The 112500-nt window shown below is 37.4% G+C and overlaps 6 protein-coding genes across 11 annotated transcripts; 4 read left to right on the top strand and 2 right to left on the bottom strand.

The window, feature by feature from the left end:
• Positions 1-7664: 7664 nt before the first annotated feature.
• On the top strand, positions 7665-46001 carry pdgfrb (platelet-derived growth factor receptor, beta polypeptide). Of its 4 annotated transcripts, none has more exons than XM_060886372.1 (24): positions 7665-7897; positions 19324-19377; positions 23439-23512; positions 24314-24604; positions 25705-25962; positions 27196-27326; positions 28718-28886; positions 34455-34635; positions 34719-34834; positions 34940-35063; positions 35852-36060; positions 37414-37508; positions 37837-37969; positions 38218-38322; positions 38433-38543; positions 38657-38813; positions 39652-39818; positions 40104-40219; positions 40561-40683; positions 41147-41258; positions 41412-41511; positions 41870-41975; positions 42138-42400; positions 42740-46001. In XM_060886372.1, the coding sequence occupies exons 2-24, from the start codon at positions 19328-19330 to the stop codon at positions 42855-42857; spliced, it is 3309 nt and encodes a 1102-aa protein (XP_060742355.1). In that variant the 5' UTR covers positions 7665-7897; positions 19324-19327; the 3' UTR covers positions 42858-46001. The 4 variants fall into 4 exon arrangements, with proteins under 4 accessions (XP_060742355.1, XP_060742358.1, XP_060742359.1 ...); XM_060886373.1 differs by lacking the exon at positions 7665-7897 and adding an exon at positions 15355-15467; XM_060886375.1 differs by lacking the exon at positions 19324-19377 and having other exon boundaries at positions 7666-7897.
• Positions 46002-53045: 7044 nt separating this feature from the next.
• LOC132856529 (macrophage colony-stimulating factor 1 receptor-like) lies at positions 53046-66598 on the top strand. Its single transcript, XM_060886089.1, has 21 exons — positions 53046-53204; positions 55242-55517; positions 55605-55889; positions 56033-56169; positions 56908-57073; positions 57814-58012; positions 58298-58413; positions 58635-58746; positions 58886-59085; positions 59327-59418; positions 59642-59768; positions 59908-60012; positions 60621-60731; positions 61195-61348; positions 61444-61523; positions 61640-61740; positions 61948-62070; positions 62361-62472; positions 63411-63510; positions 64400-64505; positions 65113-66598. Exons 1-21 carry the CDS (start codon positions 53156-53158, stop codon positions 65248-65250), a joined length of 2889 nt encoding a protein of 962 aa, XP_060742072.1. The 5' UTR covers positions 53046-53155; the 3' UTR covers positions 65251-66598.
• A 139-nt stretch (positions 66599-66737) lies between these two features.
• Positions 66738-82385, bottom strand: hmgxb3 (HMG box domain containing 3). Of its 2 annotated transcripts, XM_060886087.1 has the most exons (21): positions 82194-82385; positions 79649-79804; positions 78456-78630; positions 77901-78371; positions 77377-77475; positions 77015-77146; positions 76129-76466; positions 75912-76003; positions 75722-75805; positions 74862-74950; positions 74037-74135; positions 73802-73942; positions 72749-73092; positions 71397-71527; positions 70991-71122; positions 70533-70717; positions 70200-70419; positions 69507-69640; positions 69247-69366; positions 68474-68683; positions 66738-67331 (listed from the first exon to the last, which is right to left on the bottom strand). In XM_060886087.1, exons 2-21 carry the CDS (start codon positions 79789-79791, stop codon positions 66774-66776), a joined length of 3897 nt encoding a protein of 1298 aa, XP_060742070.1. In that variant the 5' UTR covers positions 79792-79804; positions 82194-82385; the 3' UTR covers positions 66738-66773. The 2 variants fall into 2 exon arrangements, with proteins under 2 accessions (XP_060742070.1, XP_060742071.1); XM_060886088.1 differs by lacking the exon at positions 66738-67331 and having other exon boundaries at positions 68490-68679.
• A 361-nt stretch (positions 82386-82746) lies between these two features.
• On the top strand, positions 82747-86240 carry LOC132857184 (SLC35A4 upstream open reading frame protein-like). Its single transcript, XM_060887184.1, has 3 exons — positions 82747-82884; positions 84126-84224; positions 86035-86240. The coding sequence occupies exons 1-3, from the start codon at positions 82870-82872 to the stop codon at positions 86233-86235; spliced, it is 315 nt and encodes a 104-aa protein (XP_060743167.1). The 5' UTR covers positions 82747-82869; the 3' UTR covers positions 86236-86240.
• A 307-nt stretch (positions 86241-86547) lies between these two features.
• slc35a4 (solute carrier family 35 member A4) lies at positions 86548-88315 on the top strand. Its single transcript, XM_060887183.1, has one exon. The coding sequence runs from the start codon at positions 86554-86556 to the stop codon at positions 87532-87534; it is 981 nt and encodes a 326-aa protein (XP_060743166.1). The 5' UTR covers positions 86548-86553; the 3' UTR covers positions 87535-88315.
• Positions 88316-97324: 9009 nt separating this feature from the next.
• On the bottom strand, positions 97325-101345 carry cd74a (CD74 molecule, major histocompatibility complex, class II invariant chain a). Of its 2 annotated transcripts, none has more exons than XM_060886763.1 (8): positions 101186-101345; positions 99904-100076; positions 99568-99659; positions 99342-99396; positions 98794-98904; positions 98277-98468; positions 97913-97939; positions 97325-97782 (listed from the first exon to the last, which is right to left on the bottom strand). In XM_060886763.1, exons 1-7 carry the CDS (start codon positions 101254-101256, stop codon positions 97920-97922), a joined length of 714 nt encoding a protein of 237 aa, XP_060742746.1. In that variant the 5' UTR covers positions 101257-101345; the 3' UTR covers positions 97325-97782; positions 97913-97919. The 2 variants fall into 2 exon arrangements, with proteins under 2 accessions (XP_060742746.1, XP_060742747.1); XM_060886764.1 differs by having other exon boundaries at positions 99904-100073; positions 101186-101343.
• Positions 101346-112500: the final 11155 nt, after the last annotated feature.

Consider the following 112500-nt stretch of genomic DNA (forward strand, 5'->3'; position numbering starts at 1 on the left):
TCTGTTTTGGAAACCAAAGCTCCTCACCTCATGTGACCAGACTATCACTTATAGGAAAAGTAGTTTCACCGTTTGTTAGTTCTGCGGGAAATGGATTTACCTGAGCTGCTTTATGAGCAGAATTGCGGCTTCAGACATACACGTGACAGTCGCGTAGCGGTACCGTTTCATACCGAGTGTATTTTCAACATCTGCTCATACGATTCAAACCGCAGATGCTTTAAAAAGAACTCATAGTACAGTTTCATAAAAAGGCACATTTCCCTTCTTCCAGACAGTAAACGTGCATTTAGAGGACAGATCATTTCAGAAGACCGTGCTAATGCTTGTCAAGATCACATTATGCGTATCGGAGGGCTTGGTCTGTGAGCACATAAACCATGAACAGGGCTTTCAGTTACGTTTCTACAGAGGCGTTGGTAAACAAGGCTAATGCTTATACATCCACTTATGAGTTGTTGTGGCTATGGGTGCAGTTCAAAAGCACTCAACAGAAACATAGCAACTGTTCAAAATTAGAAACTATGTATGTGATCAATGTGGAGGCCAGAACATTTAGTAAGTCACTGGACACACACAATAAATCCATATACACACGCTTTCTCTTGCATGTGAATGGACACAAACAGACAGACAGACACACACACAGACACACACATGCAGCAAGCTTTCTATGCATGCTTGTGCACGTGTCTTTAAGTCAACTCTATTAAATGAACGCTGGGAGTAAAACTGTGCTTTCTTAAGGCAGAATAAATGTATTTTTAAAACATTCAGTAAGCATATTATGAATAAGAGTCCTGAGATGAGCACAGGGCTGCAGAAATGGTGTGACCTAAGAAATGGTGCAAACTGTCAGGTAGTGCAATTTTTGTGAGTCCATCCACAATGGCAGAAAGTGAGTCACATGTATTAAATCTCCAAGCAGAAGATTCAGGATGAATCAAGACTTTTCCGGAGCATTCTGCCAATTACAGCTCTGCAAATTTAGTGATCTTACAGCAGTTAGACCCAGAGTGATCATAAATTGCTGTACAAAATAAAGAAGACCATTTGGGGGAATTGTTGGTTTTGTTTTATCTGAAAATATTTATTAGGTGTATAGTTACAGTAACATTTCTGTTTGTCTTTCACTTGCATATTAAATGAAAAAAATTAAAGCACAAATATTATTGTTGGAATTAATGAAATAATTTTTTGGACTTTAATTTCCCAGGATATTCACCATTCCACTCAACATTTTGTTTAAATTTTTGTTTGGTGTTCAATCATAGTTCAATCACTGAACTCAAAGTTACTCTTGAGCTCTTCTTAAAAAGCCCCACAGCGATGGAACAGCCTTCCAAATAGTGCTTGGTATTCAGAGTCAGACTCAGTGTATAAGTCCAGCCCAGGTTAGTCAAGCCTATTATGAATAGTTTTTTCTTAGGTAAAATAGCTGATCTGGAGGGTTTGTCGGCATTGAGTGTTTTGGTGAACTCCAATATTTAGATGTTTTTGCTCCTCCACTTCACATGCTTTCTTAAGTTTGTTGTGGTAACCAAATCTCCTCACCTCATGTGACCAGACTTTCAGTAATAGGAAAAGTAGTTTTACTGTTTGTTAGTTCTAAGGGAAATTGATTTACCTGAGCTGCTTCATGAGCATGAGTATGAGTTACGGCTTCAGATGTACACGTTTCATACCGTGTGTATTGTCAACATCTGCTCATACAAAACAAACCACAGATGCTTTAAAAAGAGCTCACAGACCAGAAGTTGTGCCTCATAAAAAGGCACATTTCTCTTTTTCACTTTCACATTTTCACATTTTCCTCATTTCACGTTCACATGTTTAATCAGGTATACCTGAAATTCTCTCTCTCTCTCTCTCTCTCTCTCTCTCTCTCTCTCTCTCTCTCTCTCTCTCTCTCTCTCTCAGTGTTCCTGACTACATCTACTCTCCAGACCTGCCTGATGCATCCAGATTCACTATTTCTTAAGGATGAACCCATAACTTAAGGATGAACCCATATGTGCAGCTTGGAGATACATGGGACTGCTGGATTACATGGGAAAGTACCAATTGGAGACCATGGCAGAGGCTTTAAATTTCTGTTGACATCCTCGGGTTTGTGCTCGGGTCTCTACCGTTGAACATTTGAGGGAGGGAATTTACGCTAAATCTATAATGAATTCAGAAATTACGCTGAAGCTCATACTTGCTCAAAATCAACAGCTCCCTGTGGATGAAAAATGCTACAAAAAATAATTAAATTTATGTATAGATAAACTGTCTCTTGTACACATTTTGGTTGGCAAAGGTGATGCCTTACATTATACAAATCTTTGTTTACTGCAGACTATTGAAATAAAAGAAGCATTCTTTCTTTGGATGAAAGAAACCATAGGTTCGGAGATGATCAGGGCCATTCACAAGTTCAGGGTCATGCACAAGGGCCCCCAAGGTGGCAACCCCTGAGCTTCTGATCAGTAACTCAGAGCCTGTAATCGCTAAGACAATATGTCACCTATGCAACACACACTCTAAAAAATGATGTGTTGGATTTACTTAAAATATGTATGCACCATTTTTGCATCACACTTTTTAAGTAAACCCAACTTGGAAAAAAATTACTTAAAATTAACAAGAAAACTGTTGTTATATGTACTTAAATTTTTGGGTACACTCAACATTGTTTACTTAAAAATATAAGTAACATGGTAGAATCTGCTAAGTAACTGCAAGTTAAGTTAACTTAAAATTTAAGCTCATTTATGTTAAAAAAAGATAATTAATTGAGTTGAACCAATGTAAAATTTTAAGTTATTTTAGATCATCAGCTATTGGTCTGCATACTGCACTGCTGCTTGAATGGGTTAAACGCAGAGCACAAATTCCTAGTATGGGTCACCATGTCACTTCACTAAAATAAATTACACATGCAAATCACACAAAATAAAGCATTTCACTTTATTTTTTGAAACAGGCTGCAATACAATGGTGAAGCCTAAAACCACACATCATGAATGTACAACAAATGTGTCAAATTAACAAATTTTGAACAAAAAAACAAACAGGACACTTCCTTGATGCTGCCCCCTTTGCAACACTTTCTTGCTCTGAGCTAGAAAGAGAAAAAAGTTTTATATTTAGTATGAATAGGCAAGACATTGCAGAGTCTTACTAGCATAGACCTTTTCAGTAAAAGATTGTATATACTAATGACGCATCACCTTTTTTTGGCAAAATACTCATATACTGGTAATTTATCAATACTGTTATTTAAAGATATTAATAGATCACGTTTTTGCATAATGTGCTATGCTGAGACCAGCGGATGTCGGAAGCGTGTCACGCCCTTCTGCTCCGCATTTACGCATGCGTAGAAGTTTCTCATTATTATAAGAAAAGTTAAGTTTCAAGCCAAGGTGGTAATTGAACAAAGAACTGCAAAGCGTTACACGGAGCAGGGCGGGAACAGATTCGTCAGAATTCGCCCTTATCTTAATGCAAACATGCCAACGCGATGCATGGTCATATACCTCTGAAATAAACAAATTAACCACTAGAACATTCATTCGATGGAGGCACACTGCTTTTAGGCGGACAATCGCGTGCACACTCCTTTCATACAATAACTTACTTGTACAAACTGGACTTTCATAAGTATTCAAGTAACACGTTTCTAATTGTTGAAGCTAAATTCGTAGCAATTCAGAAATTCAATTTAAAAAAGTTTCTTTCTTGACCACAAACGCAAACACAAACACAAATAAACGACTGTACGTTAAAACGACAAATCTTACCTCTTTTCAGCGTCTTCGTCTCTTTGTGTTTCAGAAAATATCTTCATCTAACACTACAAACAAGTGTTTATTAATTTCAAAACCTCAAAATCGAATATTTTGCTTAGTTTAGTTAAAGTTAAGCTTACCTCTTTCCACCGTCTTCACATGTGCGTCACAAAATGGCTCCAGTTTTTTCCACGTGGCTCACAGTCAAACAGTCAAAAATATTATGTTATAATTACTTAGTTTTGATGCAATTTTAATACTAGTTGACGTGACTTATGTTTTTTCATTATATTTATGCATACATTTAGGTTCACCTTGTAACTTATATATTTATGTTACAGACACTATATATGCTAAGTAGAGGTTGGAAAGTTAAAATTACTTTGTTATTTGTGTTTAGTTTATTTATTTTTAAAAGTAATGGTTGTTCAGCCAACGAATCATTTTTTAGAGTGCAGGTGCAATATCTTAAATATCTGAATATCTAATATCTTAAATATCTGATATCTTGCCATGGATTAACTTGATGCCACGTGCCCCCGAATATTCAGTCAATAATACTCAAGTAAGTTGTAGATATGCCAAAATGATACTACATTTTATTCATGAAGTGCAAATAATCCAGTATTTTCAAACCTCTGGCAGTTGCTAATATCTAACTCCATAAGCATAAAGAAACATAGAGAACATAAATAAGTGCCAAATGATTACTCTTATTATAAAATGTACTTTCTTTCTGTGAAATGTGACAAGAACTTTTTTAGCATGGAAAAAGAATATAACAAGTTTTGGAATCAGGCATCGTCAAGACTGTGGTATGTTTAAGGTGATAAGAAAAACACTGAAATTGTATCCAGCTTTTACAAACACTAAAGATGTAACAAGCCTTTCCAACCAGTACGTCCTCTGACTCTTTTGGGTTTTTCCCACTTCCCAAGCCAAGCCTGAAAGCCCCGGAGCTGGGATCAGGTATGACGAGACTGAATAAACACAAGCAATGTTTTTGAGAGATGTTCCAGAGATGTCAGTCCTGAGCTGGAGAGGTCGCTGAGGTCAGGTTATTTCCTGTGTCTCTGCTGCCTGTCTCACAGCCCTCTGGTTTATTTTCTCTCTTGTCATATGATTGTTCTGTTTCAAACCCACTGGCTTGCTTATGTGTTAGGAAGAAGGAGTGTGTGTGTGTGTGTGTGTGTGTGTGTGTGTGTGTGTGCGTGTCTGTGTGTGTGTGTGTTACTCTCTTGCCCTCATGATGATTTAAAATCTAACATGTTATATCTTTGCGCATTAGCATTCCTCCACGGTTGCGTCATGCATATCTGCACAGTTACATGCATCATTTAAAAATCTCTCTCTCTCTCTCTCTCTCTCTCTCTCTCTCTCTCTCACACACACACACACACACACACACTGTTCACATTTCTCCACCGTATCTTCTGTGTCTAAAGGAGAGAGTAGTTCCTGACTCACTAATCACGCTACACTGACGTTTTGTTAACATTCTTATTTCTGAATACCTTAGAGCTTCTAGGATTGTCTCCTCTTGCCTGTGTCATGGAAACCTCATGATGTTGCCATTAAGAATGTGATAGTATCTTTGACAGAAAGACACAGACATGACTAATTTGCTGACGTGGTTTTAAAAGGAACCATGTTTTACACAGTTTTCACATGTGGCACAGTTTTTTATATTTTCTACATTTTTGCATTTGATTTTTTTTGTACATGATTCATTTCTTTTAACATGTTATTTGTTATAAAACAAATTTAAAATACATTTTTCATAATTGGGGCATATGTTTTTTTGTTTTCATATGATATTACACATGATTAGATGATTTTCGCTTTCAATATTTCTCTTGATTTCAATAATTGTGACTATTATTAATTTTTAATTAAATTGTTCATTTATTTTCACAAGAAGATTTTCACACTTGAGGCAGCTGTTATTTTGTGCTGTTGCTGTTTATTTTCATATTATTAATTTCTACTAATTAATATTATATATTTATAATATATTATATTAATTTCTACTAATTAATATTATATATTTATAATATATTATTATTAATTATATATTAATATTATAATCTAATATTATTAATTATCACTTTTCATATGTGATTTTTGGATATTTTTAAAAAATATTTTCACACAGGATTCTATTTCCTAAGTTATTTAAATTCTTTTCATGATTCATGTTTTTGTTTTTTGTTTTTTCATTTTTTGATCCATTTTTTTTTTTACTTTTACACAGTTCATTTATTTTCACATATTTTATTTTACACGTTTCTTTCATTTTTATATTTTCTCGCAGGTCTTGCATGTATTATTAATTTCATATCTGAATTATATACACGATGCATTTCTTTAGTGTGTGTGTGTGTGTGTGTGTGTGTGTGTGTGTGTGTACTGCATGTAAACTATCAGTCAGCCTTTTACTCCGTCCTGCAGTGGCTTTTTACTCAGAGCTGTTTATCTCTAATCAGCTATCAGGCGTAGTGCAAAAGCACAAATCACCGAGCTGTTCTGTTCTGCAGTGTACGTGCATGTATAGACATAAACATGTATAAACAAGAGTGCTACATTAAATAGACAGATGATTAAAGGGTTAAAATGAAAGGGTTAAAACAGTTCAGAGATCCAAGGAGTTCTAATAAGTTGTGACTGCCCTGTTCTTCTCTAATTACTGCCTGTTCTTTCATGACTGCCCTCGTTTTTTTTTTACTTGTACAATTAGAGGAGTGAGCATGCCAGCTCTCTCTCTCTCTCTCTCTCTCTCTCTCTCTCTCTCTCTCTGTCTCACCCTTCTTTGTCTGCTCCAATAAAGAGAAAAGTCCTTACTCAGCTGCTGGATGCTGTTATGTATTTTCAAGCTGCTGACTTCCGAGGACAAAGGGAAAGATAGAGGGAAACAGTGAGTGCACAGGCAAAATAAGATCCAGGAATGAAAAAGAAAGAGTGTGTGTGTGTGTGTGTGTGTGTGTGTGTGTGTGTGTGTGTGTGTGGGTGTGTGTGTGTCTGTGTCTGTGTGTGTGTTTGGAGTGAATGCTTGACCTAGTCACTGTATGACAAACTCCTCATCCAAACATCTCCTTTTCTCTCTGGTCTTTTACACATTTCTATCAGAGTGAGAATGCTGAAGGTTGGTTTTCAGATGCTCCCTCTTTCTTTTTCTTCTTTAGTTTTTAACACTTGCCAGTAACCAAGGAGAATTCTACTTCCCTGTCTTTCGTGCTTTTAGGGAAAGAAACCAAAATGGATGTGTTGCTGAGGAGACCGGTGTGTGTGTGTTTGTGTGTGTGTGTGTGTGTGTGTGTGAGAGAGAGAGAGAGAGAGAGAGAGAGAGAGAGAGAGAGTGTGTGTGTATCTGAATGTTTTAACCTTGGGAAAATTTGGCTGGTCATTGATGTTTTTCCCCCCACAAATGATTTTTTAAAAAATCTTTAAATATTTTTTTTTTTTTTTTTTTTTTTTTTTTTTTAAAGGTTACCAAATCCAAGATTGAATAAGAGTGTAGCAGTGCGCAATTAGCTGCATTAATAATTTTGAATCTGTGTCTTTTTTTTTTTACTTAGATTTTACTCACAATTCAAACAAACATTCAGTGTAAAGAAATCTTCTTTGCTTCAATGCACAACTCTGAAGAAACAACCTCACAGGTATGGGCTTTTTACTGTTTAGTTTTCTTTCAATTTCTTCTCTCTTAGTCAATCTGGTTTGAATTTTCCCTTCTCTGAAATTTGCAGCAGTGAGTAAACAATGTTATATCTCAGTATCAGTTTCAGAGTTTCAGCTTATAGTAGCTTAAGTGTTCGTCTTACTAAATAAACAGACGTCTGGTCCTCCCCTCATCTCAGGAGTCAGGAGTGTAAACGCTAAACACGCTCGCTCCCTCAACACAGAGCAGAGAGTTTGAGCCCAGCCTCCACGATACAAAGCTCCACATCATTGGAGACTTGTTACTCACATGTAAGCAGAGCGACTGGGAGGCAGGGCACTTTAGAGAAACAGAGACACAGCAAGAGAGAGAGCAGTAGTGGAAAGACAGAGAGACAGGCAGAAACTGAGGCATGTCCAGAACCTGACACGCTAACAGGACTTGGAGCACTGAACAGCTGAAGGTATGCATCTTGAACTCATTTACATGCATTTTTTAAACAGGAACAAGCTGCTCCTGGTTCGTCTTTGGGGCTCTGGGTAATTTAAATCACCGTGCACAGTGAGAACTGCTTTTAAAATGGCTTTTTATGCAGGCAGTATGTACACACATGCAGAAAGAGAGAGAGAGAGAGCAAGAGAGAGAGAGAGAGAGAGATCAGGGGTACATGACGAATTCAGATGTTTCTGCTGTGAAGAATTAACACAGACTACCTGACTGCGCACTTAAATGTGTCCTGAATGTTGAAATTATTTGCAGAGCTCACACTAATCTACCTAACTTTACTTTGGTTTCAGACTAAGTCATGGCTTCCCTTTAAGAGTGTGTGTCATTATTCGATCAGTGAATGAGTGGCATCTTTTACGACAGTGAAATAACACACACTTTTACTTTGAACGCAATAATAATTCTCACTGCTTTCTGGATGCCTTTGTTTATGGTCAATGTTGTTGTGGCAACTCGTTTCTTCTGGTAGATGGGAAAACCCACAGTTTTCCAGGACACTAGGCAGCTGGGATCATTTGTGATGCAGGTATTTGTTTGTTTGTGTGTTAAATATGTGGCATCTTGTTGCCACTCAGGGAGGGTAAAGACACTAGGGTGCATTTACACATGTTTCCTTTTCACAAGAGTGCCTGAGAAATTTAAGATGTTTACACTCTCGCAAAGCGAGCGTGTTTGGCAAGCAGTTATGTCCTCAGACTGATTTGTATGGGACACCATTTTGGTGTTAATGAATTGTTTGTACAGCTCCTCTCTTTAACTGGTTCCTTGTCCACAGCATGGGTTATTATGTACTGTGCTACTATGTACTAACAGATGTAAGATGAGCCTATGAATGAATTATCTTGTGTTGCTCACTTTGTGTGTGTGTGTGTGTGTGTGTGTGTGTGTGTGTGTTGGGGGGCAGCAGGGATTTAAAAATTTTAAGATTTATTGAAAAATTTGTTCTTAAAATGTCTGGTGCTTGAACAATTCAGCAGGAACTCATTTCTTTTGTGCCTGCAGAAAATGTTTTCCATGTTTGTGCATCTTCCTGTTTACTTGTTTATCCATCTGCATCACTAGCGTGAGTTGTGCATGCTTTGGTACAGATGTCTGGCACAGATGTTCTGCACCTGAACACTGGCTTGCCAGGATTTGAGATTGGCAGTGCCATGCTTTCTCATGCGTATCCCCCCAACACACCTTTGCCTGGATCATGCTGTTCTTTCTGACTCCCTGTTTCAGAACTAAGTTTTTGGCACATTCCAAAGGGACTTGTGTATTTATGATAGAAATAATAAAAAAACAAAAACATGCTCATCAAATAGTTATATTCATTATATAGTCATATGTTAGTACGCAACCTGGAATGGGTTTGGGTTTTGAGTATTTTCACACAAAACACTCTATGATTTACACTGAATTGTGTAAGAAAAAAGAAAACATCCCAATGAGTGACAGCTCGCATTGGAAACCTTGTCAGAGGAGAAATGACTGACTGCTCTGAATTGAAAGACAGAGAACAGTAAACTCAGTAACTCTTTACAACTGTGGTGAGCTGAAGAGCATCTCAGGGCACATAGCATGCAGAACCTTGAGGTGGATGAGCATCAGCAGCAGAAGAGGTTTCTATGACACAGAAGTTTCTATTCCTGAGATTTCAACAAAAAGAACACTTTTTTTATTTTGACATAAATCCTATTCAGTTCACAAGTCTTACAGGTTAATTATCAAAAGAGCTCATTGATTAATTTAGGATGTGATTTCTACTATTGTAAGTAAATAAAAAATAACAAACTTCATGCCTTGACTTCTTGAACCCCTGGAGGACCCCTCTTTCATACCCGCTGATCTATTGTGACAGTCGAAATAAGGCAAAATTAAGATGTATCACAAAATCACTATGGAAATCTCATACAAGTAAAATGTCACTGTAATTACACTTTAAACTGAACTTTGATGGCTCCTGCCATATTGAGAAACAACATTGTATGAAAGCTTGTGAAGATAAAGAATACCACATAAACACACCTAATTCTTTCTTACGTCATTCCGGTGCGGTCTCCTGATTTTCCTCTTAGAGTCTTAGATTTTAGTTATAAATGGAAAAGAATTCTGATGTCATTTTGGTCCATTTTTTTGCTCCAATCGTTTAGTGTTAGTTCATCAGAAATGAAGTAACTATGCTGTGAGGAATTCTTTTATACTTACATAAGACTCTAGGTATGCCAATTCTGAAAGAACGTCTCATGCTGAAGCCGTGTCAGTTTGTCTCTGAAGGGAGTTATGCTAACTCTGCGTCATCAGCTGTTTCCGCTCTCCACCCCCGCCCCAGCTGTGCCGCATGCCAGGTACATGAAAACATGTGTTGCACATTAAGACCAGTCCACAGTGCCCACTAAACAACACCATGTGCTTTCCATCACCGCTGAAGACCCAACTCTTGCTAAGACTCTGCTGTGTCATATGCAGGTCACATTTGACTCAAATCAGCTTGGCTGAGATTTATCAATTTAATTTGTCTAGTTGGTGAATAAGCGTCATTCATATCTAGTCATTTTCTGAATTTTCAGGAAAGTTATTCTTGAGGGATTTCCCAGAGTGTAGTCAGAGTCTTTAAACTATAGTCCTTTTAACAGGTAGTATTACTGTAGTGTGGCATTACTGTATTATTGTGGTGGCTCACCACATCACCTGCTCTGTTCTATTCTCACTCATCTTAATGGTACAGTCCTATACACTGTAGTCTCAGATTCCTGTTCTTGGCTTAACTAGAACCTGATGTGGTCTTCTGCTGTTCTAGCCAACCTTCCTTAAACATCAACATGTTGTATATTCTGAGATGCTTTTCTACTCAGTGGTTGTAAAAATTTGGTAATTAAGTAAACCATAAACTTCCTGGAACCCTGAATCAGGATGATTTTCACACTATTCTTTGTAAATTCTAGAGATTGTTGAAAATCCCAATAAATCAGCTGTTTCTGAAATACTCAAACCAGCCTGTTTGGCACCAGAACTATGCTTTGCCCATCTGCAAACAAAAATATGCTTTGTAAAAGTGATTGTGCCTCTTTCTCATTAGTCTGAAGCTGTGCTGTTTTCATACACTGCATCCAAATGGGCACATGGAAAAATATTATCAGACTTTCTTTTGGAGATAAGTAACTATTTGTTGAAAGGACAATTAGTGTATTTGTGTGTGTGTGTGTGTGTGAGAGAGAGAGAGAGAGAGAGAGAGAGTGAGTACGGATGACTCAAAGCTATTAGATATTACCCGTGCATAACTTTTACATACGTCAGCAACATGCTTTATTAACCAAAGAAGCACTCAAGTGTGCACAATGAAAAATTTTGAAAAATAATATGTCTTTTAATCACACCTTATATCAATCATTTGTTTTCCACAGCCTGTTAAATTAATATAGGAATATAATAAATGATCAGCATGGAAAATATGCATATGAATATGCATGTGAATATGCAGTATTTCTTCAATTCAACCCCAAGCTTTGGGTTTAATTATCACCTGGCTCATCTAACTATATCCAATGCCACAGAATAGCTTCGGCAAAGCCTGACTTCCTCATCCCTCTTTTCCCCCCTCCATTTTTTCTTGCTATGTTTGTGGAAGTAGAAAAGGGGTTTAATTCCAGAGAGGTAATTGTGTTCAGCTGGTATTCTCCCCTCCTCCTCTCCCCCCTCGCGCCCTAGGTCTCTATGTTTCTCGCTCACACTTTTTGATGCCTGGCGGCGTGCTGTGGTTTTCACAGGGTTTATCAGGGTTCTGGTGAAGAGTAGAGTTTAAGGGCAGTGTATGAGAAGTTGTTCTTAGAGCTCAGTATGTGTTTGTTTGTGAAAGAAAAAGAGCTGAAAGTAGCTACAGCCACATTAAATGGTTCTACTAATAAACAGACAAAAAGGAAACTCTAGAACCCTAAAGCTGTTTCTGTGTCTATCTATCTATCTATCTATCTATCTATCTATCTATCTATCTATCTATCTATCTATCTATCTATCTATCTATCTATCAACATTAAAGGTTTTTAGTCAATTTTCATATTTAGTCATCTTGCTTCTTTCTATAAAGAAGCCAAATTTTCTGCATAAAAAATAAGATTTCCAGCCTAAAATTAGGAAATATATGTCAGCATCTATACATTTTATAATATTCTTATAATGACATATTATATACACACATTTGCATATACTGAATATAAATTCACTTGATTAAATATTACTTTGAGCAAGTGCTGTTATAAGACGAATAAGATGATGAGATAAATCTACCACTGTTTAAAGGGTTAATTATTCACCAGAAAGTATAGCAGTAATATTAGGAATAAATGATTGGTAACTTTAATATACAGTCAGTCTAAATGAAGAGATTTTATAAACAAAGACAAGCACTGAAATCTGTATTTAAACATATCAAAATAATGCAAGGTTCATGAAGGCTTTCTGGGAACTGGTGTCATATGGACCAGATGTGGCCGGCGGTTTAAGGGTGCAGCTCGTTCCCTGGGCCCCTGCATCCGGTGCCTTCTTCACAAATGGAACTTTCTGTAATTCTCAAAAGATTTTTTTTTTGGTGCTGCCGTCCTCCACAGCAGCTGAGCTCAGTCAATGAGAGTAGAGAGCGAAAAAGTGTGACCTGTGGTCGTAAATACGAAGATATATGGCACTTTATTATATAAGGAGTGACGAGCCATTGAGTTTAAACTGCTCTGGGCTTTTAATTTAAATGGTTCCCAAACACATTTCATGCCAACAATTTATCCTTAATGAGCCTTGGAGGGGAACAGATATGAGCCCACATCTAAAAATGCCCAAACCTCTGCTTTACCACACACTCAATTCTTTTGTGGTTGAAAACATCTTGACTTGTTTTTCAAGAAAGGCGCCATAGTTCCTTATCAACTTCAAAACTTGAGCTTTTGCTTATGTAGAAAGGGAATAAAACGAGTGGAAAACTAGAAAAACACTTTTTTTTTTTTTTACCATTCTGTGATTTCACCCATCAATTTGCATTGTTGTCAAGTCATACAAGAGAATCTATTAGGAGCTATAAACCATTTTTTTCCGTATTCTGAAAAGATGTCCAATTATAAAAATGCATTAAACTAAATTTTTAAAACAAAATTCATTTCAAGCTTGATATAGTCTAGAAAAGGGCTGGAAATATATAAAAGCATATAAAAGGTAGCTAAATATTACTATAATACTTACATAACTGGAAATATTAGATAATGTAACATTACTTATGGGCCGTAGTGGCTTAGTGGTAAGCACATTTGCCTCACAACTCCAAGGTTGAGGGTTTGATTCTCACCTCTGCTGTTTGTGCTGTTAGTTTACATGTTCTCCCTGTGATTCATGGGTTTTCTCCAGGTATAATGGTTTCCCCTACCAGGCTAAAGACATGCATTGTAAGCTGATTGGCATGTCTAAATTGTCCATAGTGTGTGAGTGAGTTTGTATCCCATCTAGGGTGTCACCTGCCTTGCACCCCGATCCCCCCTGGATAGACTAAGTGGTACAGAAGATGGATGGATAATGATTTATTGTTAATATGTACCCAATAGCTTAGTGGTTAGCATGTTCGCCTCACACCTCCAGGGTTGGGGGTTCGATTCCCGCCTCCGCCTTGTGTGTGTGGAGTTTGAATGTTCTCCCCGTGCCTCGGGGGTTTCCTCAGGGTACTCCGGTTTCCTCCCCCGGTCCAAAGACATGCATGGTAGATTGATTGGCATCTCTGGAAAAATTGTCCGTAGTGTGTGATTGCGTGAGTGAATGAGAGTGTGTGTGTCCTGTGATGGGTTGTCACTCCGTCCAGAGATAGGCACAGGCTCTCCGTGACCCGTGGTAGTTCGAATAAGCGATAGAAAATGAGTGAGTGAGTGAGTGAGTGAATGTACCCAATAGGAAAAGAGGATCTGTATAATATACTCCATGAAGTGTCTCAACCAGGCACCAGGCAGGGATGTAGCCACAGCTTTTCTATAGCTGTGGTCTACCACAAACTAAATTCTGCTGGACGAACGAGCATGTCCGTGTCAGAGGTCTTAACCATGACCTTGAATCTACCACATCACCTGCTCTGCTCTATTCTCACTCATCTTTATGGTACAGTGCTTACTGTAGTCTCAGATTCCTGTTCTTGGCTTAACTAGAACCTGATGTGGTCTTCTGCTGTTCTAGCCCACCTTCCTTAAACATCAACATGTTGTATATTCTGAGATGCTTTTCTTCTCACTGTGGTTGTAAAATTTGGTATTTGAGTAAACCATAACCTTCCTGGAAACCTGAATCAGGATGATTTTCACACTATTCTTTGTAAATTCTAGAGGGTTTTGATCCCAATAAATCAGCTGTTTCTGAAATACTCAAACCAGCCTGTTTCATGAAAAGCCCTTCGCTCTGCTTCTTGAGGTGAACAAACCTCAATTTTATCTTTAATTACTTTTTGTTAAAATCTGCAGTTATGCCATGGTGTGTTATTGTTGCTGTTTCTGCTGCTACAGAATAGAGACGGCTGGCTTTTGGTTTGCTTTGTCATGGCCCTTAAGTGGTCCTTCTAACAGGAAATGACTTTTTTCAAGGATTTTTTTTTCTTGCTGATTTCACTGTTTCCAACATAAGTTGAAAACACTTATGTGTTATTTATGTACTTGAAAGATTTTCACGATCAACAGATGTTGTAAACGTTTGCGCAGAATCGTATATTAAATCCGAGCCTCTTATTCTGTTGCATGAAAGAAAACATGTTACAGCTACAAATCTCCTTCTTTTCTTGCTAATGGGAAACTATGTTTGGAATGTACTCAGTGTAGGTCTTCTGTGCTTTGCTTTGCAGTGGTTTACATTTCTTCTTATCTGATTTGGAGATGGAGATGCTCCTCAGGCCACTCAAAACTGGACTCACTTGACATGAAAATAATGCATACGTATGTGAAAGTTAATCTGAACTATTATAACTCATATAATATTATTTAACCATTCAACTTGCTGGTAGTTATGAAAAAATATGGTTATTAAACAAAAATAAACAACAACAATATTTTCTCTGTTATCTGGAGAGTTTTCGTGATGAGCTGCTAATAGCATGATGGTCATTTTAGAAGTGTTTTGGGTCAGTGATGAAGTGGACAGGATTTGTGGTTCTCGTGGGGGGAAGGGGGCACTTTCAAGATAGCAGAAGTCTTGTCTCAGGGGAACGGAGTGGTGAAAAAAAGGTTTGTTTTGACAGGAGCATAGTAGATCAGTTTTCCCACAACCGATGCCAAAATTTTGTATCGTAGGGGGCAACAGACACTTGTATTAACCCTGTCATTTATAAATGGCTAATGATTGCAGGAAGGGAGGAATAAAAAAGCCAGTATTTTTGTTTCGTGTGTGTGTGTGTGTGTGTGTGTGTGTGTGTGATGCAGGTTTTTTGGCAGGTTGCCTTTCTGTTTGGATTTGGACACCAGCAGTTTCTTCTTCCATTGCAGCCTTTTCACTATTATTGCCGGCACCTTCAGATCTCTCTGGTTGATTTCTTCCATATGGTGTTTTCATTTAGAACACATGAAATCACTTGGAGATCATTGTATTTGATAATTTAGGTGTTTTGATTAGATGTAGCTCTCATAAGATAACAGTGTTCATTTTATTGAATACTGCTTTTGTAAGCCCGAATGAGTCCCAGGTTAATTGTTTTGAGAAAAAATGCTTCTGACTCAAGAGTGGTTCAGCGGAGTAATGTTTCCTGATTATTTCTTTTGATGCACATTAAATAGTATGCATTATGGAAAGGTTCTTTTAGTTCAGTGAGTTAAATGCACCAGTGAAAACATCTACCAAAGAGCATTGTTGTTGTAATGATGTTCCAGGACATTTGGCACCTCAACACTGAAACTGTCTTTTTTTACACAGCCAGCAGTGCAGTATAACAGGCCAATGGGTTCAGCTGTTTTATTTGAAGTCAGAGAACACTGGCACCAACAGGACTTAATGCCACTTAAGATTCAGACTAACACAACTAATTAATTGACAAAATGAATTACAATATTTAACACCGATAGATGGTAGACAATGTTGCTTTACTGACATCATTTCATCAGCAATTCATTGAAGTTTATGTGAGGAATAGAAATGATGGGGCATGTTGTTAGAAGAAATGAATCGACGATGGGGTTTCCTATGGCAGTCACTTTAATAGTCAGTCGTTTGCCAACACATGGCATTATATTTGATCTTCATTATATTTGATTATATTTGATCTGTTTACATTTATATTTAATGTTGTCTCATTGTGAACGTTTAACAAAATAAAAAATGTATCTTGTCATGTGAACAAGAAACTAAAAGATCCTTAAACTTTTTTATACACAGCACCCGGGTAGAAAAGTCTGTGAAAGTTGTCACAATCTATTGCTAAAGCTATTGTATCTATATAAAGAACTGTAAAGTAAATGTAAATGTGTCTGCCAAAACCCATCAATGTAAATGTATAATTTGAGAGCTAGAAGTACAGTCATAAAAAAAAATTACTGATAGAAAACAGAAAATTACTCAATGCCTTCAAAAACTCTACAGTGGTTTGGTATACACTGACTGAGCATTACTGGGTAGCGCCTCTTAAAACAGGCCTTAAAACAGCCTCAATGCTTCATGTCATGAATTAAATTACCACAAGATGTGGAAAAATTTCTTTGAGATTCTGGTTCATGTTGACATCATTGCATAAAACAATTCCCACAGATTTATACAGTTCCTGTATCCTGAATGTCATTCTACCACGTCCCACAGGTGTTCTACTGGATTCAGATCTGTGACTTGGAAAGCCACTGAAGAAACCTTATAGCTTTTGCTTTTTTCTGTTTTTTTTGTGACCTGGTGCATTGTCATGTTGGAAGAAACCATTAGAAGATAGTAGCAACAGGTAGTAACAGGACAAAAGTTTGCCAAGAATACATGCCCCACGTCATTACACCTCCTCCACCAGCCTGGACTGTTGAAAAAAGGCAGGTTGGTTTCATGGTTTCATGGTTTCACACAGTTGGCAGCAAATTCTGACTGTCTGTGAGCCTCTGAGATTCAACAGACCAGGCTAGGTTTTTCATTTGTCTAGTCCAGTTGTTCTGTTTTAGTGGTGGTGACTCTGTGCATACTGCAGACTCAGCTTTCAGTTCTTGGCTCACAGAAGTGTAACCCGATGTGGTCTTCTGCTGATGTAGCTCATCTGCCTCAACATTCAACAAGTTGTGCATTCTGAGATGCTTTTCTGCTCATCACAGCAGTACAGAGTTGTTATTCGAAGCTCTGTAGCCTTTCTCTTAGCTCAAAGCACTCTGGGCACTGACGTTTCTCACCAACAAGGTGTTTCTGTCCGCAGTACTCTTGCTCAGTGGATGGTTTTTTTCTTTATTGTGACCGAAATGTGGCTTTACATGAAGCTGATGGCCTGTATCTACAAGATTTTATGCAATGAACTGCTGCTACTGTACATGATTGTCTACTAGATAATTGTGTGAAAGCGTAGGTATTATGTTGTTCCTTTACTATAATAAATAGTATTTAGAGTGTATTTAAATTTCATCACACTGCAGAATTCTCACCTTCAGAAGTATAATGTTAATGTTTGGAATAACCAATGTGTACTGTAATTGCAGTTATTGTTGTCACTGTGACCATTCTGTTTACTTCTCAGGGTAGAAAATAAAGTAGTTCTCCAACATTTGCTGGCTCCTCTGTGGGCCAGTTCTTGTGTTTATGAACATGCGGTGGAAAAACATCCAAACTCTTCCCTCTACAGACAGCTTAACCACATCACCTTGTCTAAAAGTCTGTTATTTTCTAGAAGCTACAAAGTGACCAGTCATCAAAAAAAAAACACCGCAGTTTTGGTAAATTCAAACATCAGTGAGTTCCCAAAGATGATTAAGTGCACCACAAGTTGACTTTTCTGAGAACAACTAAATTGTTACTATTAGACCTAAGCATGAGAAGTTGTTGTGTGCTGAAGAATTGTAGTGTGTCAGATGGGGATTTTCAGGCTCCATTGTTATACAGCATGGCTGTGAGTGTTTGTGTGAGTTTAGCATGTGTGTGGGTGTGTGAGTGTTACAGAGATGGTTGTGGTGCTCCTCTACGTCTGTCTCTAACACACGTTTCTCACAGGACGTCAAAGTTCTCCAGCTGTGTTTGAAGGAAAAGCTGATATTACTTTTTTTTGTCTCTCTTTCTCTTTTATTCTGTTTCTCTTCTCTTGTCTCAAAGCTGTTGACTTTTTTCCTCGGAGACCTTTACTGCTATAACAACTCCCCCCTACACGTTCTCTCTTCTTTCCCAAAGCAAGTGAACACATCAGGACAGGACATCACTGCCAGATGTTTAAGTAAAACAAACTGGCGTATGTAAAGATAATCCCTCAGGAGATCCCACACCAGAGTGGTTAAGCAGAGCGTAAAAGGTTGCACATATACACATATATATGTGAACACACAGCATCCTCAGGCAGCGCATTGTGTGGGAATGATGGGATGGAGTCACGTTTTAGTGTGTTAGTCAGGGACCAGGATGGTGGGAAGGGTCAAGCAGGCATGAGATTCCCAGCGGCACATACAGTGCGTATAATACATATAAACACACACCCACACACACTCTAATACTCGAGTACTTTTAATTGCCAGTGTCTCTGTCATATGAACATGCAGACTGATGAAAATCATAGAAGATTATGAGCTTTCATTGGAAAAACAAGCACTTAGCATCTGTGTATGTTAGACATTGATCATGTTTCAGCTTTAAATCCTGTTTTAGCTTGCATGGCATTTTAGCTATGAGTTGTTCAGGAAATGCTGCTCTGAACTTGGTTGCTCATTCAAATTAACCAGAGATTATTTCATTACATGGCCCCAAAAAAACTCAAACAATTTTGAGTATTTCGTATAATCTTATGCTGTACATTTCAGTGAATCCTGGATATTATAGTTTATTCGGTTAGAATTGAATACTATTAAAGATTAGAGTATGACGTTATATACAAAGTACTGAAATCCCACTGTAAACATTTAGTTTCTACCTATGACAAAGGCAAGCTAGATTAGTAACATACTTTACAAGCAGGCTAGCTAACTAAAGGGAAAACATTTTTTGGGTTTTTGGTCTCAACAATTAATTAAAAAATATGACAGATTAAGACTATCCAGAAAACTTGAAGCAGCTCAACTATTCATGTACATTCATAGACGCTGGCATTTTTAATTAGGCTAAAGATGTTTCTCAGAGATTTAGTTGTGTCTTAAAAGCCAACACTTATTAATCATTATATTATTCCACAAAGACTTTGAAAAAGGTTTAAAATGACACTTTTGGGGGTTCTTTAAGAGCTTGCACTGTGTTTTGAATGTGTGTCTTTAGGTTTATGCCAGCTCTCATCAGCTGCTTTGTGAAAGCCTGGAATCACTCATACAGGTTAGCCGTTTAGCTATGGTTACACTTCTCATTTCAGCCAAACCTACAAACGTGCAAAAAGACCCCTTCCTGACATTGACGTCAAATTCGGCCAACAATCTGCACCCTGCATGCATCATACCCCCCAGTTTCTTCGATTTTTCCCCTGCTCCCTTTGTTCCTCTCTATTGCACGCTTTTTTGTTTCTTTCTTTCATGGCTGCTCTCTTTTTCTTTCTCTTTTCTTCTCTGAAAGGAATCCATTCAAAGTGCTTTTCAATTCCCTTGCCTTTACCACTTGGCAGTGAACATACCACCTTATTCATCTGTTTTTATCCAAACATTATTTAGCCCTCCTTTCTCCAAACCATCTTCACTGGGTGTCTGAGGCTGGTTTGCTGCATCATAGCAAATAAAGATGCTGAAGTTTAGAATTCCACATTAACAGCTTTCATAATTAATGTTTTAGATTTGATTTGTTTTGTTTTTCTGTTGTCACTGATAAAAATCCTAATGGAAAAATCTTACACATTCAAGTTTCTAGTTTCATGTTTCTAGTTAATTGTCACATGCATAAAGAGTTTAAGGATATGTGCATCCGATATACCACGATATATAATTTCCCAGACATATTTTATATATATATATATATATATATATATATATATATATATATATATATATATATATATATATATATATATATGAACTGATAGCTGTAAAGTGTTTTGGTTCAGATGTTCATTAGGACAAAATTATGATGATTAAAAATGATAGTGAGAATGTTAATGATTATGCTGATGCTGATTTACAATTTCCTGCCAGGCTAAGTGTTCCCGGGTGCTATCATTACTGTAAGCATAACCCAGAAGTCCTGCAGGGTCCATTCCTTGTCCCGTGTGTATCAGAGACCATGGGAAAGGAACTCAGTTTTATTCTGGGAACATTGCCTATGACACACACACCACCCCACTCCCCACTCCACCAACAACACACCACCCCCCACCCCCCGACTGACCAATATAATTACAACAGAAGTCCTGCTTCCTTCTGCATGTTTTTTTAAACCCTGTGAGGGACTTCTAGCATTTTTATGAAGTGAACATCCTAGAGTAGTATTTGGGTAATAGTCCCAGAGAGGTGTGTGTGTGGGTGTTTCCATTCCTCATTATTAAAAACTATTAAAAACCCATAATATTTCCTTTGTATTTGATGGTTAAATGAGGTGTGAATATATTATGAATTTATTAGCTAAACCACCAGGCAAATTAATTCTCCAATATCTGTGACCTCGTGTTTTGTTTGTAGAGTTACTTTAATAGACAACATGTCCAATTGCCCAGCCATAGAATATAAGAAAACACTGAAGAAACAGGTGAAGAAAACTTTGGATAACTAGTACTGTATAGTACAGATATTCTAAATTAGATGCTTGCAGAAAGATTGTATTTGATGCAATTAAATAACTAACAGCCTACTATGCTGTGTCGCATGTATAAAAAGGAGGGATGCCAAGTGGCAAAACATAAGATCATAGCACAACATCAGGACATTGAAATTTTAGATCTCTTGAAGGAAGCATATCCAATGAATTGATAACATACAATAGCTACAATCGTATGTAATAATTAGTTCCCTATGTAATAAAAACAGAAAAAAATACAACAGAATAAAACATAATGTAGATGACTAGCAAATCAGCAGACCATTGAGTCACATTAATCATTGAGAAACAACCAGATGCATATTCTTCTGTATCTATCATCTCTGTATTAGTGTTAGATTACTATTAGGCTACATTATCACACTATAACCAGTTCAAATCTGAGCTGTTACTTATAGATGATACATTGCTGCTGAGGCACACGCATGCAGGAATAATGCGCTGAACTCGCTACCCCAACCACTTATTTAGTCCCCACTGAAGGACACTGAGGTCTTAGCCCTGGTGCTTTATTGTGGTCATATCACTTTTATGCATTACAACGACCAGACTAAGAGTCAGCTGTGGGTCAGTTTTTTAGCTTTTATAGCCAACTTTGTTGTAAAAATAGCAGTATTAATACGTCTGTATCTGTTACAAGTTAAGAACATTTCCGTGACGTAATTCTTGGCTCTTCTTTATTGACCCCCTTTTTGTATGATTCCTCCTCCACGTTTTTTGTCTTGTACCTCCTCCAGTTCTTCCGCCCTCGCGGGTTTTCCCACCCTCATCCAGGCCTGTGATTCGGCCATAACTATTTCCAGATCACATCTGTCCCGCACCCTTTATTGCTACATCTCTTTCCACCCACACCAATCATACCTCTCCTTTTCTGATTACTCCCTCGCTATTCTCACACTTGTAAACTCATTACAACATGCAAACTCAAGTCTATGATGCTTAAAGGCTAACTCAACCATGAAACGCATGAAATATGTATTTGTTTAAATATTTGTGATTTGTACTTCTCGTTTTAACTTGTTGTTTGGTGCTATATAGTGCTGTCAGTCCTGTGAGAAGTTAATGGCTGTGTGCCAAGATGATGTCAGATGGGGAAATTGCTAACATGGTTACAACTATGTTTAATGGGATAAAATCTTCAACAACCATAAACATAAGTATTAATGGGCAGATTTCACTTTTAGCTCCTAAAAACGTTTCTCATTCCAACTATGACTTATATCAATGGACATAGTCATAAAGCAGTTTTACAGACGTATACAAATTCATAGCCGGTCTATTCTCTCAAGTAATAACGATGAAATCTGGCTTGTTGAAGTTGTTCCACCAACTGTTCACTTCACTGATGGAGAACACTTGAGTGTAAGACTGTTCATGTTGTGCTGAGATACAACAGAAAACCAGCACAGCTAGATAGTGATCTACAACCCTAAACATAATGGTGATAATGAAGCTTTGAAAGCTTTGGAAGCTGATCTATCTGAGCAGAGTGTGCATATTACCTCTTTTCCGTCTTAGTATTTTCTATTTATTCTTTTTTAACGTAGTTCTGAAATGTGGTTATTTATAACACACAGTCTAGGAGGAGTGGCCGGGTTATACTGTGTATAACAAAAACAAATCTGTTTTTAGTGGAATTTTGTTCCCACTGCACCAAATGTTCCTGTTAAATAATGATGAAAGAAGTTGAAACAAAAAAAAAGTCACCTCAGGATTAGGGGTGGAGTTATGATTCACACGTTTTTACAGCTGCATTTGTATGAACAATTGAACTAAATCATCTACTTACAGTATAGTCAGACTTTCAAACTTGTATGAATCTCTCAGAAGATCAGATTGGTCCCACTACTTCTCTCTCTCTCTCTCTCTCTCTCTCTCTCTCGTTCTCATCCTCTCTCTCTCTCTCTCTCTCTCTCTCTCTCTCTCTCTCTCTCTCTCTCTCTCTCTCTCTCTCTCTCTCTCTCTCTAATCTCTAATACCACGTTTACTTACTGACACACATCCTGACCTTTGTCACCTTTGGTCTTCCTATCAGTGACCTTTAAATCAATCTAAACAAGGGCAGGATCACAGTTGTCATTCTAATTGCCCGTACCCACAAAAGATGAGTGTTTATTTCTTTAAAGAGGTGATGAGGGATGCACCCAAGCTTGTTCATAATGGCCAGTTCCACCTTCAATCTGAATGAACAAGGTAGCTCGTTCGATCTGTGTCCTGTATTAACGTAACCCTGTTTATTTTTCCTTGACTTCAGGCATTTAATTCAGAAAGTTTTTGGAGGTGACATTGTTAATCAACACACATTGCTGTCTGCTCAATGTGACAGTAACTAACTGAGTAAAGCACAGTCCCATGTTTTTATTAAAGTGTGCACTGGACTTGTTGCCCAGGGTTCACTGTGTGCCCATATCTCTGCTTGGATCAGCATGTAGGGAGGTGATGAAAGAGAAAAGAAGATGAGAATCATTAGGAAGGTCACTTTTTTGTTGATGCTCTTTAATACACTGCATTTGTGTTTTGCTATTAAGAGTAAATACGTCTACATTTGTGAAAGAGGACACTGTCTAAAACATTCAAAATATGCTGTTCTTTATTTTTTTGTGTTTGTTTTAACTAAATAGTTTTTTCTCTGTGTGCAGAAGAAGACAACACCAATCAGCCACTATGCAAAGAGTCTGTATAGGCCTTTTCCCACTGATCCCCTTAATAACAGGTAAGAGACCAAACACAGGCTTAGCAAATAATTGTTGTTGCTGTTATTGTTGATGTTCTAGAATCCTACAACAGAGTGTTGCATGCAGAAAAGCTTCCGTGTTTTGCCATTTTTGAGATCTTGAACCATTACACATCAAGTACTCTTTATGAACCCCTCAAGAAAAAGCCTGATTTTTTAACCACCAAAAAAACCTTCAGGAACATTTTAAAGAATTTCAGCTAATCCTACATGAATCCAGATATTTTGAAAATTAATATCATAATCCTACTTTAAATCTTGACTACATGTTTTCTCTGAAGTTCCCATGATATATTAAGTCTGTGCCATATTGATTATTCATCTCTATGCCAATATTGATCAAATAACCCTCTTAACAAATCCCAAATGTTTTATTGTGTCTGGTGAGTATAACAATCAGTCTCAGCTGCTCAGATGAGTGTTTCTGTGGGCGTTTTAATGAATCTCAGCATTTGCAAATGGAAACAAATAGACAAATGCTTTTGATTCCAACCATTTTTTTTTCACATGAAAGGTTTACCAGTGAATGATTTCATCTGTCACATGTCAAATCAATCCCTACCAAAAATGGACATAAGGAAACATAACACATACAACATAAAAAAGAAAACCAGTAGGGAGAAAGATTGGTGCCTGAATGGTTTATGATATTTCTGATATTTTGGAAAATGCATGACATTGATTAAATGTTGAAACAACAAACATCCATGGACATAATTTTTTTTCCGAATCTTGTCTTCATAGACTAATTATATTCTTGTTGTTGTTTTTTATCTAAAGCCGTCCTGATCCTCCTGCTGTGTTCAGCTGGTTCTGGTCTGGAGCTGAACCCCAGCACGAAAGAAATCATCCTGACCGCTAATTCCTCCATCTCCATCATCTGTTCGGGCTGGGCGTCCGTTTCCTGGCGCTACAAAAGAGACGAGAATGTACCTATGTTTAGAACAGAGAACCGATCCCGCACTTCTAGTGTTCTTTACCTGGAGAATGTCACATGGAATCAAACAGGAGTGTACGTGTGCTCTGAGGATGGCTCTGAGGAGAGCAGAGAGGTGGCCATCTATGTGCCTGGTGAGGAGCAAAGCATTTGCACATACACAGATGATGCACAAACATAATATATTCTGGTATAAGCTGAGACCTTGAAATGCATGGTTTGCATGATAACCATATGACATACGCTGCATATCCTTAAGACTTTCCAGTAGTGAGCTTTACTGACCCTTATCTCACACTTGTACTTCATACTTCGTTACTGTACCCCACCCACTGCCCCGTAGAGTTAGTCCACAATCTAAGATTTTATGCAGCCTTAAAACATGCTACATTTATCAGATATGCATTTCATCAAAGGTAGCAGTTTATGTGTATACTAATTTGATGGATGATTGAAGAAGCCAAGATGGATACATTTTTCTCCTCCGTCCTACTTCCATTCAGCTTCCAGCTCTCTCCTTTTATGTGATAGCTTCTAATAAGGGAGGGTGAAGGTTAACACGTGCTTACTATGAGGCACTTGAAGCCATTTTTTCAAACTGCTGTTCATGCTGCATCAACACACTGATGCACTGAAACACTGATGCTTTGACACACTGATGCACTAAAACACTCATAAGCCTCTTCGCATACATGAGCTCACAGATGTCTCTGATTGGCTAGTGTTGCTGTGATTGACAAGGAAGATGAGGATAATTTTGCTCCCTTGGCTCCCGGTCAGGGATGACAGCGGTATTTGAACTCATGACCTCCTGTCAAACACTTTTCTGTTGCTCTTCACTTTCATTTTCATCATATAATTTCAGTCACATAAACACAGGTCTTTGACCCTACTGCTACTTGTCATAAGCATTTAGTCTTTAACATCATCTCTTTGACCTCTTCTTTTCCACTGCATTCTTGCTTCTTCTGTTGTTTCACTTCTTGTCGTTTTTCAACTTACACCTAATCAAACATAAACTGCCCCAAATAATCTTATATGAGAATTGAGAATTTACTAACACTCTGTTAGATATAATTGCTGCTAATACATTGGCTGCCAATCAAAAGTGTTATTACTGTTTGCAGCAATTGATACTATTGATGAATATTATCACTACAAGAATATTTTTTATACTATGTACATCGTTCATTTGATACAAAACTTTCCCCATCCTTCTTCTCCCTTTTTTCAGATCAGGACGAGTGGTTTTTGGAGAATGAATACAATGCAGTTACTAAAACAAGTAATGTAGGAACAATACCCTGTCTGGTAACAGACCCAAAAATAAACGTGACCGTTCATGAAAAAGACAATGATATCCCTGTGATGGGCAAGTACAATCCCACCAGTGGCTTTACAGGAATATTGGAAGACAAGATTTACAGATGCAGAGGTGAATACAATGGAGAGGAAAAGTGGTCCAATTTATTCTACGTCTTCAGCATCTTAGGTAGGTGTCTATGGCAGGGGAGAATATGCTATAACAGATTACTTGCTCGGTGTTCACCGGGGTAAATGACACCTTCATAAGCCACTCACAACATCTTACAGAAATCAGTACAAATAGTTATAAGTTCCACATGCATCAGCTGTAGTTAACACTATCATTTTTTTACGTTAAGTTGAGGCAGATCACACAGGTATATGACACTTCCCAGGCTGACTTTAGAACATTATGACAACTGACTTGACTGTCGGTCAGAGGCACATAGTGGTTTGGGTTTAGAGAAAATACTTGTATATTGTATCTAATATATAATAGAGTTATGTATAGAATAATACATGCTGTAATATACCTTATAGTACACACATTATAATAGGCAAATAATCTTGATATATAAATAACTGACATTACAGTGTCATGCCTTTGCCAGTGTCATTTTATTTATTTTTATACAGTAAAAAAATAAATGAATGAATTTTAATTCTTATTTGCATCATTCACTGATGTACAGAAGTGTGCTGAAATACAAAATCACAGCTAAAACAAAGACAACACAAACATCAAGACTAGATATGCTTGTGCAGGTTTTTTCTCATCTACAAACCTACACATAAACTGGCTTCTCTAGGGTTATATCAGGTCACCTTGGCATTTAGTTAAATGAAACCTGGTTGGTAAAGTAACATGTTGTATCTGTTCTGTCCTTTTAGCAGCTCATTTAGGTGTCGAGGGTAGGAAAGGACACTTTATGAGAACGTACAGGACACTATAGCAGAAGCAGAGCATGATTATGAATTTAGTTTAAAAAACATTGAAACGACTTACATGTTGTCCTGTATTTAAAGTGAAAATAATCTTTGTCTTGCGTATCCTGATTATGTAAGGATGAAAGTGATATATTTAAATCTTGTTGATAAATGATCAGTGACTGACTCTTATTTCCTCTGAAAATGAGCACAATGATGAGATTCAGCAAAAACTGCTGCTACACTATTTCAGCAAATCTGCTTTTTAGTTCTTCCAAATGTTGCAGGTCATGAATAACTTTTATCCTGGGTGGGGAAAAATGTTTGACATGCAGACATCTCCACATGTGTGCAACATCTGTCCACTTTATATCCCGCCATTTTGTTTGTTTCGCTGTTCCCCTTCTGTTCATAAACACACAAGTTGTAGCACACAGTCTCCAAACAATGAAGGTATTATGTGACTCTGTATCTCTTGTTCTCATGGCCACAGTTCCTGAGGTTCTGGACACCCACATCAGCGCCTCGAAGACGGTGCTGAAACAAGGCGAGCCGCTCAGCGTCAACTGCACGGCCTATGGAGTTGAGCTCGTCTTCTTCACCTGGGATTATCCGAACAAAGATGTGAGTGGGCCGAAAAATAAACTGCCCCATCTAGATTTCATCCAACTCCCAAGACCCCTAGAGAGAAATTCAACAGGCCAAATTATCTCAAGATGTGCTGCCACACCTACAGTAATCCCTGAGAATCTTATATAGATAACACATTTTAGTAGAGATTTGCTGAAGGAGGACAGGAAGACAGAGGAGGAGAAGGAGAAGGAAATAACTAAAACTGAAGCCTATGATAGGATTTAAACTGCATGACATTATTAGCCTTGTTCTTTCAAGCAGGAAGCTGTCAAGCCATTAACATAGCATGTATTGTGGTGTATTGTGGCTTTGATGGTTATCAGAAAACATCTTCTTCCACATTTCATATGTGATCAAAGCGTTTTAGTTTGCTGGGTCTATTAGAAGAAAACATGTATTATGCGGCTCTAAAGTGGAACGTAAAGTGCATTGAGAATTGTGTTCAACCAGTTTAGATTGCTTTTGTTCTGTAAATCCATTTTATTGCTTAAAGGGTTCTTCAGTAAAACCTGTTAATATCTGTTTGCTATTACAGTTAAACACCAGACGTCTGTTTTAAACTTCTTTTTCACTTTTTACTCAGTAGATTACATGCACCTTCTCTAGGCCTTTAACAACGAATTAATTACAAGCATTTAATTAAAGAACATGCCAGACCCTTATTTCATACCTCATCCCTGTCCAAATCACATCAGTTTACGTCAACTAACCCTTTCTATAAAGGCAGCTGTATAATGACCTTTAAATAAATTCATCGTATGATGCATACAGCCTTTATATACACAATGTTCTACATATATTCAGGCATTACAGTGCATATGTTTTTAATGCATTTCTAAATTGTGTGTAATTTATTTAAGTTGTGTTTATATGACATCACCCGTGAGCATAGATTAACTGAACTTATACGTTTTTGACAGTTCTAAGTGACATACATTTTAAACGGAATCATTTACTGAATATTTTTTTTTCCTTTTTTTTATTTCTCACAATATTAACAGGCCCAAAACTACACTGCAGCTAAAAATAGATTTACAGCACTACAAAAATACATGCAAAGTTGTGTTGTATTATTTCATACAGCAGTGTGCCAAGGAACAATTTAAAACTCAGCACGTTCACAATTTATATTATTCGTGTAATGCATGTTTAAAAATAATTACACAATGTGTAAGTCTTGAATGAACGCATTCTAACATGATGGTAATGTCTTCTATGTATATTAAAAGTAAGACATTAATAGAACGTGTCATTCAGCCTAGCTGCAATGCCGTTTGTGGAAATTCCTTATAAAGACTAAAGAGAACCAGAAAAAATGTCCATAATACTCAGCTATGCATAAATTTCCTGGTGAATCTTCTTGGTTTCCTGTTTAACCTTAGACTGAAGATGTAGAAATCCTGACAGACATAATCCCAGCGACCATGAGCATGCGCTCATTCCTCAACATTTCTCAAACCACTCTGCAAAACTCTGGACAATACTTCTGCCATGCCCAAGAGAGCGTGAGCAACCATCGCAATTTGCTTAGCATCAACATCACTGTGCTGGGTAAGTGCCAACAACTACACAATCATACACAATCTCACACTGGTGTATTTGTTTGCTGTGCATTGCTGTGTTAAAGGAGAACATCTGATGGATGAAGAGGCTTATCTTATAACTTCCAAGATATAAAGAGCTGAAAATTAAAGGACGTAAAGCACAAACTGGTCATTAGCATGGCAATGTTAGTTTAATTAGCAAACCTCAGTAAGGATGCTGTTAGAACATGACTTGTTTTCATAGCAGTTAGAAAGTTAGCTGTGATATGAAATAGATAGATAGATAGATAGATAGATAGATAGATAGATAGATAGATAGATAGATAGATAGATAGATAGATAGATAGATGTTTACGTTTTTATTCAAAACTTTCCCACCACAAAACAGTTAACCAAAGGTTTAGAGGTGAAATTATTATTATCATATTAGCTATGTTGCTGTATTTAATAAATGGGTGAGGGAGGAAACAGAATTCTAACAAAAACAAGAATAAAAAAAATAAAATAATAACTATAAAAGTTATAACTTTACCCTTGACCTCCAGTCCCCTCAAAATCAATCAATCAATCAATCAATCAATCAATCAATCAATCAATCAATCAGGTTTGTTTCCTGGTTTCTTTAGTTTATTAGACATTTCAGTGCTTAATATTAATGAATTATTGAATTAATTTTTGAATTAATAAAATATTGCTGAAAGTAACACGTGTGTCTGGGCATATTAATTAGAATCAAGGCTTTGCCATTTTTCTTTAACTAAAGAAAAAAGATAGAGAAGTAAAAGTTATGATTTACTACATATCCACTGCTAAAGTATATTTCAGTACAGTAACATAGATACTTTTCTGGATTTACAAACTGGGTTTAAATGTTCGTAACTGAAATGTGACGCCAATCATAACTCTCTACATTAAACCTACATCAACAGCTTCATTTAAAAGTTGAATCAGTCCTTCAGGCTTTAAACCAATGCTGGCTTTCACGGCTTACACTTTCCTCAAAGCTTGTGCTGTAGTGCAAATCACAGACCTGAATGTTGACATTCTTTTGAAATGAGGTGTGTTATTTTTAAGCAGTCACCATTTCAAACCACACTAACTCGACTGCGACACACACTGTGGTGCATTAAGCTCATTCCCTGTATCCCTGCATTCCCCCTCCTCCAAACACACTGCGTGCCTATGTGAGGAAGGAAAGAGCTGACTGGAATCAAACGCAGCTGAATAGGAAGCTTTGTGAGAGCACCAGTGCTTCTGCAGCACACGTGCAGCTTTATGTGGAATTAATGTGCTGTGCAAAGTGTTACAGTCACCTGCTAATGTGAAAGTCAGAATCAACTTAGCTGCTTTTAGGTGTGAATTATGCATGAAACACACACACTTGAACACACTCCAACACATTATGCATGATCCAGGTATTTGTTCGGTGCATGAACAATAAGGCAGAGTGCGTTACTTTAAAAAAATTTCATGGGAAAATCTTGTTAAACCAAGTGCATATAATATGACTGATTTATTATCTTGCTGTTCACAAATATTATATTATATATATATACAGTTTCCTTACAAATAGTCTGAACACATGTCCAAGCATTACGTACAGCGCGTTCTTTTCCACTTCCAATGCTGGACTAAGATTTGTTCTACATTCTAGAGGATTTGCTTACTTCTCTTTCTATTTTTTTCCCACCCAAAGCCAAATGATCCATCAATGCAATCCATCAATCTATGTTTAAAGTGAAATAATTTAGAAATTAAAAAAAAATCACAAAAATAATGTTTCTTGTGTTTTGGACTATTAAAACTTGAAAATCTGCATTTGGATCCTCACTCGCCTTTGTCCTGCATCGTAACAGAACGACCAACCTCATGGATCCAGCAGAAATTTTGTTTTGTGTTTTTCAAGACAATTCCCCAATCGAGGAATATGTTGAGGTGTTTTTAGACCTATGTAATCGGGTGGACTTCGGCGAGAAGGAGCTGAAGGACATCTTTCGGCATGGTCTGGAGGACGGGCTGCGCTACCTAGTGCCATTGGGCCGAGAGGTAGGGCCTTTCACGGACCTGGCCAGCGTAGCGTTGCTCCTGGGCGGGTCCTCCCTAACCGTGCACAGGACAGAGTCGGACACCGGCCCTAAATATTTTTTGGGGGGGGGCAGTAGGCATCGGGGTCCGTGGGCTGCGGAACCAGTCCAGCCACGGACGCCCGAGGCCCCTACAGTACCTCGGTCCGACCCAGACCTGTGCACACCAGTGACCGAACCCGTCCACATGGGTGCCAGACCGGAAAGCTCAGGCGAGGCCCGGGGGAACCGGCTGATCGCCAAGCTGGCGGACACCCCGATGGCGTCGGTCCGGGCGGCCGGCATCCCTACGGCACCGGCTGGAGCACCGAAGGCACCTGAAACGCCCGAGCTTGCTGAAGCACATGAACCTGTTGAGGTTCCCGAACCTGCTGAAACGCCTGATCCTGCTGAAACGCCCGAACCCGCTGAAGCACTTGAACCCGCTGAAGCACATGAACCCGCCAAAGCGCCCGAACCCGCCGAAACGCCCGAACCTGCTGAAACGCCCGAGCTTGCTGAAGCACATGAACCTGTTGAGGTTCCCGAACCTGCTGAAACGCCTGAACCTGCTGAAACGCCCGAACCCGCTGAAGCACTTGAACCCGCTGAAGCACATGAACCCGCCGAAGCGCCCGAACCCGCCGAAGCGCCCGAACCCGCCGAAGCGCCCGAACCTGCTGAAACGCCCGAACCTGCTGAACCCGCTGAAATACGGGATCCGACTGGGTCAACCGAGCCAGCCGGACCGACCGGGTCAATGGAACCGACCGGGTCAACAGAACCAGCCGGGTCTACCAGGTCAACAGAACCAGCCGAACCGACCGGGTCGACGGAACAAGTGGTCCCCAGCTTTGTCTCCCTGTCTCTGTCAGTCTCTCCCTTTCCTGTCCATCTTTACAGGTTCAAAGCGCCTCCAGCACCACCCTGGCCGCCAACGCCGTTATGGTCTCTGGCCCGACCTGCAGCGCCACCCTGGCCTCCGGTCCTGCTCTGGTCGCTGGCTCTGCCTGCGGCGCCACCCTGGCCTCCGGTCCTGCTCTGGTCGCTGACTCTGCCTGCGGCGCCACCCTGGCCTCCGGTCCTGCTCTGGTCGCTGACTCTGCCTGCGGCGCCACCCTGGCCTCCGGTCCTGCTCTGGTCGCTGGCTCTGCCTGCGGCGCCACCCTGGTCTCCGGTCCTGCTCTGGTCGCTGACTCTGCCTGCGGCGCCACCCTGGCCTCCGGTCCTGCTCTGGTCGCTGACTCTGCCTGCGGCGCCACCCTGGCCTCCGGTCCTGCTCTGGTCGCTGACTCTGCCTGCGGCGCCACCCTGGCCTCCGGTCCTGCTCTGGTCGCTGACTCTGCCTGCGGCGCCACCCTGGCCTCCGGTCCTGCTCTGGTCGCTGACTCTGCCTGCGGCGCCACCCTGGTCTCCGGTCCTGCTCTGGTCGCTGACCCTGCCTGCGGCGCCACCCTGGTTTCCGGCTCCGCCCTGGCCTCCTGCTCTGCCGGCTCCGCCCTGGCCTCCTGCTTCGCCGGCTCCGCCCTGGCCTCCTGCTTCGCCGGCTCCGCCCTGGCCTCCTGCTTCGCCGGCTCCGCCCTGGCCTCCTGCTTCGCCGGCTCCGCCCTGGCCTCCTGCTTCGCCGGCTCCGCCCTGGCCTCCAGCTTCGCCGGCTCCGCCCTGGCCTCCAGCTTCGCCGGCTCCGCCCTGGCCTCCTGCTTCGCCGGCTCCGCCCTGGCCTCCTGCTTCGCCGGCTCCGCCCTGGCCTCCAGCTTCGCCGGCTCTGCCCTGCCCTCTACCGCCACATGGACCTGGCCCGCCTTCCCGCCCCCTGTTCCGCCTCCGCTCCGCCGCCCCCCGGTTCTGCGTTGGAGTGTCTGGAATCCACTCCTAGGGGGGGGGCTCTGTAATGAGTCTGTCTGTGTTTCTGTCTTGTTTCTGTCTGCTGTCTTTCCCTGTGGCTAATTGTTTGCTCCGCCCACTATTTGGTTTCCATGGACATTAATTGTACTCATTCATCTCCTCAGGTGTGTTGTCTTTGTCTTTGATTGTCCCTGCTTTGTCATTGGTTCCTGTCAGCTATATATACTGTTTGTTCACTTCCCTGGTGTTGGTCGCTGTCTCATGTTGGATGTTGGTGTGCCTATTCCTGTGTCCTGTTAGCCCTGTTTGCTGCCTGTCTGTTCTTCTGTTTCTTGTGTTTTGGACTATTAAAACTTGAAAATCTGCATTTGGATCCTCACTCGCCTTTGTCCTGCATCGTAACAAATAAAGTATTAGTGAAATAATTTACAGAAAATAGCAAGAAATAGTGACATCTTTCTTTCTTTATTTCTTTCTTTCGTTGCTTTTTTTTTTTACATAATATAAACACTACACTAAAACACTAAACACTTCAGTCTCATAAATTCAGGACATAAACAGCATGACATCTTCCTCCCATCCCACCTATCGTGTTAAAAAGAGCTCTACTAGTACAAAACCGAAATGCTAATAAACAAACCAAAAAAAAAAACATTGACAAAAAGTGAAATGGCAAAAAGTTGTGAAGAAAGAAAGCACAAGACATCTGCAAACTATATCTCTTGGATGTTTTCCTTTTATTTAGTTTTTTTTTTTGTTTTCTTGAAAAACCTTAAATTCTGAGTACAAAGAAGATACATGATCCAGTTGATTTAAGCTCTGTTCTGGGAATTCCCAGAAGCTCATAGGAAGTTTTTAGAGCATTTGCATTAATGCATTGATGTTCCATTCAGTTCATTGCCAGTCAAATGATTATTTCTTCTACAGACAATTCATCATTGTGATAGTAATGCTCATTTTTTAGCCAACCCTGTAGTGTCATGTACAATTTACTAGACGTATTTAAGTTATAAAATGATCACTGCTTTCTAGTGCATTCACAATTGGAGGAATTTGTAGAAGGTACACACACAGTGCTTCATAACCAGGTTAGAACTGCAAATTTAATTTACCTTTTTAGTTTGCGTGCATTAAAACCATACATTTGGCTAGAATTTGGGCTTTATACTAGAGTAAAATTGCAGGGCAAATGGATTGTCATCGCTTCAGTTGAAAAGCATTCTCCTATTTGAAGAAGATACATCGAGTGAAACTACAAGACACAGTACAGACAAAACAATGATTACAAAATAATGAATTCAATTACAGACATCTCAACTAGTCAACGTATTTATATCATATAAAGGCAAAGCAATATAAAAAAGTTTTCACTGGCTTTAACATCGAAATAATAAAAACTTCCTGTAGCGCTGCTTTAAAAGAGTTTTTGAAATGTTTATGAAAGAGAAGACTAGATACTACGGTTAAACAACAGTCATGTCACTAAACTACTTGTTTGTCTTAAAGTACATCCAGTAACGATAACATAATGAGTTAAAATAGGCATCAGGATGTAGTCATTAGATCGTGGACTATAAATCTGAAGCCGTGTTTGAAGTTTAAAGACTTTAATGCTACACAAAGCATTAACGAGTGGAAAATCGATGAGAGGTGTCTTATTTTTTCAGAGAAAGGTTTCGTCGAGCTGAGCTCATTTCTAAGTCCCAACATTTCCGCATTGCTGCATGAGAACGTGGAGCTGAGGGTGGAGGTAGAAGCATATCCCAAGCCTCAAATCCGCTGGAGCAAAGACGGAGCCACAATCAACGGAGACAATATCATCAGCACGGGGCAGGAACAAGAGACCAGGTAATCAAATGTCTTGACGAAAGAAAGAACGATGGCGGTTTATTCGAACCCGTGTTCACTATGTGTACGTCTTGCTGCTGTAGGTACGTCAGCACATTAACTCTAGTGAGAATTCGCCTAGAGCAGAAAGGATATTACACTATTCATGTTGGAAACGAGGATGATTCTAAAGAGATGACCTTTGATCTAGTAGTTAAAGGTGAGAAAGTTCTGTCTCCATCTCCTGTCTATAAACGACCCAAATCTTAGGCTAATAATCCTTATTTTACTATTTAAAATCTGAAGATATTTCTTCTTTGTTTAGTTCCCCCTCAGATAACCGAACTTTCAGATCATTACCTGCCGGATAAGAAGCACGGCGTCACCTGTGTGGCAGAGGGAGTCCCATCTCCCACAATCCAGTGGTTCACCTGTGACAGCATGCACAAGTGAGTACACAGTCATCAGCATCACAATCAACCTCATCAGCATGATCAGTCCAACTATTGATCATCATCATCATCATCACCACCACCATTAGGTGATATTCAAGTTTCAGAATATTCCAACTTGTTTTATGGACAACAATCTCATCTATTAAACTTAACTATATTTGGATAAATGTAGCCTTTGATGTGTCTTTTTTTAGTAAATACATCTGTAATCATTGGAGAATTATTGTGTTATAAAAGGAATTTTTTTTTTATTTAAAAAAAAAAGTTCAAATAAAAAATCCACTTCACATCCGTCCACAACACACCAACCCACTGTTGATTATTTTTCTATAAAATCATACCTGTAGTAACTCCAGCATGTTTCCAGCAGGACCCTGATATGCTGTATAACTCTTTAGCATGTGGTCCAAAATGTATTGCAGTACATCAGTTCACCTTTGGGTGGCCCCCCATTCATTAATAATCACTTCAGCTGTATATGTTTTGTAAACCTACAACATTTATAACCCACTAATGTGTTTGAATCTGGATAGGAATAGTGTAAGCGATTCCATTATAGCTGGCTTTGAATATGCCTTAAATCATGCTGAAGAGTTTCTGCTCCCATACAGAGGGTTAAGTAGGAACGAGAACACTTCTGGAAAAAAGAAGAAAAGGCTCAATTATTTATTCATAAGCTATCATCTTAATGCATAGCAAGAACTTTGGTGTGGCGATGATGATACTCTCTTCCGGCTGTTTTTTTTTGTTCTTAATGTGTTTTTTCCTTTTGTCCTGTTCAGATGCAGTAACAAAAGCGCCGTGTGGAGCCCCCTAGTGCCAGATACAGAAAGTGTCAGCATTGTGACTAACACAACCTTTAACGAGAGCCGCAAGATCCACCAGGTGTACAGCCAGGTGATGTTTCTCCTTCCTCAGCAGATCACTGTCCGCTGCCAGGCCAGGAACGAGAGAGGAGCTCGGGCAAGGGACATCAGACTTGTCACTAGTAGTGAGTGTCCTAGTTTGTTGTGTTACAAACCTAACAGATGTCCAATGCTATAAAACAACATCCATTATGGGTTTTTGAAGGAAGTAATTCTGTGTGGTTTTGGGTTTTTTTTTTATTTTCAGTGTAAATGGATGAATGGTCTCTGATGTCCTTATATGCACACTTAGAAAGTGCTGATTTGCAGCAACCTAAGTCAGTAAACGTATAAGTATACTACAAGACTCTTTTCTGTTCTTGCACCAAGGTGGTGGAATGAACTTCCCCTAGGAGTCCGGACAGCTGAGTCAATGGATATTTTCAAACGGCGGTTGACAGAGATGGGGGACTCGAGTCATATGACTTGAATCAAGTCAGACTTAAGTCGCATATTTGAGACTTGAGACTTGCTTGACAATTATTAAAAAAAGACTCGACTTGACTTTGACTTGACATTCATGACTTGAGACTTACTTGTGACTTGCACATGTGTGACTTACTCCCACCTCTGGCGGTTGAAGACCTACTTATAGAAGAAACACTTCAACTAGCACTTCTTTCCCTATTTTTTGCATTTAAAAAATTCATTGATTTCATTGTAACTTTGAACAATGTTTTAGACTCATGCTTTCTTAAGTATGTAACCTAGTGAACCAGCATTAATGTATCCAATGATAGAGATTTAAGCACTTATGTAGGCCTACCTCGCTCTGGATAAGGGCTTCTGCCAAATGCTGTAAATGTAAATGTAATGTAAATGTATAATGTTATAACAAATAAAAAATTATTTCTCACATGCTGCCACTGCAGATGAGCTCAAAGTTAAGTTGAAATATTAGCAAATTAATTTATGTGCAAGGGGGGCACGGTGGCTTAGTGGTTAGCACGTTCGCCTCACACCTCCAGGGTCAGTGTTCGATTCCCGCCTCCACCTTGTGTGTGTGGAGTTTGCATGTTCTCCCCGTGCCTCAGGGGTTTCCTCCGGGTACTCCGGTTTCCTCCCCCGGTCCAAAGACATGCATGGTAGGTTGATTGGCATCTCTGGAAAATTGTCCCTAGTGTGTGAGTGTGTGAGTGAATGAGAGTGTGTGTGTGTGTGCCCTGCGATGGGTTGGCACTCCGTCCAGGGTGTATCCTGCCTTGATGCCCAATGACGCCTGAGATAGGCACAGGCTCCCCGTGACCCAAGGTAGTTTGGATAAGCGGTAGAAGATGAATGAATGAATTTATGTGCATTATATCCCAGTATAATTTTTTTAATAATAAGTTTTATTTTTCCCTGGCTCATAAATACTTGATTGATGGCCAGGTATGATCATGTACAACCCTGATAAATATATATAGAAATACCTGTGTTTGTGGGTTTTTTTTTTTCAGCTCCCTTCTCACAGGTGGCTGTTCTGGCTGCTGTTCTTGGTCTAGTCATCATAGCCATCATTTTTATCATCATCCTAATTGCTGTGTGGAGGAAGGTCAGGGGCATCTCAACTATATACTTACTGACCTTACTGCTCTTACTTTGATTACAATATTAAAAGTGCTCCTATCATCAGCGTCATTTTATTACATGGCTGATGTATTTAAGACCAAACTTTCAGAATCTAATGTCATCAGTGTTGCTAATATTTTGATTATTTTGTTTTTATTAAACACCTGGACAAGCACCCTTGAAAACAAATCAATAATAATAATAATAATAATAATAATAATAATAATAATAATAATAATAATAATAACATAAAAATAAAAAATTTGCATTTTTATTAACACCAAAGTTTTGTTTGTGTGTGATCTCTGCAGAAGCCACGTTATGAGATCAGATGGAAGGTAATCGAGTCTGTGAGTCAGGATGGACATGAATATATCTACGTAGACCCTGTTCACCTCCCTTATGACCTGGCTTGGGAGATGACTCGAGACAGTCTGGTCCTAGGTACATACCCAGACTTGTACAAGCATTCACACTTTTTCATAATAGGGAATTAGAGTGTACCAATCACATTAAATCTCATTTTCAAAAAAAAAATCTTAAATACTATTATCAACAATGAAGTGATTCTGCTTAACTCCAAATAAAGAGTAGCCGCTTCTGTAGACTTTTCTTGACAACTTTTTTACATGTGAGATGGCTTGTCAAATAAACGTAAAATTGAAAAGTGACTCATGTCTGACACTTTTTAGGTCGCACTCTGGGATCAGGGGCATTTGGAAGAGTAGTGGAAGCAACTGCATATGGACTCACCAATTCCCAATCTTCTACTAAAGTGGCAGTGAAAATGCTCAAATGTAATGCACTAAACCCTGTGGTTATAATTTAAACCTCTTCATTATGACATGCTTTATGAATTAATTCTCTGGTGTGTGTAATTGTTAATTACTCCTGTGGTGTCCTTCAGCAACGGCACGCAGGAGCGAGACTCAGGCTCTGATGTCTGAGCTGAAGATCATGAGTCACCTGGGTCCACACCTCAACATCGTCAATCTGCTGGGAGCCTGCACTAAACAAGGTAAAGTAAATTCATGCCTAACATAAAAACATTGCATGCATAACACTGGGAACTGGGAATCCGAACTGGTGCTTTTAGAGAGTAAACGAATGCCAATCTCTTTACATGTGAAGGTCCTCTGTACCTGGTGACGGAGTTCTGTCGATACGGAGACCTGGTGGGATACCTGCACAGGAACAAGCAGAGCTTCCTGCAGAACTATGCTAACAAGAGTCACCAGTGCAGTGACAGTCACATCTGCATTGACTCTTATGTGCCTTCTGGGAAAGGGTAAGACACTGAAACCAGCTTGCAATGCTGAGGCAGTGGGGAAGTAGAGAAAGTGGTGGCTCAGTGGTTAATGTGTTGGACTACTGATCAGAAGGTCAAGACTTAAAATCCCAGCTCTACTAATCTGCCACTTCTTGGCCCCTGATCAAGGCCCTTAATCCTCAACTGCTCAGCTGTATAAATGAGATAATTGTAAGTTGCTCTGGATAAGGTCATCGGCCACATGCCATAATGAATGCTGCTTAAAATTTGTTGCCATTCTTAAAAGTACAGTAAAATATAAATAAAGGAAACATAATTTGTTATATTTTATAATCTTTTTAATTATTCTTCAACCTAGCCTCAACAACAGAAGTGCATTTTCTTGTTAATGATAGTCATGAAATATTTTATACATATTTAACTATTTATTATTTATTGGGCTTGCAAGTAATAAAAATATTGGAAAAAGAAATTATACATTGTCTTCTAATACTTCTAATACTTCTAATAATAACTTCTAATAATTTTCTATTTATTATTAAGAATAAGCTTTTCTATGGTGTCCTCATAAGTCCAATAAAAACTGTATTTAGACAGTCACATATTTTCTTTATTTCTAAACTTACAATTAATATCGTACTCAAATATTTTGAAGTTATGATAGTTATCAGGCTAATTATAGTGACTATGCTACAAATAGCAAACATTTGAATTTGTGAAGTCAAATAATATAAACTGCATTCCATTGAAAAAGATAATGATGATGGTAATAATGATGCTGACGATGCTGTAAAGAATGTTTATCATAAGCCATTATGAGCTCTCATATATGTAATATTTTCTCTCTGCCATGTAGCTATGTGTCATTTGGCTCTGAGAGTGATGGTGGTTATATGGACATGAGGAAAGAGGACGTGACTGAATATGTGGCCATGCAAGAGCTATCAGACACCATCAAATACGCTGATATCCAGCCACCTCCTTATGAGTCACCATATCAGCAGGACATCTACCAGGAACAAGGTAGACTCACATCATCAAGACCTCAGTCTAAAAGACTGATGCAGTCATTATAAAAGTAAAGCCAACATTTGAATGGTACAAGAAACAAAACTCATTAAAAAAGTTAATTTTCCCTCATTATATACCCAATAATTGTCTCATTTATAGTTTGCATGCTTGATCATTTATGGATAGTGTTTCTATCTTTCAAAGCAAAAGTGATAAAATGATGGATTGAACCGTATCTTTATAATGACAACATGTACTGTTTATTGATACAATAGTGTGCGTGTGTGTGTGTTACAGGTCACAGAGTGGACCTCTCACTGGTCATCAGTGATTCTCCTATTCTGAGCTACACCGATCTGGTGGGCTTCAGCTTTCAGGTGGCACAAGGCATGGAGTTTCTGGCCTCCAAAAATGTACGAGAGCAGAGACCATACAAACTTTGCCCAATATTCTATCACATATTTGAACTTGTTTAATAATGTTGTTATGCATCTATGAGAATGTTTCAGATTTAAAGGGAAAAATTTTATTTATTTTATTTTAATTAAGATAATTAAGATATTAAGATAATTAAGCATTAAGATAATTGAGTTGATATGTAAGAAAAGCTTATAGCTACCTATAGTTACCTGTTTAGTATAGTCCCTATTTATAAATAAATATAAATAGAAAATAGTGTGTATATATATATATATATATATATATATATATATATATATATATACTACAAATCTCTTCTCTCTGGGCATTCCAGTGTGTTCATCGGGACCTGGCAGCTAGGAACGTCTTAATATGTGAGGGAAAACTGGTAAAAATCTGTGACTTTGGGCTGGCCCGAGACATCATGCATGACAACAATTACATCTCCAAAGGCAGCGTGAGTCCAACTGTGAATTTAAAATTGTTCTGGTGAAAGGAAATGTGACCTACTGAATACTTTTTAGAATATTCTTCAATAAACATGTTGTATATTCATATTGAGGCTCCTTGTGCTTTTCCATTTAGTAATACGCTTTACCATAGTGCTGTTAAATTGTTGAATAATAATTTACAACAAAAGCAGACTGTAATTCAATTCACAGGTTTATATTAATTATTATTACATTATTACATGGCTTGTGGGACTGATGTGCCACATAATCTGGCTGATAATCAAACAAAACATTCTGTTATTCAACAAAGGAAATTTTTACAAAGTGCTTTTATTCCAAAGTGTTAATATGTTCGGTAGGAGGTAAAGCATTTTCACAGCAACGTCTTATGGAAAGATGTGTTTTTTTTTTGTCGCACGTACACAAATTATCATTCGCATTGACGATCATTGTGTTTGTGTCCTGCAGACTTTCCTGCCCCTGAAATGGATGGCCCCAGAGAGCATCTTCCATAACCTCTACACCACGCTCAGTGATGTCTGGTCTTATGGTATTTTGCTGTGGGAGATATTCAGTCTGGGTGAGTTATTAATAATTTAAATCAAAGTTCAACCTGGATACAAATAAAATGATCTTTTTATCTAATTTGTTGACAAATAAAATCACTTATTTTTTTAATGGAAAATGTATTTTCCACTAATATGACACTCTTCTTAAATCATTATTCTTACAGGAGGAACCCCATACCCAGATCTTCCTATGAACGAGCACTTCTATAACGCTCTTAAGAGAGGCTATCGGATGACCAAACCCAGGCACGCCTCAGAGGAAATGTAGGTCTTGTTTGATTATTTTGTTCATTTCATGTGCAGTAGTTGAATATATTTGAAAAAAAATATATATACAATTGTCCAGAGTTAAAGGCATTGAAAAGGCACTGAGCAAAAGCACTGGAGAAGTTTCATGGTTTGTCATGGGTTTCAACTCCTTTAGCAAGCTAAGAATCCTTAAATATCCAAAGAAACCTTGATGAACAACTTTTGTACGGTTACAAAAGTTTTTGTAACTTTTGTACATAACCATAAAGGTATATTTTGGAATGCATAGCTCATTATGGATCTTACTTTGAGGAACAAAAATGTACCTGCGCATGTTCCATGTGAAACTCGAACACATTTCTATTCCTTGCAGTTATGAGGTGATGAGGAAGTGCTGGGAAGAGAAGTTTGAGAAAAGGCCAGAGTTCTCCTATCTGGTGCAAGAAATGGGGAACATGCTTACCGACGGCTATAAAAAGGTTTCCACCACATGTTTTTTTTCTGTTGCCTTGGATTTCACAACACAAAAATCTTGTTCTTGTTGCTCATCAGATGTTGAACATAGACTATTATCTCTCTCTCTCTCTCTCTCTCTCTCTCTCTCTCTCTCTCTCTCTCTCTCTCTCTCTCTCTCTATCCAGCGATACTCCCAGGTCAGTGAGAGCTTTCAGAAGAGTGATCATCCAGCTGTGGTACGCAGCAAGCCCAGGGTGCCCTCTCCATTCCCGGGCACACTCCCTCCCTCTTCCACCATTTTCCCTCCAACCTCCACACCTAACCATTGCCTAGAGGCTGATCAGGAGATGGCACTAGCACCTTATAACGGTTACATCATCCCAATCCCTGACCCCAAGCCTGAAGAAGAGTGCCAGGAAGTCAGTATGCCAACAGAAAGCCTCTCAAGGTAGGACCAGCTTCCTGTGTAAGACAAATACAGAGAACAGATTCAACCACAGAAGGCACAGGAAAGATGATGCACCAGTTCCACGTGTGCAGAGATTACTCATATGGTCCTCATTCTCACATGGATGATTGTAGACTTGAGTCATTGTCTGGTTTCTAACGATTAAACATGTTAGCAGATTTCATGATATAATACTTCCCTAATTAGGTGTTCTGAAACTCTACTCTTTCGTAATAACCATATCGGATGTACATTTTGTATACATCCTTCCTGTCAGGATTTAAGTCATTTGATCATGAGTTTTGGGAATCTTAAAAGGATTTTTTTTGGTCTCTGCAGCTCTGTAGCATCTGAGGCAGAAACAGCATCATTGGAGGCTTCCAGTGCAGAACAGGAGTGCAAATATCGACTGAAGGACCGCTCCAAAACTCCTTATGCAGAGGAGAGCTTCCTGTAACACCATGTAGCTTCCTCTTACACTGGAGAAAATCTGAGGTTGACATTCAAACAAAAAGCAGACAGAGCGTCTGGTTAATATAGAGCCTATAGGGTGACATGATGGTTGTTAGACACAACTGATTAATCTATATCAAGGCCATAAATTGATATTTCAAGATGTTGTAATCCATTGTACTCAATACTCAAAAACAAAAGTTCTAAAAGCGGTCCAGTGCTTTAGCTAAGAAAGACATGGAAGTGTCTTTACACAACAATATGATCTATAGGAATTATTTCTGTGCAAGTAACAAAAAGAAATTGCATATAATGAATGATATTTCAATTCAATGACAGTTGATTGAGTTTCAAGTACATTGGATTGCATCATAAGGTATTTTGTGGGCACAAATTAGCCATTGGTTAATACACTGCAGGAACGTCATATTTAATACTTAAAGTCACCTCCAGCTAATTATTTGGAGCAAAAGTTTATTTGTTTTAATGTGATGTGGACTACATCATACTGAAGCATATTATACTATGTTACATCACCAGTGAGTCCATTGTGTGTCATACCAAGATGAAAATTAAATGTACTATTATCTGTCAGGTCCATTCATAGGCTTATGTTACCACAACACTGGTCTAATTCCTTTTAAATTATAAGGTGGCTCAAATTAAGTAATAGATCTTGAGAAACTCAACTAGTGTCCTCAGTGTATAAATTTCAGACTAAAATGTATTTAAAAGTGTTAATTTTTTTTCTTTCTTAAACCGTTATTTTGTACAAGAGCAGTCAGGATTACTACATGCAACTTGTATCAGCTTTCATACAACATCTTACTATATCTTAGGGAAAATTTTGGAGGATTGTATTTTGGAGGAACAGATTTCAATGTGGAAAGCTGAGTGTTTTCAATGCTGCGTTCGACTTCTAGCTCAGAATTTCCCATCTCTGACAAAAAAAAAACAAAGAAAAAGTGATGGGGTGCCAGAGTTAGAACAAAATGAGCCAATTGTCATGCAGGTGAACTGCAAGCATTAGCAAGGAAATAAAGAATGTTCTGATCACAATTACAGGTAGGAATGTTTAGTGTAGGTTTAAGGTTAGGAGCATAAAAGAGTGCACCCCTCAATTCAGATAGGTGTCAGAGCTAGATGAAAATCATGAGGTGCAGACATATGAGTTTAAATGATGACTGATGTTTACTGATATTGTTACAGTTTGTACGTTATAGTGTCTGCTTATATTTACATTAATTTGGATAAATTATAAATTACCCAGAAAGCAAATTGTAGTTCGGTCAGTCGTGACTCAAAACTCTACTGCACGTACTCCGGTTCTAATCTAAACGCAGTCATGATGGGGAATTTGAACCCAATTAAACACAATTTAAAATTATATAATGTTAGTCATATATACAGTCATTGGGCTCATTTCAATCCATCAGGCAAAACCTAACAGGGATTGCTAGCAGCTGAAGGGGAGTTTTGTTCTCCTAGGCTGGCTCCTAGGTTAGAAATACTGAGTTAGTCGAAAGCAGCACAAAAATACTTTTTCAGAAATTTCTGTGGAAGCGCCATATTTTCAAGGCTTTTACGGGATCTGTTAAAACGTATTGATTGCTGTTGCTAGTTTGTCAATGCTTTTAGGTGAATATACATATCAAATATACAGATTCTGTGCTATAATATATAAATAGACCTGTACACACATTGACAGTGGTTCAAGTTGAGGCTTGCCATGAGCTGCCTTATGTTTTTAATGCTGCATTATAAAACTTATGAAGTTGAGCTAAAAATTATGATTATTTCTTCTTCCATCATTCTTAACATCAGCTAAACCCTGCCGAACCTGCTTACTTTGTATCAGCTCTGGGGAATGCAGTTTGTGTGCTTCGGTGAGTGCTACTGTACCTTGTGCATTTTTGACAGATATTGAAATGCTCTCATGAACAAATCTAACCATTACTTTTTATGCAAATGGTTTCAAGCTAACTTTGAAAGCATGAGACCATACGGAAAATTTGCAGTTGATACATTCCTGAATAAAGCTATGAATAGTTAGAGACAGGAACAAAAAATCAGGTTGAGCTATTTACAGTAATATAAAATAGAGAATGTTACAGTTCAGTGTGTTTAAAAGTCTATATCTTCAAAAAAGACTTTGGAATCATGGTATCAAATGACATCTAAGTAGCAGCACTATATATATATATATATTTGAAGAATTTTTTTGTCTTTTTCTTTTGGAAGACATGTCTATGAAAGTATTTTCTATCTCACAACTGTTGATCAGAGTCTTATGCAAAAGAACTACATATGTTTATTTTTTTTTTTTTCTTTATATGATTTCCCTATATTTGACCTTTTAGGTAGAGAATTCTTATAAGCCTTGTAGCAAATTTGCACTTTAAAAAAATAATATTGGAAACTATGACCTAGATGATTTTTTATTTTTTTTTTTTGGAATTATTTTATTTTTTTTTTAACTTTAATGAGTGAATTGAAGGTACGTGAAATGAATTGAGGTATTGTGTACCGTTGATGCAGTATTATAAAGAAGAATGATTTCCTTCCTTTAGCATTGTAGTCTTCTGATTGAAATACTAGTGAAACAGCACAGGTTAAGGTACTAGATGCAGGGCAACTCTTTAAGTGTGAAATTTGCTTTGTGTTACTTATTTTTGCTAAAATAGACTGTATCTTTATATTAAAATAGTAGTACATTGTTGAGCCTCCAGTAAAAGTCGCTTTTTAAACCAATAAAGGGCAAATCACATTTTTATATATATAGAAAAAAATCACAAGAAACAGTAAAAACTAACCTCAGAACGGTAGCGATGGCTCATGCCTTATACCTACTAAAACAGCCATTTGTTTTGTAAAACACATAAAAATATAGTGCTTTGACTTTGACCTTTCTTGATTTTATTGTAGCCTTTTTTTTTTTTGTATATGAGCCAAACCTTATTTAGTGTCACACATCATTAATCACACTTTATGAGAAAATATTATACACGCTATGGTACCAAAGCTTCTACAGTATGTATGTTTACAAGTGTATTTTTGTATAAATATTTTGTATATTGTACTTTAATGTACTGAATGTACTATATGTAAAGGAAACCTATAATAAAAAATCCTGATTATGTCTCTTTAAGTATTATAACTGTTTTTTTTTTTTTTTTTACACTTTAGTAATTGAGGACACATTAAAATGAGGTGAGCCAAGTAGCAGTGTGTCTGAGAGAGGTTTCCAGAGTATGTGGAGTTCCAGCCAAGTACAAAATGAGTTTCAGCTTAGCAGCATTGATTAATTATAGAGGTATCTGCCTAGTGAGTTGACAATATGTAAATTAATAATGGCTGGTGAGTTTTAGTGCTATGCTGCAAAGTCATTCATTCATTCATTCATTCATTCATTCATCTTCTACCGCTTATCCGAACTACCTCGGGTCACGGGGAGCCTGTGCCTATCTCAGGCGTCATCGGGCATCAAGGCAGGATACACCCTGGACGGAGTGCCAACCCATCGCAGGGCACACACACACACTCTCATTCTCTCACGCAATCACACACTAGGGACAATTTTTCCAGAGATGCCAATCAACCTACCATGCATGTCTTTGGACCGGGGGAGGAAACCGGAGTACCCAGAGGAAACCCCCGAGGCACGGGGAGAACATGCAAACTCCACACACACAAGGTGGAGGCGGGAATCGAACCCCAACCCTGGAGGTGTGAGGCGAACGTGCTAACCACTAAGCCACCGTGCCCCTGCTGCAAAGTCACTCAATGAAATTTGAGGCATCAAGGCACTCCCACTGTAAATAAACTATTTATCCTTTTATGAAGGCCCACAAGACAATAGTGTTGGTTCTAAGGAAGCCATCTGACTTCCCTGGACCACTGTTTTCTGTGATGCTAATGGAGAAGGACTCAGGTCCCCGGCCCGCGCCGGGTGATGCGGACGTCCGTACGCCACATTTCCCCACGCCCGCGGAAGGGGACGGGGGATTCGGCGCTGGGCTCTTCCCTCTTCGCTCGTCGCTACTGAGGGAATCCTGGTTAGTTTCTTTTCCTCCGCTTAGTAATATGCTTAAATTCAGCGGGTCATCTCCTCTGATCTGAGGTTGACTGTTCATCTCCAGTCAAAGAAACAGCTCATAGTAGTTCACCTTTGATTTCATCTGCTAGCCTGTTGGTAAGATGTCACGAGCATGAAATCCACTCCCTCCTACCAAAATGCAGAACTTAATATTTTAATCAGAGACACTACATTTACCCTGATTTTTGGGAGGAGTGGGTGTGGCATTACCAGCACATGTAAGCACTAGACTTTGCAGTTGTAAAATAATTTGCAGGTGTGCAGTGTCTCTTATTAGTGCTGTTATTAGATGCTCAAGCTCTTGGATTGATGTTTTTGGCTCAGTGTCACTAAATTATAGTATGTTGTGAGATCAAGAGTTACCAAATGACGACAGACAAATTCTTATAATTAAAACGTTTCTCTCTGTCTCCCTCTGGTGGAATAATCCGGTGTGATAAAGTTTCTGATTATTCTTTGACTCCCTCTAGTGATGGCACAAGGCAGAGCTGACTCCCTCATTTTAGTATTTACTGCTATTTAATCATTAATCAAGATCCCATGACAATCATCAAAACAGCATAAGTGCAAGTAAAGCAAGATGACTGAAGTTGTGTTGTTAGTTTATTATTAAACGATATTAAAGGAAGTGTTAAAGGAATACTCCAGAACTTACTATTTAATCTGTTGCATATGTATTATAATTTTGAAACTCAGAGAAACATTTATTTCTAAAGCTTGATTTACCTAAAATCGATTAGAATTAGAAGTCTAAGGACAGTTGGAGAATTATAGGGGGTTATAGTGAATTATAGGAGTCACTGAACCTTTTACGCTTCACAAAAGTGCAATTATGACTATATTTATAGCTAGTGTAATTCAACTAAACTATTTCATGGATGTTCCACATTAAACTGTTAACAAATAAAACGTATGATACTGCAGTAAGACATAATGAAAACTGTCATAGAAAACATACTTTTCATTGATAATTTTCCATAATATAATGCCCTTATAATCTTATTTATACCCATGTATAGTTCACACACATGAATGTGTTCTGCTGCGATCTCCTCACTCCACAATATACTGTGGTACATCATTTCATCTTTTCATGGACCCATTCATTAATAATCACTGTAACTGTAAAGGCAAAGGCTCAGCTGTTACACAAGGTTTTGTAAATCTGCAACCTTTATGGTCCACTAATGTGTTTGAAACTGAATAGGAATAGGCACAGCATAAGCGGCTCCATTACTGTTGGCCATGAATACGTCTTATATCATGCTGAAGAGCTTCTGCTGTTACTAAGCATTAAGTGAGCATGAGTACACTTCTGAAAATCATTTCTATAATTTATTCATAAGCTGTCATCTTAACATCTTTGCACAACAAAAACATCAGTGTTGTTTTATATTAATGTTATTCTTTATACAGTAGTAAACATATTGAAAATAGTAGGATTATTTAACAAAATGTATCATCAATGTTATGACAAATTTATTAGTTAAAAATGGTTCAGTTAACATTTATAGAAGGTGACTCCAGTGACAGCATATGTAAAGATAGTAAAGTCAAAGCTACAAAGCTATAGTTGTTTGTTTATTTTTCAGGAAAGCCTTCAGGAAGTTTTATCCATCCATTCATTCATCCATCCATTCATCCATCCATCCATCCATCCATCCATCCCTCCATTCTCCACACCTCTTATCCTACTAGTTCACATCAAACCTGGCTCACATTGTACAATTTTGACCATGATATGGTCGTCTGAGACAAATTTTGAAAATCATAAAAGATTAAAATCTCTAGTCTTTGACATGGTCTCCGACAGCCAATTAACGGCTGTTGCAATCAGTTTTTTCCTCCAATGAAGTTCCGGCACTGTCAGAAGATTTCAGACACTTACCTGCAGTGTGACATCTCCAACGACGAGCGTCACACCAAGAACCAACAGCAGAACCGGATGAAGCACTTAGCTCGACAACTTCAAACCACCTCAGAAAAGATGACACTTCTTGAAGACACTTCTTGTGTGCGTCTGGTTTTGATGCGTCTTGTACAGTCTGACATGATGACAACTGTTCTTAAAGTCTGATAAGCAACAATCACGAAGTATAAAAAATCGCACAATGTGAGCCCAGCTTAGGAAATACAACACGTAAGGTCATGTGCTATAGGATAAAGCCTCTTTGCTTCAGGCAACCTCAAATCATGTCATTATTTACCTTTGAATCTAGTTTTTAATCAGTCCAACAATCTACATGCAAAATATGGTGTTTTTATTATCTCATTCAAAAATAAATATGGCAGCTCAACTGATTAAGGCTCTGGGTTGTAGCCAAGCTGCCACTGCTGGTCCCTTGAGCAAGGCCCTCAACCCTCCCTGCTCCAGAGGCGCTGTATCATAGCTGCCCCTGCACTCTGACCCCAACCTCTTCAGTTGGGGTATGTGAAGAAAAGAATTCCACTGTGCTGTAATGTATATGTGGCAATAATAAAGGCTTCTATGCCCCTGTTCTGTTCTATTCTAAATAAATCAGCACAGAACAAAATATTTAATTAATATAAGTTTTCCTAAACTATTAGAGCAGGGTTCCATACCCAGATCTTAAGAGAAGCCAAACTGGATGTCCAAACCCATGCACGCCTCAGAGCAAACGTTTGTCTAATCTGATCTTTAATCTTAAAGGATTGTCAAATAGGACTTATTTAGGAAGCTTTAGGTTTTTCCAAACCACTTCTGAAGTGCACATATTATGTACCTTTACTTATTGGAAATATCATGTAAGGTTCATCATATACCTCTTCATATTTACAATGCACCTTTATTCTGACAGTGTTTTATGTGGACAGTTAAAAGTTTCACATGAAATCCAAACCAAGTTCTATTCCTTGCAGTTAGGAATATGAGGTGAAGAGGAACTGCTGGAAAGAGAAGTTTTAAGAAGAGGCCAGAGTTCTCCTATCTGGTGCAGGAGATGGGGAACATGCTCACAGACAGCTATAAAAAGGTTTCTGTCGGGTTTTTTTTTCTGTTTCCTTAGATTTCACAACAACACACAAAACATCCAAGTTCATGTTACTCATCGGATGTTGACTGTAGACAAGTGTTTCTGTAAATCCAGACTTATAAAGATTAGCCTTCTTCCCTACTAACATGCATCTAAGGATCTGGATTTAGAGGAACAACTGTGAAGCACAAATCAGAACAATTTTAACACTGAAACCACTGTTCAAATTTACTCTCATGAGAATTTCTCTGCAGCATTACTCTCAGGTCAATAAGAGCTTCCTGAAGAATTCTACCCTTCCAAGAATTTTGCGCAGGATACCACCATTCCACCATTTTTGCCCAGGATTCAATCATTCCACCATTCTTCCCCCACACAACACACCTAACTGTTCCCTGAAGGCTGACTGAGAGATGGCTACAGCACTCTATAACCCTTACATCAACCAAGCTTAAAACTCTGTTTCTGTCGACAAGCCTGAAGAAGAGAACCATAATGTCAGTATGCTAATATATAGGATCAGCTTCCTGTCCAACACAGATATACAGAGTAGATTAAACCGCAGAATGCACAGGAAAGATGATGCACCAGTTCCTCATGTGGAGCGATTACTCACATGAGCTCGCTTTGGGATTTTAGATTTTAGAACCAAAAAAACTGAAAGAAAAAGAACACAGTGTATGTTCATATTAATAATGTATTGTGGTTAAGGTTTCTAAAAAATATTTTATATTTCCATTAATTACTGCACACGCAGAAGTCTAAAATTAGCCCTGTCATTGGCTAGGCAAAGCTTGGTTCCTGAAAAATCATTAATACAATAAACAAACACTAATTCTGTTCCAATCTGACAGTTTCTAAAGGATTATGCTGTATTAAAATACGTCTTTTGTTTTGGGGTTCAGACTTAAAATAGTTTTAAAATATGATGATATCCAAACTTATGATATCCCTGCCATCTACTGTATTACTAATGTATTGTTTCAGGAGTAGATCTTGTGTAGAAATGTATTTTGAAATCTAAAGTTTTAGTCAGGGGGCACGGTGGCTTAGTGGTTAGCACGTTCGCCTCACACCTCCAGGGTTGGGGGTTCGATTCCCGCCTCTGCCTTGTGTGTGTGGAGTTTGCATGTTCTCCCCGTGCCTCGGGGGTTTCCTCCGTGTACTCCGGTTTCCTCCCCTGGTCCAAAGACATGCATGGTAGGTTGATTGTCATCTCTGGAAAAATTGTCCGTAGTGTGTGATTGTGTGAGTGAATGAGAGTGTGTGTGCCCTGCGATGGGTTGGCACTCCGTCCAGGGTGTATCCTGCCTTGATGCCCGATGATGCCTGAGATAGTCACAGGCTCCCCGTGACCCGAGGTAGTTCGGATAAAGCGGTAAAAAATGAGTGAGAGAGAGTGAGAGTTTTAGTCATTTTTGTAGCTTTGGGTTCTGATAAGAAATGAATATGATAAGAATAAAAGTTGAAATATTGTGGTTACACAAAAAAGTACACTGTCTGGGCAAAAGTTTTATATACATTCCAGTCAAGGTTTAGATCCCCTTCGCTGTTTGAATGACATCCACACTCTTCTAAAAATGTGGTGGTGATGGGGATTTGCCCACCTGTGCACTGATGTCTGACAAAAAGGCCTGAGGATTAGACAGCGTTCAGTTTTTCCCAGGTGTTCTGTGGGTTTGAATCATGGCTTATGGAGCTTGCTTTATCCACTGTCTTATTGTAACAGGTTTGAGCTTCTTTGTTCTAGTGAAGAGAAACTTTAATACTACAACATACAGTAAGAAGAGATTGAAAACAATTGTGTGCTTCCAACGACATGATGGTCAGGTGTCACATACTTTTGTCATGAGTTATTATTTTGTGGCCAAGATTTCAGTCATTTGAGCCCATGACTTAATATTTTAGGAATGATCATACTTAACACAATTAGACTCCAGTTAATTATTTGGGCAGAAAATAATCTGTTCACTCTGAGAATTTGCATAATGTGACTTAAGCTAATTCCATATCCATGTTACAAATCTGTATGCATCTCCAAGTAAAGGTTAGTTTCATGTGGCCACATTAGTATAATTAAATTGATTTTGTTAGTCTCCGTCATTTTAAAATACCACAGTTAACACAAGTTAAGTGCTTTGTGGCCACAAGATCGATGTCAAGAATCTGAACTCGCGACCTGCACAATTTAATACTGTACGTGGCCACAGCTTATTAAAAACTTTTGTTTTTTTAAATCGATTCTTATGAACAGTTATTCTCTATAAGTCAGGATTACTAGTAACTAGGATTACTACAGGGTATTAGCTTCCCTCTATTCTCACTATGTTTTAGCCTGTCATTGTACTGGTGTGTGTATGATGTGTTGTTACATGAGCAGCTTAGCTTCATCACAAGCTTTACTATTTACATTGACATTTAAGCCAGTTGGTAGCTGCCTTTAACCAGAGTGACTTTAGAGTCTAAATAAATCAGTTGCTATTCAAGAAATGCGTAAAGTTTGGAAAGAAACTTGAATTGATTTGACTTTAGCTTTGTAAACCTCCTATTTTCTTTTCTTTCTTTTTTCTTTATAGGCGAATTGAAACTTATTTACACCATAAATGTGTCACGAAGTAAATCACATGTCATGAGGTAATATTATACATGCTGTGGTTTATTTATGTGGTTATGATTATAAATGTTTTTTTTTGGATAAACATTTTATATATTGTACCTTATTGTATTTTTTGACACAATATTATACTTGTTTAAAGGTCAAAAAGAGCCATAAATGTAGGAAAATATATAGAAATATAACAACAAATTTAAAATATATACAGTAAACAAAAGTTTGTCACAAAAGTATTGTACCAAGTATAGTTCATGACTCAATTCACTATTCTTCCTAAAGTTCTGGATAATTTTTGAACAAAATCCCTACTTTCTTTGGATTTTTTTTTGCATGTTTGCATGAGCGTATGTTTGCATCAAGCTTTAAAATTTGGACATTGCTGCTCATCTGTAATCATGTCATGTTATTTCTAGGCTCGGACCGCAGCTGCCTGATTTTAAACTCATGGGCTCCTAGCCTGTCACTGTAAAATGAAGAAGTAGAAGCTCTAAGTGTCTTGAAGTGCTTTAAAGGAATGAACACTTCTTATTTTTACAGGGCAGACACACAACAGCGGAGACATACAGCGTAATCAGGCCTCTGGCCTTCAGCGGTCCGAGATGATCCTCTTCACCTTTATTGTGGGACTGATGTCCTGTCAGGTACAAGGTAAGATTTACTAACACTGTCATTTACAGTTTTACAGAGTTCCTTAAAAATTGCTGGCAATCCCTGATAACTGGGATCTCTTCCTGAACTGGAACAATATATACTAATTTAATTCATTATATACATGTGGATTTGTTGGGAATTTTCATATTTCATATTATTTATTCTCATTCCTATTTATTTTCTAAATTACTAAAATCTTTCCAAAAAGATTACTCTGAGTTTTATGAGTCAATCCAGTGAATTTCCATTGAACAATTTTATTCGATTTACTCAATTCTGACTGGGTGAAGTGGGTGAATTTAAGTAACTACTTGTTTTCTGTTGCTGGTTAAAGCGCATTTCAATATAAATCTTTTTTTTTTTTTGGAATCAGTGATCACATTGCAAACATATGATTATGCTAGCCAATTATAAAAGTTATGAATATTTTGCTGTACACAATTCTTTACACAATTCTTCATAAGGTTCTTGTTAATTTATTTATTTTTTATCTGGTTTTATACTACTTTCCAGCATATTCACAAATAAACAGGAAGTACTCAACATAATTTGCTGTGCCAAATTGCTGGAATGAGGTTGATTTCTGGTCAGAACCTAACTGCACACTTTGTGTAACACCAAATTTCACTTCTGGTTTTTAAAATAAAGAGGCTGTTGTTTCGTTTGTAAATCACATTGTACAGTTTCTACCCCATACTAATATAATAATATATTTTTCCTGACCTTTGGCTTGTCTTATTTACGACCAGGAAATAAGACAAGCCAAAGGTCAGGGAAAATATATATATATATAAATAGATCTCAATTTGTCTTTGCTCATTGGAGATCTGTACCTGAAACCTTGAAAGGTGCCTTGTGAAACTCGAAAGAAAGAAAGAAAGAAAGAAAGAAAGAAAGAAAGAAAGAAAGAAAGAAAGAAAGAAAGAATTTTAAATCATGCAGTTCTAGAATCTTAAGGAACACAATGAGAGAATGAGGGAGAAGTGAGACAAGGGTGTAGGATGTTGGGTTTTTGCCTGTTTTTTGCCTCTGCAACATGTGGTGTAAAATCATTCTGTCCTCTCCAACACTTCTGCAGATGAAATAACACAACGCTTTCATTTCTCCTCAGTCACCACAGCCATGTCATAACCACATCATAGATCCAAAGACAAGGAAAATGATGCATATATTAGCTAGACCAATAACCAAGTATTAGTTGCCTGGAAACCTGACTGACTAGAGTCAAATGTGGTAGGTAATGTTATGTGGTAAAGTATCATAAGCTAGTTAGCTAGTGAAGCATTTTAATACAAAATAATAAAAATGAAACCATATCGGTTAGCATAACACATTTTTTTGTTTTTGTTTTATTTCCACAGTCTTTTGACTTAACAACTTAAACACAAGGTTGCTGTGTGTAGTAAGCGGGAGAGTTGTGTGCATTGCACTGGACTTTATTTTGCTCAGTTTTGCCAGTTTTTCCACCTTCCTGCAAGCTCCTGATTATAAGAGTCTAATTAACTCATTGATGGGTCATTGGAGCAGTGATGGGTTATACTGTATCATAAAAATGAAGTTTGTCCACCAAAATTTCTGATTTCTCTAATTCTCCCAATATGATCTGAATCTTGACTACATATTAATAGATGATAGACAACTGTATTTGATCCATTTCAAGCTATAGTCCTATCCAACCCATGACAAGAACACTGGTCACCCATACACATATGTATATATGCATATATATCCAGGGTCCTTGTTTCACTCCATAGCTACTATAAGTCTGTCCACTCCATCAAGTCTTGTTTTTTTTCCCTCAGGTTCTCAATAACCTCCCACCTCTGAAAAACCATGCCATTAAGTTGATTGTCCATGTGACCATATAAATTGCGCCTAGGTTTGAATGAATGTCGGAAAGTGTGTGTGCATGGTGCCCTGTGATTGACTAGCCTTCCAACATTCAAGTCTGTATTTATGATTAAAGCCGAGTACATTCAATGACTGAGTGACTGAATGTGTACATATCACAACTTTTGTTCTTTAAATTCACAGCTTGGTCTCATCCTCGGATAAAAGTAAACAACAAAGATCCAGTTGACTCAAATGTGGTCATCAATGGGGGTTCTAGACTTGTTCTGACTTGTGAGGGTGATGCTCCAGTGACTATTATTCCTCGGCTAGCTAAATACAAAAGTTACAGTGTGTCTAATGGGAACAACTGCACCTTTACTGTGCCAAAAGCTACCTACAAGTTCACAGGCACTTATAAGTGTGTGTACACTGGCGTGGATTCCTCCAACTACTCATCTGTGCATTTATTCGTAAAAGGTAAGTATAATGTTCATGTGTGAACTTGAGAAGTGGATTGGAAGACACTGGTTTTATTTATAACCATGTTTCCTGTATAATCCCCAGATTCCAAGCGTCTCTTTGAAACCCCAGTGAATCATTATATTATCAAGAATGAAGGAGAGGATGCCCTCATTCCCTGCCTCCTTACTGACCCCGCAGCTACTAATATCCGGTTACGCATGGAGGATGGCTCTGCAGTACCCTCCGACATGGATATAACTTCTGACCCCAAGAAAGGGATACTGATTCGGAACCTCCAGGTTGGGTTCAGTTCAAGCTACATCTGCAGTGCCAGGATAGGAGGAGTGGAGAAAGTGTCCCCACCCATCAATTTACAAGTGACCAATAGTAAGATTTTTGTATAGCATGTCTTTCCATTTGTTTGCTTGTTTATACAGTAACATCATGGAGAGCATCCAAAAAAGTATTTCACAATATGAACAGATTTACAAAAGTATCTTACGTTTTTTTTTCTATTTGTTTGTTCCAAGGAGTTCATACTCCACCCTATGTTTTATTGCAAAATTATGAGCTTATACGACTGGTTGGAGAAAGGCTACAGATTTCCTGTAACACCAACAACCGTAACTTCAACTACAACATCACCTGGAAGCACTCATCACGTTTGGTAACATATTTATACCATTATTCACATTGTTGCTGAAGTGTGCGAATCTCTAAGATAGTGTTACCTATTCCTGTCTTTCCTGACTCCTTAAGTATTTAAGTATTTTAGCATTTTTCTTAGGCCCTGGTGTCATTCGTACCACAACGTATGTAGTGTTCCAGCATATCTTTCTGAGCTTGTTATACTGGGTGACGCATTTCTGTAGCATTATTACAGAAGTGCAACACACACAGCACATGTTTTTTTGTTTTGTTTGGTCTCTCTTAGGTCCATAAAAGTGCAACCTAGCACACACATTTCATGCTGTATATATCCTGTGAACTAAACTGAAAATCAGTTCATAATGCTTATTTCTATAGCACATTTAAAGACAAAAGAAGTGCTGTACAATTAAATCAAAGAACAAATAATAAATAAACAATAAAAAAACATTAAAAAAAAATAAATACTAATCTGTACATGCTACACAGTTTAAAAGACTTAATAAATGCCTGAGAGAATACATAAAGTTTTAATTTGGATTTAAATATGTAAACTTGAGGGTGTTTTTATAAGAATTGGTGGGCTGATTCATAATCTCAGGGCTGACAAAAGAAAAATCCTGGTCTCTGTAAAAGATATCAAGGTGAAACATATGCAGTGTAGATAGGATGTACAGAATAAAGTAAACACTTATTGCTATAATGTAAAAATTGTTAGACTGTCGTTTACTAAATCTCAAGATGATCTTTTTTCCAGAACTTACCAAACCCAGAGAACAAGGCTGCATTCATAAACAACAGAGTGTACATCAAGAGTACGCTGATTCTTCCATCAGTTAACATGTCTGACTCGGGTAATATCACATGTGTAGGATCAAACGAGGCTGGAGTCAACACCTCCACCACAAGCCTGCTGGTTGTGGGTAAGAGACATGACCAAGTTAAATAACAAAACATTAATGTTTATAATAATGTTATATATACATTATATATATATATATATAATGTATAATGTTTTTATAAAGTTTGTAGATATGGTGTTCATGATTACATACTTTTTAATTTTTATTTAGGTCCTTTATTCCCCCTTTTTGTTTCTCATTCTCATTAATTTGTGTTTTAAATAGAACAGACTTGTTCTTTTTATTGTTTTAAATAGAACAGACTGCAGTTACTATTTAAATACTGTAGTAGGAGCTTCATCATGGAGCTTCATCATCCTTCATCTGTAGGAGCATTGTCTGACTTGTAGTGCGATTATTTTATACAGAGATAATCTTCACCATTTATAGTTTTATATACATTTCATGTGGAGAATTTCTTGCTTGAATACTCTCAGAAATCTAACTAATGTTATCATTAATATTATATACATTAAGAAATGTTTTTTTATTATTATTTTCTATTCGTTACTTAGGTTGACGGTATTTATGCAACGCTCTTTACTTGCAATATATATCTTCACTATACTCCTGTACTGTATATCATATAAGTATCTACGTTTGTCATGGTCCTGTGTTTAGTTGTGTTTATATAGTAGTTTCCATATATTATGAAACTACAGTAAGTCTCTACTGTATATCCCATACTGCAAATGCAATAATATTCCAAGGATGTAAATGAATATTCAAGTAATGAAATGAAAATTTGTCTTTTGTCACAGATGAACCGTTCATTATTATGTCCCCCAAGCTGTCACATTTGATGAATGAAAATTTGTCTATTGATGTCCATGAGGGACAGGATGTAGAGTTGAGGGTGTCAATAAATGCTTACCCACAAATCACACAGCAGCAGTGGGAGGGACCAACATTTATCAACAGCTCACAACACGAAATCAGCTCCTTCAGAAATAATAACAGGTCAGATTGTGAAGCTGTATTCTGCAATGTTATATAAAGTACCTGATAAACATACTGAATCATATATTAAGCTACATTTGTAATAACCTATGAGTAAACTGCTTAAGTGGGGAAGTAGGGAATCAGGGAAGAAATCTTTTCTTCATCCATGATTTTTTGACTGAATTAGTTGACGGTATCATTAAAAACTACTAGTTATAAATTCTAAACAATTTCTATATTCATTATTCTATATATCGTAATGTATTGCTTAAAAGGACATTTTATATGGATTTGTTCATGTAGGTACGAGTCAGTATTGCTTCTGAAAAGACTGAAATCCAGGGAACGGGGTAGATACACCTTCTATGCTAACAGCAGCATGGCTTATGCGTCTACAACATTTAGCATTCATGTTTATGGTAAGTTGAATGTGTTTAGAAATGTGTTTCAGTTCATTAGCTAACAAAACAAAGCCAATATCGTAAGACATTTGGTCCATATATATATATTTTTAATTCTGTGTTTTATCTTCAGTCATTGTTCTTATTCACTAATAACATTAACTCCATGTGTGTTTTACTAAGATCCAAAATTGAGGTGAAAAATTGTAATGTTTATTAATTGCATTTTTATCAAACAGAGAAGCCAGTTATTGTGGATAAAAGGAAAAATAAGACCTCCTTAATATGCACAGTGACTGGCTACCCAACTCCCAGCATCTTTTGGTTACAGTGTCAAGGAACCAGGCCAACGTATGTGATTAATCTATCTACAGTATCTATCTATCTATCTATCTATCTATCTATCTATCTATCTATCTATCTATCTATCTATCTATCTATCTATCACACCTGTAGTAATTCCTGAATCATAACATTTGAAACATTTCAGATGTACAGACAATTCCACAGATGTAGAAACTCGCCAGTTGCTCACATCTCACACAGTGGAGGTGCAGAATGAAGAGTTTGGACCAGTAAAAGTGGAAAGTATTATAACCATCAACCCATCCAATCATAAGATGACTGTAGAGTGTGTGGCACAAAATCTGCTTGGACAAGACAGTGATGCATTCCCTATAGACCGGTCTGGTAAGAGAGAACAGTTTAAACTACTACTTTTATTTTAGGCATTCATATCTGGATACTTACCAATAAAAATATGTTTTATTAGATTATTGATGATTATTACATTATTAATTATTAAAAATAGACACAATGTGTACACAATCTATTGAATGAAGAAACAAGAACACATAACTAGTTTTAAGTTAAATGTACCTGTAGTTTTTGATTGACATTTATTTTCACACTTTATTTTATATAACTACAGAGCAACTGTTTACTGCAACATTGATTGGAGCCATAAGTGTGATGGTGTTCCTCCTTCTACTCCTAATCATCCTCATGTACAAGTACAAACAGGTAGGGAATCTAATTTAGCATAGTACATCAGTGTCTGACTTTTAACGGTAGTCTGATCTCTGATATTTCTGTCATATTGAAAGTGTATAGAATCGCATCCTCGCTTTATTAATTCATTCATTCATTCATTCATTTTTTTTATTTATCTAGAGATACAATGACAGCTGTTTTATAAAATTGTAGCATGCATTTTACTTTGGATGTGTATTCTACTGTATAATAGAAACCCAAGTATGAGATCCGGTGGAAGATTATTGAGGCCACAGATGGGAACAGTTACACATTTATCGATCCCACTCAGCTTCCTTATAATGAAAAATGGGAATTTCCAAGAGACAAGCTGAAATTAGGTTTGTACTTCAAATAGTCTACAATTAAATTAGCACTGTGTCGATACTGTCTAGTGTAGTGACTAACAGAGAGATATTTTGGACCACAAACATAAATTGATTTTGCAATAAAATAAAAAAATTTGCGCTGGAATTACAGGGAAGATTTTGGGTGCTGGGGCATTCGGGAAAGTGTTGGAGGCTACAGCATATGGTCTGGGGAAGGAGGATAATGTGACCCGTGTGGCTGTGAAAATGCTCAAAGGTCAGTGTTTCTGTGTAAATGTCAACACAAATTTTAATCTAACCTAAGTATTTAGTGAATGATGAGTGAAAGCATCTGTAAGCTTGAGTAGTAGCAGTTACATTTCTTTAACTGGCATTTAACACTGTAACCCATTTTAATCCATGGAATGACTTACAAGTCGTTCTAAGTCTGATTCATGAAACCATCAGGCAATGTTGAAACAACTGCTGAACTAAGTACAACTGCATTATTGACCTTAGTTGTGTGGAAACATAAGCCTCTTCCAAAAGTTAGAAATCATATGCAAACTGTGTAAAAATATGCCAATTTTTCATGGAAACAGTTTTTATACAGAAAAAAATATGTGTATTATGTCTGTCCAATCTGTCCAATATATACTGTCAATAAAATATTTGGTTATTGTATATGAAAATAGGAAAGATTTAACTAAGTCCTTTCTCTATCGCAATCCAGTATCCTGATACGACGACTTTATTCTCAAATATTGTTTTACATTTGCACAATGGAGATCAGTAGGAGCTCTTTATGTAGCCAGTGAACAGATTCGTGATTTCTGATTATGAACATATAGTTAAATCATATCGTTTGTACATCATGTATCACAGCCAGTGCCCATTCAGACGAGAAGGAGGCTCTCATGTCTGAACTGAAGATTCTGAGTCATCTTGGACAACACAAGAATATTGTCAACCTGCTGGGAGCCTGCACGCATGGAGGTAAGACATACGGAGGGAGGGTGGGGGTAGAGAGAGAGAGAGAGAGAGAAATGAGAAAGTAAGTAAATAAATCTACTACACATGTAAGTATAAAAGTAAGTCGGTGTAAATAAGAAACTGAGTAAGCAAACTCAAATGAGAAATGAATAAAAAGCTGTCAGTAAAGTAGTATGAGAGTAATTAAGTATAAAGTTTTTTAAGTAAGTAAGAAAATAAATACAAATGAAAGCAACAAACAAACCGAAAAAAACCTGGGTTTGGTTGGAGGGTTGTGAGGATGAACAGAAAGGAACTGTAGTTAACCGTGTAGAAGACAGCTGAAAGGTTAAGAAGATTCAGGACTGCTGACAGTTTAGCTGATCTAAGCAACGGAAATGAACTTCAAGTCCCTGAGCTTTCACATATGGCGTAATTGTGTAGTTCTCTGTATTTTGAAATTCATTAATATTTGTCTCCTTCTCAGGTCCTGTGCTAGTCATCACTGAGTACTGCTGCCATGGTGATCTTCTGAATTTCCTGCGTAATAAAGCGCAGACCTTCTTACACTGTATGATTTCAATCCCAGAGGAGAGAAACAACTATAAAAATGTCACTGCAGACAAGATGTTTTTTAGAAGGTATAAATACTAATGAAATATGATTAAATATAATTTATTTTGATAAAATTTGATCCCATGTTTTATATTTATAACATGTTTTGATCATTTCACAGTGACAGTGGGATCTCCAGCACTTGTTCTGATGCTTATCTGGATATGAAGCCTCTAGTGACCAAATCCCAGATTTCCCGCCGTATGCAGTCTATAAAACCTTTATTCTTCTTTAACACATGAGAACTCATAACCTGGTGTTTTATTTAAGATTTTGTAAGTGTATTAATAGTAATCCTGGCTCCTGTTTTGGTGCAGTTCCTTCCTGCAATGAAGATGGAGATTTGATTGATATGGATGACCTGCTCAGATTCTCTTACCAGGTGGCTCAGGGACTCGAGTTCCTCACATCTAAAAATGTGAGTTGATCTGAGTATTTTTAAAGTGTTAAATACATTTTTTATGTGTTAATTTTCAAAGCGAACTTTAAAAATATTAAAAATGGAAGCAACAAGCTAAATCGAATGACTATTTCAGTAAGCTTGCATTGGATTTTTTTATTTATATTCGATTATATTTGATTTTGATTATATTTGATTTTGAATGCTTGTGTTGTATTTCTCAAGTGTATTCACAGAGACGTCGCAGCCCGGAATGTTCTTCTGACAGATGGGTGTGTGGCTAAAATCTGCGATTTTGGACTGGCCCGTGATATCATGAATGATTCAAACTATGTGGTCAAAGGAAACGTGAGTGAATAAAAAGACACTCATGTTAAATCTCCACATCATTTGACATGTCTGACTCCTGTAGCAACTCTTCACTCATTAAAAAAAAAATTCTTAAAAGTACTTCAAATCTTGAAGCTGTAGATTTCATCTTTTTTCTCTGAGAGTGTACTGTATAAGCATTTCAGAAAAAGCTGATCTACTAATTAAGAAGGAAATAAGGAAATAAATAAATGATGCATTCTTTTAAACAGGGATATAAGATTAGCCTGCTAATACATTTATGTGTACGTGTGCGTTTTGGCATTTAGGCTCGTTTGCCAGTGAAGTGGATGGCTCCAGAGAGTATCTTCGAGTGTGTGTATACAGTACAGAGCGATGTTTGGTCATACGGTATTCTGCTGTGGGAGATCTTCTCTCTGGGTATGACATTACGGCACATGGGGAAATGAACATTAATAATGAAACACATTAGAGACTACACTGTACAAAAGTGATAAGCTATTTATGCTGGTGTGTCCACAAACCTTTGCAGTCAGTCCAAAAGTAAGTTTGTATAGGAAAATAAATTAGTAGGTAAGCAAATGAGATTGTAAATAAATTGGCAGGTAAAGAAGTAAGTAACAAAGTAATTAATGTAAGCAAGTATGAAATTATGACAGTAAGTTGGTGTAAGAAAATAAATAATTTAGCAAACAAATTAAGTAAATCTGTCAGTAAACGTGAGTATAATGTATACTATGATAAGTAAGTAGTGTAAAAACGTAAATAGAAAACAAGAAATGATTTGTTAATCGTGTTTTTTTTAACAATATATTGGTCAGTTCAGTGACGTTCAGCACACCACACTAGTTCCTGATTCAGAGAAAAATGCCTACACTGGTGTAGGAAATCAAGATGTTTCTAGAAGTTCTGTCAGCTCTGGTTGCACTGTAGGAAGGAAGTTTGCTTTTCTGCATTTAAATAAAGTTTTAGCTGTGGCTTAATTTAAAAAAACTGAGCTTGATCTCAGAATCCACAATCTTAAATATGTACTGGTGACGATACGCTGGTGAATTGCGCAGATTGCTGGTTGGCTTAAAGTGGCATACAATGCATTGCACTGCCGGAATGTTAAAGAGACATATACCAGTTGGACTTGCATCCAAATCTGGTTTTATCAAATATTGTGGGTAAATACTAATGCAATTTGGTTGTAAAGCAACAAAATGTGGACAGGTGTGTAGGGGTGAATACATTTAAAAGGCATTATAGCAGCTAAGTGAACTGTAGAATAGCCAACTAGCTACTCATGTGAATCCAGGTTCATGTCATTTGTTTAATCCAGCCATAAGCCATTCTTCTGCTTTTTTGTTTTGCAGGTCAAAGTCCATATCCAAACATGCTGGTGGACTCCAAGTTCTATAAGATGATAAAATGTGGCTATCAGATGTCTCGTCCTGACTTCGCCCCACCTGAGATGTAAGTGGTTTTCAGGCTAAATCAAACACAAACCGGTTAAGGACTTCAAAATGATAAAACTTATTCATCATGTTACAGTAAATGCCACTAGTATGCATCTCGTAACTGTTTTGTTACTTACACAGGACAAGCTATAGGTAAAAAAGGAGAAGCATTAGTGTGAGTAATGGTGAAGCAAAGAAGTAATAGCGTGTCTGAATTATCTATGGATATCTTGGTGAATGCAGACAGTTTCCTTCCTAAAACTGATCCTATGAGTGATGTATAAGCAGCTGATTCATCAGAGCTTGGCGCCTTGGTGTCACTTTATCTGTTACTTCACTGAATTACCTCTGTGTGTCATTTACCACATGTTAGGTAGCTTCAGGTAATTTCCTACATTGTGTAGATTATACACCAACAGCATGTGTTTTGCAGAAAAAAAATAAACGGTCTATATTTAAATGAACTGGATTTGACTTTCCTGGTCCTTCACTCCCAACTGCAGTGCTGCAATGTGTGTAGATCATAAGGTTTACTCCCTAAACTCCCAGGATTTTTTATCAGTTAGTCATATTTATCAGTTAGTCATATATATAGTTTATTATAAGCATCAGCTGCACTGAAACAAAGAGAAAACATACATTATGGAGCAGTTACAAGAGTAAGAATGCATGGATTTCCAAAAGAATCGAGATTTGGTTGGCATGTATGTCAGACTGGGACAGTAGTTCAGTCTTGAATGAATTTACACTCTCAGGCCTGTGAAATACAGAGAGAACCTGTCCCGTGGTAGACATATTGGTACAATTGTGTATTTGTGTAATTTTAGCTAACATACGTTTGACCAAACCTACTGTATCAGATTTCACCTGCAGATGAGACTTTTTCATAAATATTCTGTGTTCAGGTACAACGTCATGAAAATGTGCTGGAACCTTGAACCCACAGAGCGGCCGAATTTCAACAAGATCGTTCAGCTCATCGAAAGGTTGCTGGGAGAAACACTGGATGAGGTAAAAACAGAAATGTCTAAAATTGTCTAAAAAAAGGGTCAGATTTGATCTCACTAAAACACTAAATAAACAAGGTACGTCATTTTATTAGATTATTATGACCCGTCATAAAAAAGAAAACTTGATATCAGATCATTCTTCAGTGTGTGATAAGATTATATAGCTATCCTAAGATCAAAACTACAATGCTAATAGAGTGTTGAAGGTCACATGATGCAGCTCTTCGGGTTTTTTGTTTGTTTGTTTTGGATTTATAAGCATTAAACAGTCTGTCCAGACTGTATGTGCTTGAGATTGCAGATCGTAAAATATCTTCATTTGTAAACAGTTTGTCTCAATGTAGAATGGGGAATTTCAGATTATTTTGAGATGTCTTTACTGTATATCCCTCTTCATTTTAAAGCAACAGTTGCTTCTCTGATGTCATGGTTGAAGTCCTTTTTTTTTTAAATATGATGTAGACATACACCTGAATACTCCAGAACATCAAACCCCTAAAAGTTCTGCTTGTATAGGATTAGTCACAGATCTTGATGATTAACTTTAAGCTTCAGCATTTTATTAGTAGCCTTTAGTCTGAACTTTCTGTGTCTGTTCTTACACTCAGTATCAGAACGTGTTGACAGAAGAACTAGACACAGAGCAGCTCGAGGCCTGCGAAACCACCAAAAGTGATGAAGAATCGTGTGAGCAGGAGGAAGATGAGCAGCCCCTGATGAAGGCTAACAACTATCAGTTCTGCTAAGAGCTGAATAAACTATGCTTTCTGAATACTTTAAATAAAATCTACAATGACAGGATATAAATCCTTTCCCAAGGGTTAACTTCCTCATTGATTGTAGCTTCTGGTGGATTTAGATATGCCAGGTTTCTTGAGAGAGACACTTTGATTTTTTTCGTGTTAAATAGCAGTTCCCTATTTGAACGGATGGAAAAAAGCCAATTCAGCATTTCCAAGCTTGCAAGCTTGCAGAGTTCACTTCCACATTTTTTTATCAGTCTGTTCTTAAAAAGTGGAAAACAGCAAAATAGTGATATTTTATGTACTTAAGCAGGTCTATCCATTTTTAAGTATATTTACAAGCTTGATGAATGCTTTATACATTTTTAAACGTCCTTACTATTTTTTGTTGTGTTTGGTTGATTGAATCAGTAACATTAACGAACAAGAATTTAGACCTTCATCACATTTGGTGATGAAGGTAGATGATTTTAACTAGATTCCAAAAGGGAAAAAAAAAAAAAACAGAAAAACAAACAAAAATAATTTTAGAAATCCACTTGTGAACATGTTCCTGTTCTTTTTTCAGATTTTTATCAGTATGCCTTGTTCATTACACTGTATACTATGTATATGTGTATTTGATGTAGCAGCAAGCAAACACTGCCAAACTGTGTAAATAACACCAAGGAATGTGATTGTCAAATTACTGTTAAACATAATTATTTTAATATCAAAGAAAATAGTGCTATGACATTGGATATGATTAGTATAAATCACACCGGGTCACCTGTACTTCCATAGTTCTCATAGAAAAAAAAAAAAAAATCTAACTACTGAATGTTTCTTGTTATATTTCCGTAAATGTTTGGCTTCAGGTTATGTTTAAAGTCCTATTAAATTTCCTGCCATTTTTTTCCTCAATGTTCGTAGGTTTCTTAAGCTAAGCTATTAGAAAAAAAGTCCAGAAAACAATCACAAAGTTCTTTTATTATTATTATTATTATTATTATTATTATTATTATTATTATTTTGATATATTTTTTTTTACTAGAGCACTTATCTAGTTATCTATTCTGTTCAGAGAAATTGTTATTGACCGTGACTCTTTGTTGTGATTGTCATTATGTCACTGGTTTAAAAGAAGCTGGAAATGGAACAAATGCAGCAAACAAAAGTGAATATAATGCTTTAGCAGTGTACTTTTTGTTAACTTGTTAAATTACTATGGGTTCTTAATCAATGTATAAATGAATTATTTGTACATTTTGAGGCAGCAGGTTAAAAAATGGGTCATAGTTAAACCTGAAAATAATCTAAAATGTTATAAATATGTAAAAAATCAGACAGTTAATAAAGTTGTTAATTCTTACTCGGAGTGGTTATTTTAACAATGAACCTGTGGTCATTTTCATGTTTAACACAAATAATTAGCAATAAATACTATCATTTTATATAACAACCTATTATGTGCACCTTGCACAATGTCCTCTTGTAGATTCTGTTATTGATCTCACAGTGTTGAAATACGGTCTTTTCTTCCTCCGTCATTCTAGTACCACATCATCCACAGCTACAGTGTCTGCATCTCCCTCTGCTTCTTCTTCCTCTCCCATGCGCTCTCTTTCCTCATCCTCTCTGTTGAGCTGTGCCACTCCGAGTCTGTAGAGGGCGTCACGGATCATCACCACCTCCCCCTGCTGGCACACCCTCAGGACTTCGGCCATCTGCTGGCTTACGACATCCCGGCTACTCAGGAAGTCCACTAGCCGGTTGTAGAGGTAGTAGTGCGCTGCGTTGTTGAACACAAACATCCTTTGCTTTCCTTCTACCCCGGACTCGCTCTCATTCTCTTCTAAACCGCTGCTTATGGAAGAAACCAGACTGGAGTAAGACTGCAGCTCCTTACAAACAGTCAGGGCACGGTGAGGGTCTGAGGAAGAGGAGAAGGAGGAGGAAGAAGTAGAGGAGGAGAGGGCTGGATCGCCAGGGTGCACTATATAGCGCACAGAAGACTTGGTGTGAGGGTGAACTCGGGAGTTGGAGTCCACAGATGAGAGGTCCATACTGTACTGCTGGTCCTGGAGCTCAGGACAGGAGACATACTGAAAATGGAAGAGAAGGAGAGGATAAAAGCATGTGTGCACACACTTACACCTAATTATTCTAATTAAACCTTTCTTAAATGTCTCTTTTTTTATTTCCAACCAAAGTTTAGCCATAGCTGTGAAGCAACAGTGTACACTGTAGGTTTCAAAAGCAGAACTTTGTCCCTTTGTCACGAACTCTATGCGTGGACAAGAATAGAGGAAGTGAGACATACTTATTTTCTGGAAAACATAACCTGTCCATTTCTGTATTCATTACCAGGTTCTTATAATAACCCACAAAGCCATTGTATATCTAGTGCCAGTGCACACTACTGACCTTCATCCCAATACCTTCATCCATTCCAGACAATTAGATCCTCTATTATCCGTCAGCTATATTATCCTTATAGCTCCCAAATTTTGGAATTCCAAACCTGAGACTCTGTGACCTCTACACAGTTTCAGATGAAGATTTATTTGAATCTGAGTTCCAATTCCGTGTATGGTGTTCCTCTTACTGTAAAGCTTCTGCTAATTAGGTTTAGTATGACTTTACCTATGGCATGTTCTCCATTTTTGGTCATCTATATATCTATTCATCCATCCATCCACCTATTCCTCCATCCATCCTCCCTCCCTCCCATCCATTCATCCATCCATCCTCCCTCCCTCCCATCCAATTATCCATCCATCCTCCCTCCCTCCCATCCATTCATCCATCCATCCTCCCTCCCTCCCATCCATTCATCCATCCATCCTCCCTCCCTCCCATCCATTCATTGTTCCTTACATCCTTCCGTTTATTTTAGTCGATTTTACATCCTTACCATTTACAGGGAACAATCGCACACATACACACTCATACACACTACAGACAATTTAATGTGTAATTGTGTTAATTGTACAATTAATTCATGTTTATAATTTACAAAAGTCCCAATGTGTACTGACCCTGTGACAACACAGGAGATGTCAATAAGGAAATTATTTACAGAAAGGGTTTCAAAGGAAGATAATAACCTATACTTATCTGTAAGATTAACTCCAGTTATATACTTAATTAAATAAGTAAAAAAAAAGTTGTTTTCCTTGGTAATTGCTTCAAATAAGACTATTACCAAGTATAAAAGGTTTATGAAAGAAGTAACTGTGCTGACCTCTGCAGGACCCATGGGATCGGAGAAGCAGCCCTGGTTCCTCCCCCACATCTGTGACGTCAGCTCTGGATATAATGCTTCTGCACACAGCGCCACCTTCTGTGCACAGTCTGCTACATATACCGGTGGCCAGAAACGAGACGACACCAGCAGGTCTACATGATCACGGGCACTCTCTCCACGCACCAGGTACTTAGAGCCACACACTACCTGACACACAGTTAGAGACCACACAGGAACATTTCACACTGTGGACTTATGCAGGTTTTGAGCGGTTTCATGAATAAACACATGACTACATGCTAATAACTGAGTTAAGTATTAATACATCAGGTAATGCAATCAAATTTCAGAAAATGCCTTAGACTTGGCGTTATTTTGCTTATTAACCAAAACTTACAATTAAAAGATGCAACAAAAGGATTGTTATTAGTGAATATTATAAATACTACATAAAATTATTTATAAACTGGAGTCTGTTATATAATTTTTATTGCTGTTTGTTGCATTTTTTTTTTTTACACATTACAGTGAATTTATCTCAGTTAAAAGCATTACTGAAGTGAAGCATGAAGTGAAGTACATACTGTATCTCTGCCTACGAATGGTGTTATTCCTAATAAAATCACGCTCTCTCACGGCTAACCGTTTTATTAACAAACGTCATTAGAATTCCATTATAAGTGACTTTCATGTGAACTGGTTTTATGTTGGGGTTTAATTTTCACTGAGGATATTTTGTGAAGAATGGTTAGAGAGAGAATGGTGTTTACCTGGTGAGGGCACACCTTGCTGAGTTTTCCTGCGGTGAGGTGTTTAGCAGGTTGTGAGGCTGTCGAAAGGCCGTTTTGTACTTGTGTGTAAAGCAAACACACAGCCACCATCAACTCATCCTGCCAGAAAAATACAAAAATAGTCTAACACCGTTTTTCTGTTGCCAAGGAAATAATGACTTTAACAGAAATGAACAGACAGACAAAGAAATGGTTATTTTGCATGTGCACTGTGTTTGTGCGAGCGTGTGTGTGTATACCTTGGTGCTTTTTGGTGATGAAGGTACCTCACATTGCTGCAGTATGGACTGTAGCTCCTCCTCAGTGTGCTGCTCTATCTGCTCTGGTCTTAGCTGACCATCAGTGATTAGACGCATTAAATTGCTCAGGTTTCCTGTGCAGCCAAGACACACACACACACACACACACACACACACACACGCATGCACACGCACGCACACGCACAAACACATGCTATAATTTTATAATTAACTATAATATACTCAGATTATTCATCAACTAAAAATCACATTACAAATTCATCTTTAACTTAAGAAAGCTAAACTTTTAGCCTCATTTATCCAGCAATATCAGTTTGTCAGGTTTTACTGCATCTTGAACATTAAAAAAATTGTTTTATAAATGCACTGACACACTCAGAACAAGAAGTTCTGAAGAAGTAATTAAAAACCATACGCACATTTTATACAGTTTCTTTTTATATAGTTTATACTTTTTTATTTATCTACCTCCTTTTGGTTATATTTTTTTAGCCCAGATTGAATACCGGACAGATGCAAAAAGCATTTCACTGCATGTCGTACTCTGTATGTATGTGTGTGAGACAAATAAAATTTGATTTGAGAAGGTGGCTACAATAATACGGATGATGCAGATGTTGTGGTCATGAAATCAGTAACATTTCACTGTAAACTGATTTGAAATCTCTCCACCTGTGTGTTCCGTGTTGGGGGTGATCTTGTCCTTTTCTGTGTTAATGACTATAGAGTTCCTCATCAGTGTGGGAAAGAAGGGTGCGATGATAGAGGCATCAAAGCGTGTGATGGAGACACTGGAAGGAAAGACTGCCTGCTCCAGGGCTTCGCTCTCCATCGCCAGCCAGAACTCCTCCGCCTGAACCTCGTCTGAGGCTTGGAACTCTGGCCATGTGAACTTCAGAGAGAGGACAGCCATCATGCTCATAGTTCTATGCCGCTTACGTAAAGCGTTTATTACAACCCGCATTTTCCAAGTCTATGATCGAATGAGACAGAATGTTCTTTTACCTCCACGTTTTTGAGCTGTAGGACGCTGTTTGTATTGCGTCGTGCGATTTCAACTTTAGGAGCGATGCCGCAAATTCCACAGATCATGTCGTTGAAATCCCGCACTGTAAGACACTCAAATGCCCAGTAACCACTGCACAACAAATCCTGCACACGGGTCTGTTCATCTGGACTTAACACACAACCTGACGGGAGAAATTGAGAGAAAGAAAAAAAAAAACGTGTTGAATCAAGAGCAGTGGAGGAATCAAGGGAGAAATCATGAAATACATCAGAAAAGAAAAACTCAAGGGAGGATAATAAATAATTATTAAATTAATAGTTTCTGTATTTATTTAAATCAGCAATAACTTAAAAATTCTTTCTTTTTTGACAATATAAATTATTTCATCTGATATCAGTTATGAGAATTGAATTTTTAATACCGTACATATATACAGGTAAAAAAGGACACGTACCTGGTGGACTGTGTGTGTTGTTGATTATGTCGAGGGCTGCGAGTGAAGGATCCTGTACCTGTTTGATCTGACTACGGATTTTAAAGAACAAGTCCAGACTCACCAGCAGCTGGTTCCCCACGTTAAACAAACCTGAGACACACAAACACTTCAATTGTGCCACTAAGTAGGGAAAAGAATGTGTGCGTGTGTGCGTCTGCTTGCATGCGCGTGTGTGTGTGTGTGTGTCTTTACATTTACATGCCAGTGGAAATAAATCCTCCCAAATCCAATGTTTTTATTTTAGACATACAGAATGAGGTTTAAGGAAATATGTGTTTGTTGATGTTCAGGATTATGAGTCAGTGTGCTTTTATCTATGAGACGGTATGTGCGTGTGTGTGTGTGTGTGTGTGTGTGTGTGTACCTGGGTAGAGGCTGGTGAAGCTGTGTACAGCCAAGCACTGTGAGTTCAGACACACCTTCAGCTGTAGAACGACCGGCTGCAGAAGAAACTCTGTCACTAACCAACATTGCTGCTGCCCTGCAAGAGAACAACTACACACACACACACACACACACACACCATCAGCAGTAGTTTTCGTAATACTCTATTCCTCTAATAGAAAAGCTCAAGGTTGCTAAGTGCTTCATCAGTGCATAAAGTGCTTTTACCAAATAGCATGAGAAAAACTACTGAAAGCATGGAATGGTCATTTGTTCATACATCCATTCAATCATTCTTTCATTTTTGTGGCATCTGGAGACAATCTTGGGAACACTGAACATTCACCCTGGATGAGTTGTGAGTCCATCCCATAACACCATGCACAAACAATCCATGCACTCTATGGACAATTTAGAGTAGCCAGTTTAAACAGTCATGCTATTCTGGAGGAAACACCCAGGGACACGACGAGAACCTGTAAATCACCACACGGAGAGCAGCTGTGAGGCAACATTAGCATTAGGCATATTAGGAGTCACCACAGCAAATCATCTGTCTCCACCTAACTCTACCTTCGGCATCCTCTACTCTCGCACTAATTAACTTTATCCTCCTTTAACACAATCCAACCTTCTTCTACTTTTTACAAATAAAATCCCAAAAAGCTCACACAATGGCACCCTAAAAATATGTCTGTAAGTGTATTGTGCCTTGTGATGGACTTGTTGCTCATCCAGAGTGAAATCCTGCCTCATGTCCAGAGGACCAGAACAGACTGACCAGAAAAACACAGGGTGGTGCAGAAGAATGATATAATAACCTGCTGTGTAGGATTTTTTTTTGGTGGAAATTAAATATGTACAGAAATAAAACTTATCAAACTGGAAGAAAATGACATCTTAGCATGTATCTTAAAGCTAGTCAAACTTATCTACTCTCTTATTATATGTTTACAAATCAATTAAAGCTAAGATTATCCTACCTATTTCTAGATGTGACATTTTTTACACTTTTCATTTTATTATTCTGGCAGCAGATCGTTTTGCTTAGGTTTAAGAATCTTAGATTTGGATAAATTGGCTAGATTTGCAATGCTTTAACTAACTTCATTTAACAAGATGTCGTTGCAATGCAGTTTTACTCTGTTATTTGGTCAAGTTTTCTTTTGATGATATTCGTTAAAATGGAGGAAAAAGCTTCAATTTCAGTACTGAAAAAAATGGATAATGAATAATATCCATGTTCTAAACAACGTATGAGACTTTTCATTAAACACGGTCATTTTAGTGATAGTTTATAAGCAGTCAGTGGTTCAGTGTTCACACGCTCACCTCTCTGCTCCTGTGTAAAGTGGATAATGACACAGACTGCAGTGAGTGGCTGTCGGCTCATAGAAGCTCGGCCATCCTTCCTGAGGTGAAACACAGTGCTCCTCCTTCTCTCCGTCCTTCTCATCATCCTTCTCATTGTCCTCTTCGTCTCTCTTCCTGTGAGCTTGGTTGAGGTTGTGGATGTGTGTGAGGATTTCCTGGAGCTCAGCTTCGTTCTCAGGGAACTGCAGGCTGTGTTTGAGCAGTGTCACAGTGGACTGACGCTGGAGCTCTCTCTGGCTTAGAGTCAAAGGTTGCGATGGGTCCAACAGGAGTGTGGACATATCTGCTGGCTCAGGAGACGACTGCACGAAAGCAAACATACTTATAAATTGCATTCATTGAAATATTAAATCCCTAAGCATTCAGTGGCACTAGTCTAATTATTATTCTTTTTTGTTGTAATAATAATAATAATAATAATAATAATAATAATAATAATAATAATAATAATAATAATTAGTTCAATTAAAAACTAAACAAAAAATTCAAACATTCAAAAAAAAAAATTCAAACATTCAAATGAAATTAAGTGTAATTATAATTAAATATAAATTATGCAATTATTAATTTCTTTATAATTAAATGCAAGTAATTACAGTTAATTTATTGAATAATAATAATAATAATAATATATATATATATATATAATATATATAATAATAAGCTAATTATAATTAGTTAGTTAACTATTTGATAAGTTAATATATTTACTAATAAACAAGGTATTACCCGTATATTAAAATTTCTTTATTACTTAATTTTGTAAAAGAAATTTAGACTTATTAATGATTGTAGAATTTTTCAATCATGCACATTGTTTCATCTTTTGTATCTAGAGCACTTTGTGACTTCAGGGTTAAAATAAAAACTGACCAAATAAAAAATATACTATTATTATTAATATTTAGCTATTTCAGATAAACCTCTACCTCTAAGATCGCTCTTCTTTTATAAAAACCACAAACAGGACATATTTTTCTGATTAATCAGCTATTTAAAGTAGTAACTCACAAGGACTTTCTTGGCTGCTTTGGTGGTGAGTTCGCAGCCGCAGTTGGGGCAGTACTGTGGTTTGTGTCTGTTCTTATAGACGTAATCACAGGAGGGATTTTTACATCTGCCTCTTCCACGTGCTGTGGACAGGCCTAGAGCCTGTGAAAGCAAAAAAATAAATGATTAAAAAAATATGCATGCAGATATCATGATATGCTTTTTGTATTTTTATATGTCTGAATAAAGCACAAACCAGTGTAGAGCCTGAGCTTTTCTTCAAAGGCACCATAGAGAGGATCTTCACTCCGCTGTCGGTCACTACGTACTGACTGTTGTTGGTCGCAGGTAGATTCTAAGATGCAAAAAGTGATTTGTGTTATTAGTATAATCCTGAGAATAAGACAAGTCATAGAGGACTGCTGTTCTGATGTACAGTATTTCTCCCCTCCTAACTTATCTGGTGTTGCTCAATAGGCACCGGCTCCCTGATGTCCTTCAGCATCTTTGCCGTAAACAATTCACCAATAACAGAATGCCAAAACAATGATTTATTTTGCTATTTAATCTAAAGACCGCCCTATAATGTCTACTCTGAATACATGTTTAATAAAGACCAGACAGTATAGGTAGTTATTAACACATCTGTTATAATTTATTATTACTAAATTATAGTATGTTTAAATTATAACTATGTTTATTCATTCGCCCATTTTCAAGAAAGTCAGGACTGCCTTGCACCGGGAGGTAGAATACCCCCTGGATGAGATATACCAGTACACCAAGCATACACATACACACACACATACATACAGACACACATTTGTACAGTAAGTCACGCCTAGAAGTCTTTTAACATAGTCAGTCCACCTTAGGGATGTTTTGTGGGAGGAAAATAAAAACCAGAAGGAACCTAATGTTCACATGATTAACTATGCTCAGGCATACACGAGCTCAGGATCAGTGTGAAGACCTACCAAGCCTGAGGCATGAACGATCAGCTATAACACTGACTCCTACAGTTTAAAGAAAGACTTGAGTGATACAAGGAGCTAATTAATTAGCACTAAGCTTCTCTCACCTGCTCTAAGGCACTGGGAGACACAGAGTGTCCCAGCTGCTTCAGTGTGCTGGGTTTAAGGCTCAAAATCCTCTCACTTTGTGGCTTAACTGTGGAAACAAAGGAAATAATTAAGGTTGCAATTACATATCTAAATCAGTTGATAGATGAATCTCAATTTAAAGTTATAAAAAAATTATAAGTAAAAAAAATCTCTAATACATAAAGAAAGTCAGTTTAACGTCATACAACGCTCTTGATTTAGCACGAAAATCACACGCTTGCCTTTTTTTTTCAGTTACCTCAAATAAAGAATTGTAGCTCTGTGGGTTTGTCCCTAAAATGGTCAGTCAATAAAAAAAAATCTAGCTATAAAATTGATGGAGGAATATTTTTCCCTTTTTCTCTGTGGCTTATTCAGTTCAATCCAATTCAATTTAATTTGTATAGCGTTTTAAAAAATAGACATTGTCTCGAAGCAGAAATCTAAAAATTCAAAATAAAAACTATTTAAAACTAAAGTATAAATAATAAGCACGCGTGAGGCTTACAAACGATTAGCTCGGATGTGTACATTAGCAGTGATTAGGATGATGATATTGTCTCTATTTGTATATAAATGTTCTTCATACAGTCTGCTACTGTTTTAAAACTGTTTATGGACAAACGGCCTTATTGAGCCAGCTGATATTTTTAGGTGATTGTGTAGTGATGTAGACAGTCTGCATGAAGCTAAAGCTCCAGTAAAAAAAAACAGGAAACCCATCAAGCCTCCAAAAACCACCAAACATCATGAAGCAACAGCTACACATTCAGTGTAAAGAAGAAATTTGAATAGTTCACAATAAAATGCTTTGGCAAAACACTTAAGTAATTATTACCTATTCTAGTGATTTTTGTGTCACCTTTAGTCTTACTCGGAGGCACCGCTATCCACTGAACAACAGCTGGTTGAATTGGAACGCCTGTTAAAGATTCAGCAAAAAATGCCATTATAATCCCACTGAATACCAAATCACCAGAAACTCCAGCTATATATAGGATAAAAAGTTCATCATGCTTAATGCTTACTTGGGGTAGAAGGGGCAGGGAGAATGGCCCGAATACGCCGTTTCTGACCCGCGTCTTTGCTAATGACCCGGACACGTCCACCGCTTAACCCACTTCACGTTAAAATGCAATTCAAAGGCAAATTCCATTAGTTACCGCTACAGAACAGTTAACCTTGCTAAGGATTTGCAACACAATTCATATACAGAACAAAAGAACAATATTCGTATCTGCTCACATGACAGCTGTTGATGCTGACAGCTGAAAGGCTTCTGAATTTTTGTCAGCAGTGCCACCGGCTGATTGATAAACTGTAACTACACCCATCTTTTCTCTCTTCCAGGGTCCAGGAGCATTTGCAGGTACTGCAGAGACATCGGAGTGAACTTCAGAATGAAGAACCAGCTTGTCGTTTTTGCCGACGGTAGCTTGTGTTTGTTCTGTGAACGTGTCCGATGGCTTAACACTGCTCTGAGTGGCCGATTTAGACGCCACTGCAGTGGAACTGGAACCATCAGTCTGAGCTTTCCGGTTTTGTTGACATGAGCTGGTACCAGGTCCTGCTTTTTTGGCCGCCTGAAATAAAGACAAAAAAAAAATCTTTTAGCAAAAAGACAGTCTGATTATTATCTTATATAACCACAATTAAAGCATTTTAAACTGCAGCGCTGCTACATCCTTAGTATTGTTTTTTATGGGTTTATTTATTTTATATATTTTCTATAGAACTTCAGGGCAAATCATAGGTTTATTAATTTTTATTATTATATATTGTATTAACTTGTCCTATCATGTTACTGTTTTCAGAGTAACTCACCAATTCACATGAATTTTAAGTCTACAGTATTTTTCTTTATGTATGAAAAATGGGGCAAACCGTAAAATACAGAGTTACTAGTTAGCGTGTCAGCTCTATAAACTCTATCAACTCTGTCAGAAAAGATGACTGGAAAAAGAAGAGCTGAGAATTACAATAACGTTTCGAAGCGATTAGAAATAAATAAGGTGCCATGACATCTGCAACTCTGCTGCACCTCAAGGCTGCCTCATGTTTCATATCAAATCTTAAAGAAAGTTACTCATTAACCTCATTCGTTCAGTCTAAATTCAGTGGATTGACTTACAGATGGAACCCATTTTCCACCAAGGTGCTGTCCACAGTCAGGGCACCGAGGTGGTTTATGGCGAGTCACGTAGGTGAAAGAGCATCCAGGAGTGCTACAATAGCCTCGACCCCTCCTGGTGTACTTTATAGACTGAAACCAGAGTTTAGTATCACTAGTGTCACTACTGACAATGAATCAGAGCTTACAATGGATGTGAGTGTCCAAGGATTTAAACAGTTTACATTGACTTTGGGTTCACACTGATAGTATAATTATCAGTTATATTATTTTTAATATCTTATAATTATCAGTATAATCTTGCATAATATAACTAAACTGATAGGAGAATAGAGAAAGAAACATTAAGAAACACTACTGACTAGTTTAAAGGAGGGTTTAGGCTCTGGTTTGGCATGATTCACCAAGGGGAGCATCATTACTGGACTGACTGCAGGGAGGACTTTGTTTTCTACCAGCTCCTAAATAATACAATAGAAAAGAACACAAACATATAAATTATTAACATTGTTGTTTGTGACCACAGAAACAAGCATTATTTTTCCAAAATAATACTACACCATAAAAAATGCTCAAGTTTTTTTGTCTAGTTTCAAAAGAAATGTTGTGCCACGTATCTACACTGCTGTAAAACCATATATATGATTCAGATCCAAGGATGCAGGATACATCTCGATTATAAGAAAAGCATCAATACACGTGTTCTGTAACATGTGTTTACTACATTTAACAAATTAAATGGATGAATTTTATATTTTATTTGTGAACGTTACTGTTTCTGTGCCCACAGGGTTATAAACTGTCAGCAAAACCGACAGAAGATAGATTATCTTGCAGACAGAAAAACAGACAGACAGACAGATTAAAGCCAAAATGACAGTCTTACATTACTGGGTATGATGGCTACCAGATGAGTAGCCTCTGTTTTGACCTGTGAAACTGCAGCCACTCCCTCAAACCCTTCTTCCACTTCCATGTCATAAGCTCTGCCAAAAGCCCCGCTTGACGCCCCGCCTCCATCGTCCTTCACCACCAAGCTGGTGGCCTGGTGACTCTGCTGTGGGAAACTAAGAAGTCTTCCAGTTGAGGTGGAACACTGTGGCAAGATTCCTTGGAGTGCAGCAGATCTACTCAAAGGCACAACTAGGTCTTCAGTGAGAGGCTCTACAGTGACACACTGCTCCACCAGTTCCACCTCGCTACCCAGAGTCAGCGGGGAATCACCATCCGTACAGATGTCCACTGAAGCACCAGATCTGTCCTCCCCCACAGACATCTTCGGGAGCAGAACGTAGTCGGTTCTGGGCAGAATTCTACGGAAGCCTGGGATGTCTTGAGAAGTGGATGACTGTGTGGTCTGTTGAGAGTCAGATGTGTGTTCAGCTGCCATTTCTTCATTAATAATTTCATTAATCTTTAGGTAAAAAATATCTTGACTTACTCTGTCCAGGCCATCTTTCTCCATTTTGGCCCTCTCCAGGTAATATCCTTTATCAGCTACATTGAGCCTCTTCCAGCTTTCGCTGATGCGCTTGTTGATCTCAGACTGGGGCATGTCGGGATGCTCTTGCTGCAACCTCTGATGCACATCAAAGTAATACAGCAGGTATGCAGACCTACATGGGACAAGCAAAGTCTAGTCAAAGTGACTCAGTCAAATAGTCAAAGTGACTCATTGGCTGAGGAGGAATAGATGTTTTAATCACTATAGAGGGATACACCAGCAGTTTTCAACCTGGTCTAATGCACCTGTAGAATATATGGAATTATCAGGAACAACAATTTTGATATGTTTACCTGCAATGAAAAAAGTTCAGTTTCAAATATATTTGAAAATTAGAATTTTTTTCAGATTGAAGGATTTTTGGTTACGTGTCTACCAATGCACTTTTCCATCCATGCATATATTTTTTCTATCACTTATCCTATACAGGGTCTTGGTAATACAGTATAGTTTATCACATGGCACTTGGGGGTCAAAGTGAAGTACACCCTGGATGGGCACATCACAGTGGACAATTTAGGGCAGCTAATCAATGGACTGTCAATCTTTTGGAGTAGGGAAGGTACCTGGAATACCTGAAGATAACTGCTGAAGCACAGGGAAAACTTGCAAACTCCACATACTCAGGGAAGACATGGGAATCAAACCCACAACCATGAAAGGGTGAGCCAAAAGGGTGTACTATACATAGAACCACCTTGATCCATCAAGATACGCTTGTAAACGTCAAACGTCTTGAACACATCAGCAACTTGATCTACTTTGTATGTTTTTGCTCCAGTTTTTAAAAGTTTGATAAAAGGTTTTGTAAAGTTAATGTCTCATAAAGAGTTATCTAAAATTTTAATTACTAGTACTGTTGATAAACATTCTAAACATTTACTGATTCAGCAACTGACCATAGAGTGCCCTTGAGCGATTCTTAGTACAGTACAGAAAAAAAACATATCAAGATCCTTGTGTGATCCGTGTGTGATAGTCACACATACGTTCCAGATATAGTAGATAAAGCTTAAACTGCAAAACACTGGAGAATTCTTTTAGCATACTACTAATAGATATTTCAAAATATCTGGCTTAGATGAAAACCTCATACAGATAGAAGGGAGGTCATACTGATGGAGATTTACCTGGGCTTTTTGGGTTTCTCTGCATGTTCTGTGGTGCCTTTGGTCCTTCTCTTCTTCTTAGATGAAGTAAGGTCCACAACCGTACAACAGCTCTCCACCTCCTCAGTCACCTTTGCATCCGTCTCCTCATATATGGCCTCCATCACTGAAAGACTTCTGTACAAATAGAAGAAGAAACTCAGATGAAACTCAGATGCAATTCAGATGAAAAGTCAAATAAATGTAAAAATCTAAATGTAAAAGTTTCAAGGACAGTTTCTCTAGTCAAGAAGTCTTCAGCTCCAGTTTGGATATTGTGACTTGGCAGTTAAATGTAACTTAATTTTGAGAGTTCATGATTACATGGCATTTTGCAACCAAAGCAAAAACTATAACAAATCAGAGATCATTCAAAATAATCTACACCCTCACAATTTGTAAAGAAATAATCAGTTTCTATAATGCCCAATAACGATGGAGGCAACCTGTATGAGAATTTTAATCCTCGTGAAAACATGTGTGCCTACATCTGTTCGGTTCTGACGCATCATATCTGGAGTTTGTATCTAAATTTTCTAAAAAAAAAAAAAAAAAAAAAAAAAAAAAAAAAATTGCTTCTGCTGCCATTTCTGTCTTGCCTTATATTGTTATTAATAAAAAATGAACATGAAATATGTTGTAAACCAGGGGTTCTCAACCTTTTGCAAGCTGGGCCCCCCAAAGCAGGTTCATTGCAGTTGGGGCCCCCACACCATGCATAGATACATGCATAGAGAGATATATAGATAGATAGATATTATTATTATGAGTAGTAGGCCTATCATCATTACTAGGCTATTGCTATATCATTATATGAGGTTACATGCTTTATTATTATTATTATTATTATTATTATTATTATTATTATTATTATTATTATCAACAGTAGGCCTATTATCATTACTAGGCTATTGCTATAATTGGGAATTGGCACCAGACCTCTGATATTAATTTATGCTTTATTATTGTTATTATTACTAGGCCTAATAGTAGGCATATCATCTGCATTTTTTACAGAAGCTTGCAGGTAGGTGATGTTAATGTGAGACCTGAGCCTGCTTTCCCTTGCAAAGATCCTCAATTCTTGGCTCAATGTCTGATAAACTTAGCCTCAAATCATCCTTGATTTGTGCACGATTGCGGTATTTCGTTTTGAGTGCAGTCATTTTTGAGAATCCTGCCTCACACAAATATGTTGACGCGAAAGGAAAGAGAATCTTCAAGGCGATGTCACAGAGTTCAGGATTCAATGACCCATTCACAAACATCTGTCTCATTCTTGATGAATCGGCCGTTTGAACAAATCTTTTGAATGAACGACTCAATGACTCGCTTAATAAAACTGCTTATCACCTGTATCTCCGCGCTCACTATCGACAAACCAGTCCAAACACATTTAAATTTTTATTCAGGAGTTATGTATATACAAAACGATAACTTTTGATGACAGTAGTTTAGTGATAAAAAAAATTGAACAAATTTTTTTTTTCAGATTTTATTTTTTCCCTCCCATCCTGTAGCCTACTTGCACCCCCCCGCGATAGTGTCGGCGCCCCACTGGTTGAGAACCGCAGTTGTAAACAATAACAACAGGTAAACCACAGGTAAAACACACATCAGATGAGTAGCTGAACAACCGATAGTCTGAAATGGAAATAATGTTCAGGAAGACAGAGCCAGAAATGTCCAGACTATCATATTTCTTCCAACAAGCTGCTATCGAAGTGCAAGACCTATATGTCGGACATAGATATTATACCGAGCATTTTATTGGACGAACACGAGACAAGTACAGGATGAGTCATCAAAAATACGAATCATTTCCCTGGAAGTCACATACGTTATAATTTAATTGTGCATCTTGGTTTAATTGTGAATCTTTTCATCAGCATCAGTGTCATTAAAACTAAGTGACGGGTATAAAACAGGTAGTTTTTTAGTCAATTCTGGGGTATTATAAAAAAGGTGAACAGAAAGGGTTCTTGACTCCAGGTATTAAGTACACTTTATAATTTGAGGTCGAGAACTGAAAACAAAACAAAAAAAAAAAACAAGGAAACTTTAAGAGTTTTGTCTCTGATGTAAAAAGGTGAGAATCTCTGGGACCATGAAACATATCAGACCATTGGGTATTTATTGCTTTTATAAAACTAACAGCCAAACAGTGTATGCTTTTGGACAAAGTACAACAGATAAGATGATATATATTTAAATTAGTGTTATAGAACTTGTGTGTGTGTTTAAACTGTATCTATATACACGCCACAAAGTGACTCCTTATCTGTCCACTCTATCAGACTGGTATGCTGGGAAAGTGCCTGTGCAGATACATAAAACTATCCAAGTACTAATAACACCCTTCCTCCCTACATCACTGCACTACGTACAGTGTGAATTACCGCCTTATGTGCACTACCTAGTGCACTACATATACATCATGAAGCGATTTGTTATGCACCCCTGATGAGTCTCCATACTGACTGCAACACGAGTTGTCCAATGAGCGACGCCCTTGTTGCAACCTTACCTCTAGCGTGCCGAGAATTCTTTCCAAATCTTTCATATCACATAGAAATCTTCCTGCAATGTTTAATCATCTCCGGAAACATGCTACATATCAAAATGTACCATCTACTTCGAAAATCATTGGGTTTTCAAATACGAAGAAAGATCTTTCCGTCACCGATGTTTCATTAAAAATGGCGCAGTGTTGCTAAGGTGTACAACCAATCCGGTGACGCGATGAATAAATACCAGCCAATCATAAGCGAGCTTTTAAACACGTGGATGCTTTGTTAGTTGTGTGACAGAATCGACCAACTAAATGAAAGATTATCTTCACAATTTCTGCATTAAAATGTTTAAAAATTTATAGATTTATTTATATTTTCATCTTGTTCTGCAATGATTAACATTTCTGAACAACTTAGATTTCTGCAATAATATTTGTTTTTTTTATGAAAGTAACTGGAGACGCATTTTTTTTTCCATTTATTTTTTCAAATAAATACATTTTGCAGACGTTTTAATAATTACACGCAAAATAAAAAAAAAAACGTCAAAAATAAATATGTAAGAAATATAGTATACGTAAGGATATAGCTCTGGTCAGGCAGAAACAATTGAGCGACCATGGATATTTTTCCCAGGCCAGATGAGTCGAACACAGACGTCATCGTACGTGATTCACGAGAGGAGGAATTATGGCGAAAGACAAGGTGAGTGAACTGTGACTTTACAGTGAACCTACACATAATAATGCGTTGGGTTCGCAGGTGAAAATGGTCTAATCTGTAATAGTGACGGTAAATTTATCATAAATAATAATCATATGTAAGATAATCCTTTATTTAAATTCCTTTAAGCTAAAGTATGCTCTGCTGTGTTATGCTAGCTCGTAGCTTGTAGCCTGTGAACTGCTTTGGGATTCTGTTCATAAATTTATACATTCTGGTTTTGGTAAAACTACTTATTTATTAATGCATTTGGATATTAACGAGTACGAATTTTGTTTTTGACTAGAAAGCTACTAGTTATCATAATTTATTTATTTATTTTTATTATTAGATGTTATTATTTTTTATTTATTGTTTATTATTTATATATTTTTTATTTATTGTTTATTCTAATAATTGTTGTTATTATTTTATTATTATTGTTGTTATTATTATTATTATGAGGGATGTGGTGGCTCAGTGCTTAAGGTGTTGGATTACTGATCAGAAGGTCATGAGTTAGACTCCCAGCTCCACCAAGCTGCCACTGCTGGTCCCCTGATCAAGGCCCTTAACCCTCAATTGCTCAGTTGTATAAAACTGAAATAAAAATGCAGGTCACTCTGGATAAGGGTGTCTGCTAAACGCCATAAATGTAAATGCAGTCGACTGATGCTTTTAGTTATGTTTAAACAAACAGTTTCTGCTGCTGCTGCCTCTAAGCATAACATGATCTTTACAGAACGCAAAGGTAAGCTATATTTTGCAAGTTTGGTAAAATGTATGTGTGGATTTTTTTTAAAGTAGAAATTAAAAATATTGACAGAAATGTCTTTTTTTGATCTGGCACAGCTCAAAGCTTTTTCTCCAGATTTTTACAGTTTCTAATAAGCACAATATGTACCACAAATATTTAATATCTGCAACATAATATTTAAAGATTTGATATAATAAAACACAAAGAAACACAAAGGCAAGTTACCTAATTTAATCCACAGTTACAAATCAGACACAGTTCTATCTGAGGTATATAATGGGATAGTATTGTGTTTTAGTCTGGGTTTTGTGGTTGTTTTTCATGCACATAGTTATGTAGAGAAGTGAGACATTTTTAATGAGGCATATCCGATAGATACTAAATAAGCTTGAACAGGCTACGAAGCTGCAGCTGGAGACTGAATGAATTATTGACATTGTCATGTAGGAATTCACTGTGTTTTGGGTTATTGCTTGTCTCTGTGCAGGATCCCCTGAGTCAGCTGAAGGATCTGGCACAGCTCAAAGATCAGCTAGAAGATATTCAGAAAAGAGTGGAGGACGAAGTGCAGGCTGGGATACCACAGGTACTGCCACAATCCTGTCCTAATATCTTGCAGTGGTTTATAGCAGCATCTGTATCCGTTCCTGTTTTACCTGACACTGATTGTCAATCAGCTCAGTCGTTATTTACAAATGGACAGCAAATAGAGGTGTAACGAGGAGACAAAATGTCACAACGTGCGTCATATGACGGTTCACATTGTGGAAATCTGCATTCTGTTAATTATGACTGATGTGCAGTTACACTGTTTGAACACCAGGGGTCCCAGTCTTCACAAACCACACAGTCACAACACCAGCGTTTTTGGAGCTCTAACTCTGCTACATAGCATTATGTTTTAGTTAATTTTCTCCACATTTTATTTATACAATCTAAGTTCCTGGTAAAAAATGTAAATATATTTGTTTATTTTTAAGATCCTGTAGTGCTTTTTTTTTGGTCAAATATTTAGGAAATGTAATCAAATAGTGAGGAGTTTATCACTACACCTATAATAACAAATTATAGGATTAATGAACTTGTAACTTTGTTATATTGTAAAGGTGTTTATTTTGCTCGTGTAATTTGTGCACATTTAGAGTGAAGCATCATAACAATTCAGTTCTTCTTACTGATCAACTTTAATTTATAACTAGATTTGTAAAGTTTGTCGCGACAAACATTTATGTTGGCTTTGACGGTGCAAGTATTCGCAAAGGCTGGTGCTTTTTGGAGGCGAGTGGACATAAGGGTCAGTGTTACTTTTGGAAGCAAGTAGACAGAAAGCTAGGGTGCCCCAACATTTGGAGGTAAGTGGAGACGAGCATGTGATGTGACGTCATCCGAATACTCTTGAGGAAGTTTCCCACATTGGGTTGTGTTTTTTGATATGTCCATTTTGTGCTAATTTTTCATTTTCACATGACATCATGTGACGTCATCAGAATACCCGTGAAGAAGTTCCCCTCATTGTTCTGAGTGTTTTGATATGTCACATGTCCATGTTGTAAAAAGTTTTTTGATTTTGCATATTTTGGGGGCTCGGCTGCGGCACAACCGAAAGGCCAGTCAGTACACCAATTTAAACCTTTGTTCAGAGTATCACCCTAAAGGAGCTGGTTGAGTTTGGTGTAGATAGTTCAAAAGCTTGCCAAGTTATAAACCTCCAAAGTTTATAATGGGCGTCTATGGGAAAAAAAGCCACTTTGAGACCCGGTACCGGAAGTACCGGTACTCAGATCGCTTAGGAAAGTAATAGCAACAAACTTCAGACCAGCATCTACAACATATCCGAATTTGGTGCATGTGGCTCAAAAGCTCCTAGGAGGAGTTACTCTTGATACATTTTTGTCTAAGCTTAAATAGGAAAGCAGAATGTTGGCTTCTACAAAGCCAACATAATGAAAGATTCCGTCCCCTTCCTCAGAGGCCATAGTCCTGTCTCTCCACCAGTATCATGAAAAAGAGCAAATAGGGAATGTCATGTTGTTCATCATGTTGCACTGGTCCTAGTAAAAAAAAAAACACTCTAGTTTTCTATGTGTCACAACCTGGTACAGTGGAAGTGTGATTTGACCCGAAAACCCAGAGAAAAGAGATTTCAGGACGTGGTATCATTTACATTTACACCATTTGGCAGGACGCCTTTATTCAGGGTGACTTACATTTAACTAATTTATACATATGAGCAATTGAGGGTTAAGGGTCTTGCCCAAGGGCCCGCAGTGATATCTTAGTGATTTTTGGGATTTGAACTCACAACCTTTCAGTCAGTAATTCAACACTTTAACCACTGAGCTAGTGGTCACCTACTGCTCTGTAAGGTTTCAGCTTGTGCTTTCTCTCTCCTGCAGGGTGGCTCATTTTTAGCCTCTCCTTTCCTCAAGGGCTTCGTGGCTGGCTATGTGGTGTCCAAACTACGCGCTTCAGCCATCTTGGGGGTCGCTATGGGAACCCTTACGGGCATCTACGCAGCACAGTCCTATCAGGTGCCAAACATTGAGAAAACCATAAAGGACTATCTGAACTCTTTGAAAAAAGGTCCTAGTAATTAACACGGGGAAAGAGAGAACTAAATGGTGAAGAAGCTTGAATCACAAAGAAACGAAAGTGGACTTGTGGTGTAATTTATATTAATATTTGAGATCCATAGCTGTCTGGACACATCACTGAAGAGAAAATGGAAACTGAGGACTAGCTGAACTGGCTCTTGTTTGTTTTTATAGTGCACTAAGAAGGGTTTTAGTTCATTATAATTTTTTTCATGAAAGCTGTCTGCTTCCTTAAAGGTTTAATCCTGTCCAGCTTTTATTGTTCATTATAATCTGTTCAGATGTAAAATACCGCGCTGAAATTTAGACTTCATGTAGAAAATGATCATCATTAAGAATGTTGGTTCTAGTGATAAACAACCTCCACGCACAAAGCGGTGGCTCAGTGGCCCTCGTTGGCTCTTTCTCTTGATCGTCTCAGTCTTCATTTATGGCTCTCACGCTCCTCTCATCGCTCTCACTAAATCGGATGGCCGTGTTCCCTTCAGCCCTTCATCCTGCGTCGTTCTCATCGAACTCTGCAAGCTGCTGATCTCCCTCAGTGCTCTGTTTGCTTCAGGGGACATCCACACCATAAAGGTTTCTGTATCCTGGACAGCAGTGGTTCCGTACGCTCTCCCTGCTCTGCTTTACGCATTCAATAACAACCTGGTGGTGTTCATGCAGGCCTACATGGACCCCAGTTCTTTTCAGGTTCTCAGCAACTTGAAGATCGCTTCCACTGCTCTTCTCTACACGTCCTGCCTGCGGAAGAGACTGAGGCGAGCTCAGTGGGCGGCCATGGCGTTACTCATGGTGGCCGGGGCACTTCACAGCTACTCCAGCTTGGACTGGGAGATCCCAGATAAGGGAGTGGAGAACGCCAGAGCCGGGCTTCACATCACAGCCTGGGGACTGCTGCTCATCCTCCTTTACTGCTTTGTGTCCGGACTCGCTGCAGTCTACACTGAGAAAGTGTTAAAAAGCCAACGTCTGCCCCTAAGCCTGCAGAATCTGTTCCTCTATATATTCGGCGTGGGGATCAACCTGATGTCGCATTTCTACAGCACTGGAACAGAGCAGACGTTTCTAGACGGATATTCTGCACTGGTGTGGGTCATCATAGCAGGACAGGCAGCTAACGGCCTGCTGATGAGTGTAATAATGAAACATGGAACTGGAATCACGCGACTTTTCATCATCTCCTCAGCCATGCTGGTGAACAGCGTGCTCTCCTGGTGGCTGCTGGGATTGCAGCTCACACCTTTCTTTTTCCTGCCTTTGCTGCTGATCGCAGTGGCTGTGTACTTTTATTACAGGTAAATTAATGTGTTGGGCTGCACACTTAGTTGTAGGTTACTCAGGATTTCAATTTCTTATGTTTTGTTTTTTAATTTAACAAATAACTTCTTATGACATACACTGATTTATTTTAGACATTGTCTCATAGAGAGAGAGAGAGAGAGGTGATAGAGGCTAAATAAACACTATAAACTAAAACCAATAAATATGATTAAATGAAACAGAAAATTACACAAACACACACACAGTAGACCCCTAATTGGACATTTTTACCAAAGCTTGTAACATCTGTGTATCATCCATAGGGGCAAAGCGTTTGATAATTTTATATATTCAATATTAATTAATTGGAAGATCAGCTGTAATTGTTTGTAATAACCTTCTACAAAGTGTTCAAAAAAGATGCAACCTGTGAAAAATGCATTGGCACAAAATTGATCACGGACTTGACCCTCTCTTACTCGCAACAGCAAATTACAGATTAAAAATTACAGATCAAATAATTACTTTGTGGATTGTTTTTTGTACATCTACCAAGGGGTATAACTAAAACCACATGAATTATCTGAATTTCCGATTCATTTCAGCCTTTATTGTGCAGCCCGACATGATGGGATTGTGTATGTTTTGTTTCATTTTATTTTTTAGATGCTTAGATGTTACTTCTTCTATTGGTTTCTTCATATATATTTTAAATAGAAGTTGTGAATTTATTTAGATACAGGATTTGACTGGATTCGGTGTGTGTGCTAAAAAAATATTTATCTCCTTTAAGTTGAATGTCAGTATTTTTTTTGTTTTGTTTTTTTGTCGTCTGTTTGTTCAAGATTTTTTTTTCATGCTATGCAGTGCAAATGCACAGACAAAGTATTTATGAATGAAATTATGGAAATAAATATTATAAACACACGTCATGGCTTGTGTAAACATGTGTTTGACTACATTAAAAGTTTTCATTACAAATGTACAGTAGTGTTGCTACTCTGTACTTCATGTGACCAAAAACATTTCCTCTTCAGGTGTTGGATTTGTAACAGCCGTGTAACTCTGAGTGACTCGTTCCCTCCTGCAGCTTGGTTTTCTCAGACACCTTGGTCTTCAGCTCTGCCAAAGCTACAGAAAGAGGAAAATCAAACCAGTTTAAAAGATGCATACAGGATACAAGCTGTTGTCACTGAGACGTTGATGTGAACTCGCTACTTAGGGGACCAGAAATATGTAGTGAACCCTATAAATTGTTTTAAACTCGACCTTAAAGACCACTGTTGTGCATTAGGTCACTGTTGTTCTTATATCAACCTTGTATGATTTGGTGAGAAGATTATATTAAAGCAATTGCAATATCACAAATATGCTGTATTAAAGGAATATAAATGTGGATATAGAAGTAATGAATTTCCAACAGAGTAGTGTGATGCCTAAAGTTGATTTATTTATCAAAAAAAAAAAAAGCTCAAAAAACAGCCAACATATTTTGAAGAATGTATATTCACTTGTAGTTACATTTGATGTTATATTAAATGTCATAAATGTTTATTCACTTTTTTAGGTATGTTTAATATAAGAAATGAAAGTCGTAGTAAGAGAGAATACATGTGTATGAACAAGAGGGAAGGAAGTTTAAGTATTTGGGGTCATCTGTCCAGTGTGACTGGGAGTGTTGAAAAGAGGTGAAGAAGCGAGTACAGGCGGGTTGGAGTGGGTCAAAAAAGTGAGAAAAGTGTGTCAGCAAGAATCGAAGGAAAGGTTTACAAGACAGTAGTGAGAGCAGCTCTGCTGTATAGGTTTGAGACTGTAGTAGTGAGGAAAAGACGTGAGGCAGAGAGGAGGATGTTGAGGTTTTCTTTAGGAGTGATGAGGATGGACAGGGCTAGGGACGAGCACTTCAGAGGGACAGCTCAGGTTGGCTGTTTTGGGGACGAGGACAGAGAGGATAGATTGAGATTGTTTGGACATGTACAGAGGAGGGAGATGGTTATATTGGTAGAAGGATGTTGGAGATGGAGCTGCCAGGTAAGAGGTCAAGAGGAAGGCTAAAGAGATATATGGATGTGTTAAATGAGGATATGAAGTTAATTGGTGAGAGGAGTAGAGGATGCTGAGGATAGAGTTAGGTGGAAACATGATTCTCTGTGGAGACGCTTAACGGAAAAAGCTGATGAGGAATAGAAGAAGAGGAATGTTTCATATTTTTTCAGTAATATTTACATTTAATGTTTATTCATAGCTACATTTATTGTTTTTTTTTGTATTGTTTCTTTTTCTTTTTTATTTTTTTGGTTACAGTCTTAACCTTAATGTTATTAAGTCTCACACTTAATGCTTAATACAGTCTCACACTTAATGTTTATTCTGTTATAATTACTGTAATGTGGTTATAGTTACGTTATAATAATGCTGCGGAACAGTCGTCCATACCTCAGTATTTCATTACAGTTTAGCTGAAACAATCTTTCCGCTCGTTGAAAATGATCTCAAAACTTCGTCTTGCCAATTTAAATAAATGTTGGTTCTTTTTCAATTAGCGCAGACCCCAAAGCAGACATGGCTCCTTCAAGCACATCAGGGGTTTGTGCATAAAACTCCAGAAGCAGTTTTGGTATTTATTAGAAGAACAGAAAATTTGTCACCTCGTATTAATCGTTTTGTCACATTTCATCATCTAAATGCTTTATTCTTTTAATAATAAAACAAAAGCTCATTGTTCATTTTAAGTTTTCTTCCTGCTCATCAGTGCTAGCATTTCCAATGTCAGCAGACTAGAAGATCTCTGAGAAGAGCACCGTCACCTTTGAGGAGTTGCATGTTGTCTGTCTGAAGCTGCTGGTTTTGGGAGGACAGATACACGGCGTCCTGAATGGCTTCCAGCAGTAGAGTCCTGTACCTGCCTTCTGATAGACGCTTCTGCTCCTCCAGCATCTGACGAAATGTCCGAAACACCTAAATAAAAAATCAACTGAGCTTTACGTTTGTTATTTCAGCATTTTTATGCATTTAGATATAATATCAAGGCTTTAGTATAGAGTCATTAAGAATTTTGTTTAAAAACAGTTTATCATCATCAACAAATATACATTTTGGTGAGAAATGTAATCTATACTACTAAATATATATTATATTTATATATTATACGTGTATATATATGTGTATATATACACACACATATGTGTGTGTGTGTGTGTGTGTATATATATATATATATATATATATATATATATATATATATATATATATATATATATATTATACGTGTATATAACGTATATGTTGGAGATGGAGCTGCCATCTTGTATATAAAATTTTGATAAAGAAAATTTTAATTGTAATTTTTAATAAAAACCTCTAACTGAACACATTTTCTTTTTTTTTAGTATGCAGTAAAAATGATTAAGATTTAGATCTAAATAGAGCTACTACTTAGGTCTGAACAATATCTTAGAGTTAATCAGTATGCCATTCAGTCTCTTCTCTTACCTGTAGGCTCTCCTCTCTTAGAGAATGGATTTCCTGCTGGTGGAGTTTATACAGAGTCTCGAGGTCTGCTTCAGCCTGCTGGTTCTCTCTCCACAGGGCCTCGATCTGCAGCACCAGGATCTGCCTCTCTCTTCTCAGATACATTACTTCATCCTCCAGGCCCTCTGGCTACACATCGTTTACTTTACTTCAGCTTTTAACCCAATGACACATGCACAATGACAGACAAGGTATGTGATAACTGCATGCGTAAATGTTTTATTACTGTTAAACCAATAAAGCGGTGTTAATTTATAATATAAATTGTTCATCCTTATCCTGCAGGACAGTGAAGCCCTGAGACCAGAGGTGCTACATGTTAGTATGAAATGTATGAATGAGTGAATCTGCTACTTCAAGATAAGCTCTGTAGTGTAAATATGCATAAGCTCTATTTGTATGGTGATACAATCTAACCCCTGATTATAATATTTATTTTAAGTGTTGATAAAACTGAGTGAAGTTGAGTGACGCTTCTGAACAGTGTTAATGCAATCATGAACTTTTTTCAGTAGAGAAAATATTCCCACCTGTTCTTCATGCAGTTCACTTTCCATCTTCAGCAGCTCCTCGTGTATCACTCCCTCGTGATCCTCTTTCATCTTCCTCATCCGCTCCTGCAGTTTGGAGTATTCCTCCTTTGACCATGTGTCCAGCTGGTGCAACATCAATGTAAATTAGTGTGTCGTATTAATTTGGTCACGTTGTTCATACATCTATTGAAATGTGTTGCTATTAATTAAAGAAAAAAAAAGTATGTTTATACCACAGCACTATTGAATTCTAAAATTCAGATTGGTCAAAAAGTATTAATTAATATTCTATAGTATAATAGCAGATCTTACAGTAGTTTGAGCTACAAGGAAAATCACAGGTCTATATTATTGAGCTCAATTGAATGTTATTTCTTTCCTATAATATCAGATTATAGTGAATGCTCTTCATAATTCGGGATTAATAATTAATGCAGCAATAAAGTGGTCTTATTTAGCAAAAAAAAAAAGGTTAATCATGGATATTGTGACGTATTCTGTGAGGAGATGTCTATTTAACATTTATCGAAAGAGTCTAATGCGTCAGCTCTCATACACCGCTAAAGAACAAAAAACACTTACTTACTTTCTTAATGAAAATAAAATAAGTGTTTAACATTATTGATTATCAGTGTTTTTTTAAGTAACATTTCTAAAACCAGTCACTTACTAGACTATATTCTTGTTCTTGTGGTTCTTCGGGAGAATCCATTTGTGTTTTCTCCTCTTTGCGCAGTTCTTCTCTGAGCTGCTTTATGCGGTTGACCCTCTCTTGGTTCCTCTCCACACTGGTTCTGCCCTCTGCCATCACCAACATCATCACCATTATCCATATTAATTATCCATCATCATCATCGTCATCGTGACACAGCAGCAGTATTAACTGATTCTTTCTCCTTGAGTACAATACAATACAGTTCCTGACATTTTTTCTCATAAACATTTACAATGTTAGCAATGAAAATGTACAACAAAGTGAATCTGATCCTTCTAAGCTTCACCAACACAAACACATACGGTACACATACACACCTTTGAGGTGCATTTCCATTTCTCCTCTCAGAAGATGTTGTAATTTGTTCTTTGTCTCAGCTGAATCAGACAGCGGTCCCTCCATCACAGATTCTCTGTTGATTTCCTCCTTAACCCAAGAGACAGACCTTATAGCCATGCGGTTTTCTTCCAACCCTTTCTAATTTTGCTGCTACTGCTGTTGCTGCTACTGTTTGTTCTACTACTACTACTGCTGCTGCTGCTACTGCTGCTACTGCTGTTGCTGCTACTGTTTCTACTACTACTTCTACTACTGTTTCTACTTCTACTACTGCGGCTGCTACCTGTAATACTGTACTACTGCTGCTACTGATACTGCTGCTGCTGCTGCTACGGTTTCTACTACTGCTTCTACTACTGTTTCTACTTCTACTACTGCTGCTGCTGCTGCTACCTGTAATACTACTGCTGCTACTGCTGTTGCTGCTACTGTTTCTACTACTACTTCTACTACTGCTGCTGCTACCTGTAATACTACTGCTGCTACTGCTACTGCTGTTGCTGCTGCTACTGCTGCTACTGTTGCTACTTACTACTACTTCTGCTAGTACTACTCCTGCTGCTGCTGCTGTAACTACTGCTGCTGCTACTCCTGCTACTGCCGCTACTACTGCCAGAGGTGTCAAGAATAAGTACAAATACTTCGTTACTTTACTTAAGTAGACATTTTGAGTATCTATACTTTAATGGAGTAATTATTTTTTAGCATACTTTTTACTTCACGCAATTACTTGTACTTTCTACTCCTTACATTTTAAAAATAGCCTCGTTACTAATATTTCATTTCAGCTTGTCATCATTAAAAAAAAAACCTATCAAGATAAATCGCGCCATCCAAAAGAAGTATAAACATTGTACCATTCCGACACCCTATTGGTTTGTACGCGATCTATCGCACCTGCACATGACACAAATCACGTCATACTTCAGTTACCCAAGAACGAAGATGTCTGTGGAAGAGGCTCAAAACGAAATGTCTCAACCAAGCATTAGCACCAGGAGGAAGTTGGTAGCCAGGAAGACCAACCAACCACCCAAGTTCCACGAAAAAAAAAAAATCGCTGTCTAATTTAAAAAAGCATATTGAGTTAAGCTGAAATTTTGTTATCATCAGTCAATTATTAACAAATTTGAAATTCGACTTTAGCCAAACATTATCTGAGCTTAAATTATTGCTATATATGTAAGCTAATTGTGCAAAGCTATAGTTTTTTTTATTATCAGTCGATTATTGACAATATTGTAGTGACCTAGTAAATGCCAATGGTTTGCTTGCTACCAGTAGGCTATGATTCAACATTGCAAACTAGTTTGGTGGCTCGGTGTGAGATTTGAAATTCAAATTTAAACAGATGTTATATGAGCTTATATTGTTACTATATGCAATATTTGTGAGTTCATTGTGCAAAGCTATAATCTACAGCTGGTTAATAAGGTATGTACTAAGGATAGTCATGATCCTGTCTGTGTATGAGAGTGCATGCGCCTGTATGGGGCCCTATGGTTCCTTGTAAAGAGGTAATAGGCCCAACTATTGGCCAAATGCTGTTTAAAATGATTTTACTGCTAATTTTCAATCATGCCAGCAGCTGCTTGTGATCCTAAAACAGCTTTAAAGGGATAGTTCACCCAAAAATTCTGTCATCATTTTCTCATCCTCATGTTGTTTTAAATCTGTATGAATTTCTTTATTCTGATGAACACAAAAGAAGATATTTTGATGAATGATGGTAAGCACACAGCTGATTGTAACCATTGACTTCCATAGTAGGAAAACAAATATTATGGAAGTATAGTGATACATGATGAAGATATTTTGATAAATGATGGTAAGCACAAAGTTGACGGTACCATTTATCAAAATATCTTCTTTTGTGTTCATCAGAAAAAAGTAATTCATACAGATTTAGAACAACATGAGGATGAGGTAGCCTAGTGGTTAAAGTGTTGGGCTAACAATCGGAAAGTTGTGAGTTCGATTCCTATGTCCACCGAGCTGCCACTGCTGGGCCCCTAAACAAGGCCCTTAACCCTCAATTGCTCAGTTGTATAAAAAAGAAAAATGAGATAAAAATGTAAGTCTCTCTGGATAAGGGCATCTGGTAAATGTGAAAATGATGACAGAATTTTTCTTTTTAGGTGAACTATCCCTTTAATGTGTTTAAATTCTATAGAGACAGTTAAATGAGTTTGAATTGAGTTTAAAATGAAATTGAATAACACACACTACCCAATACACAATTACAATAGTGTCATATGGTCTAAATTGCCCTGATTTTTGTTTTTATTCCACAGGCCTTGACTGCATCAGAAACCACTTAGACTGTCAGGCCAAGAATCACATCAGTGAGGGCTCCCAATCAACTGAGGAAGAGGACTTCTTTTCCTGCTTGAAGAAGACCAGCCCTCTTGATTCGACCCAGCAGTTAGATGCGTACCTGAGGTGCCCAGGAGACACAGTAGAGATACTGAAGTCCTTCCCAGCTGTGTGCCAGCTATGGCTTAAACTTAATATGCCACTCCCGGCCTCAGCAGCCTGTGAAAGACTGTTCAGTGTTGCAGGGATGATCTTCAAGCCAAGAAGAGCATGCACTGGGTCAAAGAACCTTGAAAACCAGCTGCTTTTGAGGCTGAACAAAGGATATTGGTAACTCTTTGTCACATGTTCTGTGCTTCTTTGTTGTTGTTTACTCTGTTGTTGTTTGGTTGTGTTTGTTTCAATAAAGGTTATTGATGACATGCCTCTGAAGTTTGACTTTTTGCATCATTACAATACTTATAGCCAACTAGTCATATCTTCCGCTCCATGAAACACAGCTCAGTAGTACACATATATGATTCTTTAATGTATTTGCATTGTACTAAAATGCAGTCTTTTTCAATGGGCATATAAAGTATGCGGCTGAAACAGGTAGCCTAGTGAATCCCAAATTTTTCAACATTATCATATTAATATAACATTATAGTCATTATGACCTTTAGAAATATGTTTTTTAAGGAGGTTTGGTAGTGCACAATAGGCTCATATGGCACAGCCTAAGCGTTTGTCCTTAATGACATTTTTTCCTTGCATTACTTTTACTTTTATACATTTAAAGTAGTTTTGAAACCAGTACTTTTATACTTTTACTTGAGTAAAAAGCTTGAGTTGATACTTCGACTTCTACAGAAGTATTTTTAAACCCTACTATCTATACTTCTACTTGAGTAATGAATGTGAATACTTTTGACACCACTGACTACTGCTGGTACTTCTTCTGCTACGACTGCTACTACTACTGCTACTGCTACTGCTGCTGCTGCTGCTATAACTACTACTGCTGCTCCTACTGCTGCTACGTCTCCTTCTATTTCTTCTACTACTAATATTTCTAATATTTCTACATCTACTAATACTTGTATTACTTCTGCTTCTGCTACTCCTGCTACTACAACTTCTACTACTATTACTAATAATAATGATAATGATAATAATGCTTCTACTACTCATAACAAAACTTCTACTACTACTTCTAATATAAATAATGATAATGTATGAGAGCCAGTACTTACAGATGTATCCATGTTGTGTGTAGAGTAGAAAACTGCTGCATTGTCCGTCCTGCTCTACAGTAAAGCAGGTCAGTGTTGTACAATGCAGTAAAATATTGATAAGCAAGTATCCACTTTCTCCACACTGAGGTGCCCTGAATGATTAAGTTTAACACACTGACTGTAAAATACTATTACAGGATTATCACTGCATCTCAGGAGCATCATGTTATAGAGTATTCTTGATCATGTATAATCAGTTATTAATCACTAATCAGTATCAGTGTTCTTTTCAAATATACAGAATAAATATCTATATTTAAACTCTAATTTGCAGTTTTCCAGATGTGTGTTTATGGCATTTAACAGATGCCTTTATCCAGTGACTTACATTTATACCATTTCATACGATCAGTTGAGGATTAAGGGCTTTGCTTAGCATTAAAGTCATCTGTGTGATGCTAGATGCTTGGCAGTGTTTGATTTCACAGCCCACTGGGCAGCCACCTTTTTCCTCTTTATTGTTTTGGAGTTTTTCTAGCTTCCCACAGATGGTTTCATTTTGAACAAAATCAGTGTTTAAGAATAGTTACTGGAATAAACCCTTTGGTGTTTGCCTTTACTGTTAATTATAATTTAACCCCACCTATATACCAAAAAATTGTGTTTGTGTTGTAAATTATCTTTGAAGTATTGCTCCCTATTAAACAGGAATCTTTATTATTAACACCTAAATCCTACTTATTTGTGCACATTTAAGTATAAGAAGAATTATATTCTGATCCATTTAATCCTGATCCATAGGCTTGTTCATATTTTTCATGAGTTACTGCTAATTTATATATGGATTACATCCATTGGTCAAACATATATAATGCGTTTTTCTCTTATAAACATGTCGTGAATGTCGTGAAAATATGGGGGATGTTTAATTATGTGAGATATTAATTACTTAAAACTAAAAAAAATCCAGAACAAATACATGAATTTCACATCAAATTGCCTTTTTTGTCCTTCTCAGCTATCTGTGAGCTTTGTATTTTATGAAAATCTGTGTATGTTGCTAAATGTAAATCAGCTGTAAATCAGCTGAAACATGGTTCAGAATTTATGCTTAATGTATCATCCACCTGTTGTGATAAATGGACAGTAGGTTTTGATGTAGAAGTAATCAGACCTGCTTGGAATAGGGAGGCATGGTTTATTCGAAGGCCACTTATTCACAATACATTCCTTTTCATTCATAAACCCATATCCTATAGTATTTTGCCATCTCCAACATGCCTTAAGTTAAAAAATAAAATAAAATAGGAAAATTAATAATTAACATTAAAAAAGAAAATAATGCATCCAAATTAGCATTAGTCAGTATGTAGCAACTGTTCTGAATGTAACAGTAATCACCAGTAAACATCTAATCTAAATAGAACAAAAACAATATCAGATGCTAAATGAATTTATTTGGAATTATTAAGAAAGAATCACTTTGCTCAAGACTAATGTGAAATAAAAGAGTCAGATAAGAGAGAGATACTAGACAGGACAGGATTTTCTGATTTGTAACAACAAACATATTAATGTTGTTTGATTCACGGTGTAAGATTTTCTGCTCCATTCCTTCTGGTTTTCTGGCTTTAGCCTGGAATAAGGGGGGAGAAAAAAGGGTGGATTAGATGCACTAACATCAAAATGATTAGATTTTAGACAATGAAACTAAACATTAATAATATTGTGTACATTGCATGATGTTTTGAGAAAAAGAATCTCACCAAGATTTTAGACCTCTGTGGTGGTTCCTACATCAGGAGGAGAAATAGAGCATAATAATAATCAAACTAATGCATTTAAGAGGATTTCAAATTCCTAGAAAGTGAAAAATCAAATTTCAAAGGTGATAATTAATTACCATATATGATTTTGTATTGCATTGTGTTGTACTCGATCTTACTAATCTTATTCCTTTGCCAAGGAAGAGGCAAAGACTATTACACATAAAAAAAGCCCTTCACAGATAGTGTGTCAGCCCATTATTAAACCTCCTTTTCCACTTATGCTACCTTACAGTTACTTTATGCTTCAGTGACTTGGCTCATAGTTTTATATGTTATAGTTATGTGCTTCTAAGAAACCCACCATTGCAATCTATGGGACCACGGCTCAGAGTGCCGGGGATCTCCTTGCCATTAATATCCACACACCAGCAATAGCCAGTGCTGGACCAGCACTGCTTGGGTTTGAAGTTGCCCTCCTCATCGCACTGAGGCTGGAAGAAGCCTGGTTTGATCTGCCCAGCCTCAAGCTTACACTTAGTCTCCACCACGGCAGCTACAGAAGGAAGGAGGAAGGAAGAGATCAAACAGATGGATCAAACCCAGAGTTTATCTGTCTAATGTCACAACAAACTTTCAACAAACTTTTAACTTTTTTGAAAGGTTGATAATTTATACATGTATTATGTAAAAATTCATCATTTAGAGTAAAACCGAAATACGTCTTTCTTCCCCAAAATACACACAATATAAACAATGTTTCTTTGAAAGAACAAACTTTTTTATAGTAATAAAAAATAAATAGAGTAAACTGAATAAATAGAGGTCCAGATAGTGAACTCTGGAGTTATAATGTGTGTGAAGAAGGATCTGTTTCCTACCAGGAAACTCAGTGGACTTTTCCTCTTCCTCAAGCTTGTCCATGCTGAATTCAGACAACAGAGGCATGTGGTTCTTGGGCATCATGATCCTCCTAGGATATGCTCTGGGACCTTGTAACAAACAAATTTATTTAATTTTTAATTTACTAACTGTTCATACAAGATTGAAACTTTTCTCTTTTATAAAAAGAAAATCCCTCTTAATATTAGTCATATGTTTTTTAATGACATTTCTATTAATAAACTTGAAGACTTTTTATTAATAAACTTTACTTCTGCTTCAATGTTTTCTCCTAGTGTCTCACTCACATTTTTTCCTTCACATGTTTTCATTATGCCCCCACTGATCATATATCAACCTGTTCAAATAATTAATGACTTACAGATATATTTATTTTACATTGTGAAAAGTGTAAGAGACTGCTAAAGTGCATGGGAATTTCTAATGCGAAGAGGGATTTTTTTTATTTGGCTGTGTTATCACATTTGATACGTCATTGTTTCTTTATATTTACAAATACTAATATAATAAGTGTTTTCTACTGTACCCTCCACAAGGCCACTTCCCTCCCTCTGCATTGCGAAGCTGGATGACTGGAGTTTCTGAAAATAGGGAACAAATTTATTCATTACAAATTTCATTCATTAAAAAATTTCATTTCAAACTCCATTGCTTCATTACAGGACCAAGTTTAAAAAAAAATTAAAAAAGGTCAGAAAAGTCCAGGAAAAATCCCTAGTGATGTGTTTCTCTTTCTGTATCTCAGATCTCACCGTGAGTGGTACGCGTTTTTTGGGGCTGTCCTCATCAATGGCCACCATCAATGGCATATTGTTCATGGGGGTGTGCATCATTTTAGGGGCAACTATGGAGACAATGCAAAACAGAAAATCATAATTAATGACACTTGAATAATATGATTTCCTTCTTATTATTTGTTAATATATTCATGGCCCCCTCACACCCTCACTGCAGCATGTCTTCCTGTTACTTCACATCTTGTTTTCATCTTTATTCTCATTTCTAATTGCATTTTGACCTGTGTAGTTTTCCCCTGCTCTTTCACTTCCTCATTCTCTCATTGCTTTGTTGTTCTCTGTCTGTATTACCTGTTAGCATGCGAGTCATCTCCTTCTTCAGGACATCCTGACCCTTCTCCAGAGCCTGGAGATGATCCTTCTGTCCCACAACGTAGTAGGCTGTGAAAGCCTGACCAGCCAGCAGAAGACATGCCAACAAGGTCAAACCGGTCACCTTCAGGGCTTTACTGTTGCTGTTCCTGCTAAGAGAGAAAAAAGACTAATGAGTTGCAAATCTGACACAAAATGTATTATTTTATAACTGATCATTTATTATTCTTAATGTGTAAGTTATAGCACTTGGTCTACCTCTTATGTATATTTATTTAAAAACAAATAAAACAAAGCTCTGCAATAATAATTAATAAAATGCAATGAAAATAGGAAGCTCTGATCGAATTTAGAATACGGTCATAGATGATTATAATACATAGTATACTTTATTGAAATTAATGTTAAATGATCCAATATTTATTAGTTGTTATGTAATGTTTATACTTTTTATATAAATGTTTAACTGGATACAATTTAGTATTAGCCAAATTTTATTTTAGAATTTGTATGTATTATTATTATTATTATTATTATTATTATTATTATTATTATTATTATTATTGTTGTTGTTGTTGTTGTTGTTCTACGTTTGATACTTGAGGCAGCAACAAGATTAGATACAAACTGTTTGTTGTGCAGATTTTCTTTTTTTACATTGCATAAAAAGTCTCAAAAGCAAATTAAGACTTGTGAGAGTAAAAGGTTAGTAACAAAAGGACCTTTATAACACCTGGTTTATAAGCTGGATGAAGTCTACATATTGAAATAAATAAACAAATAAATTCGTATTATATAGGATTTACAATAATAAATGCGTATTATATAGGATTTACAATAATATATAACAATATTTCTAAACGTATGCTAGATAATTGTAATAAAAATAAACAAGCGATATTTTAAATAGCAAGTAGCCTGACTGTAGCCAATCAAAATTATTCCTGGCGTCTGACGTCACAAGTCGCTGGGTAGAAATGGATTCCTAAATCATTGCTACTATGCAACGAGCTGGCATATTGCACTGCAAGTATTTTTATTAAATGAAAGTTTAAAACTATAATTGTGTGGTAAAAGTAAACGGAGATTAATAAATCCTTGTAAACTTGGCAATAAATGCTTAATGACACACTGTTATTTTTTCTCATTCTGCAAAGTAATAATAATAAAAATACTACTACTACTACTACTAATAATAATAATAATAATAATAATAATAATAATAATAATAAACAGCACTCAGGTGTGTGTGAAATCTCACCTCCTCGGCTCAGTCACAGTCTCAGAGCTGGAGGCTCTCTCCAGCAGGGCTTCGTTCTGATGGTTTTCCATGCTCTCCGGTCCAAGTGTTTGTCTCTCTCTCTTTCTCTGTGTATTGGGCTTCTCTCTGGTGATGACTGAAACTAAAATGAACGCACTGCAGCCCTAGAAACAGTTTTAAACCGGTTGGGCGGCACTATGTGTTCTTTTTTTTTTTATCTAGACTGATGGAAAGTCCCAGATTCAGGAGGTGAAGGGGGGCAGCAAACTCCTGTAAGCACACTTGTCTACTAAATCACTAAATAGATGAATAGTATGATGAGTCAACGTATTTTAGAGTCTAAAGTGGCTATGATAGTCAATATGCCTTTAGACCGAATCAGTGAATCGATTCCTTGGTGTTTTGTTTTGGAAACTCTTTCATAATAAGTGTTACATAGGTAAATTAATATATGGTATAAAGTAAAAAGTGTTAATAGTTAAAGTGTAGTTTCTTATAATTTAATTTATCTATTTCAGATTAGACACAATATAACATCCCTGACTAGTTTACTATTTATTTGTTTATTTTATATGTATAAAATTGTATAATATATATATATATATATATATATATATATATATATATATATATATATATATATATATATATATATATAAAAACATTGTTAATAACAATTGTGCTTTTTGAGAATGGAAATGAATATTAAAAATATTAAAAATGATTAAGAATATTAAATTAAGAATAGTAATTAAGAATATTAAAAATGATCAAATGGTTTTAAACTAACGTGCTTAATAATAAAATAATTTTTTTTTTTTTTTTTACATATGACCTAATCATAGCATAATAAAAATAAACAAGATACGGTCGTCTTTTTTTTCCATAATAAATGAATTAATTGATCTAATATAACAAAGAGACAGAAAGAGAGAGTCTAGAAAGGAGAATCGATTCATTTACGAATCACTTTCACATACTATATAGTAGAATACTGTACGCATCCAGAGATTCGGTTCTCTTTTTTCTTTTTCTCCTTTCCTTAAATCTCATTGGCTGGGCTGCAATCGTCATCAGTTGATAGCTAGATATAAGATTGAATAAGAGTAGAAAAGAGGTGAAAGGGTGGTCAGACAGGACACTTAATAAATATATTTGATCAAATAGTTATATATTTATTTAACAAAACTTGTTATTTTAACATCTGAAGTATAAATAGATGATTATTTGAAATCCAGAATTCTGATCTCTTATTGCGAAATGCAAATGCCATAACTAAAATCTACAGCACAAACTGTTTAGTGTACAGCAAATGGATTCTCAGCATCTATTACATATATATTTATTTTTAAATTTATGAAATAAAAACTGCTTGGAGTGAAAGGTTTTATTAACACATTAAATGCAAGACATGCTTCCTGTTTGTTATAGCAGATTCTCTTTCCCTAGATACAATTGAGTCACTTCCCTGATGTTTAGTCAGATTTGTGAATAAATCTCCATTATTTGCCAGGACAGACTATTGTTTGGGTATTTCCAAAAACAAAGAAGTGCAAAATACCTTAGAAAGAGAAAGATGAAATGTCACAATGCCATTATGAGCAATGTTTGAGTCCTAAATTCTATATAATGCTAAATTTACACTATCTCTTCTCTATAAAGTATATATAAGGTATATTTTACACTGTATGTTAAATGGGGTTTTACTTATACTAGTAATGTGACATTACAAAACATTACTTTTCACTAAGGCCATTTCACACCAGCAAGAAAGTACTTAAAAGTGTCGTATTTAGCAATATTTAACATCTTGTAATAGACACTATTTACTACTGCAGCTGACTAAATGTAGAAATATGTGTAATAGACAGTAAATATAATAGAAATTTGACAGTGGAAAGCACCTGGAATTGTATATTTTATACACGATCAGGAACTGTGATGTAATGTGGCATTGAAAAGATAAAACTTCTCAACATCTAAAGCTGATGTTTAATACATCTACATTTATTATGTAGTGATATAGAATTAAATAATAATTAATCGTTTCTTCAAAACAAACACTTTCAGACAAATTTATATTTTCTGTTAACCAAAAAAGCATAACTTGAAAGTGATGTTTGATTTTTTATGCTATAAGCGTTTCAGCATTGTATGCATTTTAATTTCTTCATGATGTTGTGGTTATTAATCCAAAGGACTGGGAAGACTAGTGAGTTTTCTCTTCCTTCTGGAGAGTTCCCATTTTTGAATTTGGATTATTATAAAGCTCAGTGAAAAGGGTAGTGAAACTTTCTGATTAAAAGGAAACATTAACATAAAAAAGATCCATATGTATGTAGATTAAATAAAAAGGAACTATATTAAAAAAGTGAATTAATTACTTACCTTTTACACACGCACATTCACACAAAAATTATTTCTTCTAGCTCAGGTGTAATTTAACATTCAACACACAACAACACACAATTACACAACTGAACAATGTTAAAAAAGCCATATAATTTAGTGTGGAAAAAAGTAATGATATCACCAAAACAGACTTGACTAGCATATGTACATAATGTATACTCTAAGAATGTATTACATATATATACATTATTGCATTACAATAGCACATCTTTAATATCCTAAAGCAACACATTTTGACATTAAGCCTAGCCTGATCTCTGCCATCCAGTTAAATGGAAAAACTAAACTGAAAGCAAAATCTACATTGGTTCAGTCAGAGATAATTTTCTGATGGATAACACTGATGAATGTTTGGCCATTATCACACAGTAAAAATGTAATGAATGATACCTTGGTATTTATTTATTTATTTAAAAACAAATAAAACAAAGCTCTGCAATAATAATTAGCAAAATGCAATGAAACTAGGCAGCTCTGATCGAATTTAGAATACGGTCATAGATGATTATAATACATAGTATACTTTATTGAAATTAAGGCTCCCATTTCTAGGTACTGTGAAAAAAATATAAACACACGGAATCATGAGTGAAAGTTAAAAGAAAAAAGTTTAAATGTAATATTAAAGCAGCGAATTAAAGAGAATTCAAATGGCTTCATCCCTTAAATACAACATTTTTGTAAGGATTTCACTGAACAACAAAACAAAAACATGCATAATGCATATGTCAGTATTACTGTATCATAAATGTGTTTAAAATGGTCTTAAACTGAATGTGTGCAAATTTCAAATTTCAGTGAGTTCTTGTGATTCATACAAATCAATATAATAATTTACAAGAAATCAAATACAAAATGTTTGTTTTTAGAACTTCTATCTATCTGTCTGTCTGTCTGTCTGTCTGTCCGTCCGTCCGTCTGTCCGTCCGTCCGTCCGCCCGTAACGCCCGCTCACCCACCCACCCATCCATCCATCCATCCATCCATCCATCCATCCATCTATCTATCTATCTATTTTATGTTTCTCTGGATGAGGCCATCTGCCAAATGTTGTTAATGTAATACACACACACAAACAAACACACACACACACACAAACAAACAAACAAACAAACAAACAAACAAACATACAAACAATTTGCCAGTTTATTGCACAACTTCTAAACCCAGACCTAGTTTGTACAGGGGGAAAATGTTCTGTTTTCCTAACATTAAAACATTAAAAATTGCAGTAACAGTTATCTCCCCACATCCTGTTCATTACGTCCACCATTTTACTGGGAAATCACCGAACACACAAAAGTAGTCATTTCTCTTTGTTTTATTTACACTTCCTCATTTAGACTTTTATTTATTTATTTATTTATTTATTTATTTATTTGTTGTTGTTGTTTTGTTTTTTTATTTCTTTAATAGAAGGTCATGCAAGGCCAGATCCTTTATATAAAGCAACATTATAGAATATTAAAATGTCAGTAGATGCTGTATACTTGATTATTGGAAAAAAAAATTATAATCAACATTGCTTTATAATCACGTATATAGTTGACGTGTGCTACTGACCTTATTTGTTGGACACGGCTGATCTTCATATATGATTTATGAATATTCCAACACTTTCTCTTTTTATAATTGATATCTGCCGGTTGGATGTATATGACCCTGAAACTGTCCTCTCTGTAAGTAAGTTAGACATAAAAAGGAAAAATAAATAATAGCAATAAAAAAAGTGTCATGGTTTGATTATGTTTTTTGTGGGAAGGGGATTGATAGGCAACATTTAGTGGGTTTAAGGTTATGCTATATGACATGTAGTGCTGCTGTGGCTGCTGTATGGTTTACTTAGTAAAGCAGAAACCTTCACTAAAAGTATTTGGACTGTAGACTAAAAAAAAGCTGTAGATGTTGTGCAAAATGTTTACCTTATGACTTCTAGTTCTAGTTCTCATCTAAGCATTTAACAGTTTCTGTCGCAACAAAGAGTGAAAAAAATTAATCCAATCTACTCTAATCTAATCACATATAAACACAAATGCCAAAAGAATGTGCAGTTTTGGATGCAGACGGATTAAGATAGACCTGTGAACTTTCTTTAGAGTTATAAACAAGTGACCCTGTGGAGTCTATACACCTATACTGTATGTCTTAGATAATATTTATGGAATACTGGTATATGACTGTTTTTCCCCTCATCCACACCCGGGACCTAAATAATAAAAGTTCTGCATATGCCACCTTATAACAATTTATCATGCTTGGACATGCTACTATGGGAAAATAATCAATGTTATAATATAGACTAGTTGGAAGATTAAGGCTGGTGGCAATTATTTTCTTTTTACAGCTTTTCCCAAAGTTTTATTCCTTTTATGCTGCATTCGTTTGTCAATTTCACAAGTATTAGATTTTCTCATTCATTACAAAATGACTTGTTTTCTTTCTTTTTTTTTCAGAGTACAGTGCATATAATGTTATGAAGCATCGGTGACACAAGTTTGTTCCTGTTATCACTAACCTTATATACTCTCATCATGACACCAATCTATTACCAGTCACTGTGTTTCTGACTATGTACAGTCACTGGTCACATTATTAGGAACACCTATGTGGTACACCGTGTAGGAGCAATCATAGTTACAGACCACCAGCGGTCGGTGATGTTCACATTAATCTTCAAAATAAGAAAAAAAACATGATGTCAGTGATTTGACCTTGACATGATATTTATATAGTGTTATTAATAAAGTGCTCAGTGAGTTTATAATTGTGTTGTATATATTGTTTTTTTTATTATTGTGCTGTATTTATTGAGTTGTCTCTTATTTTATTGAGTCTACTTCTTGCATGATATCTGTTTATTCGAAACCTTATACTCAGTTGTCTGTATTTTCACTGCAACTTCCTTATTTTGCACTACATGTTGTCTGGGGTGTTTTATCACTTTCAGTAACATTTTCCAAGAAGGCCAAGAAGAAGAACATTTCTTTGTACTGTAAGATTTTACATGACGACAATGGCAGAAAAAAGTCTTTACGTCATCTTACTCTAATACACTGTATCTCAATAAATTAAAGAGAATTTATTATTATTATTATTATTATTATTATTATTATTATTATTATTATTATTATTAGTAGTAGTAGTAGTAGTAGTAGTAGTAGTAGTAGTAGTACATAATTGACTTAAACATCCCTCTCATGAACCTCCTCCATATAAATGGTTTAAATTCATTGTTAACAGAAAACGTAGTCTTATTTGGAGCACGGACTTTATAATGACTATGTAATTTTAATTTGCTTAAATGTTGTATTTATGTCGTCACAACTCAAATTTATGTCGTTTTCATTTTTTTGTGTAACTTTTTACAAATAAATTCATAATATCTGGATCATATATAATATGCTCCTTAACACCTCCAAAACAAAGGAGCTCATTATGGACTTCAGGAAAGAGACACAGGAGGTACACATGACAACATCCACATCAATGGGATGGCTGTTGAGCGCGTTCCCAGTTTCAAGTTCCTGGGGATCCACATCTCGGCGGACCTGTCCTGGACTACCAACACCTCCAGCCTGGTCAAGAAAGCTCACCAGCGCCTCTTTTTCCTGAGGACACTAAAGAAAAATCAGCTTTCCTCGGATATCCTGATGAACTTCTACCGCTGTGCAATAGAAAGCATCCTAACCAGCTGTGTCACAGTCTGGTATGGAAGCTGCTCTGTTGCAGAGCGCAGGGCATTGCAGCGGGTGGTGAAAACCGCCCAGCGCATCACAGGGACTCCACTTCCAGCCATGGAGAACATCCAGAAGAAACTCTATCTGCGTCGAGCTCGCAGCATTCTTAAGGATTCCTCTCATCCTGCCCTATAGACTGTTTTCACTTCTGCCCTCTGGCAGGCGTTTCAGGTGCCTCCGGACCAGGACCAGCCGACTAAAGAACAGCTTTTTTCCTAGAGCTGTCTCTTTACTGAACTCTGCCACTCGCTGATCCTACTGTCCTTCATTCTACTGCCTCCCCCAACACACACACACACACCTCACACTATGCTATTGCGCTAATGGACTGTCTAAACTAAAACTTCTGATCACTTGTACATTTGCTCAATCACACCCCACAATTCGTTATTGCACTAATGGACTGTTACATAAAATTTATGCTCATTTGCACACTTGCTCTCCTTTTTTGCATTGCTGCTCACCATTGCTTACCATTGTATATACACACCTAATTTCTGTTCATAATAACAGCAATATATTATATCGTGTTCATAGTACATATACTCCATTTCGGTTTATCGTAATAATATTGTTGTGTCTGCAGTCAGATAAATAATAACACGACACCATCGCTTGCGGTGCAACTCAGTTATTTCCTATTTACTGAACCGGAACTGAATGCAAAATAATACATCATTATATAGATCACCACTAGGGGGCAGGCTTATCACAAAACTATGACTCGCGTTATATAGTACATACATTACACTTTCCTCCCCCACTAGATTAATTATACTGAGAAACATGAAACACAAAACCAAAACGTACTGCATTACATCAACAGGTACTCTAACAAAATGTTTCTAATTTAACATAGCTACAAATCAAGCCTTTGAGGAGGTTTTCTACATCTCTCAGGATAACGTCTCTGTAAGCCTAGGTGAGATTCAGGTGCAGGTGCAGGCGCAACCGGCATTGTGACATCTGGTTCATCTTCATGCGACTCAGATTCATTCACGTTAACTGATGTAGGAGGGACAGTGTCGACAGCATTGTTGTCCTTGGCATGCGAATCAGGGGCAGGTAAAGGTGAGGATTTTGTCTGGCGATCCACCAACTGATCTACATGGCGTCTCCAAGTATTTTCTCCAACCTTCACTGTGTACGTCAAGGGTCCCGTTCTGGTGGTGATAGTACCTGGTTGCCACTTTTCCAGTCTGTAGTCGCGTGCTAAGACCTCTTGTCCAACTCGGAAATTTCTTGTAGGTCTGTCCTTTATCTGCTCAAATTGTTTATTTTCCACGTCACGTCGAACATTTGGTCTGATGAGATCCAAGCGAGATCTTAAGTTTCTTTTAAGGAACATCATCGCTGGTGTTTGGCCTGTCGTGGCGTGTGCTGCATTCCTGTACATGAAAAGAAAGTTGTCTATTTTGTGTTGTAGCGAAATGCTGTCATTGTCCATTGCTTTTATTGCTTTCTTGAAAGTCTGCACAAACCTTTCCGCCAAGCCATTAGTGGCAGGATGGTATGGCGCAGAAGTGATGTGTTTGACTCCATTCAGCTTCATGAATTTCCGAAACTCGTCTGAGACGAACTGTCGTCCATTATCTGTGCATATCTGCTCTGGCAACCCATTCCTGGAGAATATTGTTCTCAATACCGAAACAGTGTTTTCAGATGTGGTTGTCTTCATCGGAACAACTTCAGGCCATTTAGAATGTGCGTCCACGGCGATCAAGAACATGGAGTCCCTAAATGGACCAGCAAAGTCAACGTGCACTCGTTGCCATGGTGTTGACGGCCATTCCCAGGGATGCAAAGGAGCTAATGGTGGAGAGTTCTGGGTCCGTTGACATCCAGGACAAGCCTTTGCCAGATCCTCAATCTGCTTGTCGATTCCCGGCCACCACATATAACTACGTGCAAGATTCTTCATTTTTACTGTGCCCAAATGCCCTTCATGTAACGTGTCCAACATCTTACTACGCAATTTGGAGGGAACGACAACTCTTAATCCACACATCAGCGTTCCTTGACACACAGAAAGCTGTTCTCTTCTCGCTGAGAATGCTGGATACAGTGAGTTGCCGTGTGCTGGCCACCCGAGAACTGTGATGTCATAGACTTTGGACAATGTGGGGTCATTACGGGTTTCTTTCTGAATAGTGGCATTTGTTACAGGTAACTGACTCACAATTGTGGTGTGAAACACGTCAGCTGGATCCACACTATGTGACTCGTCTGTTGACTTCAGAGGCAGACGTGACAAGCCATCCGCGTTACCATGTAGTTTGGTGCCTTTGTACTCAATATCATATTGGTGAGCACCCAAGAAGAGTGACCAACGCTGCAGCCTAGCTGAGGCCATCGCTGAGACACCCCTCCGCACATTAAAGATCGAGACCAAGGGCTGATGGTCCGTGATCAGGGTGAATCTTTGACCATACAGGTAATGGTGGAACTTTTTTACACCCCACACAAGGCTAAGTGCTTCTCTGTCTATTTGTGCGTAGTTACGTTCTGCTGCCGTTAGTGATCTCGATGCAAAGGCTATCGGTTTTTCTGTGCCTTCTGGAAACTTGTGTGACAGCACAGCGCCAATTCCATACGGCGATGCATCACATGCCAGCCTGATGGGTATGGATGGATTGAAATGTGTCAGCACTATATCAGAAGTTATGAGCATCTTGGTCTTCTGAAAAGCTTGTTCGCAACTGTCTGACCATTTCCACTGTGTTCTTGTTTGCAACAGTGCATTCAATGGGTGTAGCACGGTCGAGAGGTTTGGAAGAAATTTGTGATAATAGTTCACAAGTCCGAGATATGATCGGAGTTGAGACACATTCTGTGGGTGTGGTGCATTTAACACAGCTTCGATTTTGTCCTGTGACTTGTGTAGACCATCTTTGTCTATCACATGACCACAATAAGAAATCCGAGACTTGAAGAACTCACATTTCTCTTTGTTAGCTCTTAGTCCATACTCACACAGTCGAGTCAGCACACGTTGTAAGTTTTGGAGGTGATCTGCATCGTCCTTCCCTGTTACAATGATATCGTCCAGGTAACACTGCGTTCCTGGAATACCCTGCAGCACCTGGTCCATCGCTCTCTGCCACAAGGCAGGGGCTGATGCAATTCCAAAAACAAGACGGTTGTACTGATAGAGCCCTTTATGTGTGTTGATGGTCAAGAATTTCTTGGATTGCTCATCCATCTCCATCTGGAGGTATGCTTTGGCCAGGTCAATTTTTGAGAAGCGTTCTCCACTGGACAAGGATGCGAAAATATCTTCAATGCGTGGCAGGGGATACTGTACTACATGAAGAGCTGGATTAACGGTCACTTTAAAGTCCCCACAAATACGCACATCCCCTGTCTTACCCTTTTTGATCACAGGAACTATGGGCGTTGCCCATTCACTCCGTTCAATTTTAGTCAGGATTCCTGTTCTTTCCAAATGATCCAGCTCTGCCTCCACCTTGGGACGAATTGCATATGGGACTGGGCGGGCTTTAAAGAATTTTGGAGAAGTGTCTTCTTTTAACTCCAGAGTCCCTTTTATTCCTTTAAGTGTTCCTATCCCTTTCCGAAACACAGGTTCTGCATTTTGTACAATTTGCGTTAAGGTAATTTGTGTCTCTTTGTTTGTAATTTGCTGGGACATATCCAAGTTTTTTATTGCGTGCCAGTCCAGAGGTATTTTCCTCAGCCATTCACGTCCGAACAATGCAGGCCCTCCATTTTCCAGTACATACAGGTTGAGCTGTTGCTGATTTTCTTTGTAATTCACAGTTACTGGTAATTTTCCTTTTGGAGACACTTTTTCACCAGTATAAGTCTTTAATATCACTGATGTCTGTTGCAGTGGTATTTTTGAAAACAGTCGTTTGTAATCAGCTGCTGAGATGACCGATAAGGCAGATCCAGTGTCTAACTCCATCTTGAGTTTAACACCTGATACTTCTGGCGTAAGCCAAATAACTCTTCGATCTGTCTCTTTAATACTGTACAGTTCCAGGCATGAGAGATCATCAGTATCTGAACTTGTGTTCGCTTCATTTTCAGTTACTTGATGTACAGAGGCAGATTTACGTTTCACTTTGTACATTCTGTCTTTCTGTACCTTCTGTTTATCCATTTTGCATGCTCTCTCAATGTGCCCCTTTTTATGGCATCTTCTACACTCTTTATCCTTGAACCAGCAGTCATTTGCATCATGAGACATTTTTCCACAGCGATAGCATTTCTGTTTTCTTTCCGATTTCAGTGCCAGTTTATTTGTTGCACATTCTATTGATTTTTGTTGCAATTCTAATGCATCTTTTGCTGCAGTCTCCATGGATATTGCAATGTTCAATGCACGATCGAACGTCAAATCTTTTTCTGTCAGCAGTCTTTTTTGTGTACTTTCATTATGCATACCACAAACAAGTCTGTCTCTTAATGCATCTGCCAGCCCAGCTCCGAACTGACAATGCTCTGACAATCGGCGTAACTCAGCTATGTATTCGGAAACACTTTCTCCTTTAGCTTGGTTCCGCTTGTGGAATCTGAATCTTTCCGCAATTAGTAAAGGTTTGGGGCTCAAATGTTCATTTAAAATGTCCACTACTTGCTGGAACGATTTATCCGCTGGCCTTTCAGGGGTTAACAGACTACGAAGTAGTCCATAAGTTTTCGCTCCCATCACGCTCAGCAAAACAGCCACTTTCTTATCATTCTCAATGTCATTGGCCTCACAGTATAGCTCCACCCTTTCCACATAAGTTCCCCAATCCTCAGCATTACTATCAAATGCGGTGATAGTTCCAATCATTGACATTTTCGCTGGTTTGCAGTTTCACATGAGACATTAATTGGCTTCTCTTTCTGTTCAATGTAACTCACGCGCTCTTATCATGAATATTCCTTTCCGTTTCCAGACCATTCAGGTCTTTTTGTTGCATCCGTGTTTGTCGGTCCGAAAACTCGTCGCCAATTCTGTTGTGTCTGCAGTCAGATAAATAATAACACGACACCATCGCTTGCGGTGCAACTCAGTTATTTCCTATTTACTGAACCGGAACTGAATGCAAAATAATACATCATTATATAGATCACCACTAGGGGGCAGGCTTATCACAAAACTATGACTCGCGTTATATAGTACATACATTACAAATATATTTTCTTTATAGC

Source organism: Tachysurus vachellii, chromosome 14 (assembly GCF_030014155.1).
Source record: "Tachysurus vachellii isolate PV-2020 chromosome 14, HZAU_Pvac_v1, whole genome shotgun sequence".
Lineage (NCBI taxonomy): Eukaryota > Metazoa > Chordata > Actinopteri > Siluriformes > Bagridae > Tachysurus > Tachysurus vachellii.

Excerpts from the sequence above, each read along its gene's own strand:
- pdgfrb (XM_060886372.1), top strand. The coding sequence starts at position 19,328 with ATGCCAGCTCTCATCAGCTGCTTTGTGAAAGCCTGGAATCACTCATAC. Across the intron at positions 23,513-24,313 it reads ACTGATCCCCTTAATAACAG|CCGTCCTGATCCTCCTGCTG; the intron begins GTAAGAGACCAA and ends TTTTATCTAAAG. Across the intron at positions 40,684-41,146 it reads ATTACATCTCCAAAGGCAGC|ACTTTCCTGCCCCTGAAATG; the intron begins GTGAGTCCAACT and ends TGTGTCCTGCAG.
- LOC132856529 (XM_060886089.1), top strand. The coding sequence starts at position 53,156 with ATGATCCTCTTCACCTTTATTGTGGGACTGATGTCCTGTCAGGTACAA. Across the intron at positions 55,518-55,604 it reads TGTGCATTTATTCGTAAAAG|ATTCCAAGCGTCTCTTTGAA; the intron begins GTAAGTATAATG and ends TATAATCCCCAG. Across the intron at positions 61,741-61,947 it reads AGTTCCTCACATCTAAAAAT|TGTATTCACAGAGACGTCGC; the intron begins GTGAGTTGATCT and ends GTATTTCTCAAG.
- hmgxb3 (XM_060886087.1), bottom strand. The coding sequence starts at position 79,791 with ATGGAGGCCATATATGAGGAGACGGATGCAAAGGTGACTGAGGAGGTG. Across the intron at positions 78,372-78,455 it reads AGAAAGATGGCCTGGACAGA|ACCACACAGTCATCCACTTC; the intron begins GTAAGTCAAGAT and ends GACTCTCAACAG. Across the intron at positions 77,147-77,376 it reads CTAAACCCTCCTTTAAACTA|TCTATAAAGTACACCAGGAG; the intron begins GTCAGTAGTGTT and ends CTCTGGTTTCAG.
- LOC132857184 (XM_060887184.1), top strand. Across the intron at positions 84,225-86,034 it reads TGCAGGCTGGGATACCACAG|GGTGGCTCATTTTTAGCCTC; the intron begins GTACTGCCACAA and ends TCTCTCCTGCAG.
- slc35a4 (XM_060887183.1), top strand. The coding sequence starts at position 86,554 with ATGATCATCATTAAGAATGTTGGTTCTAGTGATAAACAACCTCCACGC.
- cd74a (XM_060886763.1), bottom strand. The coding sequence starts at position 101,256 with ATGGAAAACCATCAGAACGAAGCCCTGCTGGAGAGAGCCTCCAGCTCT. Across the intron at positions 99,660-99,903 it reads GATGACTCGCATGCTAACAG|TTGCCCCTAAAATGATGCAC; the intron begins GTAATACAGACA and ends TTGTCTCCATAG. Across the intron at positions 98,469-98,793 it reads AAAGTCCACTGAGTTTCCTG|CTGCCGTGGTGGAGACTAAG; the intron begins GTAGGAAACAGA and ends TTCCTTCTGTAG.